The sequence below is a fragment of the Jaculus jaculus genome, chromosome 3 (genome assembly GCF_020740685.1).
Source record: "Jaculus jaculus isolate mJacJac1 chromosome 3, mJacJac1.mat.Y.cur, whole genome shotgun sequence".
Classification (NCBI taxonomy): Eukaryota; Metazoa; Chordata; class Mammalia; order Rodentia; family Dipodidae; genus Jaculus; species Jaculus jaculus.
In genome coordinates, this window is record NC_059104.1 from 64650749 (window position 1) to 64794927 (window position 144179).

At 40.6% G+C, this 144179-nt stretch overlaps 2 protein-coding genes and 1 non-coding gene across 3 annotated transcripts; 2 read left to right on the plus strand and 1 right to left on the minus strand.

Annotated features, from left to right (window-relative positions):
* Positions 1-13775: 13775 nt before the first annotated feature.
* Nufip1 (nuclear FMR1 interacting protein 1) lies at positions 13776-56609 on the minus strand. Its single transcript, XM_004665862.2, has 10 exons — positions 56222-56609; positions 55447-55529; positions 53986-54084; positions 52150-52212; positions 51437-51513; positions 32990-33082; positions 29217-29410; positions 23272-23388; positions 17175-17407; positions 13776-14211 (listed from the first exon to the last, which is right to left on the minus strand). Exons 1-10 carry the CDS (start codon positions 56607-56609, stop codon positions 14095-14097), a joined length of 1464 nt encoding a protein of 487 aa, XP_004665919.2. The 3' UTR covers positions 13776-14094.
* A 127-nt stretch (positions 56610-56736) lies between these two features.
* Positions 56737-101487, plus strand: Gpalpp1 (GPALPP motifs containing 1). Its single transcript, XM_045146507.1, has 8 exons — positions 56737-56883; positions 69343-69472; positions 72416-72517; positions 74969-75074; positions 82108-82239; positions 85075-85239; positions 89788-89886; positions 101149-101487. The coding sequence occupies exons 1-8, from the start codon at positions 56796-56798 to the stop codon at positions 101365-101367; spliced, it is 1041 nt and encodes a 346-aa protein (XP_045002442.1). The 5' UTR covers positions 56737-56795; the 3' UTR covers positions 101368-101487.
* On the plus strand, positions 70538-70672 carry LOC123459928. The gene has a single exon (XR_006636663.1). It is a non-coding gene; the product is annotated as a small nucleolar RNA SNORA70 (small nucleolar RNA).
* Positions 101488-144179: the final 42692 nt, after the last annotated feature.

A 144179-nucleotide genomic window follows, 5' to 3' on the forward strand; every position in this document is an offset into this window, starting at 1 on the left:
AGATGGATGATGCCCACTCTCTGCTCATGCCATCCTTTTCTTCTGCCATCACGAAGCTTCCCCCTCAACCCTGTAAGCCAAAATAATTTTTTTTTTCACAAGTTGCTCGTGGTCTGGTGATTTCTGCCAGCAATGCAAACCTGACTGCAAGACCTAGCAAGTGCAAGGCCCTCGGGTCAGTTCTCAGCACTGGGGGAAAAAAAAAATTGTATTTATATTTATCGAGCCTTTTCTGGGTAAATTTACCTTTAGGCATCATTACATCTTGGGTGGGCCTAGGCAGAAACAAACTATCTACATATTGAAGCAGGGTACTGTTGACAGTTGTCCTGGGAAAGGCTGTCAGGTCTGTAGCTAATGCCTCCTTGAACATTGAAGGGAGATGTTTAGATTATTTGGGCCTTTAAAAATTATTATTACTGGATCTTGTTTGTTTGTTTGGTTTTGTTTTTCAGGGTAAGGTCTCTCTATAGCCCAGGCTGTCCTGGAATTCACTATGTAGTCCCAGGTTGGCCTCTAACTCACAGCAATCTTCCTACCTTGAGCTCCCAAGTGCTGGGATTAAAGGCATGCACCACCCTGCTCAGCAAGTATTTTATTTAAAGGAAAACCAATGGTTGACTAATCAGGGCTAGACAGGCAAAAGAAGGCACAAGTTAATTTAACAGCTTAGTATCGTAAACTAACATCAGACAGGGAGCCTATTACTCTGAATCTGTTTATATTAAAATATTTTGTGGTTATATTCTTATTGGGTATTGAATACCATGTGGGCAGCCAAAATTAACAATATATTTGATTTTTAGAAATCAGTTATGGCTCTGTAGGAGAGACTTTAGGAAGCTGTAAGGAGCATGGCAACATATTTTATAACCTGGACACCATGACATAACTGGTTAACAAACATGTGTAGTTTAGACAGAAACAAGATTTTGTAAATTATCTTATTTAACAACCTTTCCAATATGTTATCCCTCTATTAAAATTATTAACAATAAATGTCTTTAAATGTTTAAATGTTAATGCTACATTTATTTATTTATTTTGTTTTTTTGAGGTATGGTCTCACTCTAGCCCAGGCTGACCTGGCATTAACTATGTAGTCTCAGGGTGGCCTTGAACTCACAGCAATCCTACCTCTGCCTCTCCAGTGCTGGGATTAAAGGCATGTACCACCACATCTGGTATCAAGCTACATTTAAATATACATGTTTTCTAACCAATTTTTATTTAAGTTACTTTTAATTACAGATGACTTTCTGAAACCTCTTTTTGTCCATTTTTAGCTCAAAGAACCTGAGTGGACATTAATTTTTTAAATTCTCTTGGGTCTCAATTCTTTTTGCTTTTCATATTTTATTTATATCTATTTATTTGAGAGAGGGAGGGAGAGAGAATGGGCACGCCAGGGCTTCCAGCAAACGAACATGCATGTGCCACATTGTGCATCTGGCTTATGTGGGTACTGTGGAATCAAACCGAGGTCCTTTGGCTTTGCAGACAAGTGCCTTAACCACTAAGCCATCTCTGCAGCCCTTGGGTCTCAATTCTTAAAATGGAACAATGGCATGATACCCAGTTAGGATCAAAGATTGAACACTTTTATTTATTTATTTATTTATTTATTTATTTATTTATTTATTTATTTGAGAGCGACAGACACAGAGAGAAAGATAGAGGGAGAGAGAGAGAATGGGCACGCCAGGGCTTCCAGCCTCTGCAAATGAACTCCAGACGCGTGCGCCCCCTGGTGCATCTGGCTAACGTGGGTCCTGGGGAACTGAGCCTTGAACCGGGGTCCTTAGGCTTCACAGGCAAGCGCTTAAACGCTAAGCCATCTCTCCAGCCCGATTGAACACTTTTTTATTGACAATTTTCATAATTGTAGACAATAACCCATGGTAATTCCCTCCCTCCCCCACTTTCCCCTTTGCAACTCCACTATCCATCATATCCCCTCCCCCTCTCAATCAGTCTCTCTTTTTTGATGTCATGATCCTTTCTTCCTATTATGATGGTCTTGTGTAGGTAGTGTCAGGCACTGTGAGGTCATGGATATCCAGGCCATTCTGTGTCTGGAGGAGCATGTTGTAAGGAGTCCTACCCTCCCTTTGGCTCTTCCATTCTTCCTGCCACCTCTTCCCCAGTGGACCCTGAACCTTGGAAGATGTGACAGATATTTCAGTGCTGAACACTCCTCTGTCACTTCTCAGCACCATGGTGCCTTTTGAGTCATCCCAAGGTCACTGCCATCTGAAAAGAGAAGCTTCTCTAACCAAAAGTGAGAGTAGCTTTAATATATTGGTATGAACGTTAAGAGAAGTGCTTACTGGGCAGTTCAGTGAGCATATTAGGCTTATATTTAGCCAGACACCAGCAGATGTTACACCCTTAGAGCGCTTGACTAACCCTGTTATAGGTCTTCAGTGTCAGGGATCTATTCCCTCCCATGGAATAGATCAGACCAATCAGAGAGCAGTTGGTTTCCCCTGTAAGACCTGCCACTATTGTACCTGTTGGCACATTCGGCCTGGCTGGCCAAATTTCAGGCTTGCAATGTCCACTGTTGAGTATCTCCACTGGTGGTTTCTCTTTCCCATTGAAATGCATGTAGCGTAGCTTTTTCCAGCCTTGACCCAATTTTTAAATATTAAAAGAACTACTGGGTGTCTGCATGAGAATGAAAATACTTAGTAGCAGAGGCCAGTCAGTTAAAAAGGAGACATAAAAGGAAGAGAAAGGAAGGGTGGAGGGTACTTAATAGGTTGATATTGTATATATGTAAGTACAATGATTGTGATGGGGAGGTAATATGATGGAGAATGGAATTTCAAAGGGGAAAGTGGGGGGGGGAGGGAGGGAATTAACATGGGATTTTATAATCATGGAAAATGCTAATAAAAATTAAATTTTTTTTTAAAAAGAACTATTATCACTTAACCATAAGACTGATACTAGATGTGTGCACTTCTAAATTAAAAATGGAGGGCATTACTATTAAAGAACTGTTTAAAATCACATTGTTAGAAGATATTAGTACTAAGGAATATTAAACTCCCATACCAAAAATTCAAGTAATTTTTTAAACGTAATTCTATTTGTTTATGTGTGTGTGAGAGAGAATGGGCATAACAGCGCCTACAGCCACTGTAAACGAACCCCAGATGCATTTGCCTCCTTGTGCATATGGCTTATGTGGGTCCTGGGGAATCTAACGAGGCTCCTTTCACTTTGCAGGCAAATGTCTTAACAGCTATGCCACCTTCTCCAGCCCTTTTTTTTTGGTGGGGGGGGGCTGACTTGGAATTCACTATGTAGTCTCAGGGTGGCCTCAAACTCATGGTGATCCTCCTACCTCTACCTCCCAAGTACTGGGATTAAAGGTGTGCATCACCACACCTGGCCAAAAATTCAAGTCCTATTAAACCTAATCTTACTGTTAAGATACTGCTATTCTTTTTGATGTTTACAAAAGTTGTTCATAAACACCTTTATGCTTTTCATTAAATTCCTGATTTTATGGGTTTTTTTGTTTTGTTTTCTTTTTTAGGTAGGGTCTTGCTTTAGCTCAGGCTGACCTGGAATTCGACTCAGACTGGCCTTGAACTCACGATGCTCCTCCTACCTCAGCCTCCCAAGTGCTCTGATTAAAAGCATACACCACCAAGTCTCTTATGACCCTTGAAGTTATACCTAAATGTTAAATTTGTATGTTTTCCTACAGGAAAAAAAAAATTGTTGTGATATAAATCTCTTTAGCTTTGATTTTATATAGTTTCTTGTTAGATAAAACTTTGTTTAATAGAGACACCTATTTTAATAGACAACATCAAGCCAAATCATAAAGATTATAGTTTTTATGGTTATATAAACTTGACAAAAATAATCAAAGCCTTTAGCCTTTTTGCTTGACATCCTTTTAAGCTCTAAATTTTTTGGCCTGTGTCAAGTGAGTAAAGGATTTTTATTTAATTATTAGTCTCTAAATTTTAACTTTCTTTATCCAAGTTAATGACTCTTTTATATTTTACAGACAGAACTCGGTTTCTTACATATAATTGTCACTTAAAAACATTTTATTTATTTGAGGGAGAGAGAGAGAAGGGGCACTCCAGTGTCCCTAGCCACTACAAACTAACTCCAGATGTATGCACCACCATGTGCATCTGTCTTACATAGGTTGTGGTGGATGAACCTGGGTCCTTAGGCTTTGCAGGCAAGCGCCTTAAACACTAATCCATCTCGCCAGCCCTCAAATCTTAAATAATGTTATGTAAGCATGTTAGCACATCATTGGAAATTTTGACATTAGTATTGAGTATTCTTGGGCCTAAGTACCTTTAGGCTGTTCCCTGTTAGCAGGTTCACAGGGCCAGGGAGACAAAATTGAAACAGTTAAAACAAATTTGTACAAAGTTTCTACAAGCTCCTCTTGGTACTGCAAGGAAAGGTGTAGTAGTTTGGGACCCACTTCAACTTTTCCTGATTAATCTCCAGTGACAAGAGGGCTCAGGGGAGCAGTGGCACCAGCACAAAGTGCACCCAAGCCAAAAGAGACTCCAGCACAGGGCTCGCCCTCTGTGCCACTCACAGGCTCCCAAGGTCTTCCTGGGCTCAGCCTGGGATCTTACGCTTTTCCAGGCTCTGCTCAGGAAGATGAACCCCTGGGCAAAAGCCACTCACAGCCTCAGATGTGAGACTGAGACACACATAGATGCACACGTGCACACACACACACACACACATTGAGGCATCACAGTGCCTCCTCCCAACCAACATACTTATGAGTTCAAGGCTCTCTACCCATATTACAATACCACCCCCTTTTCCCAGTATAATTTCAGGTTACAGAGGGCCAAGCAGAAAGAAGTTTTCTTTTTCTTCCACTCAGAGGTGGGACATAGCTACAGGGAGATGGCTAGAACTCCTGTAGTACCTTACAAGAGGGGACAAAGCTCTTGTAAGACTTCAGACTTAACCAGGAGGTTGTCAATCTCCTCTCCCACCTATTGAGGTGGGTACTAGCCTACCACCTTGTCTTGAAGTGCTGCCTTGAATTGTGAGTTGGTCTACCTCACTGGGGTCCAGTTGGGAAGCCTCCTGTACTCCATCAGATGAAGCCACCTCCTTCATCTCCAGAGCTTTTCCTGCTCCAAAGTGGACATCCACCTACCTGGGAGCTGCAATGGGCTCAACTGTCATTCCTGCTACTCACTGTGATCAAAGTCAAATCCCAAGAGTGTTGCAGAAATTTCAGCAAGATAGCCAAGCACCAGAGAGGATTGGGGAAGCTTGTGCTTCAAAAATATCTCCAGCCCTTGAGCCTAGGCCACTCCACTTTTATTACCAGTTTTACAAAACTACATGCCTAGGCTAGAGGGATGGCTCAGTTGCTAAGGTACTTACCTGTACTTACCATGCCTAAAGACTGGGGATCAATTCCCCAGTACCCATGTAAAGCCAGATGCACAAAGTGGTGCATGCATCTGGAGTTTGTCTGCAATGACTCTAGGCCGTGTCGAGCCCATGCTCTCTCTCTCCTTACAAATAAATAAATAAACTAAAAATATGTGCCTAAGGACGATGTATGGATCATAAAAAGTAGGGAGGGAGCTTTGCAACCTCAGATAACATATTAACTATACACAATTGTACAGGGAGGAAGCTCCAGAATCATAATTATCTCTAGTATGGATTGGTACAACAGTAAACTGATTCAAGTCTAGTCATGCCTCCTTCTGCTTCTTCCCCTGTCATTTTCAAAGCTGGTCTCAGCAGCATGGGAACAGGAAGGAAAACAGCATTCTTGTCATCCTAAGTTCACAGCATCTAGTGGCTAATAAAAGTGTAAACAGGACCAGAGTGAACTTGAAAATCTAGGCTCAATATTCTAATCTTTTTTTTTTTTTATTTTTATTTATTTATTTATTTGAGAGCGACAGACACAGAGAGAAAGACAGATAGAGGGAGAGAGAGAGAATGGGCGCACCAGGGCTTCCAGCCTCTGCAAACGAACTCCAGACGCGTGCGCCCCCTTGTGCATCTGGCTAACGTGGGACCTGGGGAACTGAGCCTTGAACCGGGATCCTTAGGCTTCACAGGCAAGCGCTTAACCGCTACGCCATCTCTCCAGCCCTTATTTTGATTTTATAGGACTCAAAGAGACTATTGGGATCTTTGAAGTGGTACTGAAGACAATTTATAATGTGAGATGGCCAGGAGTCTACTGTGGACCAGGGACAGAATGTCACAGTTTGAATGTATGTTTCCCACAGACTCATGTGTTATATTTAAGCTTGTGACTTGGATCTCCAGACGCCAGCTGGAGGGGGTGTTATTGTGGGTAGACCTAAATTCCAGCCTGAAGATATAGAGAGATTTGAGTACTTTGGGGGGTCCTGCTGGAAGGAATGTGGGAGGTTTGTCCTTGCTGCTTTGGGATTTTAGGGGCTGTTTAGTTGTTTCTCTCTGCTTGGATGTATATGGGAGCAGCTTCTTGCACCACCAATGGAACTTCCCCTGTGGGTCTGTAAGCCTGAAATAAATCCCAGTCCTCCCCTAAACTGTGCTTGGCTTGGCTGTTTATCCCAGCAACATGAAACTGTCTGCAACAATCTCTCTGCCTAATTTTGGCTAGTTAAATTAAGTACTGAAAAGTGTTGTTTAATGCTATATACTCCAGCTTTGAAAAGTGTTATGACCACATAAGGATTTAAGAATGTGGTAGGGGTCATTCAATAATAGGTTTCTGAATGCACAATGACCAACAATTAATTCAAAATTGATTGTGTGAAGAATCCAAGGTGTTTCTGACAGTGCTCGTCCATATGTTGTCATGTGATTTCCACAGAATCTTGGTTCTGAACACACAACATGTGTATGCTGTTATGTCACAAACCACCAATTAACACTATGTGAATTGCCAAGCTCAGACTCCAGACTATTACCAAACTAGGAAGTCACTGTTTATAACTAGACAAAGTTTTCTGTTTTTATGGAAACATAAATGGTTTAATTGCAGAAAACTAAGGCAATATTTTCCTACTTTCATTCCATACCATATGAGTCTCAAATTAATACATCTTTGGATTATATTCTATAAGAATGTATGATCTCAAGAACTGTCAAGTTCTGACTTCAGTTCCATAAAACTGATTAAATAAATGTTCACTTCTGATTAGGATGGAATTTCACAGTTTCTGAAATAGCCGTAAAATACATGTCTATGTCAAGCAGCACCCTCAGCACTGGCAATTCCCAATCCCCAGTTGGTGGAGCTGGTTGGAAAGAAGCTTAAGACTTTGTAGTCCAGCTCTACTTGGTGTGCTCTCTCTACTTTCTTTCTCTCTACTTCAAAGTGTGAAGAAGGCTGGCTGGCTTTTGTTCTACCATTCTTCTCCTTAAAACTGTAAGTTGCAGGCTCCAGAGGGTGTGCACAAAGAATGAGTAGGTCAGATATCCCTTGCACCACCCCTCACCTTCTTCTCACAGTTTCTGGTCTCAGTCAGATCCCCCATTGCCGGCTTGGGGCTGACTGGACCCTGATTGAAGGGTCCTTGGGTCTCCAATTTTCGGAGAAAAAAACCAAAAGTAATCAAAAAGGACAAGGAAGGATACTGCTTATTCATCAAGGGAATGATCCAACATGAGGATATCACAATCATAAACCTATATATACACAACAGAGGTGAATCACAGTTTATAAAACAAAACCTACTTGACAACAAATCAGAAATAAACACCAACACTATCATAGTCGGTGACTTCAATACTCCACTATCATCAATAAAGAGATCATCCAAACAGAAAGCCAACAGGGAATTAATAGATCTCAACAACACCATAGACCAACTCGACCTAATGGATATTTATTGAACTTTCCAGCTCAACTCTAAAGAATACACATTCTTCTCAGTGGCCCACAGAACCTTCTCCAAAACAGACCACACATATTAGGCCAAAAAGCATGTCTCCATAAATTCAGAAAAATTAAAGTAACTTCATGTCAGAGCACAGTGCTTTAAAGCTAGAAATTAACAACAGATACATCAGGAACTCCACCAGCTCCTGGTGACTTAATAACACACTTTAAAACAATGAATGAGTTCTGGAATAAATCAAAAAAGAAACAGTAAAATTCCTAGAATTGAATGACAATGAAAACACAAATTACCAAAACTTATGGGACACAATGAAGGCAGTCCTCTATATACTGCTATATACTCCAGCTTTTTCAAGAGTCATGACCACATAAGAGGAAAATTCAAAGCACTAATTGCCTTCATAACAAAAACAGTGAGATCCCAAATTAATAACAAACTGTCTACCTAAAGGCATTGGAAAAACCAAGAAGAATCTATCCCTAAGTGCTCCAGATAGAAAGAAATAAGACCAGAGCAGAAATTAATGAATTGGAAATTAAGAAAACCACAAAGAGCTGGTTCTTTGAAAAAATAAACAAGATTGGTAAACCCCTAGCCAATTTGATCAAGGAAAAAAAAAAAAAAAAGAGCGAAGTCTCAAATTAACAACATCAGAAATGAAAAAGGAAAAGTCACAACACACATCAATGAAATTGGAAGAATTATCAGGGCATACTTCCAAAACCACTACTCTACAAAATTGGATAATCTGGAAGAAATGGATGAATTCCTAGACACAAACCACCTACCAAAACTAAACTCAGAGCAGATTAAACTTCTTAGCAAGCCTAGCATATACACAGAGATTGAAAGGGTAATCAAAAACCTCCCTCAAAAGAAAAGTCCAGGACCAGATGGTTTCTCAGCCATTTTCTATCAAATCTTCATTTAAGAACTAAAATCAATGTTTCTCAAACTGTTTCATATAATCAGACAGCAGGGAATCCTCCTCAACTCCTCTTATGAATCCATCATCACCTTACTACCAAAACCAGACACAGATACACAAGAAAACTATAGGTCTACATTCCTGATAAATTTAGATGCAAAGATCCTGATCAAAATCCTCGCAAACTGAATTCAAAAACACATCAAAAGCATTATCCACCGTGATCAAGTAGGCTTCATCCCAGGGATGCAGGAATGGTTCAACATAAGGAAATTGTCAACATAATACACCACATAAATAAACTTAACCATAAGAACCACATGATCATTTCAAATGATGTGGAGAAGGCCTTTGACAAAATACAACACTTCATGATCAAAACACTGGAAAGAATAGGCACGGAGGGTTTATATCTCAACATAATAAAGGCTACTCATAAAACACCCAAAGCCCAAAAAATACTTAATGGAAAAATAATCAAGTTATCTCTATTTGCAGATGATACGATCCTATACATAAGTAACCCAAAAGTCTCCATCTCAAAACTACTAAAGATGATTAATTCCTTCAGTAAATTGCAGAACACATAGTCAACACACAAAAATCAGTAGGCTTTCTACATGGAAAGGATGTACAGAGGAAAAAAAATAAGCAAGAGTATCCAATTTTCAATAGCAACAATAAAAAAAATTAAATATCTTGGAATAACACTAACTAAGGATGTGAAAGAACTACATAATGAAACATAAAAAAACTCAAGAAGCCAGGAGTGGCGGTGCACGCCTTCAATCCCAGCACTTGGGAGGCAGAGGTAGGAGGGCTGCCGTGAGTTTGAGGCCACCCTGAGAAAACAAAGTGAATTCCAAGTCAGCCTGGGCTAGAGAGAGACCCTACCTCAAAAACCCTAAATAGCAAATATAGGAAATATTCTAGTATCATAAGATAAAATTAACTATTAATAACCAAAGTAGAAAAATACCATATCTTCTTAAAATTGTAAATTTCTCTCTTTGTTTTGAGGTTAAAGAAGAAAAATTAATAAATAACATAAAATAAGTATATTTAAAAGTCCAAGCACGGCAAAATTGTGAAAGAAAAGTTCATAGAATTTTTTTTATTTTTAAACATGAAATACAGATTAAGTCAGTGTCTAACTTATAAAATTAAAATAAAACTACAGAAATAATAGAAAGGAGTTGATATGCATAAATATGTATTAATTGAAAGAGGTAGAGAACTAACAAATAAATGGAGAATCTGGCATTAAAACAAAAGGAAAGCTGGGTGTGATGGGGCACATCTTTAATCCCAGCACTTGGGAGGCAGAGGTAGGAGGATTGCCATGAGTTCAAGACCACCCTGAGACTATATAGTGAATTCCAGGTCAGCCTGGACTAGAGTGAGACCCTATCTCAGGGTGTGGGGAACTCAAAGAAATTGAGGAGAACTTGAAAATATAAAAAGACCTCCCATGCTTCTGGGTAGGCAGAATTAATATTGTGAAAATGGCAATCCTACTAAAAGCAATATATAGATTTAATGCAATACTAATAAAAATTCTAGCATTATTCTTCAGAAACAGAAAACATGATCTCAAAATTCATATGGAATGACAGCAGGCCTTGAAACATCCAAACATATCCTCAGATTAAAAAAAAAGCACCTCTGGAGGTTTCCTCATACCTAATCTAAAGCTGTATTACAAAACCACAGTAACAAAAACTGCATGTACTGGCATAAAAACAGAAGCATAGACCAATGGAACAGAATTGAAGACCCAGACAGGTCAAGTAACTACAGCTACTTGATATTTGACAAAGGTACCAATAATGTAAACTGGACAAAAGACAGCATCTTCAACAAATAATGTTGGACAAATTGGATAACCGTATGTAGAGAAATCAAACTAAACCCACTCATCTCACCATACACAAAAATCAAGTCCAAATGGATTAAAAACCTCAATATAAGACCTGAAATGCTTCTATTAGTAGAAAAAAATAGGAGGAACTCTCCACGAAACAGAAGTGGGAAAAGATTCCTGAACCAAACCCCAGTAGCCCAGAAAATTAAATAATCACTCAACCAATGGGATCTCATGGAGTTAAAAAGCTTTTGCACAAAGATACCGTAAGTAGAGCCAATATACTACCCACTGAATGGGAGAAAATCTTTGCCAGCTATGCCACTGACAGAAGCCTAATATCCTAGAACCTACAAAGAACTCAAAGAAAACCTAAACAATTAAATAGGGAGTTCTCAGAGGACGAATTACAAATGGCTAACACACACTTAAAATGTTCAACATTCCTAACCATTACAGAAATGCAAATTAAACAACCATGAGATTCCACCTTACTCCAATAAGCACAGCAATCATTAAAAAATCTAACAGGGCTGGAGAGATGGCTTAGCAGTTAAGGCATTTTCCTGCAAAGCCAAAGGACCCCAGTTCAATTCTTCAGGACCCATGTAAGCCAGATGCACAATGGGGTGCATGCATCTGGAGTTCGTTTGCAGTGGCTCGATGCCCTGGCATGCCCATTCTCTCTCTCCCAAATAAATAAATAAAATAAAACAAACAAAAAACTTAAAATCTAACATATGTTGGTGAGGATGTGGGGAAAGAGAAACCCTGATCCACTGTTAGTCAAATATAAACTTGTACAACCACTATGGAAATCAATATGTAGATTCCAGAAAAGGATAAATATAGTTACCAACAGACCCAATTATTCCCGTACTGGGCATATATGCTCAGCCATGTTTATAGCTGCTCAAGTAATTTAGCTAAGAACTGGAATCAACCCAGGTGCCCATCATTGGATGAATGGATAATGAATTCGTGGCATATTTACATAATGAAATTCTACTCAGCAGTAAGAAAAAAAGATACAGTGAAATTTGTAGATAAATGCATAGACTAGGAACAGATCATACTCAGCAAACTCACATAATCACAGAAAGACAAATACTGCATGGTCTTGCTTATCTGCAAAGCCTAACCTGCACCTGCTCCAGTTGCTGACACACCCAACATGCAACTCAAGCCCCAGGCAATAGTGATGGAAGGGTTTGGAGGACAGGACTGGGAGGGGGAAAAACAAACACAAAACTAATTCCAAAGTGAACTGTACCATAGAAACCTTTTTCCTTGGAGGCAGACTAAAAGATATTACCTTCAAAAGGAGTTAAGTGGAGAGCACCTGAAAACTAGGGCCTTGGAAAGGGTGGGATAAAGTGTAATTTTTTCTTTCTTTCTTTTTTTGGTCTGTAGCCTGTAACTCCCAGTACCAGATACTGGTTGCTACCCACATTGAGCTATTGATTGGAGGGACCTATCAGGTCCCCAAATCCAGACATCTTCCTGCCAAAGCACTTGATTACCCACCTGAGGCAAAAGGTAAGGCCCTACTGCTGAAGATACCATATGCTGCCAAAACAGAGCATGGAGACATGCCTGGAATCTGGAAGAAAGCTAGTCCCCAGACAGCCTGTCCAGTTCTGGAAAGCATTACGTGAGCTACTGGGGAAAAGTGGCCAACAATAGTCTGAGCAACCAGAAACCTAAGCTACTCAGAAGCAAACACCCTGACGATGTACATGCTAGTGCAATAGTGGCACACAGCCTTGGTGGGTAACCAATAGCTTTATTATTGGCTAGATCTGCTCAGTGTAAAGGAACCTGTATCTGGAATTGGGAACCAGATCAGAATCCCATGGAGACAAAGATTTTATGATCTCCAGTGTCAAGCTCTCACTAGTCTTTGGCTAAAAGGGCTACAGACATCAATCTCCCTAAATTAATAATGCTTATCCCATTTAAACTATGCTGACTTCACTCTCCACTGAAGAATCTGTTCTTTTTCAGAAGGTAGCAAGACAAGAGGAGATAAACTACCCCTCACACTTTAGCCAAGTCACAGCTGAAACCACAGAGAAATTGGGGAGATGAGCAAGAGTGCTGCTTCCATGCTGAACCTGATAATCAGCACCAGGGTGAAGGAAGCCTAAGGACCCCGGTTCGAGGCTCGGTTCCCCAGGTCCCACGTTAGCCAGATGCACAAGGGGGCACACACATCTGGAGTTCGTTTGCAGAGACTGGAAGCCCTGGCACGCCCATTCTCTCTCTCTCCCTCTACCTGTCTTTCTCTCTGTGTCTGTCGCTCTCAAATAAATAAATAAAAAACTAAAAAAAAAAAAAAAACTTACCCACAACGGCTCTGGGAATTTTGCAGAAGTGGGTGTGGGTAGACTGTAAGAGCCGTAGGTTGAGACATCATGCCCTGAGCCATTCCCTCCCCCTCAAAATAACTGACTGCTGCTCCCATAATACATAAATCACAACCCCACAGGGAAAGCCTGCAACTCCACTGAGGAGGGTCCCCCATGGAATGGAGGAAGGGATGAGGGAAAAGCGGGAACCAACACATGATGTATCCATACAAAATAGTTGTTAGTAATGATAAAAAAAATTGTAGGTTGCAAATAAACTCTTCTCTTCAAGTGGCTTCTAGATGGGGTATTCTGTCCCAGCAACAAAATGGTAACTAATACATCTATCAAAGAACTGTTTTAAAATAAATTTATGATTCTTTTTATCTGCAAATGTTTGGCTTCTATACTTACATACCTCTGGAGTCCTATAAAGCTTTTTGGGTGAAAAAGGGCCAGGAGTGGAAAAAGTTAAACCCTGGGGCTGAGAAGATAGCTCAGTGCTTAAAAGCAGTTTCTTGCAAAGCCTGACGACCCAAGTTCAATTCCCAAACCATCTGAGCAATCTAGACACAAAAAGTGTCATAACTATTTGATGTTTGTCTGCTGTGGTAAGAGGCCCTGGCTTGCACGCACGCATGCATGCACGCGCGTCTGCACACACACACGTTATTTATTACCTTCTTGCTTATAACAAAAAAAGAAGCCTTGAAGCCTTGCTATATGACATCCCAATGATACAGACACAGTTTTTAAAAATCAGCTATATATTTGCATAGAACCAAAGGAAAGCTGAACAATCCAACATGATATCCTATGAGGTTTATCATTTAATTACTGATTCAGTTATTTTGTTTTATTTTTCATGGTAGGGACTGTAGCCCAGGTTCACCTGGAACTCATTCTATCATCCCAGACTGGCCTTGAACTCATGGCAATCCTCCGACCTCTGCCTTTAGATGCTGGGATTGGCCCATACCTGGCTGATCGAGTTTTGAAAATGGTAGTAATTTGGTCTTCTCCCTAACTTTCTTTTTTATATGCTTCATTTACTGAAACATAGGAAACCTAGACATCTACAGTTTTCCCAGAATCAGTATGAAGTCCAAAAAAGTCTTTTTTGATGATGTACCGAACACACTGCAAAATCACATTTCTTTCATGTCGAATGTCTGGAGCAAGAAGCTAAAAAAGAAATATAAAAAATATTAGTTGGTAAAAACATATGACCAAGAAGAAATGCAATAAAATATTAAGTGTATCTCCTTATATAAAGAACCCAGAACAGTAAGAGATGTATATTTACTGATTATTTTGCTAAAATACAATGAAAACAGATTTTTTTGGTCTTTTAATGATCTAGCCTTTTAAACAGCACAAATGTTCTAGGAATATTTAACAAAGGGCAAGAAAGCAGATTTAAGTTATGATTCTTATATGAGTGTGATTTGTCTTTTTTGTCTGAGTAACTTACCCTCAGTATATTTTCCAATTCTATCCATTTTCCTATAAATTTCATAATTATTTCCTCCCTCCCTCCCTACTTTATTTCTTTCTTTGAGGTAGGGTCAAACTTTAGCCCAGGCTGACCTGGAATCCACTATGTAATCTTAGGGAGGCCTCAATTTCATGGTGATCCTACCTCTGCCTCCTGAGTGCTGGGATTAAAGGTGTACACCACTACACCTGGCTCATAATTTCATTTTTCTTTACAGCTGAATGAAATTCCATTGTGTATGAAAATAGCAAACAACAAAATTAAAAAAAACAATTGGGAATGGTGGTGCATGCATTTAATACCAGCACGTGGGAGGCAGAAGTAGGATTGTTGTGAATTAGAGGCTAGTCTGAGACTGCAAAGTGAATTCCAGGTCAGCCTGGGCTACAGCGACCCTACCCCAAAAAGTATAAACAAAAAAATTAAAATAAACCTAGGAGAAAAGCAGTCAGAATTTCTTACTCTACAAACCATCATTCCCTCAAGCTGGGTACAGTGGTGTGGCACTCACCTGTAGACCTAGGTATTTGGGGAGATCATTTGAGCTTAGTAATTCAGAGAAAGCCTGACCAATATAACAAGACCCGATCTCTTTAAAAATTATTTTTTAAACTCAGTAGCAGAAGCCAGTAAGTTAAAAAGGAGATATAAAGGGAAGAGAACGGAAGGGAGAAGGGTACTTAATAGGTTGGTATTGTATATATGTAAATAGAAAGATTGAGATGGGGAGGGGATATGATGGAGAATGGAATTTCAAAGGGGAAAGTGGGGTGGGGGGAAGAGGGTATTACCATTGGATATTTTTTATAATCATGGAAAATCTTAATAAAAATTTAAGAAAAAAAATTAAAAATTAAAATAAAAGTCTATAAAAAATATTTTTTAAAGCTGGGCATGGTGGTGCATGCCTTTAATCCCAGCACTCGAGAGGTAGAGGTAGGAGGATTGCCGTGAGTTCAAAGCCACCCTGAGACTACAGATGAATTCCAGGTCAGCCTGGGCTAGACTGAGACCCTACCTCAACCCCCCCAATATTTTTTAAATAATAACAATAAATTCCCTGAAATGCAATCTATAAGTGATATAAAAACTGGTAAGGAAGCATATTAAACACATTGACACTGAAATTGGTAATGTTTCAACTAGGCTTGACTTTGTTAGCTTTCCAGTTTTGTCATAACTGAGAGAAAGATAAAATCCCTCTTATTCAGAAAAAGTACAAAATCAAGGATTACATTATTTGCTAAAACGATACTTATTTCATTTCAATTTATTTTCTGATGTCATCAATATTGATCAGAAAAATTATTCAGTGACCTTCAATGGAAAGATGATTTAATTCAGCACTTATAGTCATTTTAAAACCACAATTAAATATATCTTGCAGTGGTAGTGATTAAAATAAGAGTCCATTTCAGAGCCATCTTAATAATAAACAACACGGAACACTAACAGGGCAGATACAGCACAGCCCAGGCTATAGCTTAAGTCAAAAAGAGACTTTTCTGGCTAGAGAGATGGCTTGCCTACAAAGCCAAAGGACCAAGGTTTGATTCCCTAGGACCCATGTAAGCCAGATGCAAGGTGTCACATGTGCCTGGAGTTCATTTGCAGCAGCTGGAGACCCTGGTGCGCCCATTCTCTCTCTCTTAAATAAATAAAAATTAAATATATATATATATATATATGTATGTATGTATGTATGTATGTATGTATGTATGTATGTATATGTATGTATGTGTGTGTGTGTGTGTGTGTGTGTGTGTGTGTATATATATATATATATATATATATATATATATTTTTTTTTTTTTTTTTTTTAATAAAAGAGATCTTCTAGCTGGGCGTGGTGGCACACGCCTTTAATCCCAGCACTCAGGAGGCAGAGGTAGGAGGATCACCATGACTTCGAGGCTATCCAGAGACTACATACTGAGTTCCAGGTCAGCCTGGGCTACAGTGAGACCCTATACCTTGAATTCCCCACCCCCCGCCAAAAAAGAGAGATTTTTCACAGAATGTCAACAGTTTCAAATCCAAGGAATATTTCTGTTTCTCACTGTAGAAATGGGAAATGAGAATTGTCAGGAAACTCTGGGTATTTTTTTGCCATTACATCATGGTTTTCAATAGGTACTTGCATTTTAATACAACAACAAAAAAATATTTTCCCGAATTCAGACTGCCATTGTATTTAGCTATGCTTTCAGAGAAAACTTCACAGGCCTTTAATCCCAGCACCTGGGAGGCAGAGGTAGGAGGATCACCATGAGTTTGAGGCCACCCTGAGATTATATAGTGAATTGCAGGTCACACTGTCCTACAGCAAGACCCTACCTCAAAAAACAAACAAATAAAAATTACTACAATACACAAATAAGAACGATTTAATGCTAATAAGTATTCTTCACACCAGTCAAACTAAGCCCACACTGACCTAGAACTTTGTAGTCTCAGGCTATCTTCAAACTCACAGCAGTCCTCCTACCTAAACTTCCTGAGTACTGGGATTAAAGGTATGCCCAAATATAATTTTAACACAGACAAGTCTTCAAGGAGCCGTGATCCAGCAGCACACACCCCCTCAATGCTCCTTGGTGGCCCCTGCCTTTCTGAGAACACAGACATTATAGAGTGAAGGACCACTTACCATTTCCAAGAGATATGGATGATGTGCTCTTGGTTCAAATAATGTTTGATAGTTGGGAACCGGTTTCTTCCTCTTAAGGTTTGTCTTTTTAAAACCTTTATTTTGGGTCTCCCACTTGGCTCCAGAGACATTTCTAACAGTTGTTTTAGCATCTTGTCTTGGACTCTCAGGAGGACTGCTATGAGAAACCTGGTTTTCTGCCAGCATGTCTGCCTCAGTCTTGATGGGAGTTTCTAGTGTGGTGAAAAGCAAACAAAAAAGAAATAAACAACCAAAAGAGCTTAAATAACCTTCCTACAAGCCACAGTATTGGTTAGCTAAAGATTAGACAATCGAAGATTCTCGAAGGCATTTTTTTTGGTTGGTTGTTTATCCAAGGTAGGATCTCACTTGAGCCCAGGCTGACCTCAAACTCAGTGATCCTCTGCCTCCTGAATGCTGGAATTAAAGGTGTATGCCACCATGCACAGAAGGCATTTGTAACACATTTCTTTTCTTCCTCCTCAAATTGGGAGTTATAACTACCAAGACTTGAGGCAGCCATAGAGAGCTACAAAATGACCTCTATGAAGGGCTGGAGAGATGGCTTAGTGGTTAAGCGCTTGCCTGTGAAGCCTAAGGACACCAGTTTGAGGCTTGATTCCACAGGACCCATGTAAGCCAGATGCGCAAGGTGGCACATCCATCTGGAGTTTGTTTGCAGTGGCTGGAGGCCCTGGAGAGCCCATTCTCTCTCTCTGCCTCTTTCTCTTTTTGTGTTGTTCTCAAATAAACAAATAAAAATGAATAAAAAATTTTAAAAAAAGATCTCTATGAAGAAAATCATATGAGCTAGAAATATGGACCAACACAAAGGAATGATAAATGCCAGAAAATAGTTAAATATGTAAATCATCAACTCAAAAGACATCTTTTATTTGAAAAAAAGTCTCTAAAGATGACTGGACTATTTCAAGGAAAAATTAGTAAGGAAGTGGGATTTGTAACATGTGGAGAAATAAAGTCTATGGGGCTGGAGGGATGGCTTAGCAGTTAAGGCACTTGCCTGCAAAGCCAAAGAACCCAGGACCCACATAAGCCTGATGTGCAAAGTGGCACATGCATCTGGAGTTCATTTGTTTTAATACATGATACATAAAAATGGTCTGAATAGCCGGGCATGGTGGCACACACCTTTAATCCCTGCACTTAGGAGGCAGAGATAGGAGATCACCATGAGTCTGAGGCTACCCTGAGACTACATAGTGAATTCCAGGTCAGCCTGAGCTAGAGTGAAACCATACCTCAAAAACCAAAACAAAACAAAACAAAAGGTCTGAATATCTCACTTAAAAGGCAGAAATGACTGGAGTGGGAAGGAAGGGGAGTAAAAGACCTAGCTACCCAATTCTAAGAAACTGTACAGAAATACAGGCAGTCACTGCCTTGAACTGAGATTCTCAGACACTACTACACAACCCTAAAGAGAATTTGTATCAAGTCAAAAGTCAAAGGATGAAGAGATACACTATGTAAGCCAGTATCAGACAAAAAGTGCTTCAGAGTAAGGAATGGATGACCAGGGATAAAGAGTGACAGTTCACAGTACCCAAATGCTCAGTTCATCAAGAGCATGTGGGCAAAGAGGCCCACGCCTGAAATCTGGGGAGGATAAGGCCAGAGGATCACCAGTTCTAGGCCAGGATGGGTTACAGAGCATGACCCTCTCTCAAAGACAAAACAAACTACATGGAAGAATAATACAGTAATACAGCAAATACAGTAATACAGTAAACAGCAAAACCTCATGGAACTGCAAGAAGAAATGCACAAATCATTATAATGACTAGAGACTCAAGCACTCTCAAGTAAGTAGGAATACAGAAGACAATACACTAGCAACTCAAATTTGAAAAGTACTTAATCCAATACTTACTCTTGTCAAGTCCACAAAAACACTGACCTTATATTGGACCCTAAAGAGTCTTAGCAAACTGAAGAAACCTAAAAGCATATGGTTATGTTCTTTGACCCTAATAGAAGTAAATGAAAATCATTAACAGGAAACTGGGTAGAAACCCTTAGATATTTGGGAATCAAACAAACAAAGACAATACATAAGTAAAGCAACTGATGTTGACCCCTGGTCTCCATGAAAATTTGGACACATACGTGTGCAGGCACACCTGCATACACACAGACACATACAAATGTAAAAAGAACTGGGCCAAAATTGGTTCCTTGACAAGATGAATAATAAATACCTAGCAAAACTGATCAAGAAAAATCGGGGAAGGCCTATTAATAAACTAAGGAATAAGAAAATATTACTAGATCTAGAAACCCAGTTAAAGGCGCTTTTCTGCAAAGCCTGCTGGCCTGGGCTTGACTCCTCAGTGCCCACGTAAAAGCTACATGTACAAAGTGGTGCATGTGTCTAGAGTTTATTGTAACAGCAAGAGGCCCTGGAGTACACATATCCTCCCTCTCCCTCTTTCTCTCTCTCACAAATAAATAATATTTTTAAAAATAATATTTTTGGGCTGGAGAGATGGCTTAGTAGTTAAGGCGCTTGCTTGCCTGCAAAGCATAAAGTCCCCCAGGTTTGATTCACCAGTACCCACATAAGCCAGATGCACATGGTGGTGCATGTGTCTGGAGTTTGTTTGCAGTGGCTAGAGGCCCCAGTGTGCCTATTTTCTCTCTCTCAAATAGATAATTTTTTTTATTTTTAAGAATATTTTTAAAAAGAAAATATTACTATACTATCATAAGAAATACCAAGACATTCATATTAGGACAAATAGAAAATCAGATTAATTCTATATTTATTAAGAAATGTAATTCATAATTTACAACTTTCCCAAAATAAAAAGTGTTAGATTCACATAGCTTCACCATCGGACTCTATAAAGTAGAAGCAATAAAAGTCCTGTATGGAACTGGGGATAGTGGCACAAACCTTTAATCCCAGCTCACAAGGAGGCAAATGTAGGAGGACTACTGTGAGTTTGAGGTCAGGTTGGGACTACAGAGTTCCAGATCAACCTGGGCTAGAGAGAGACCCTACCTTGAAAAAAAAATCTTATATGGACTCTTCAAAGAGGAACAGGCCCCAACTCATACTAAATTCCTTACAATAAAAGGAGATCATATTAATATCCCTTTAAGCACAAATGAAACCTCTCTTAAGAAAATGTTAGCAGATCAAATCCATTAATGCATTAAAAACGCAATATATGATAACCAGGTAGATATTATCCCAGGAATACAAACAGGCTCATTCGATATTTAGGAGATGAAGGAACCTAGGAAATATGGCAGACTAAAACTAACTGAAAATACTTTGCATTGAAAGTTTCCTAATTTATATACAAATGATCCTGGCAGCCCCTAACCTGAGCACTAACTATCTCAGGGGTCCTGCTTTAGCCCATCTAAGTTAGAGCCTACAGTTAACATTAATGATTTCCTAGTGACATGATGGTTTACCAAAGCTGAATTCAAACTATATAAAATAATTCTTAAGACTCATGATGCAAAAGGTGATGCATGTTTCTGGAGTTTGCAGTGGCTGGAGGGTCTGGCTTGTCCATTTTCTGTCTCTTCCCCTCTCTTAAATAGATAAATAAATAAAATATTTAGACGAGGGCTGAAGAGATGTCTTAGCAGTTAATGCACTTGCCTGCAAAGCCTAAGAATTCATATAAAAACTCCAGGTCCCATGTAAGCCAGACACACAGTGACCCAAGTGCACACATGCACACAAGGGGCACATGAATCTGGAGTTCATTTGCAGCAGCTGAAGTCCCTGGCATGCCCTATTCTCTCTCCCCCTAATAAATAAAAGAAAAAAAATTTAAAAAAAATTGAGCTAGGTGTGGTGGCCCAGCATGCCTTTAATCCCAGCACTCAGGAGGCAGAGGTAGGATTGCTATGAGTTTGAGGCCAGACTGAGACTACATAATGAGTTTCAGGTTAGCCTGGGCTAGAGCAGGACCTTACCTTGCGGGGAAGGGTGAAGACTTGGGAGTACAAAGAAATAACTTTCACCTTAAAACAATTTAAAATAACTAGTCAAAATGAATCCATACAGAAACAGAATGCCTCAGCTATCTATAAAAGCAACAGCTCTGTGCTCCTGCTCAAGGAGACAGCAAATAACACACTGAGGGCCAAGAGGGAAGGCAATACAGTAAATCTAGAACAGAGCGGCGTGGCCGCACACTAGCACAGCACACTTATCTGCTCTAAACTCAGCACCCTATGAAGGCATGAGACTTCAAAGATCACTTCTAGTTCCCGCTCTTCCTCCAAACTGAAAGGTAGTGATATCCTCAAGATGAAGACCTGAGTATGAAAGTATTAAATGTCTCATCTTGAAAGCACTGGTTCACCTTTTTTTTAAGGGACTTAGTCATCTGTTAATAGTTCTCTCCCTTATCACCTATTATAAATACAACTGATAGGTGGGAAATGTAATACATGTTTAAAGAATAACTCCACTTCATATCAGCATAATGGAAGCAAGAGTAAGAAATAAATACTGTTTTTCTTAAAGTTCAAAAAAAAGGGGCACCTGTTGGTTAAGGAATACTATGAAAAAGCCAAAGTAGATTATTTTTCAAAATTCAAGTAGCTTTTAGCAAGCTACCATTAAAAAGAAATTCCCATGGTAAGGTTGATAAGTAAATATATTTCAAATCTCATTAAATCCTTACTCTTCCTTATTCAATATCCAACTATATAGACACTGGTATCTCAGAGCAGCTAAGTTCATCCAATCACATCTGAACTTCCCTTTGTTCTACTTAAACACTTTTGGACCACCCTTTATAACACATAGGCTAATGCAACCACAAGTACAAGGCTGCTGTGTTTTCCAAGAGAGATAACTTATGTGGTGTGTTCTAAAGAGCAATGCCCTATGTACAATCTTCTTTTTCTGTGCTCTACCATATAAGACAGGGTCTTTTGCCACTGAAAATGAAATTGTCACATTAGCTGGCCTGAGAACGTCATAGTCACCTGGCTTTCTTCCCACTGTTAAAGGCACCTTGGGATCACAGATGCATGTGCCTCTGCACCTGGCTTTACGTGAGTGCTAGGGAATTGAACCCAGAGAGGCAGATTTTGGAAATTTTGCCTTTTTAAGAGACAGGATGTAGTGGTTTGATTCAGGTGTCCCCCATAAACTTAGGTGTTCTGGATGCTAGCTTCCCCAGATGATGGCAATTGGAAATTAAAGCCTCCTGGAAGCTGTGTATCGTTCGTTGGAGGCGGGCTTATATAACGGTGTTATAGCCAGTTTCCCCTTGCCAATGTTTGGCACAATCTCCTGTTGCTGTTGTCCACCTTATGTTAGCCAGGGGGTGATGTCCACCCTCTGCTCATGCCATCGTTTTCCCTGCCATCATGGAGCTTCCCCTTGAGCCTGTAAGCCAAAATAAACCTATTTTTTCCCCCACAAGCTGTTCTTGGTTGGGTGATTTCTTCCAGCAATGTGAACCTGACTGCAACACAGGGCCTCATTTGGCATAGACTGGCCTCCATTTCTTTTTCTAACCAAAGATAGACTTGAACTGCAGCCTTCACTCTCAAGTGCTAGAATTACTGGTGTGCACTAGCATACACAATTTAGGAGAAGCTGAGAATTGAACTAGGGCTTTGTGCATACTAGATAGGCACTCTACCAGACCCTTCACTAATTTTTTCCCATTCTTTTATAATAAAGGCCTCTCCCTGCCCATGAGAAGGGAATGACTTTCCTTTTGCTAATTCTTTTAGCAGCAGTGATTTCTTTTCCTGCTTACTTTTTCATTATGTTGTATTACTTTTGTCTTTTTCTCCCAGACCTGGAACTCACTCCATAGTTTCAGCTGGCCTCAAACTCACAATGATCCTCCTACCTGTTGGGATTATAGGTGTGTGCCACCATACCTGGCTTGCTCCTGTGTTTTTGGATGCCAAGTTAATTTTACTTCTGAGTCAAACAAAAGCGAGCTTGAAGAACAAATAAAGAACACGCACCAGGACACTAGTGATGCACGATGAGCCACAACCGAAAAGAGTAGTGGGCGTGTGCACTGCTGCGCAACACAAGCCTGACTTGACTTACCTTCTGGCTCACTTTCTGAACCGGAAAGACTGCCATAGCTGCTCATGAGGGAACACAGGGCTGGCGTCACTTCCTTAGGCACGACAGCCTGCTGTGGCTTCTCCTCCTTATCAGACTCTAAAATAGAAGAGGAAACAAACCAAGATTGAACAGTGTATTCTGAAATATACCACCATTAGAAAGAAAGCTGACTTCCACATTCTCATCTATAAGTGAAAATAAAGTAATTTCTGATCATTTCCTTACTCTTCCCAACCAAAAAAAAAAAAAAAAAAAACCAAAGAAATGAATTCTAGAAGGCGTGAAACATTTATGCTTAGCCTAAGAGAAAATCTTTCTTTTTGTTTGTTTTTTATTTTTTGAGGTAGGGCTTCACTCTAGCCCAGGCTGACCTGGAATTCACTATGTAGTCTCAGGCTGGCCTCGAACTCACAGTGATCCTCCTACCTCTGCTTCCCAAGTGCTGGGATTAAAGGTGTGTGCCAGCATGCCCAGCCTAAAAATATCTTAAGAAAGAAACTATTTGCTCTACGGAGAGAGACAAATGGTGACTATACACAGCTCAGCTAACTTAACAAGCTTCATGGGTTATGAAATTAGGGCCTTTTCTCAATTATCTTAGTTATACACTGTTTGCTGTTAATTTATAGGCAATGAAAAAGCCAAAACAGTATTTAACTTTACTGGATCAGGATCATTAACCCTGATAATCAGACTTACGGAGAAATAAAATATAAAAATACTCAGCACTCGGGAGGCAGAGGTAGGAGGATCATTGTGAGTTCAAGGCCACCCTGAGATTACATAGTGAATTCCAGGTCAGCCTGAGCTATAGTGAGATCCTACCTGGAAAGAAAAATAAAATCACTCTTTTTGTTGATTATAAAGTAAGTTTTTTAGGACCCAAATAATATTTAAATTTTTTTGTTAATTTTTATTTATTTATTTGAGAGTGACAGACAAAGAGTCAGAGAGAGAGAATGGGCATGCCAGGACCTCCAGCCACTGCAAACGAACTCCAGATGCATGTGACCCCTTGTGCATCTGGCTCACGCAGGTCCTGGAGCATCGAGCCTCAAACCGGGATCCATAGGCTTCATAGGCAAGAGCTTAACCGCTAAGCCATCTCTCCAGCCCTTGCCTGAAACTTCTAAGAACTTAAGTCAAGAAGCCAACCATGAGAATTTCACAAGTACTAGGGCGCCTACCACAGGAACAGTGTTTGATCAGAGCCAGCAAGTCTCTGTAGCCCCAGAACATCATCTATTACATTTACATTTAGCAGCTCTGAAAACATTATCTCTATTCAAGACAACCCATAAAAATAAAGCATTACTAAAGACAAAAGTAACCGGTCTACTTAATGAACCAACACGACTCAACTAATATAAGATGTTTCCATATTGAGCATTAAATGGTTACCAAGCCAGTCTAGGGAAACCAAAATATGTCTCTAGAAAATGAACATATTCTTTCATGTGAATGCTGGCCTTGCAGCTCCGGTGGGATGAATACACATCCTCCACCACCCACAGTACACGCCCCACACCTGAGAAGCGAAGCAGTGTGTTAATATTAGGCTAGATTATTATCTCTTTATTTAGAAAAATAAAAGGAAAAAAATAATGCAGTTTGTATAAGCAAATTACAAGTGAAGTAAGTAGAAATCTACCACAAAGTTACTATACAGTACCTCCTAAAGAGATGAAAACATAAAAGCAGCTGCAGAGATGGCTCGGTGGTTAAGGTGCCTGTCTGCAAAGCCTACAGACCAGGGTTCAATTCCTAAAATCCACATGAAGGTGGTACATGCATCTGGAATTTGTGTGCAAGGGCTAGAGGGCCTGGTGTGCCCACTCCCCCAACCTCTTTATCTGACCCTTCCTCTCTCTCTCTCTCAAATAAATAATTTTTTTAAAAGTTTAAGAACTAAATGTTATATTCTTTAAAAGCATGATCCCACATAATTCTTTTTTTTTTTTTTTTTGGAGGTAGGGTCTTGCTCTAGCCCAGGCTGACCTGGAATTTACTATGTAGTCTCAGGGTGGCCTCGAATGCACGGCGATCCTCCTACCTCTGCCTCCCAAGTGCTGGGATTACAGGCATGTACCACTACACCGTGCCCACATAATTCTTATTAATCCTTACGCAGCACCAGATGATTTTCACTATTACCTATCCTTCAGTTACATGTCATGACTACTTAGTCTCCACAGCTGTAACAGCATGTCTTTCCTCCTCCGCTGTGAATGTGTCTTAACTGAATTAATAGACCTCAGTTTGGTGTGTGTTTTTAAAAAATATTTTATTTTTATTTACTTGACAGGGAGAAGAGAGATTAAGAGAATGCCAAGGCCTCCAGCCACTGCAAACTTCAGATGCCTGCACCCCCTTGTGCATCTGGCTAACACAGGTCCTGGGGAATCAAACCTGGGTCCTTTGGCTTTGCAGGCAAATGCCTTAACTGTGAAACCCTCCCTCCAGACCTTTTTTTTTTTTTTTCCTCAGATAAGGTCTTGACACAGGGTGCTATTTATCTAAAATGGGATGCTGAGGAATAATCCTGGAACCCCAAGCCCTGAGTTTGTGTCTGTCAAATTTCAAAAGAATTGGCAATCCAGACCAAAGAGAATGATTAAAGCACATTTTATTTGAACATAACAGGGATGAGAGGGAGAGAAAAGGGTGGAGGGTTTGAGGGTGAGGGAGAAGACACAGGAAAACAGCCAGAACAACAACAAAAAAATACACCATGTGGCCCCAGAGCCTATGTATATGAACATAGACCTTGGATACAAAAAAAAAAAAAAAAAAGGGTGACAAGAGGCTTAAAAAAAGCGTGGGCTTCCAAAGAGATTAAAGAGTAAAACCAGGGCTGGAGAGATGGCTTAGCGGTTAAGCGCTTGCCTGTGAAGAACCCTGGTTTGAGGCTCGATTTCCCCAGGACCCACGTTAGCCAGATGGACAAGGGGGCGCACGCGTCTGGAGTTCATTTGCAGTACCTGGAGGCCCTGGCACGTCCATTCTCTCTCTCTATCTGCCTCTTTGTCTGTTGCTCTCAAATAAATAAAAATAAACAAAAATAAACTTTAAAAAAAAAAAGTAAAACCAGAGGCAGGCATGGTAGCCCATGCCTTTAATCCCATCACTGGGACACAGAGGTAGGAGGATCACCATGAATTCAAGGAAAGCCAGAGATTACATGGTGAATTCCAGGTCAGCCTGCGCTACACCAAGACCCTACCTTGAAAAACCAAAAAACAAAAACAACAACAAAAAAATTAAAATTAAATAAAACCAGTAATAAAAAAAATGTTGCTGCCAGGGTGGGAGATAATCTGCCCAAAGACCCAAGCTTGGGGTTGTATGCAGCTCAAGGCCAGAGAGGAGAAAAGACAAAAACAGTTTTTCCATGAGTTTAAAACCCAGTTTGCGCTCCAGAAGTAATTGGCACACTTGTGCCAGGTATACTAGCCCATCTGCCTGGGCTCCAAGACGGAATCCACCCATACTTGGGCAGGGAGCCACAGTTCCACAAGAGATCGGATTGAGTAACAAGCAGACATTGAGTCCTGCAACTCAAGCCGATGGGGCCATCTGAGATTGGCGTGTGAAGCCATCTATCTAACCTGGCCCCTCCCTCTCAGTCTTACTATGTAGATTTGGTTGGCTTTAACTAATTCCAGATGCATGTGCCACTTTGTGCATCTGGCTTCACAGAATCAAACCTGGGTCGTTAGGTTTCACAGGCAAGTACCTTAACCACTAAGCCATCTCTCCGCCCCCCACCCCTTTTTAAACCAGAGACGATAACCCTTTCCCAGAACATCAAAGGGCCATGACATCAATATGACTCATGTGATTCACTAATCATGATATTTAGCTTGACTGTTGGGTTGTCTGCCCAGTTTCTTTCTTTCTTTCTTTCTTTTTTTTTTAACAATTTTTAAAATTTTTATTTTTATTTATTTGCAAGCAGAACAAGAAAGACAAAAGAGAATGGTGCACCTGGGCCTCCAGTCACTGCAGATGAGCTCCATATGCTTGTGTCCCTTTGTGCATCTGGCTTTATGTGGGTACTAGGGAATCAAACTTTGGTCCTTAGGCTTTGTAGGTAAGCACCCTAATTGCTGAGCCAACTCTCCAGATCCCAGTTTCTCCATTTTTATAAAGTTACAATTTCTATTTTTCACTGTTCCATCTCTTGAAATGAATTATCAGTTCAAACTTAAACAAGTCCCCAACCCAAGTAAGAAATATCAAGAAACTTTAGACATTCACTAAAACACCACAATAATTAATGCATGTCAGAGGACAAGATATTTTGATGTCCTGCAATGCTGTTTTGCCTTAATGTTTTAAGGTTTCATCACTCATTTTGTCACTTAGTAGTTGATCTTGCCTAAAATAATTACTACTATGGTTTTCCAATGGTGACTTTCTATTTCTTAATTTTCTATATGTATGCACTGGAACTGTTATGTAAGGAAGATGGGCTTCTTACCCTCCCATTTATTTATTCTAGCATTTACTTAACTCTGTATGGACTCAAAGATACTTATTTTGGAGGATGGTAGTTAAAGTGTATTATCATTTATTTTGGGGTCAAATTGTTCCAACTTTGACCACTGAGAATTCTTTCTTTTTTCCACATATTTTATTTGTATTTATTTATTTAAGAGAGAAAATGAGCACACCACAGCCTCTAGCCACTGCAAATGAACTCCAGATACACTTAATGCATCTGGCTTATGTGGGCCCTGGGGAACTGAACCTGGGCCCTTTCGCTTTGCAGGCAAGTGCCTTAACCGCTAAGCCATCTCTCCAGCCTTGAGAATTGTTTAATACCCCTCTGAATGTGTTATGGCTCGCCCTGCACTGTGTTAGTTTGTTGGAGATATTGTGTCTGTGAAGCCCAGAGATTCAGCCTCCTGAGTGCTGAGATTGCAGGCATGTGCTACCACCTTTGGCAATCACTATTTTTCTTTTTTTTTTTTTGAGAACTTTCTGGCACTAGGCTAATCTCTAGATGCTCTTGGGCTAATCTTATTTTTTTTCTGTCCAAAAACGAGTCATGTCTCTAAAAGGCCCTGGTTCACTGGAGGATGGGTGGTAGGCATACTTCTTACTAGGAAGATCTCCCCAAAAGGTAAGGATTGGAAGTCAATACAAGCAAACAACTCTTCTCCTTTCTGGTACGTATTTTAGGGATTCAGCACAAGTAACAGCACTTTGAAAAGGGGTATTATCCTTTTGGTTCTGTCAAAACATCTTTCACAGCCAGACATAGTGCCACATGCTTATAATCCTTGCATTCAGGAGACTAAGCAGGAAGATCTTAAGTTCAAAATCACCTTGGGTTACATATGACAGTAGTCAGTTTTTTCTTTTTACATGGAAGCACAAGTCAACTTGTCCTGTTGCCCTAGAGAGAACTTAAGGATAAATTATAAGCATATAAAGATATAATCTCTGTTCTGAGGAAGAATATCACTATACAATATACTGAATTAGTATCATTTGCCCAAAAAGATCATGCTTATTCTCAGTAGCATAAATGATATTGGTTTCCAACAAATTTTGATAGGGGAGAAGCCATAAAATTTGGCTTATTTGCACCTGTGGCAATTCAAAACAATCCTGGAAATAATTTCCGTTTTTATAGCATACTTTGAAAATTATTTAATAAATATAATCTTTGTTTCACAGGCTGCCTGCTCTATGAACCCCTTCTCAAGACTCAGAACAGATACTCTAAAATGAGGCTTTTGACAAGATAAAACAAAAATTAAAACATTACATTTTTATGAATTTATGATTACATTTCCTGCAAACAACGCTATGGATAATCAACTTTAGCATCACTGAATATACAGCTATACACACACACACACACACACACACACACACGGGGGGGGGGGGGGGCGCATTCCTATTGACCTTACCAGAGTCACTGTTTATCAAAGCACCAAGAGGATCGCCATTTGCCTTGGGTGTACCTTCTGGCTTCAAATCACAGAACTGATGGCCTGATCCAATGACTGTTTTCTGTCTAACATCATCACTTTTCCTTTTGTGATGTTTACTGGGACTTCTGATTTTTGCCATATGTGAATGTCTGGACATGCCCTTCATCTTTCTGGAGTAAGAAAAATGCAATTCTTAGTGTTAAAGACTTTTCTAAGAAATGTTTTAAAAAGGACCAGTGAAAGAAAAAAAAAAAAAGGACCAGTGAAGGTACTGAATGTAAAAGAAGCTTAAATGTTAACTTAACCAATTATAGCTAGTACATTAAAAGGAGCAAATTAAAAAAAAAAAACTCAATCATTCCCAGACAAGAGAAGTCTATAGTAGAACTTCAGAGGTAGTTTTAAATTTTTTATTTATTGCAGAGACAGAAAGACTATCAGCATGCCAAAGCCTCCTACCACTGGAAGTGAACTCCAGACACATGTGCCATTTTGTGCATCTGGTTTTATTTGGGTACTATGGAATTGAGTTGAAACAAAAGTCATGTGGCTTCACAAGCAAGCACCCTAAACCATTGGCCCTCTCTCCCCACAGTAGACTTTAAAGGGAGGGCTAACACCCCACAGTACATTTTACTTATGCTCAGATGCACATTTCCACCTGGGTTTTTATGCTTTAAAGTGGACTTTACTGTGCAATTTTATTTATTTATTTATTTTGCTTTTTGGAGGTAAGGTTTCACTCTAGTCCAGGATGACCTCAAACTCATGGTGATCCTCCTACCTCTACCTCGAATGCTGGAATTAAAGGTGTGCTTCCCCACGCCTAGCTTTATTGTGCATCTTTAGCAGAATAACCTAGCTGGCAGCATTCCTCTCACATACTGTACACAAAGCCAACTCATTTTTAAGGGGCTCTAAGGTTTAGAGGCATTTACAAAGATATACTGTTTTCAGCACACAGTCTCTACAATAAAGATGAAATGAAGTCTTAAAGGCAGAAGAAAAATGATATCCAATGGATCTACACAAAAGAATAAAAACCCAAACAGTAACTCTTTAGGTATTCTAGACATTAGCAACTAGCCCTCAACTGTGACTTGAGCTATGTCAATATTAGCAGATGTGCCTTAAGCAAATGCCTTAACAATTACTTACTGCTATCTGAAAAAGATAAAAAAGACACCCATTAAGAGCAGAAAGGCAATCCAAAGACTGAGATACACCTGTAACACATAACTCTACTCAAAGAAAAATGTGTATCAAAATATATTCCTACAAATTAAGAAATGTAGCACTCAGGAGGCAGGGGTAGGTGGAAGGCTCACCATAAGTTTGAGGCCAAACCGAGACTACATAGTGAATTCCAGGTCAGCATGGGCTAGAACAAGACCCTACCTAAAAAAAAAGAAATGCAACCCCAACCAATTAGTCAGATTTGAAATGGAACCTCACAAGAAAATATCTGCATGACAAGATGCACAACATTGTTAGCCAGAGGTATGAGATGGAGGAAAGGTGTAGGATCATCAAGCACTGATCAAAGCAGAAAGTCAGACACACGGAGTAGGGATATAATTTGTTCAACCACTTTAGGAAACTAGCCATATACATGGATACCCTATGACTTAATATGGTGTATGAAAATGAGTATTAATTTCACAAAAGACATGTAGAAAAATGTTCACAGCAGTTTTATTCATAACAGCCCAAGCTGGAAGCAACACAAATTCTATCAGTAGAATACATATGTATTCTCACAATTGAGTTCTATACAACACATTAAGAATGAATCAATTTACAATGATATGTAACATGGAAAATGGGCAAAACTAATTTTGAGCCACAGAAACTACACACCAACAACAAACACTATATGATTTCACTTATAAAATGCCAAGAACAGGTATAATAAATCTGTGATGATGAAAACCAGAAAAGGGAAGCTGAGTGTGGTGGTATGCACCTTTAATCACAGCACCTGGAAAATTGAAGTAGAATTGCCAAGAGTTCAAGGCCAGTCTGGGCTACAGATGAATTCCAGGTCACCCTGGGCTAGAATGAGACCATGCTTCCCTCAAAAAGAGAGAGAGACACAGGGAGGGAAGGACAGACAGCAAGCGAGTGAGCGAGAGAGAGTGCCAGCGAGCCAGAAAAGGGGTTGGTTACCTTTTTGAGGAAGCACTGAACAGGAAAGACCCTAAATGTTCTGGATATTAATCTGTATGGAGATTACATGGGCACATGCATGTGCAGAGATCATTTCTTCATAAGATTTCGTATCAAAAGAGAAGAGAGATTAGATGGAAAGAAGAAAGGATTCAGTAAGCAGAGGCTCAGGAAAAGGGAGGGTAATAGAAGAGGATTATGATCATATATATTGTCTATATGTATGAAACTTGTCAAAAAATTTTTTAATTTTTATTTATTTATTTGCAAGCAGAGAGACAGAAAGAGAGAGAGAGGCAGGCAGACAGAGAATGGGCATAATAGGGCCTCTAACCACTGCAAATGAACTCCAGACACATGTGTACCTTATGCATCTGGCTTATGTGGGTCCTGGGGAATCGAACCTAGGTCCTTCACAGGCAAACACCTTAACCATTAAGCCGTTTCTCCAGGCCTCCAAAATTTTTGTTTTGTTTTGGTGGTGTGGTTTTTCAAAGTAGGGGTCTCACTCTCACACAGGCTGTCCTGGAATTCACTATGTAGTCTCAGAGTGGCCTTGAACTCATAGCAATCCTCCTATCTCTGCTTCCTGAGTGCTGAGATTAAAGGCGTGTGCCAACACACCTGTCAAAATGTGATTGCTCCTTTTTTGTTTTGTTTTGCCCCCCAATTTTTTTAATCAGTAAAAAGTAAGTAAGATGGGAAAATTTTGGAAGGAAATAATGAAAGTAAGAGCAGGGAAAAAGAGAGATTCATATGTTGCTGACAGAAGAATGAACTTGTGTGGTATCAGTATTACAAATACATATATATTTTGACTCAACAAATCCATTTTCAGGAATCCTTCCTCAGATGTAATTGTGTAAAATGTATTATGTACAAGAGCAATAATGGTAACTTTTTATCAGTAAGCAATTGGGTAACAACTTAAATGCCAATAGGCACTTAGGTTAAACAAGGTATTATGGGACATCCCTAAGCTTTCCACAAATCCCTAAAGAATGAAGTTTACTGTATTTTATTTAGTTTTTGTTTATTTTTATTTATTTGACAGCAACAGACAGAGAAAGAGGCAGAGAGAGAGAGAGAGAGAGAGAAAGAGAGAGAGAATATGGCGTGCCAAGGCCCCCAGCCACTGTAACCGAACTCCAGACACGTGTGTCCCCTTGTGCATCTGGCTAACGTGGGTCCTGGGGAATCGAGCCTCGAACCAGGGTCCTTAGGCTTCACAGGCAAGCACTTAACCACTAAACTGTATTTTTTAATGTAGGATTAGCCCCAAGGAAGATTTGCAATGTCTGAGAAAGCGAAATGTAGAATAGTGTGGACAAATGAAGATAAATGGACTATACCTATCATCTACATGCTCTAACAGGGTCTCTGGGAAGGAGACTAGCTAGGAGACAAAGGCTTACATGGTCAGTGTGTATATTTATGTTACTAACATCATACACACAAATGTACACAGCAAGGCTAAGGCACTTAGTGTGGCAGAATATACTTCTCTGCATTTTAACTGCTATTACGTTACAAACTGTTAATGAGAACACTGAGGACACAAGCAAGTCTAAGGCACTTACCCATACTGTGTGGTTGACAGTACTTCTCCTCTCTTTTCCTTTTCAAGTTTTAACTTTTTCTTCCTTTCAATATTGGCCAGAGTTGGGTAGTTTCTAGAAAATAATAAAGGTTAACTACAAAAGAGTTTTTAGAATATAAACTGTACACAATCTAGCAACTGCTAAATTTAGTAATTCTTGTAAACAATACCAACTCACTATAGACTTTTCTTGAGGCAGGGTCTCATGTAGCACATTTGGGCTCAAGCTCATTATGTAAGTCAAGGATGACCCTGAGTTTCTGATCCTCCTGGATCCATCTCAGTCTATAACTGAGTATGGACATAGACCCACTCTATCATGTTTGGATAACACAGTGCTATGGTTCAAACCCAGTGTTTCATGCATATTAAAAAGCGAACACTCCAACAACTGAATGGCATGCTCAGCTCCTCACGTAATAAGCCTTTTGTTTTGTTTTTTTCAAGGTAGGGTCTTGCTTTAGCCATGAATAACCTGGAACTCTCTATGTAGTCTCAGGGTAGCCGTAATCTCACAACGATCCTTCTACCTTTACCTCTCAAGTACTGGGGTTAAAGGAATGTGCCACAATGCCCAGCTCATGTTACAAACTTTTAATTGCTTCTAGAATTTAAAAGAAAAGAGAGTAGGCTGTGACAATGCTTCTCAAAATGTAGTTGTTCACCCACACCTGACTATCAGATAAGGAGTTTACACTAGAATGTAAATTGAATGAATTACTTAAATGCACAAACTGATCTATGAGGCATGTACCCACAAATAATGATTCATGTCTAGTCAATTACTTTCGCAAATACTTGGTAGGCATATTCAGAGTCACCAAGGTAAGAGACAATTCTCTAAAAACAACCTACCAGGAAGGATAAAAACAGCATATAAAGTAGGGTAAAATATAGTCAAGTACCCAAAGGAATATAAAATGTTTGTCTTAGGGAGGGCAATATGCCAAAAATGGAGAAATCTAGAAAAAAACAATCATTGAAGACCTTGGTCTTCAATGGTGTCGATAGGCAGCAACCAGATGGACAAGCATCATATTGTGTTCTAAGCAAACGAAGATGAACAAGCCAAGACCACAGAAAATGTGAGACACCAGGAATCATTCTGTATTTAGTGAATGGAAGTAGGAATACGTTGTTTGATTACAGGTTAGAAGGGTGATGGGAAGCCACACAAAATTATGAATAAAGCTGTTGAGAAAGATTAAATCTGACAGCAGTGGGCATGATAAACTGCTTTCTTTGTTTCTTGATGCAGCTGTGTGGAGATGCAGGTTGTACAGTCTGATGATGAGGGAGATAGATCCTTAAGAGTATAAAAACATGAAAGAAAGGGAACATAGACTGCTCTCAACATTTAGCCTGGTGGTCCATCAGAGTAAACTTTGAGAAATAACAAACTGTGTTCTGTCACTTCCTAAGACACCTCTTTACCTTCTTCTTTTTTGGTTTTTCAAGGTAGGGTCTTGCTCTAGCCCAGGCTGACCTAGAATTCAGTATGTAGTCTCAAGATGGCCTTGAACTCATGGCGATTCTCCAACCTCTGCCTCCCAAATGCTGGGATTAAAGGCATGGGCCACCAGGCCGACTCTACCTTCTTCCTTTAAATATGTGCATTACAGGGATTATAACTCAGTAGTAAAGTACTTGCCTAGCATGCAAAAGGTTTAATCCCCACTATCACCAAAAACTTTAAAAAAAGCAACATCTGCATTGCTAACTTGAGTAGCAGAGACCATATGAAGTCTATGGGTTAGTAACACTGGAAGAGAAGAATGGAAATGTCATTGGATAAATGATGAAGTCATTAGAAAAAAGGCAACGAATTTCAACAAGGACAGTGAAAAGCAATATACCCAGCCAAGAAAAATAATATCTATAAATAAAATATGATGAACGTACAAGCTATAAATAAATCTAAGAGGAAAACATCAAGGTCACACAAGATGAAAATCCGACAGCCAGCCAGCAACACATAACTATACTTGTAAGAAGCAAACATAATCTAAGGCTCTGTGAAGTAGGTCCTTGTGCAAGTGTAAAATCTTCACTGATACTCAAAACTGATCAGATATTCTCAGGATACTGTGTTGAAAAGGAATACTGAGGAAAAGTAAAACTTGGAAGACATTCAAAGATGATTAAAAGTGAACCAAACTTCTGAAGATTAAGAAAATATATTTATAGCCTAAAAGAAGACAGAATATGCAGATACAGAAATGACAAGGAAAAAAAGTAACAATTCCACACATCTCATACCCACGGGAGTCAGAGCTACTTGGCTCCCTTTACAGCTCAAGTCCACTTGGTCTTCCAATTTTATTTCTTTACTACATTTGTTCTAAATTTTGCAGACCATTAATGTAGCAGACCACAAGTTAAACAGTAAGATTCACTACTTGATACTGATATTTGACTTTAGTATACTGTGCAGAGGTTAATTATTCCCTGCTCAATAACAAAGATTTTTAAGAACTGGCTATAGCAAGTGGATTTTAGGTTAAGAAAGAAAGAAAGAAAGAAAGAAAGAAAGAAGGAAGGAAGGAAGGAAGGAAGGAAGGAAGGAAGGAAGGAAGGAAATAAAGAAAGAAAGAAAGAAAGAAAGAAAGAAAGAAAGAAAGAAAGAAAGAAAGAATGAATGAATTAATTCATTAAATGAAACATGATGATGTGGGAAGTCCCTTGGGGGAAGGCCTTTTAAAACAGCTAAGCTTTCTCTTTCTGACAGGTAAAAGTATAACGTTCATAAAGGTAATGAATCTTTGCATCTCCCCTCCAAATCTATAAAATTTCATTATTTGGTGCTAACATGAATCAAATGACAATTTGGTATTCTAATGGCCAGGGGTATGGCTCAGTGCTAGAGTGCCTAACATTGAGCCCATCAATACAAGCTGAACCAAAACCAAGCTAAAAAACTCGCCAACCTTCACACCATTCTAATTTACCTAGAGGCTACAAGCTAGAGAAAGTGAAGGTACTAGAAAGTAAATGATCCCAAAAAGGGGAAACCAGAAACGCAAAACCTGGTTATGTACACACACACAGCAACAAGAAACAACAAGAAACTGAGAGACAGGAATAAGGAAAGTTACAGCTCAGCTCAAGGAGATTCTTCATAGCTTCCCAGAATACACTCAAAACAAACCAATCAAAACCTACAGGGAAAACACGCAAATTATGGCTTGCACCACACAATTACTAGATGTACTCAGCAGTGCCTTCCTCTAGAGAACAGATGCTAGGAAGCTACAATGACTGGAACAAGGGATGGTGTCAGTTTGTCTGTATTTTTGTCAGCTAAAATCATTTTTTCTCATGTACTTTTCTTACTTCAGTATCCTAAGAACCAAATGCTTATTCATAAATAATGCTTATTTCTTTCTATTGTCTGTCATTTCTTACCCTCTTTTTGACGTTCTCTTGCCTATGCCTTAAGTCTCCAGTAACAATCCTTAACTACTTCAGAGACCACAAAAGTACAAAACTGACAACATTTATCTCAGCACATGTAATTCTGTTCACATGATTCTTCCTAACTTTCCCCTTATTCTCAAATTACTACCATTTGTTGACTTTTCTTCTAGGCCTATCTCCATAAAACACAATCCCTCTGTTCTCTCACTGAAACCCAAGTGCTTTAACACAAGCTATGCCATTGTGTTTTAATTTCAGTTTTTCTGAACTTCAAAAAGCATTACTAAAGAACAAACCACCTTTGCTGGAATTGTAAATGAGTTGGGAACATAAATTAAAAGGGTCTACTGAGCCACAGTGAGTACTAGATCCATGATGCAACACTACTCCACCTAGTGGACTCATAACCTCAAAAGAGGTAGGCTCCACATTGTAATAGTGAAACTCAGGTCAGGAATGAAGAAAGAATCACCTTTAATGCCTGATTGAGTTATCTGCCTCTGTGTGCACATGTGGCTGTGCACATTGGGATCTCTTGCTGTTGCACACATCCATTATGTAGGGAGCTAGAGAATTGAACTCAGGCTAGCAGGCAATAACTTCTGAGCCATCTCCTCAGTCTCAGAATGGGCTTTTAAGGTGACTTCTATTTTATTGAAAAGTGTTACAGTTCTGAAACACACTGAGCTCCCTCAGAGTTTGGCTAATCTGAAAAAAATCAGATGAAGGAATAAAGATAGGCATAATGTAAGATAAAGAGGAAATTAGACCAAGTCTTGTATTTCCCAGCCTTAAAATTTTATTTAATGAAATCTGACTAGGTTTTCTAACATAGTTAACTACGTATGAGACTTCAGTTTTCCAGCATGTCAAAGAATACAATACTTTCCTCTGAAAGAGTGTACTCACACAAGAAAGACAAAATTCAAAAGTAAGGAGTACTTTGCCATACTAACATGGAATTCACCCTCTTTAGGACTGTAACATTTTTCTGTTAAACTGAGAACAGATCAGTGTACAATACATACTTGTAATAAAACGTCCTTATAACATGTTTCAATAAAAATTTTAAAATTACAAAAAAATTGAAGCCGGGCGTGGTGGCGCACGCCTTTAATCCCAGCACTCGGGAGGCAGAGGTAGGAGGATCGCTGAGAGTGCGAGGCCACCCTGAGACTACAAAGTGAATTCCAGGTCAGCCTGAGCCAGAGTGAGACCCTAACTCGAAAAACCAAAAAAAAAAAAAAAAAAAAAAGAAAAGAAAAGAAAAAAAAAATTGAGATCAGAAACCTAAAAATACACTTCCAAAATATTTTGAAAAATATTTTTATTTTTATTTATTTATTTGAGAGAGAGAAAGGCAGATAGAGAGTGGGCATACCAGGACCAACAGCTGCTGCAAACGAACTCCAGATGCATGAGCCACCTTGTGCATTTGGCTTACATGGATCCTGGGAAATTGAACCATTGTCCTTTGGCTTTGTAGGCAAGTGACTCAACTGCTAAGAGAGAGATGGCTTAATGGTTGAGGCGCTTGCCTGCAAAGTGTAAAAGCCCAGGCTTGACTCCCCAGAATGCAGGTAAGCCTGACACACAAGGTATGCACGTGCACAAAGTGACATATGCACCTTAGGCAGCACATGCATCCATAGTTAGATTGCAGTGGTTAGAGGCCCTGGTGCACCAATTCTCTCTATTGCTCTCTTTCATAAAAATCAATCAAACAAACAAAAAACCTGCAAATAGAGGGGGAGGACTGGAGAGAGAGCTCATTGGTTAAAGTCACTTGCTTGCAAATCCTGACTGGCCCAGGTTCAATTCCCACTATCCGTGTAAAGCCAGATTCACAGAGTAGCACATGTGTCTAGGGTTCTTTGCAATAGCAGAAGGCCCTGGTGCACCCATTCTCTCTCTCCCTCCCCTTGTAAATAAGTATTTTTTTAAATTGCAAATGGGGAAGATATAGTTTTAAAAAATCTAAATGAACCAAAATAAATATTCCCCATATTTCTTTTCTTTGCTGCCTCTTCCTTGTCCTCCTTTCCCAACTCCTTTTCTAGAAAAGGTCTCAATGTATAACCCAGACTGGCCTCAAACTCAATCTTCCCATCTCAGCCTCCTACATGCTGGAATCACAGAGGCCCATCACCATGCTCAGCTCCCTATTTTTCATTAATGATGTATTTTATGCATACTTCAGCATAGTCACAGTGCAAAATTTTAGAAGACATGAAAAGAATCTCTCATGAATTCAGTAGGCACCAAAAGGTAATTTCACACAGTACTCATTAACAAGAAAATATCACAGGCACAAATATTTCATCCAAAATTGCCACATGACACCAATTTCCTCATCCTCTTTACTTCACAAACCTGTAATTCTACTTAGACACTCAACAGATTGTGCCCACTCTTCTTCCAAATCACTTCTGGTTATAGTCACTGTATACTTCCAGCCCACTCTGGAAACTAGAACCAGTTATACCTGTTCAGCATAGCACCCCTGTCCCAAGCCAGTCCTTAATTCAAAAGGATATAGCTGCTTCTGCATTTCATCTATAGTTCTGAAATGCAACAAGATTTAAACCACTGTGCCAAGCACCATGGCAAAATACTTAACTGAATATTCTTCCCTCTTAATCACTGTGTTTGGGGACATTCCATTCAATCCATTGCCACTTAAGGGTGACTTCTAGACAATGAGGTCTGGACAGAAATCTCCTGACTAAAGCTGGAAACAAATCTATTGCTTTCCCAGTAAAAAGATGAAAACTAGGCTGTGCCCCCATTACCTGTTTATTTTTCCTCAAGTCTAGAATGTGGGCTTAATATGTGTATGGGCCTTCTGTCAGGAAAATGAATGCCACATGGTAAAAAGCAGCCAGGAGGCCGGAGAGATGGCTCTGGTTAAAGGTGCATGCTAGCAAATCCTGATGGCCTGAGTCCGACATCCTACCTAAAGCCATGGTGCATGCATCTGGAGTTTGTCTGCAACAGCAAGAAGCCCTGGTGCACTCCCCGTCCCATACTCGCAAATAAACAAATAAATAAAATAGTTAAATGATAAAAAGCAGCCAGGAAGACCCTATCCTGTGGCATCAGCAAGCACCAACAAGGCTCTGCATCTGCCTTTACACAGGAACAGACCACTTTGCACAGAGCTACAGTGGCAAGAGGCTGCTGTTCCACTTGCTGAAGTCCAGTCTGAAAGACACAATCACCTGCCATTCTTCTACTCTGAATGCCTCCACACTGAAACAGGCAGTTTCAAAACCTCTCTGCCTGAAGGTTTGGCAGTTTCTTTCCAAAGACAAATACCTAGGTATAAAAATAAACTAGCACAACCACCAACAAGTACGACTCTTGGATCTCAAAAGATCGCATACTAAATACATTACATGAAGTCACTCGTAAAAATTCTGCAAAGGCACAAATCTAAGCTAGACCAGACCAGTGGCTGCAGGACAATTAGGGAGGCCAACGAAGGACTTGATGGAACTGGGGACAGAGAGCTGGAACACTGTTCTATACTTACTTATGGTGGTGTTTATGTAACTATCTTGCAAAGGCTGAATTACACTGTAATATTTCATGTCTTAAATTGGAATCAGAGGGAGGGACCTTACCTTTCACAAAAAGCCTATATTATCCCTATGTAACTAAAATTAATGTTTCAATTATAGGCAACTCATATATATTTTTCCTACTTCTCCCATTAAAATGAGTTTTAAGGGCTGGAGAGATGGCTTAATGGTTAAGGCACTTGCCTGTGAAGCCCAAGGACCCATGTTCAACTCCCCAGATCCCATGTAAGTCAGAAGCACAAGGTGACACATGCCAATTCTCTTTCTCTCATAAAAAAAAAAAATGATTAAAATGAGTTTTAACTGCCAAGAATCTACTCCTGCCTGGTTTTGTGACCTTAGGCACTAATAGAAAAATGTTTGCCTTTTCAAATACAGGATGTTTACATCTAATTTTCAAGCTAAGCTAGAGCAAACAAGTTATTCAAAGGTTTAACTTCCACTGAAATATATTCAAAGGTTGCTGAGATTTCCTGCTAGCACTAAAAACCAGTAGTCTTCTGTCAGGAACATTTTCCATGTAATCACTTGTTGCACAAAACCACAAGAGGGCATAGTTAACAACTATTTGGGAAAAAGCTACTTTAAAAACAAGGCTTTCAAACACAGCTTGATTTGGTTTGTCTTGGTGATGAAGCTTTGATATTCAAAACCACAGTAGTTTAGTCATCATGGTGGTGCAAGCCTTTAATCCCAGCATTCCTGAGGTAGAGGTTGTAGGATCACCATGAGTTCAAGGCCACCCTGAAACTACATAGTGAATTCCAGGTCTGTCTGAGCTACAGTGTGACCCTACTCAAAAAAAAAAAAAAAAAGCCAGTGTGGTAACGCACACCTTTAATGCCAGCACGTAGGAGGACTGCTATGAGTTCAAGGCGATCCTGAAACTACACAGTGAATTTCAGGGCAGCCTGAGCTATAGCAAGACCCTACCTCAGAAAACCTAATTCAATAAATAAAGGTAGTTTAATTTCAAGCCTTATTTACAGATATTAATATTTACATGCATTAAGATGTCTGTCTATGGTACAAGGGGATAGAAACAGACACCAATATAAAGGCATTCTTACTTCTTTTAATCTTAACATATTCAACAATAAAACCAGGGGCCCAAGGAGATGGCTCAGCAATTAAAGGTGCTTAGTTGCAAAGCCTACCACTCTGGTTCAATTCCCCAGCCATCCACATAAAATTGGACAGGCATTCGACTGCAGCAGCAAGTGACCCTGGGACACCCATACACTTACTTAAAATTAAAAAAAAAAAAGCTGGGCGTGGTGGCACACACCTTTCATACCAGCAGTCAGGAGGCAGAGGTAGGAGAACTACCATGAGTTCAAGGCTGCCCTGAGACTACATAGTAGATTCCAGTTCAGCCTGGGCTAGAGAGAGACCCTACCTCAAAAAACAAAACAAAACAAAAACCAGGCTGGAGAGATGACTCAGTATAAAGCACTTGCTGTCCAAGTATAAGCACCCAAGTTTGGATTCTCAGAACCCACATAAAAGCCAGATGTTATAGCACCTGCAATCCCAGTACAGCTACGGGGCAAAGAGAGGCAGAGACAGGAGAATACACTGTAAGTGCATGGGCCAACGAGCCTGATGAATGAAGCAGTCAACATGAAAGGTCTGCCTCAAACAAGGTGGAAGGTGAAGACTGACACCCAACGTTGTGCTCTGACCTCCACATGCACACACGAGCACACACTGTAGTGGTTTAAATGTGTGGCTCCATAGACTCAGGCTTGTATCTCGAGTCTTCAGTGGGCAGAGCAGTTTGGAGCTTTGGCAGTTCATGCTTGCTGCCGGTTTGGTGGTGTCTCTCTGCTACTGATTTATGGAAGAGAGCCAGCTTCTTCTGCCATTGATGATGTTCCCCTGGATCTGTAAGTGTGAAATAAACCCTTCCTTCCCATAAGCTGCTTCTGGTTGGATATTTGTGCCAGTAGCGTGAGCTGGCTGCAACTCACACAGAAAAAAAGTTCACCAGTGAGACAACAGAGGACATCTATGCTAAATCAACAAGGAGATATTACTTAAAGATAAGTCATATTTGCCAGGCCAAATTTACCAACTGGTGCAGTGGTGGCATGTCTACTATGGGGGAAACCAACAGCGCTCTGATTAGACTTGAGGCCTGCTCCACAAAAGGGAATTTCTGTCTGGCACTGAAACAAAACAAAAGCCTATGGCTGGGGAGGTCATAAGCCCTTGGTGAAAAACTACTGTTGTTTGGCTAAATGGAATCCTGATGCCCAGTTCTAAGCTGTTATAATTTTCATTTTAGCTAGTAAAGAGAAAATCCAGTTCAACAATTTTTTAAGTTTATACTACAGCTGTCTATATTACATAGCAAGCATCTAATTTTCCACCACAAAAGAACAAATGAAAAAAAAATAACCCTCAACTTCACATTAGTCAATCCTTTGCCCTAAGTCATCCAGCTCTGCTGAATACTCACGTGTGGAGCCAGAACTGAGACCTTGCTTAGTTGAGTGAAGGACAGTGGAACAGGGAGATACTGACAAAGCTGCTGAAGTGAAGGCTAAGGGGGCTGACAAAAGGAAGGTCACAGTAAGGAAGCCTCACTTGGCCCAAACCCTGTTGGATGTGAGAGAACAGGATGGATGGTTGGGAAGTGAAAGAGAAAACACAGTTAATACATTTTTGAATACTGAACTACACACTCATCTGTATAAGTAAGAATAAGTACATGCTGAACATCTAACTTACTACCACCAACAATCAAATGTAATATAGTCAAAGAGGAAGATGCCCAACTTGAAAACTCAGAGGACTCATAAAAGTGGCTGAACCAGCAGAAAGGAAATATGATGGCAAAAGGGTGGTCAGTGGCAGGTATACAAAGCACGCACACTTCTCCTGAGGCATGCAATGTGACAAAGGCAGTGGCGAAGGGGTCTACTCGTGTTGAAAATCACTGGGGGTAGGGGTAGAACTGAAGAAAATGTTATAGACAGGCATCAGGAGGCTCAGGGAGAAATCAGCTGGAACCCCTGTCAAGAAGGCCTCATACTTCACAAAATGTTTCTGCTCTTGTTTTATTTGATCTTTGCATATGAATCCAAACTTCTCATCCTCTCTTCCCCCTTGAATTCCCCCCCCCCCCCGTTGCTTTTAGGACACTCATTTCTTCAGCCTCTCTTGCTCCCACTGGATAGTCTTACCAACTTTCACTATTAGGCTTTTAAATGTTGCGTCTCAAGAGTCAATGCTCAGCAACTTCTCTTTCACTTTTCCCTCTTGAAGAGGAATCTCTTCCATACTCACAGCTTCTTACAATCTCTATTCCAGCTGGAAAGAAGGGATTCAGTGGAGGAGGAATTTGGGAGGGGAAAAACCGAGCGTAGTGGGAGGAGACTATGATCATGATTTCTATGTATGGAAGTTAACAATAAAAAAATTTTAAAAAGCCTATCTCAAGCCCAGGCTAGGCTCAAGACCCAATGTCTGCTCAAAACATCTTTGTGGTGAACTGAATCCAATGTCCTTCTTAACTTCATGGGTTCTGAATGGCTGGTCCCCAGCTGGTGGTAGTTTGGGAGGTGGAGACTTACAGAAGGAGTTGTGTTGCTTGGGGTGGGCTTTGGAGTCTTACAGCCAGCTCCCCCTTGCTAGGGCTCAGCTCACCCTCTGGTTGCTATCTTCCACCTGCTGGGGCAGATCTGGATGCCCAGCTTCTGCTTGTGCCATGCTTTTCCCTACCATCATGAAGCGTCCCCTTGAGATTAAAAATACCCAACCATCATCTGCTTTTAGTTGGCTGTTTTTCCCCAGCAATGAGAAGGTAACTACAATAACCTTCAAGTAGTAGATGTCTCAGGATCTCCTCAAACTCAAGTGTTCAACATGAGCATTTCAGCCGGGTGTGATGGCACACGCCTTTAATCCCAGAACTCAGGAGACAAAGGTAGGAGGATTGCTGTGAATTCGAGGCCACCTGAGACTACATAGTGAATTCCAGGTCACCCTGAGCTAGAGTGAAACCCTACCTCAAAAAACAAAAAGGAAAAAAAAAATCCTCAAACCCTGTTCCCTCTCTGTGTTCCCTGACTTGCTAACAGCTATAACCTTTCACTGAGGTATTGGAACCTCAAACCTCTCCTCAATCTCAACACTATGCAATCACGAAGTACTGCCCATTCCCATCTACCAGATGATTTACATTCACCACATGTCCACCCCCACAAGTACCACTCTTGTGAAGCTATCATCTCTTACTGCTACCCACAGTTCCTGAACATGTTATTGTTTCTGTTTTGTTTTTGAGGTAGGGTTTCACTCTAGCCCAGACTGACCTGCACTCACTGTGTACTCCAGGGTGTCCTCTGAACTCTGCGTCTCTAGTGCTGGGATTAGAAGCTCAGTGCCTGAACATGTGAACATGCCAATCTGATCACTACTCTCTGGCTTCCTTGCTCTTTCTTAAGAGTTCTGAGTTCAGTCCAGCCTCCTTTAGTCTTGGAAAGCTCTGACCTTCAGAATAGATGAGGTCCTTATCTTGTTCTATGCCCTACATAATAGAACAAAGGCATGGAAGTTCCTTACTAGAAATGGAATATGGCTCCAGATTTCTTTCGTTATTTATGGTTTAATTTATATAACTGTCAGTGCTTCAAAACCTGAATAGAAACTGAGAGTTACTAGTCCCTGTTTATTCCTCTGTGTAAAACAGGAAGAAAAAAACAACAGATAAAAACAAAAACAAAAAAATTTTCCAGATACTTGAGGATGTTGATGTCATGAGATTAAAAAACAAAAATGTAGCTATATAAAGCAGCCACCAAAAAGAGACAAAGAGGTTCACATCCAGCACATCACATTCTTCACTAACTCAAACTATTGCACGGTCCCAACTCCTTGTTTGGCCTTGCAACTGTCTGAGGCTCCCTTGTCACCACCACACTACTCACCAAGGAACAGCAGTTCATTCAACAAATATGTGTTCTTCACATGCTCAATTCCAGATACTGTGCAAACTGCTGCAGAATCAAAATGTTTACGACCAGGGCAATCATAATGGAATGTGATCAATACTACTGTGGTTATATTAACAAGAAGAAAAAAACAATGTTTTACAGTAGTTTGGTCCAGGGACTGGAGGGTGACCCACACAACACACCATAATCTAAACTGTGCACAACATTTAGTTCAGCTAACATGGTTTTCCTAGAAAGACTTTCTCCAGGAAGATTGTGACAGGCTGGAACTCGGGCAGCAGTGACACAGGGGAATGTTGCAAAAAGGGAGACAAGTCAGCCTTACAAAATAAATACTATTCTGTCGAGAAGCAAAGGGAAGACATTCTTGTATAGCCTAGTCAAATGACCAGATGCCTTCATTTGTTAACCAGAGATGTTCTTAGAATTGTTATATTCATCAAGTCCATGCTAAGAGGCCTGACCATGCTTGTTAAACATTAAATTTCTAAGCCAGGTATCGTGGTGCACGTCTTTAATCCCAGCACTCGGAAGGCAGATGTAGGAGGATCACGGTGAGTTTGAGGCCACCTTGAGAATACACAGTGGATTCCAGGTCAGCCTGGGCTAGAGTGAGACCCTACCTTTGAAAAACAAAACAAACACTGTAAAAATCATTCAGCCTTTTTCACAATACATATACAAAATGTATAAGGAGGCTGGGCGTGATGGCACACAACTTTAATCCCAGTACTCGGGAGGCAGAGGTAGGAGGATCACCATGAGTTCAAGGTCACCCTGGGACTACAGAGTGAATCCCAGCTCAGCCTGGGCTAGAGCGAAACCCTACCTCAAAAAACAACAAAAAACTAAATTTCTCTGTCTGTCTCGCCATCCTTTTCCCTGCACCCAGTATGTATAATATGTGTATGTATATATATGTATATGTGTACACATGTGCACATGCACACACACCATCTTTATTTTGCTGTGCTGATAATTAAATCCACGGTTTACACATGATAGGCAATCACTCTACCACTGAGCTACAACCCTAGTCCTGATGTTTATGTATATTTTTACTGAATTTGCTTTCTTCTCAGTTGATTTTGAATCTTTTTTTTTTCTTTTCAATGCAGCAACTCGCACAAACAACTCGCTTTATTACTCTGAGCAGTTGCCTATATCATGTTGGTGACTAAGGCAGGGATTTTAGGATGAGGGAAGAGGTAAGGGCCAATAGTAAACTTTAACTATTGAAATGGTAATTTCAATTGCCACTCCAGGTAGTAGGCCAGAAGCCATTAGGCATCTTGCTGAGTCCTAGCTGGCCAGAGACAGGTCGCCAAACTTTAGCTAGGCTCAGGAAGTTCTACTAGGCCTCACACCTGGGCCTTTCAGGGCCCAACATCTCCCCCTTTTGTTTTTGTAAGAGCATGAGTCACTGTGGCCCCTGTCTTAGGCTGTCCCCCTCTAGGGATCTTACCCATCATTGAATACCAGGTGTTTAGCTCTCTGAGAAGCCACCCCATGGCCTGTCTTAGGTTGTCCCCCTCTGGGGAATCTTACCTGTCATTGGTCACATGGAGGACAGGGGAGGTGACAGTGTGATTTTGAATCTTTATTCTACTAATTTCCCTCAAAATTCTCTCTAAAGCCTTAAAAAGGCAGTAACTAACTTTTCCAGAGCACTACAAATACAAATACAAAGCGAGTTCCTCTTCAACGAGACTCCCAACTCAGTGTGGTTTTTCTCCAGTGACTAGGAGAGGTGCTGAGTCGTCCAACATTCACCCTTCTTCCTCAACCCCTTGGGAGGAACCAGCAGGCCTACTCCCTCGTCAACACTACCTACATGCTGGGGAGGAGCCTGGCACATAGTGAATTCAGTCAGCCTGGGCTAGAAAGATACTATCTTGAAAACAACAAAAATATAGTAAAACAGGGATGGGGACACAGCTCAATGGTACAATGCTTACCTAGTATTAGCAAAGCCCTAAATTCAATCCCCAGTACTGCAAAAATAAATAAGCAGGGCTGGACAGATGGCTTGATGGTTAAGGTGCTTGCCTACAAAGCCAGAGGACCCAGGTTCGATTTCCCAGGACCCACATAAGCCAGGTGCACAAGGTGGCACCTGCACCTGGAGTTTGTTCGCAGAGGCTGGAGGTCCTGCCATGCCCTTTCTTTTTCTCTCTCCCTCTCAAATAAATTAATAAATAAATATAAAGGGAAAGGGGTCCTTAATAGGATGGCATTGTATATATGTAAGTAGAAGAATAGATTAATGGAGGTGAAAAGGCACAAGTGAGGTCAGGGGAAGAGATCGAGTAAGGAAAAGTGGGAGGGCTAATCAAAATCTAAGAGAAATACAAAGAACTCAAAAAAAATAATAAGGAATCAAACAAGCTAATCAAAAAATGGGCTATGGAGCTAAATAGAACATTCTCAAAGGAAGAAATACGAATGGCATATAAGCATCTAAAAAAATGTTCTACGTCACTAGTCATCAGGGAAATGCAGATTAAAACTACATTGAGATTCCATCTCACTCCTGTCAGATTGGCCACCATCATGAAAACAAATGATCATAAATGTTGGCGGGGATGTGGAAAAAGAGGAACCCTTCTACACTGCTGGTGGGAATGCAATCTGGTCCAGCCATTGTGGAAATCAGTGTGGAGGTTCCTAAAACAGCTAAAGATTGATCTTCCATATGACCCAGCTCCTAGGCATATATCCAAAGGACTCATCTTATTTCCTTAGAAGTATGTACTCAACCATGTTTATTGCTGCTCAATTTATAATAGCTGGGAAATGGAACCAGCCTAGATGTCCCTCAACTGATGAGTGCATAATGAAGATGTGGCACATTTATACAATGGAGTTCTCCTCGGCAGTAAAGAAAAATGAAGTTATGAAATTTGCAGAAAAATGGATGGACCTGGAAAGGATTATACTAAGTGAGGTAACCCAGGTCCAGAAAGCCAAGCGCCACATGTTCTCTCTCATATGTGGATCCTAGCTACAGATGATTGGGCTTCTGTGTGAGAAGGAAAATACTTAGTAGCAGAGGCCAGTCAGTTAAAAAAGAGTTGTAAAGGGAAGAGAAAGGAAAGGAGGAGGGTACTTAATAGGTTGATATTATATATATGTAAGTACAATGGTTGAGATGGGGAGGGGATATGATGGAGAATGGAATTTCAAAGGGGAAAGTGGGGGGGGGGGGGTATTACCATGGGATTTTTTTTTATAATCATGGAAAATGTTAATAAAAATTAAAAAAAAGAAAAGAAAAGAAACTGATTCAGACTGGAGAGATGGCATAGCAATTAAGGCACTTGCCTGCAAAGCCTAAGGACCCAGGTTCGATTCTCCAGGTCCCACCTAAGCCAGATGCACAAGGTGGCACATGTGTCTGGAGTTTGTTTGCAGTGCCTAGAGGCCCTGGCACGCCAATCTCTCTCTCTCTTAATCTCTTTCTCTCCTCTCCCTCTCTCTATCTCTAGTAAATAAACAAATTTTTTTAAAAAGGAAAATAAACTGATTGTCCACTCAAAAAAAAAAAATCTAAGAGGATATAAGTAAATCATATGGAAAACTACTTATTTGGACAATGGAACACTCAGGAGCCATAGATTGTTACTAGAAAATTTTCAGTGCCAAGGACGGGATATCTTTCAGTAAGTTGTTGGACAGGGAGGTCCCTGATACCCCCAAAACATTACAGGCCATTGCTGAGACCCTTGGTTTCCCAGCAGGAATAGATGGTAAGACCCTATTACTGAAGACACCACATACTTGGGCTGCAGGGCCACTAAGAAATCCTGCTGGAACTGAGCTGATAACCTCCTCCATGTAGACCAGCTGACAGAAAGCTGGAAGAAGCTATTCTGCATACAGTTCAATGGGAGAAAGAGAAATCACAGTGAAGATACTCAACAGTGGACACTGCAAGCCTTCTATTTGGCCAGCCGTACCAACTGAGCCAACGGGTGCAATAATGGCAGGTTTGTTATGGTGGAAACCAACTGCCCTTTAGTTGGATTGGAGCCCTGCTCCATGGGAGGGAATACATCCCTGATACTGAAAACCTACAACAGGGGTAAGCCATGAGCCCTAGGGGTGTAACATCTTCTGCTGTCTGACTGAATGTATATACTATACTCATTGTGGTGGTTTGATTCAGGTGTCCCCATAAACTTAGGCGTTCTGAATATTAGGTTCTTAGCTCATGGGAGATTTGGGAATTAACGCTTCCTGTATTGTTGGGGGCAGGCTTATGGGTACTATAGCCAGTTTCATCTTCCCAGTGTTTAGCACACTCTCCTGTTGCTTTTGTCCACCTTATGTTGGCCAGGGGGTGATGTCCACCCTCTGCTCATGCCATTGATTTCCCCTGCCATCCTAGGGCTTCCCCCTTGAGCCTGTTAGCCAAAATAAACCTCTTTTTCCCACAAGCTGCCCTTGTTTGGATAATTGCTACCAGCAATGTGGACCTGACTGCAACACTCATCAAACTGCCCAGTAAGTACTTCTTTTAATGTTCATACCTATATATTAATGCTACTCTCACTTTTGATAGAGAACCTTCTCTTTTCAGATGACAGTGACCTTGGGATGACTCAGAAAGCATCAGAAAGCTGGGAAGAAGTGACAGGAGTGCTCAGCACTGCAATATTTCTATCAAACCTTCCAAGGCTCAGGGTCTGTTGCGGAAGAGGTGGCAGAAAGAGCCGGGCGTGGTGGCGCACGCCTTTAATCCCAGCACTCGGGAGGCAGAGGTAGGAGGATTGCCATGAGTTTAAGGCCACCCTGAGAGGGCAGAGTTAATTCCAGGTCAGTCTGGACCAGAGTGAGACCCTACCTCGAAAAACAAAAACAAAAACAAAAACCAAAAAAAAGAAAGAAAGAAAGAATGGAAGAGCCAAAGGAAGGGTAGGACTCCTTACAATGTACTCCTCCAGACACAAAGTGTCCTGGATATCCATGACCTCACAGTGCCTGACACTACCTACACAAGACCACCATAATAGGAAGAAAAGATGATGACATCAAAATAACAGAGACACTGATTGAGGTGGGGAGAGGATATGATGGAGTGGAATTTCAAAGAGGAAAGTGGAGGGTGGGAGGGCATTACCATGGGATATTGTTTACAATCATGGAAGTTGTTAATAAAATAAATAAATAAATAAAAGCCAGGTGTGGTGTCTCACACCTTTAATTCCAACACCTGGGAAGCAGAAGTAGGAGGATAGCCACAAGCTTGAGACTGCATAGTGAATTTCAGGTCAACCTGGGCTAGATCAATACCCAACCACAAAAAATATATAAATAATTTTAAATTTATTTAAATAATTAAATAATTAATAATTTAACTATATATATAAGAGAATATCTTTTCACCTTAGGAGGTCTTTATTTTTTAATTCCAGGAAAAGTATCTGACTCTAAATGTACATACACCTGGTCATTCTAACAGCTCTGACTTGGTCTCCTGCTTCAGGATTAAACATCTGAGAAGACAGTAAAATAGAATCTAGTCAGATTCTCCACGAGTATATGTTAGCTGGCCAGCAACTAAACTTTCCTCACTAATAAATGTATAATCACAAGTCATATGGTAAGTCTTAAATTTCTTTCTTTGCTCCCTCCTTCCCTGACCTCAAACTCATGTAGAAAAGAATGTCCTTGTACTTCTGATCTTCCTGCTTCTGCCTAAGTGCTGGGGTTACAGGCACACACCCTCACACCCAGTGTATGTGGGGCTGCAGATAAACCTAGGGCTTAGTGTATGCTAGACAAGCAGGCTAACAACTGAGCTACATCAACAGCCCATATCATACATTTTAATAGGATTAACTCACCCACTATTGTCCCAACTACAAACATCTAGTAGGCGGAATACAGTAGCTCTCTTTACTATAGCATATAGTTCCATTAGGACTCATTTGCTCTGTTTTGCTTTATTTATAAGACAAGGTCTCATGTAGCCCAGGCTGGCCTCAAACCTGCTATGTAGCCAAGAATGACCTAGAAGTTCTGATCTTCCTATGCCTGTATCTCCCAAGTGCTAGACTGCACTGTTCTTAGTAGCACACCTTTAATCCCAGTATTTGAGAAGCAGACATAGGAAGATCACTGTTGAGATCAAGTCCACCCTGAGACTATATAGTGAATTACAAAGTCAGCCTGGACTACAGTGAGATGCTACTTCAAAAAAATAAAAATTTGATGAATTTAATTAATTTAAAAACATTACTTTTTTACCCCAAAGCCATCAAGTAACAATATTCTCAAAATTACCATGTATTAATCTGATGAATAAAATTATGGCCAGTCATTTTCAGTAGAATATAATGCTAAAAACAACCAAATCTCTCCTTTCACATTACTTATTAGGGTCAGACCAGCTGTTACTTTGAGTCTCTCAGTCTTGCCACAGTAAATGTATTTGTTAGTTCAATGCTCTTTACTCACTTCCTTCTTTCTTCCCTCCATCTCGCAATCTCCTCTGGTGTGTCTAGCTTGATCTTCTTCATACCAGGAGCATGCATCTAGGGGCAGAGAGCCTGCTGAACATCAGGAAGCACACAACATGCTTCTGACTAAGTGAACACTTTGCATTCAACATTAAACTTACAACAGAAACCATTTTAAAACTAAAAAGTAGCTTTTATCTACACTTAAATGACTTCTTTAAAGGAAAAGGAATCTTTTCGCATGTGTTTAGATCAATGCTATTGACAAGAAAAAGAACAGAAACAATTTTGGTTATAGTAGATGTAAAATCTAGTTTCTCAACTGGTATTAAATACCCAAATAAATGACTTAACCAACCCAAACTGAGGTTGACAGCTGAAGAATTAGAAGACATGAGAACTTCAAGTAGCATGCTTTAGTAAATAATAAAACTGACATAGTAGAACTAGCAGACAGTGGATTCAAGAAACTTAAACGCAAGCCCATTCTGAGACCTTAGGTAAATCACTTTTTAAAGATGTATTAAATGGAAAATATTTACTTTTGCATAGTTTATGAGAACAAAACTGAATAAGAAACGTAAAATTTCTTTACAAAGTGCAGAATGCTCCTTTAATGTTACTGTTAGGCTACATAAATTAAGAACTTGCGAAAATAACAGATCAATAAGATTTAAAAAAGGATGAGGTTAAGAAGCCATAAGAGCTTACATTTCTCCAATGGAACTGGACAATCTTCTCATGGGCACTAAAAGAGCAATCTATTTCAGGACACTGTAAGAGTATAAAACCGAAAAATTGAATGTTTTCACATAGTTTACCTCACCCAAAACCTATAGCTACAGCTATACTCTGGTCATATCAGTCATTCTACCAATGTGGTATTTCTGCTTCAGTCTTACGTCAATAGCAAAACAACAGTTGCTCCAAACAGAGCTGCATTTATAAAGGAATGACATCTTCTATGCAATCAGCCCCAGAATGCAGTTCAGTCACCTTTCCTTGAGTAAAGTATAACATCATCAATATTGTGGAATGTTCTTAATTACCAAAGCTGAAGGGCATTCTTTTTAAATACTTTATTTATTTGCAAGTAGAGAGAGAATAGGCACACCAGGGACCCCAGCCACTGCAAATGAACTCCAGATGCATATGCTACTTTCTGCCATCTGGCTTTGCATGGGAACTGGGGAATTAAACCCAGGTCATTAGGCTTTGCAGGCAAAAGGTCTTAATCACTGAGCCACCTTTCCAACCCCTGAAGGGCATTGTTCTAAATGAATATTTCTAAACTAAAATTTTTCTTTTTATAAACTTTTCTTAAACATTTTAAGTAGTTTTTAGAAAACTGGGGGGTGGGGGTGGGCTGGAGAGATGGATCACCACTTAAGGTGCTTGCTTGCAAAGCAAAAGGCCCAATTCCCCAGATGCACAAGGTGGCATATATGTCTGGAGTTCATTTCCAGTGGCTGGAGGTCCTGGTGTGCCCATTCTATCTTTCTCTGTGTGTCTGCCTTGTTCTCTCTCTCTCTGAAATAATAAATATTTCTTTAAAAAGTCTGGCTGAACATGGTGGTGGACACCTTTAATCCCATGGAGAGGTAGGAGGATCACTGAGTTCAAGGCTACCCTGAGATTATAGTAAATTCTAGATCAGCAGGAGCTAAAACAAGACCCTACCTCAAAAAACCAAAAGAAACAAATCTGGGTGCTGGAGAAATGAATCAGCAGTTAATGCACTTGCCTACAATGCCTAAGAACCTGGGTTCAACTTCCCAGTACCATGTAAAGCCAGATGCACAAAGTAGTACATGTGTCTAGAGTTTGTTTGTATGCCCATTCTCTCTCTCTGCATCATATAAATAGAATTTTAAAAATCTGGACCATCCTGAGCATCAGTGAACTATGGTAATCACAGTGTGGTTTTAGGGCCAAGGGAACCATAGAGGGAGAGAACTCACGAAGCTCCCTGGGCAGCAGGGTGAAGGTCCAGCCCTCTTTTCTTAGGAGAGAAGGGCACTCCTTCAAGGTGCTGCCACACCGTCCTTCTATCAGTGAAGCAATGGGCTCCCTGTTCTCAAACTGAAAACCACAGGTGCAGGAACTCCATGTCAAGTCATCAAACAACATTTCTATGAAAATTATAAACTTATGAAGAAAATAAACTTAGAAATTCTTTCAGAAGTACAAATAAAAGGCCATTTGATTGCAATCACACCCTCCAAAGCTCACTGAGGAAGTGGTGGGGTAAAGAACGTAGGAGCCAAAAGAAGGGGAAGGGTACTTTGCAATACTCATGACTTCACAGAGGTTGGTACTACTTACACAAAAGCTGCATAATATGAGTGGAAAAATGATGACATCAGACAGGAGAGACTAGCTAGAAACAAGAAGGAACTCAGTGGAAGGGGGCCTCAGAAGGGAGGTGAGAGAAGGTTTGGGGAGGGGATTATGATCATGGTACATGGTCTATATAAATGGAAGTAGTCAATAAAAAGGTTAAAAAAATAAATAAGGCTGTTTGGTTACATAAATTCAGAAACCTACCTTTGTATGTTCGGACATGTGTTTGTCATACTTTTCTTGATTTTTAAAACCACGATCACAGGTATCACAAAAGAAGTGAAAAACTGGTTCCTTTCTTTTCTGCAAATAAGAAGAGACAATAGGATTTTGGTGGAAAACATTTGGCCAATAATAAAAACTCAACTATACCAAGTATACATACTTCGACTTTTCTTTTCACATACCTGCTATATAGGAGGAACAGACTTCTGAATAGATTTTGATTAATGAATAATCTTATTTCTTTTATTTTTAGCAACTATAATAACAAAAGCCAGGTACGATGATAAAAATTTAAATCTAAACAAAGTTAATACAAATTACTAGTAAACTCAAGTTGGTAACCCAATTGAGATTATGTACAGAGTCTGCTAAGTGGATCTTAAAGTAAAAATTCAAGGAAAAACATCATCTCATTTTTTTTTTAAAGTCCCAGGCTAGCCGGGCGTGGTGGTGCACACCTTTAATCCCAGCACTGGGGAGGCAGAGATAGGACTGTCGTGAGTTCAAGGCCACCCTGAGACTACATAGTGAATTCCAGGTCAGCCTGGGCTGAAGCAAGACCCTACCTAAAAGAAAAAAAAAAGAGAGAGTCCCAGGCTAACTGGACTACACAGGGAGACCTGTCTCAAGAAAGAAAAAGGAAGGAAGGAACGGAGGGAGGGAGGCCGGCCGGCCAGAACTGTAAATTAGGGTTATGTCAGAATAAAATTCATTTTGATACAGCACTGGGCCTGTGAACTATAACCAAGCATTACTCCAAACAAATGTTAACACTTGTACTGAAACAACTGCAGCACTACAATAAACTATGCCAGACAGTATACATGCAGGCTGAGCAAATACAAGCTATTTTAACTTAGAAACATTAAATTTAATTTCACTTGAATTTAATCCAGAAATATCATTTCCTAAACTTTCCTTGTACATTAAAAGGCAAAAACATCCCTTGGACCGGGCATGTCGGCACACGCCTTTAATCCGAGCACTTGGGAGGCAGAGGTAGGAGGATCACCATGAGTTCAAGGCCACCCTGAGACTACATAGTGAATTCCAGGTCATCCTAAACTAGAATGAGACCCTACCTTGAGAAACAAAAAACAAAAAAAAAGCTCCTGGTACCAATCTACAGTAAAAGTTAAAACTTCATCACATTTTATAACACATTTATTTGTAACTATAATTTTCGATTACTTTTATTTGATTCTATACTGAAATAGATTAAAATTTTTCCATTTTTCTATAATTTCTCCATTTTCTTCTCAAAACTATTTTGCTTGAACTTTGCACTTACAGCTAAAATCCTTAAAACTCCAATATACTACAGTTCCACTGTGTCCATCCATAATGAAATGTAAAATCTGAGGATCATGACAGAAACAAAGACAGGAAATAGCATCACAGAGATCAAAGATAGCATCACACTCAACAACTCAGAAATACCTTTTTTTTCTGTTTTCTGTTAGGAGGCAAATTGAAGTCAGTGAAGTTTGCATCATGCTTCCGTGAAAAGTAGGAAGGTGTAGCTAAATACAAAAAGAGATCCATTTAAGTTTGAAACTATACGATTTTTTTCCCCGATTTTTCAAGGTAGGGTCTCACTCTATCCCTGGGTGGCCTGAAATTCACTATGTGGTCTCAGGGTGGCCTCGAACTCACAGAATCCTCCTACTTCTGCCTCCCAAGTGCTAGGATTAAAGGCGTGCACCACCACGCCCGGCTTTCTAACTTTTTTTTTTTGAGACAAGGTCTCATATAGGCCAAACTAACCTCCAACTCCCTACTTGGCTGAGGATGTCTTACTCCTGATCCTAAAGTCTCGTCTCCAAAGTGCCAGGATTACAGGGATGCATCACCACACCGGGTGCTAGAGATCGAACCCAAAGCCTCGTGCATGCTGTACTAAATAAGCTACACCCCCAGCCATATATTCTAATCACCCTCTAATCCATGCAATCATAACTTTCTAATATGTAGTTTTATTGCGTATGTGTCCTCGTATACCAGGGAAATGGGAAACCCCGTAAAGATAAGGACTGTATTTTTGTTCACTCCTATTCCCGGTGGATGGCTGGATTCAATGAATACACTGGAGTCACCAGGCAGAGAAACTCTTCTCACAGGTCAGACGTGAGGCTCCACAAGTACAAGGCAGAGTTGAGGCAGGAAAGGGCGAACTGGGAGAGGGAGAGCGGTGGCACGAGGACCCGCAGCCTACCGGGAGAGCTGTGGGGCTTCGCGTGCTGAGGAAAGCCATCAGGAGACGGTCTCCAGTACCACGGCGTGGAAGCCTCGACGTTCCAGGCAGGCCGTCCATGGAGCAGCTGAGGCCGAGAATCTAGGGGCGCCTGGGCGTCGAAGGGGGGCTGCGCCCCGGGAAGAATGTGCGCATCGAAGGGCGGCGGCGCGCCGGGGACAGGCTGGGTCTCCGCTTTCGTGCCGGGGTCCGCCCCCGCCGCGGGACACGGCGACAAAGGAGGCGGCGGCGGGGGCAGCATGCCCCAGAGCGTCCAGGCTGCCTGCGGCGGGGCGGCGCTGCTCAGCGGGCCCAGCGCGGGGCTCAGCTCCGGGGCAGGAAGCCACCGCGGGGGAGCCGGCTCAGCCATGCCAGCCGCGAGCAGGACTGCGCTGGCGCTGCCATAGCGCGTCACTTCCGTTATATGACAGCGGCGGAGCGGCCAACTGCGGAGCGCTACGTCATCGGGAGGCGCCGGAACACGCCCCCTGCTCCTTGCGCGGCTCGGTCAGTGTTCTGCGCTGGACTGACGTGCGCGGGTAGGTCGTCGCCGCGGATGGCGAGGGACCTCATCGGGCCGGCACTGCCGCCTGGCTTCAAGACCCACGGCTCGGCGGAGGACGAGGAGCGGGACCCGAGCCCCGGTAAGCGGCCATGTGCTTGTGCCCGCTGCCCTTGCGGAAAGGCAGCCGGGAGGAAGCGGTACAGACCCATTTATCTCTGAATAGGAGCCGGACTAATTGTACTAATTGATCAACACACTTCTGGCCATTTATTTAACCCTCCCAGGAGCTGTATAAAGAAAAATGATTGATTATTCCCATGTTACAAATAGGACTCCGACGCCCGAACAGGTGCCTAGATTAAACAGCCCAAATGTGGTCCTAACCTCTCTTCTCTGTTTTGGCGTCTCCTTTCAACAGCGACCTGTCTTCCTGACCTTGCGTTCTGTCATTGCATCTGACAGCCCAGTGCCCTGTCCGAGTGTTCTGTGTACTTCCTCAACTCTAGGTGTCTCCTGGCCTACCTGACAAACTCCTATATATCCTTCAAGGCCCCCCTTAAGTGTCATTTCAGGGAACACTTTCTAAACTCTCCTGAGCATCGAGCCACTGTACTCAGTTACACTGCATATATAATACAACGGTGTTTGAACGATTTGTTCAGAGATCTGTCTTCACCATTTCTCTATGGTTTTCTAACTATAACACATGATAGGCATTTCGTAAATACTGAAGACCCGCCTTTCAGACTCTCTCTTGCATATCTGTCTTTAATGTTTGTTCCAGTTTGTAAGCTGGGATTACTATAACTGGAAAAGAAGAAAAATAAGACAATCCCAATAATTCCTAGATTTATTTTGTTTGCTTGACTACCCAGAGGTGATGCCCCCACTGGAGAATTCCTTCCTGATCTCATTTCTACTGTAGCCATTTTAAAAATTATTTTTGTTTAAGCAAGGAAGTTTCCACATAAGACTGAGGGAGTGTGAATGAATTCCACTGGATGAATACCTGCAATTTACTTACACATTTTACTGTTGAAGGACATTTGAGTAGACTTTGGGTTTTTGGCTGTTACATAAAGTGCCACATTATAATACATGTCCTATGCCATGTAACAATTTCAAGTCCTACCAATTTACCAAAGTTCTCAGCATGTATGAGAATTTTAGAGGTTCCACATTCTCCTAATAGTTTCTTTTTCTTTTTTCTTTATTTCTTTTCTTTCTTTCTTTCTTTCTTTTTTTTTGCTTGTCTTAAATTTTTTATTTGTGTTGGGGTGAGCACAGCCGTGCCAGGGACTATTACCTCTATGAACAGAACACCAGATATCCCACTTTCTGCATCTCGCTTTACATGCATGGCTAGGGAATTGAACCCTGCCTAGTTGGCAGGCTTTGCAAGCAAGTGCCTTTAACTGTTGAGCCATCTCCCCAGCTCCTTTTCTGTCTTGTTAATCTGCTTTGTTGAACTATCATGCTAGTTTTAATTTTCATTTCCCTGGTGAGAAATGAAATTCACCACTTTTTATATATTTTCTAACCACTGGGGCTTATGTCATGATCAAGTTTTTTGCTTGTTTTCCCATGGGATTGTCCAATTTGTCAAGTATCTTTATGTAGTCGAGACATGGATCAGTTTTCAGGTAAATGGAGCACAAATATTCTTGAGAATTCTGTGATTTTCTTTTCACACTCTCAGTGCCATGGCATCTGGCATTAATGTCTACATATGATAGGAAGGGATGAAAATGTCCTTCCTGCCCACTTAGGCGTATCTGGCTGTGGTGGTTTGAGTCAGGTTCCCCAGCTGATGGCAATTGGAAATTAACACTTCCTGAAGGCAGTGTATTGTTGGGAGTGGGCTTATGGATGTTATAGCCAGTTTCCCCTTGCCACTCTTTGGCCCACTCTCTTGTTGCTATTGTCCACCTTATGTTGCCCAGGGGGTGATGTCCACCCTCTGCTCATGTCATCATTTTCTCTGCCATCATGGAGCGTCCCCCTCAAGCTTGTAAGCCAAAATAAACCTGTTTTTTCCACAAGCTGCTCTTGGTTGGCTGATTTCTACCAGCAAAGCAGACCTGACTGCAACACCAGCTGACCCGGCACAAAGCACACCAAAAACAGCTTGTGGGAAGAAATGGTTTACTTTGGCTTACAGACTCAAGGGGAAGTCCATGATGGCAGGGGGGAAATGTGACATGAGCAGAGACTGAACATCACCTCCTGGACAACAGCAGCAGGAGAGTGTGCCAAATACTGGCAAGAGAAATCTGACTATAACACCCATAAGTCTGCTCCAAACATCATATCTCCTCCAGAAGGCTCCAGTTCCCAAATTGTCATCAACTAGAGATTAAGTCCTCAGAACACACAAGTCTATGGGGAACATCTGAATCAAATCAGCACACCATTCCTTCTTCATTGTACTATAATAACACTTTGCTTGTAAGTTTGGTGACCATATGTACATGTATTTTTTTCTTTCTTGTTCTCATAAACTATACATGAGATCTACCATATCAACTACTTTAAAATACACAGTTCAATGGCTTTAAGTACATTTCCATTATTGTGCAACCCTCACCACTATCTATCTCCAGAACTCTTTCTGTCTTGCAGTAATCAAACCTCTATCCATTGAACAAAACTCTGGGCTGGAGAGGTGGCTCAGCAATTAAAGGCACTTGCTTGCAATGTCTGATGGTCTGGGTTCATTCCCCCACAGAACCTATGTAAAGCCAAATGTGCAAAGTGGTGCTTGTATCTGGAGTTTGTTTGCAGTGGCAGGAAGCCCTGGCTTGCTATCTTTCTCCTTTCCCCTTTGCTTGCAAATAAATAAGATATATTTATTAAAGTACTCTGCATCCCTTTCCCCAGTACCTGTTATCATTCTACTTTAAAAATTTGACTGCTCTAAGTACCTCATATCAGTGGAATCAGACAATAGGGGCTGGGACTGTAACAGTCTTATTTCACTAGCATAATGTCCTCAGTGTTTGTCTATATCACATACATCAGAATTTCCCTCAAGTGAGGACTCCTGAGCCCAGTTTTACATCTGTGTTTTCCTACACATGGCACTTGGAAAGCAACTGACCAGTTCAGAGGAGGGACATGGGAGTAACTGAGTCAGGCTCATGAGCAAATAAGGACATTTTGCTGAGAATGAGATTTGCATTTAATGTAGAATATGTGTCCTACAATTGTAGCTGAAATTAGTGGACGTGACTTGTGGCAGATGAAGGATTACAGTTAGTGTCAGAAGGGCCCAGGATCCACTTGGCTTTGCAAAATAGCATCTGGATTATGTGGATTGGTGCTGAGATCTTTGCATCTTACTGTTCTTTCATAACAATGATCTCGAGAGATATCTCCAGAGTATGTATTTGATTGAAGCTTACTCATTCTATCTCAAATCTACAGGACTCCCCCCCTAGAGTCAGGCAGACTGACCTTCCTTCCTCTCTCCCCCCCTCCATCCCTCTTTTAGTTTTTTTCAGGTAGGGTCTCACTCTAACCCATGCTGACCTGGAATACACTCTGTAGTCCCAGGCTGACCTCAAACTCACAGTAGTCCTCCTATCTCTGCTTCCTGAGTGCTGGAATTTAAGACATGTGCTACCATACTGGTACTTTTTTTTTTTTTTTTTTTGGTATGTTTTGGCCATCTAGTCTCTAGTCACTTTTGGATTTTTTGATTGTTTGTTTGTTTTTGCCTTCCCTTTAATTACTTCGGCCCCTGCTTCAAATGGACTACAGAACCCATCCAGTGTTTTTTCTTTATCTATTGTTATTTTTTATTGTGAATTTTAAATGTGGATATATTGTAATTTGATTGTGCTCTCATCACATTACCCTTTTTTGTCCCCTCTTCCTACCCTTATTCCACTGAGGACCCTCCTCTTTTAAGGTAGTCCTTCCTCTGTTTTGTTGTCTAATTCCTTTTTCTTCTATGTCAAAATGTTGTTAGGCTCAGAACAGTGCAAGTCTTGTGGGGTACTGGTAGTCCCTGTGGAACCACGAATACACCAGTCAGTTCATGCTGGGACTACAGTGCCCCACAGTGCACCTTCCCACTTTGTGGTTCTTACTTTTTTGTTTTCTTCTCCTTCTTGTGCAGCATTTGAAAGGTGTGATAGAAATACTTGCTAGTGTTGAGCTCTCAGAAGCATCTTATTTTCTGCTTTGGTAATGTAGCAGACAGCTTCTGGTCACTAAGATGAACTTCTAGACCAGGCACAGTTATGGAGGAAGGGATTTATGGAAAACAAAGAGGAAGTTCCTTAATGGCAGAAGGGTTTTTTTTTTTTTTTGTGGGGGGTTGGTGTTTTGTTGTTGTTGTTTTCGAGGTAGGGTGTCACTCTGGCTCAGGCTGACCTGGAATTCACTATGGAGTCTCAGGATGGCCTCGAACTCACGGCGATCCTCCTACCTCTGCCTCCCAGGCGTGGTGGCGCATGCCTTTAATCCCAGCACCTGGGAGGCAGAGGTAGGAGGATCGTCGTGAGTTCAAGGCCATCCTGAGACTCCATAGTGAATTCCAGGTCAGGCTGAGCCAGAGTGACACCCTACCTCAAAAAACTAACTAACTAACTAACTAACTAACTAACTAACCAACCATCCATCCATCCATCTATCTATCTTATTGGTTGACTGATTTTCAAGCAGAGAGAGGAGAGGCAGGGTGAATGGATGGACCAAAACCTCTATCCATTGCAGACAAACTCCAGATGCATGCATCATATTGTGCATCTCGCTTTATGTGGGCACTGGGGAATCAAACCTGGGTCATTAGGCCTTGCAGGCAAGTTCCTTAACTGCTAAGCCATCTTTCCAGCTCTAGGAGGTTTTTTGATAGTCATAGCCTCTCTATTTAGCCTTAGAACAGTGGAAGCTTCCCTCTAAGGTCTGTGACCTTCCAAGCCATAGGCTTCTGACTTTTCTCAGTGCCAGCAATGAATTCCTTCCAACTGAGCAGGCCTCATATCCAGTGAGAGAGACATTGATTGTCTTCATAACTTGTGTTCAGCTATTGCACCAGTGGGTACTCCTTTCCTGCCTGGTTAATTTTGTAGCTTGTAGGATCCACTGCATGTTCACACTGTTGATGACTTTTAACCCCCAGCAGCTTACATAGCACTTTCCAGCACTATGAAAGATAGCCAGCAGGGAGCTGGCCTCCATCTCAGTACGAGCTTGATTTCTCAGTGTCCTGGGACTGCAGCCTGTGCTATCTTCAGCAGTAGGGTCTTACCATCTACTTCTGGTGGGCAGGTAACCAAGTATTTTTTCAGTGCTCTGCATTGTCTGAGAGGCCTCATGGCCCTTCCTGACCAACAGCTAACTTTGGTGGGAGGGTGACCCATCTCTAGCCCTGGAATTTACCTGCAGCCATTGTTTTCAAAACAGTAGCCCTGGATTAGTGCAAGTGTGACCTGTGTGAGACTGTGCTTGAGCTACCAGATGTGCAGAGTAACCTCCCTCCATACACTGACAACGCTGAAGATGACAGGCTCCTGGTGCACTGCCCACCGATCCTCACTTCGCTGCCTCCCACTAGCAACTGTGGATTATTTGTTTGTTTAAGAGAGAGAAAGAGGCAGACACAGAGCGAGTAAGTTTGGGTGCACCAGGGCTTCCTGCCACTGCAAGTGAATTCCAGACGCGTGTGCCACTTAGTGCATCAGGACTTACATGGGCACTGGGGTCCGTAGGCTTTGCAGGCAAGCACCTTAACCACTGAACTATCTCTTCATCCCTGGATTTTGTTGTTGTTGTTTGTTTTGTTTTTTCTTTCTCCCCCTACTCCAAGGTAGGGTCTCACTCTGGCCTAGGCTGACATGGAACCAACTGTGTAGTCTCAGAGTGGTCAAGAACTCATGGTGATACTTCTACCTCTGCCTCCCAAGTGTTGGGATTAAAGGCATGTGCCACCACACCCAGCTTGTTTTGTTTTTTCAAGGTAGGATCTCACCCTAGCAGAAGCTAACCTGGAACTCTGTAACTCCAGGCTGGCCTCAAACTCAACAGCTATCTCTTCTTACCCTGCTTCCCAAGTGCTGGGATTAAAGGCATGCACCAACCATATCTGGCCAGCAACAATGGATTTTTAAAACCTTTTTCTAAGAGGTGGCAGAAAAAAATACAAAAGCCACAGGAATAGAAAGAGTCTTTACAATCTGTCCAAATACAAAGTGACCTTGATAGTCATGACCTCAGGGTGGCTGATGCTACACAAGGCCTGTATAGTGGGAGGGGGAAAAAATCACATCAAAATAAAAGAGAGAGCGCTGGAGAGATGGATTAGTGGTTAAGCATTGCCCATGAGGCCTAAGGACCCCAGTTCGAGGCTCGATTCCCCAGAACCCACATAAGCCAGATGCACAAAGGTGGCACATGCATCTGGAGTTCGTTTACAGTGGCAGGAGGCCCTGGCGCGCCCATTCTTTCTCTCTGCCTCTTTCTCTGCCTGGTGCTCTCAAATAAATAAATAAATAAATAAAAATAAACAAAAAAAAATAGAAGAGAGAGTAGTTGGACAGAAGGAGGAATTCATTGGAGGGGGTGTTAGGAGGGGGAAAAAGGAAGGTGGTGGGAGGGGGTTATGATCATGGAATATTTTTATATTTATGGAAGTTGGTAATAAAAAAGTTTATAAAAGAAAATACAGAGGCTAGAGAGATGGCTTAGTGCTTAAGGCATTTGCCTGCAAAGTTTAAAGACCCAGGTTTGATTCCTCATTACCCAAGTAAGCCAGATACACAAAGTGGCACATGTATCTGGAACTTGTTTGCAGTGGCTAGAGGCCCTGGCACACCCATTTGTTTCTCTCTCTCTCTCCATCTGTCTCATTCTGTCTTTAAAACAAATAAAATATCTTTAAAAGGAAAATACAAACCAGTTTAGTTTTGCATTAAAAAATAACACAAAACTAGTGCTGGAGAGATGGCTTAGTAGTTAAGGCATTTGCCTGCAAAGCAAAAGGACCTAGGTTTGATTCTCCAGAACCCATGTAAGCCAGATGCACAAGGTGGCTGTTGCAGTCAGGTTCACATTGCTGGTAGAAATCACCCAACCAAGAGCAGCTTGTGGGGGAAAAAAGAGGTTTATTTTGGCTTACTGGCTCAAGGGGGAAGCTCCAGGATAGCAGAGGAAAACAGTGGCATGAGCAGAGGGTGGACACCACCTCCTGGCCAGCATCAGGCAGCTAACAGGAACAGGAGGGTGTGCCAAACACTGGCAAGAGGACACTGGCTATAATACCCATAAGCTTGCCCCCAACAGTACACTTCCTCCAGGAGGCATTAGTTCCCAAATCTCCATCAGCTGGGAACCTAGCATTCAGAACACCTAAGTTTATAGGGGACATCTGAATCAAACCACCACGTGCATCTGGTACATGCATTTGGAGTTCATTTGTAGTGGCTAGAGGCCTGGAGTTCCCATTCTCTATCTGCCTCCCACCCCTCAAATAAATAAAAATAAAATTAAAAAAGAAAAAACTAAAAATGAAAACCTTTTTTTCTCCTTGTTCTTTATTATTATTATTATTTAAAAAAACTCCACCTCAAAATTTGGTTCTGGGTTTTAGTTTTTGTTTTAAGAAAATCAAGCATTTCTTTCTTAAACTGTGTAGTTTCCTCTGTGTCGTTGAAAACAGTGACGGCACAGCTGAGAGCAGTGGCTGGCACACCTGCAGCCCGAGCGCTTGGCCGATAGAAGTAGAAGGATCAGGAAAATAAGGCCAGCTTTGGCTGATGAGTGAGTTCAGGCCAGTCTGCACTGTGAGAGCCTGTATCAAAATAACACAAAAGTAGATGCTGTCATAAGAAATTTCCATTTCTTTCACCATAACTAAAAGCATTCCTGAATCTTTTTATAGGTCTGCTTTGGCAGCAAATGAGAGAGGAGTACTGTACTAAGTCTTCTAAAGCTGTTCCTTCATTTTACTCTGAATCTTGGCAGTTAGGCAAAATAATCAAATCTTTGTTATCATTTAAGGAAATTCCTCCCTCCCACTAGCTACTACTCTTTATTCCTAGACCACTTTTCATTTAATCCCCACACCTTTACTCAACTAACTTTGTCCTAGGAAGCATTCCCTGGCCATACTAAATTTTAGAAACCAAGCACTTAGCTGGGCCTGGTGGCACATGCCTTTAATCCCGCCACTTGGGAGGCAGGTAGGAGCATTGCTATGAGTTTGAGGCCAGCCTGAGACTACAGAGTGAATTCCAGGTCAGGCTGGGCTAGAGTGAGACCCTACCTCAAAAAAATACGTAAATAAATAAATAATTTAAAAAAAAAAAAAAACAAGCACTTTGACCTTCCAAGCTCTTCCATGCTGCTCCAGGAAGTCTAGGGGTTTCCTGTGCATTGAAGACAAGCATTTTATCCACCTAGCAAGCGAGTCAGGCTGAAAACTAAGTCATCCCTGGTTCCTTGTTTGTGTCCCCCTCACCCATTAGCAAATCTTCTTGCTTTTTTTTGTCTTTTCTTCAAAGCATATTGTGAAACAAACCAGTTATCAGTTTTCTAGTTCATACCCCCTACTAGACACATATAGTTCTGTTTTGTTAAAGTAATTCAGGTCATGTATCTCCTGACTTAAAACTTCCCAATGTCTGCCTGTTCACATGAAATCCAAACTCTTTTCTCTAGCTTTTGCTAAGCATTTTCTGCATACCATATACTGTGCTGGGTGCCGTGCCTGTATAAAGTGATATAATCTGTGCTGTTAGGTTGAAAGTATTGTAGCCTCATCTTACAAGCAATAATGTTAACCCCGGAAGGCTGAGTAACTTAGGCAAGTCACTTAGCTAGTAAATGGCAAAGTTGGGATTCAGAGACAGAAAATATGACTCTAATGCCAGCATTCTGACACCTTTATGTCATTCAACTTTATCTTGTTATTTTGTTTACTTTGCTATAGCCACACTGCTGTTTTATCCTTCAAACCCTTGTTCTCCACATAAGATTTTTCTCTATGTAGAGCATTCTTTTGAATTATTGCATAGCCACTGTCATCTCATTTAAGTCCATCCAAATGTCTTGTCAGGGACTTGCCTAACCACTGTCTTTCAAAATGCTCTCCTTCCCACATACTGATCCTAGTTTTGTAGCAGCGCTTGGTCTGAACTGGGCTTCTTCCTTTTCATGTGTGTTTCTTTGAAGTATTTACTCGTTAAGAGTTTGTGGGGTGGGACTGGAGAGATGATTTTGCAATTGAGACTTGCCTGTGAAGCCTAAGGACTCATGTTCAAATCTCCAAATCCCATGTAAGCCAGATGCACAAAGGGGAGGCACGCACAAGTTTGCACATGCCCACTAGGTGGCGCAAGTGTCTGTAGTTCAATTGCAGTGGCTGAGGCCTTGGCACACCAATTCTCTCTGTCTTTGCTATTCTCTCTTTCTCTCACTCACTCTCTCTAAAAATGACAAAAAAGTTTGTGGGATGGATAGATGAATGTTGACTCTGCTGAAGGTTGGCTAGTAATTAAGTCTAGGATATAGACTTGAATTAGACTCCTGGACTTATATCCCAGATCTGCTGTTTAGTTGTGTTGACTTGGGAAGTCACTTAACCTTTCTGTATCATGGTTTCCTTCTCAGTAAAAGAGAAAATGAGAACACTGCCTAGTAGAGTTGTCAGAATTAAATAAATTATTGAAAGTAAATCTCTGTGTGTGTGTGTGTGTGTGTGTGTGTGTGTGTGTGTGTCTGCATATGTGTGTGTGCTTATGCATGAGTGTGCACATATGTGGGACAACCAGAAGACAGTTGTAGCAGACAGCTTCAGGTTCGCTGAGATAACCTTCCAGGCCAGGTACAGTTATGGAGGAAGGGATTTATTGAAGCTTACAGATCCATAAAGTTCCATAATGGCACAAGAATCTGGCCTAATTTCCCAGAACCAAGCAGAGGGAGAGGAAGCACCAGCCAAAAGCCACACAGCATGGCACACTTCAGGAACTCCAGCTAGGCACACTTTGCGTATCTTTAGATTGAAATTTTAAACCCATGCTTGGCGTGATGACTCAGGCCTTTAATCCCAGCACTTGGGAGGTAGAAGTAGGAGGATTACCTTGAGTTCAAGGCCACCCTGAGACTATATAGTGAATTTCAGGTCAGCCTGAGCTAAAGTGAAATCCTACCTCGAAAAACCAAAAAAAAAATCTGAAACCCACCACCACATCTTAAGATCCACCCAGTGACACTACCCCCAACCAGGTGGCTGCAGATGCAAACTACAAACTATACAAACTAAAAACAAAAACAACACTGAATATATTGGGGGCCATCTATTCAAACCACCACAACAATCTCAGTCCTCTTCCTATACTCTCACTTTTTTTGAGACAGGATCTCTCATTGGCCTGTAGATTACTAATTGGGCTAGACAGGCTGGTTGTTGAGTCCTGGGGATTCACCAGTCTCTCCTTTCCTGGGAGTACAGGTGCATGCCACCAAGCCTGGCATTTTTACATGGGACTTATGTCCTCATATTTACAAAGGCAAACATTTTATTGACTTAGTTGTCTGTCTCCCTCACCTCTGTGAATCTCTTTAAATAGCACACAAGAACTCAAAATGTGTCATCACTTTATTTTTAAGTTTGTTACTATGGATAAATGGCATACTGAAAATACTCCTAGAAGAATTAAATTTTTAGGTCCTACTCCAGATCACTTGAATAACCATATCTGAGAAAATGGCCCAGGAATCTTTGTTGTTCTGGTTTTTTGGTTTTTTTTTTTTTGCTTGTATGTTTTAAGACGTGATCTCATGTAACCAGAATTGGCCTTGAACTCTCTGTGTAGCCGAGGATGACCTTGAATTCCTGATATTCCTGTCTCCACCTCCAGAGTTTTGGGGTTACAGGTGTGCACCACCATGCTTGGCATCATGCTTCCCTTCTCTTTGCTTTCTTCTTCTCTCTCAATTTTAATCTCAGCGAGTCTCAGAAACATCCAGTTCAGAACTGGACAGTAGATTTTTGGTATCATGGCTATTGTAGTTACCTTCTCATTGCTGGCACAAATCACCCAACCAAAAGCAGCACATGGGAAGAAAGGGTTTGTTTTGGCTTGCAGTCTTGAGGGGAAGCTCCATGATGGCAGGGGAAAGGGTGGCATGAGCAGAAGCTGGATGTCACCTCTGCCACAGCCGGTAGAAAACAGCAGCAGGAGAGTGAACCAACTCACACCCGCAAGCTAGTTAATAAACTTCAAGGGTCGCCCCCTGCAATACACTTCCTCCAGCAAGGCTCCACCTTCCAAATTGCCATCCGCTGAGAACCAAACATTCAAAATATGTGAGCTTATGGAGGACATCTAATTTGAACCACCATAATTACTAAGGATTAACATAGACAATTATATCTACGTGGCATCATTCATTGACAGTATGCAATCCAGGCATGGTAGCACATGCCTATAATCCCAGCACTTGGGAGGCAGAGATAGGATTACTGTGAGTTCTAGGCCAGCCTGAGATTGCATAGTTCCAGGTCAGCCTGGGCTAGAGTGAGAAAGTGAGACCCTACCTCAAAAAAAGGGGGGGGGCTGTAAGGATGGCTTAGCATTTAAGGTATTTGCTTGCAAGGCCAAAGGACCCAGGTTCAATTCCCCAGGACCTACATTAGCCAGATGCACAAGGGGGCACATGTGTCTGGAGTTCATTTGCAGTGGCTAGAGGCCCTGGAGCACCCATTCTCATTCATTCTCTCTCTCTCTCTCCCTCTCCTCCTCCCTCCCTCCCTCTCTTCCTCCCTCTTTCTATGTCAAATTAATTAATTAATTAAATTAAAAAAAAAATGCCAGGCATAGTGGCACACACCTTTAATCCCAGCACTTGGGAAGCTGAGGTAGATGGATTGCCATGAGTTCAAGGCTACCCTGAGATTATGTAGTAAATCCCATGTTAGCCTGGGCTTGAGCAAGACCCTACCTGGAAAATTTAAAAAAAAAAAAAAAAGACACTGCAGTCATTTGAGTTATTTGTGTTGTAGTGAAGCCCCTTCTCTTCTCCCTAGTCCCCATCACAGTGCTGTCTCATTGCCTTGTCTTTATCTCTGCTAGCAAGAATAAAACTTAGAGTGACTGATTTTGTTTCTTCCTCAAAATTCAGCCAAAAAGAAAAACTCAGAAATATGGTGATGCTAGTAAAGTCAAAAGAAAAAGTAGTTCTTAGAAACCAGAGTGAATCATTTTGGTCTTTGATACAATAAAGAGTGGCCAGTTTGTTGTTTGGTTAGATGTAAACATCATCTATCTTATGCTACCTATATGGGGAAAAACCATGTAAATCAGTTTTGGCAAGCATACCAGCCAATGCAAAAACTTCATGTTATCAAAGAAAGAATCCAAAGACTCCCCAAGGCTTAAAAAGCAATGGTATACGACATGATGCCCGCCTTCCTGGGGTTAGAAAAGCTACTCTACACTAAGTAGGGACGAGTGAAATGAAAAGTCCCTAGAAAATGATAGGCTGTCAATGCTTTGAATTTCAGAAAGTAAAATTTAAAAACCGTTTGCTAAGAGGCTCAGTGACATCGGTGTGGCTAGTTATGATTCATACAACCAATCTCTTCCAGTTGCAGGGCCAGCTCTGCCCCCTAACTATAAAAGCAGTAGTTCTGATTCATCAGACAGCGACGAAGACAGTAGTTCTTTGTCTGGAGAAGGGAGTCAAGAATCTGAGGATGACACTGGTCCAACTGCAAGGTAAGTCTTCAGGCTTCAACCTTTCATTCACCTGGCTGCAACTCGTGCTGGGAACGTGTTACATTTGGATTTACGCATTACAGGGAAGAGTCGTTTTTTATGGCATCTTATCATAAACTGTATCCTCTATAGAGAAGCCTATTCTAGTAGTTTGTAGCTGTAGAGATACCTATAATTCCATTTTTTAAAAGTTAATTAACTAGTTAATTAATTTTATGGCTCTTACAAGCAAACCTAGGGCCTCAAGCACATTTGGCAAGTGATCTAAATATATATCACCAGCCTAGTAAAATTCAACCATAGAGCTGGAGAGATGGTTCAGTGGTCAAAACACTTGCCTGAAAAGCCTAAGGACCTGAGTTCAATTTCTGAGTACCCACATAAAACCAGATGCACAAGGTGCACATACATCTGGAGTTGGTTTGCAGTGGTTAGAGGCACTGGTGCTCCCATTGTCTCTCTCTGTTGGGCATGGTGGTGCACACCTTTAATCCCAGTACTTGGGACACCGACATAGGAAAATAGCTGTGAGCTAGCCTGAGACTACATTGTGAATTCCAGGTTAGTTTGGGCTAGAGCGAGACTCTAATGTTGTAAAGCAAACAAACAAAAAAATTAAATATAAAAGGTTTTCTTCAGGCTGAGGAGATAGCTCGGAGGGTAATGACCCTTGCTGCGTAACCATGAGAATCTGAGTTCAGACCCCCAGCACCCATGTAAAATGTTGGGTGTGGTGGTGTGCTCCTATAAACCCAGCACTGAGGAGATGGAGACAAAAGGATCCCCAGGTTGTCTGGCCAGCTTGTATCCCTTAATCAGTGAGCTCCAAGTTCAGTCAGAGACCTTATCTCAAAATAAGGTAGCAAGTGACTGGGAAAGACACCTGACTTTGACCTCTGGCTTCCTTGTGCACACACCTACCATGTATACCTATCTATATACATTCATACCACACACACATACAAATGCAAAAAAATGAAAAAGGTTTTTTTTCTTAATGTTTTATTGAAATGAACAAATATTCTAAGAAAATCATGGAATTTCTTTTTTTAAATTGATATACAACTGCAGCCAAATAAGCCTGCTGGGTTCCTTCCCTCATGGCTTCCTGGTGTGCAATATCTGCTGACAACAGCCTCCTTGGGAGTGTATATAATCTATTGCTTGTACAAGTGGCCCTAAGTGACCTTGGAGACTGATTTCTGGTGGATGTCCATATTTCTGATCTCATGCTGTTTCCAATCTAGGCTCCAGGCAGGTATGCAGGGTGCTTTTGGGAAGCCTCAGGGCATAGTGGCCAGGGTTCATACTGGTCAGCTTATCATGTCCATCTGCACCAAGCTGCAAAATAAAGAGCATGTGATTGAGGCACTGCACAGAGTCAAATTCAGGTTTCCTGGCCACCAGAAGATCTGTATGTCAAAGAAGTGGGGCTTCACCAAGTTCAGTGCGGTGACTTTGAAGACATGGTAGCCAAGAAGAGGCTCATGCCTGATGGCTGTGTGGTCACATACTTCCCCAGTCATGGTCCCCTGGACAAGTGGCGGGCGCTGCACTCATAAGAGCTTCCACTGCTCATGCCTGACCAACCACGCTCACTCAATAAATCTCACAATCCAAAAAAAAAAAAAAAAAAAGTTCTGTTGAAATAAATGAATGATTTCCTTTTAATCTAACCTTACCCACCACAAGGTCATGTAGGTAAGTTGAGTATTTATTATGGAACAACAGGCTTTGAGATGCTTTTTAAAAACTTAGGAAGCAGAAAAAGCAACTTACAGCCCTTCCTTAATGAGAATAAGAGCTAGACTTGTACATTTCACTGAGAACCATCTTGAGAATATTATTCAAGGTTTATTTAAAGGAATCTTGAATACTACAAAGTACAGAATACTGGTATATTACTACTATAAAAAAGTAACCAAGCCATGCATGGGAGTGCACACCTTTAATCCTAGCACTCGGGAGGCAGAGGTGGGAAGATTGCTGTGAGTTCAAGGCCAACCTGGGACTACAGAGTGAGTTCTAGGTCAGCCTGGGTTAGAATGAGACCCTACCTTGAAAACAAAACAAAAAACAGTAACCAGGCTAGAGATTGCTTAGTGGTTAAGCACTTGCTTGTGAAGCCTAAGGACCCTGGTTCAAGGCTCGATTCCCCAGGACCCATGTTAGCCAGATGCACAAGGGCGGGCACATGCATCTATTTGCAGTGGCTGGAGGCCCTGGCATGCCCATTCTCTCTCTCTCTATCTGCCTCTTTCTCTCTGTCACTCTCAAATAAATGAACAACCAAAAAAAAAAAAAAAAAAAAAACAGTAACCAAGGACTGGCAAGATTGCTCAGTGGATAAAGTGCTTGCTGTGCATTGAGGAAATTCTGGGTGGGCTTGTAATGCCAGCACTTAGGAGGCAGACCACAGATTCCTAGGGCAAGCTGGCTGTCTGGATTAGCCAACTCAATGAGCTCTGGATTTAAGTGAGAAACTGTGTCTCAGTAAAATAAAGAGGAAGACCAAGACACTTGACATCAACCCCTGACCTACACACACACACATGCATGCACACCCACACAAACATGCACCCACACACATACAAATATGCGTGTACACACCACACACATATGCACACACCCAAAAGAAGTATAGAGTCCATTTTTATTTTGGTGAGATCAATTGCCTTTTTAAGTTTTTTTGAGTTAGTGTCTCACTGTAGTCCAGGCTTTCCTGGAATGCACTGTGTAGTCCCAGGGTGGCCTCAATCTTGTGGTGATCTTTCTACCTCTGCCTCTTGAGTGCTGGGATTAAAAGCATGCACCCAGCTAGATCAATTTCTTGTTTTGCTGTTTATATAATCTACTTAAAGTTAGTCTTTCCTTTAAAAGTGACAGTTTCTTTTTCTTTTGTGATGTCAACATATGAATAAAGCTATGCTATTATCTTTTCAGGAAGCAAAGAAGAAATAAAGAGAGTGATGACGATGATGATGATGGGTTTTTTGGGCCAGCCCTTCCTCCTGGATTTAAAAAGCAGGATGATTCTCCTCCAAGGTGATAATGTGGAATATCTCAGCCAATCCTTTAAAATGCACGGTGTTATGTACTAGGGTGCCAAAGCAAGTAGACGAGATGGCTGTCGCTTTTTATGTATAAAACAGTGTTCACTTAGAATATACCTGCCAAGTTAAGGTGCTTCCCTACAAAGCCAAAGGACCCAGGTTTGATTCCCCAGGACCCACGTTGGCCAGATGCACCAGGGGGGTAGTTCGTTTGCAGTGGCTGGAAGCCCTAGTGTGCCCATTCTCTCTCTCTCTCTCTCTCTCTCTCTCTCTCTCTCTCTCTCTCTCTGCCTCTTTCCCTCTCTCAAATAAATAAATAAATATTAAAAAAAAAATAAGAATATACCTGCCAAGTCCTAAGGTCCATGTAATTCAACTCCTTTTAGATACAGGTCAACCAACCTACTATCATTTTTGAGTAGTCCACAAACTAACATCATTTTTACATTTTTTAAAGAGTAGTTACAGAAATAAACAGGAATATTTTGCAGGAACACAAATGTGACTTTCAAAACCTAAAATTTATGATATAAAAAAGTTGCTGACCTCTGAGATACAAGATTGCTTCCAAGAAAACACACTGCAGGTGGAGCATCCCTAACCTGAACATCTGAAATCCAAAAGGTTCCAAACTCTTAAAACTTTTGAGTTCCATCAACAGGATATCAAAGTGTGCTGGCTCAGTATACATAAACCTGTGTCATGCACAAAATTATCCTAGTTACCGTGTGAAAATGCCTTGAGGTTATGTGCATGAGTATGAAAAATGAATTTCATGTTTACACTTTGCCACCTTCCCCAAGGTATCATATTATGCATATGTAAATATTCCAAAACCTGGCATTTTAAATACTCCTGGACCTGAGCATTTTGGATGAGGAATACTCAACCTTTAGATCTAGAATCGTTTTCTTGCTTGAAAATTATATTGTTGGCAATGTGTGAGATAAATTGTAACATACATTGGATTCAAAAACCTCTAATAAAACCATAGTGTCATGCCATGAATAGATTTCCCATGTCTTATAATTTTTTTCTTATGATTTTTATATGCCATGAATTTTATCTGCACAAAACTCAAGGCCATCATATTGAGCTATAAATTTATATATACCTCTTGTAAGAATTCTATTCAGGAAAAAAAAAAAAACCACCTGAACTATTCTTCCTTTGAGCTTATAAATGACAGCTAGTTGGGTCTTTCTAACAGTGCCAAACTTCTCCTTCTTTCATATACATGAACCTAAACTAGAAATTATTAAGGGGTCCTGATCAGAACCCAGACAGTGTGACCAGCTTTGACTGCCAAGAAGCCTGACCACGAGGCTCCAAACCCACACACTGCCACCAGGAACCAAGCCAAGGGCTTCAGTGCCATCTGCATTGTAGTACTGGCTAGAGACAGCTATGGTGAAAAGTTGGTGCAAAAGTAACAGTGGACCACCTGAAAGTATGAAAGGAAAATACTTTTATTTTTCCCTCAATAAAGTAAGGCTCAGTATTCAGGCATTTCTGTCTTTTGCACTGAAGACAGCCCTGTGACAATCAGCAGTGGTGCAGTTCAAAAGGACAGGAAGCACTAGGAAGATGGCTCAGAGGACCTGAGCTTGATTCCCGAGATTGGAGGTAGAGAGGGGAGTGTCCCTGGGGCTTGCTTGCCAGCCCATTTAGCATCCAATTGGCAAGATCTAGTCCACTGAGAAACCCTGTCTCAAGAAAAAAAAACCAATGCTTGAGGTACAACACCTAAGGTTGTCCTCTGGCAACGCACACACACACTCCCCCCTCAAGCCCCAATCCCAAGAATGTACAAGAACATGAACTTTGACATCAGAGTCCAGGGCTTAAACTGCCCAACCACTTACTGGGTATGTTGACCTTTCTATTGATGTTGCAAAATGCATAGTGGCTTATATTGACAAGGGTTGTTTAAGGGAAACAAAGAGATGTAGTAACTGAAATGTAATTAAACAGCACGTCTCTTTCCATCATGGGCCTCAGTGAGCTAGATGATTCTTTACGTTTCCACATCATTATTGGATTATTAGCAAGGCTAGTATATAGATTTGCTTGTAACCAACGAGTTTTGAACTCTGCCTATGTGCCTGCTACATATGCCCTTAGAAGGATGCGTTTTCTATTTAAGTAGTCGTGACTGATTATAATGCTCAAAGTAGGCCAGCTAAGAGACAAAACAGAAAAAGATCTTCATAAATCAGTGTCAAAAAGATAGAAAGTTCTTGGTTTCGTATGTAACTGACTAAAAAATAGAAAATTAAAATGGAAAAATTAAGTTTGTAGAAGACATATAGTAGAAAAACATTGATAGTTAAATTCTGATTCTCAACATTTGTTACTATCTGACTTTATTCTTGTGAGCTTTTATTCTGAAAACAGATTTTTAAAGTCAAGGAGAATGATAAAGGTGCATTTTATTTTTCAGGCCTATAATAGGTCCTGCATTACCACCTGGTTTCATTAAATCTACACAGAAAAATGACAAAGGCAGAGAGAACCCAGGACGACTGTCATCACATTTCAACTCTGAGGTTTGTAAGTTTTTCATTTACTGAATGTGATCTTAAACCCAGAATGTTAGTGCTGACTATAATCATATGACTCATGAAATACAACAGTGTGTCCTTTCTGCATAACGTGAGATTAGAGCACAGGTGGAGGAAGTAAAGAACTGTCCTCAAGCTCTCTTACAGGTGTGAGCATTTCGCACTCCTTATCCTTGAATAATGGCTTTAAAGTGTTACGAAAAGCTTAGGGGATCATTGTCTTTTGACCTGAAGGAGAGAAAACTAAGGAGCTTTTATGTTTTTTATTTTATTTTTGACATTTTTATACATGTATATAATGTAGTTTGATCATTACCTTCTCTTGTCCCCCAACTTACCTCCCTTCCACTAAACCCTTTCTTTGTCCCAGCTAGGCCCTCTTCTGTTTCTGTGTCTTTTCCCCCTTGTGCATATGTGAGACTCGTTGAAATTAATGAGGGTTTCCTGCATGAGCGTGAGTGGGAGATTATTTACCAGAGCTTGCGGCCACAGTGCTGCAAAATACCTCTCCCCTCCCCCACAACAATTACCTGCCAATAACTCTGAGGAGCTTTCTAATAGTAGTGGCTTGTGCCTTGAAATTAACTCCCTCCCAAAACTTTTTTATGTGTATCATAGATGCATTGGTGGGTAAGTGATCTTTATGAAATGATAGATCAAATAATGTCAAAATCCCAAATATGAGGGCTGGAAAGATTGTTTAGTGGTTAAGACATTTGCTTGCAAAGCCAAAGGACCCAGGTTTTATGCCCCAGGACCCACATAAGCAAGAAACACAAAGTGAGTGGTGCATGCATCTGGAGTTCATTCACAGTGACTGAAGACCCTTGCATGCCCATTCTCTCTCACACGCTCTTTATATATGTGTGTGTGTGTGTGTGTGTATATGTGTGTGTGTGTGTATGTATATATATATGCATACACGGGACTTCCGGTTAAGATGGCAGCGTAGGTACCACGCCAAAGCAGCTTAGGTGGGAAAAAAGACCAAAAAAACTCAGCAAAATACACACTTTTACTAAAAAGTGAGGTGTATAGGAAATTGAAGCGGCAGCGGAGAAGTAGAAGAGTTCCAGAGCGTCCAGAGCCCACACAGGCGGGAAAAGTGGCTCCGGCAGCTCGGCCAACCGTCCCGGCCGCGGCGCACCAGAAAGCCACCAGACTCGGCTCGAGCTGCAGAAAAAGCCAGGTGCGGGCGCTTCCCCTCACACCGCGCTCTCTGCAACTCGGGAAATGTGAGGGGAGAGCGGCAGCAAGCAGTGGAGGAGCAGACCACGAGGTAGAAGCACACATGGAGCAGCGAGAGAACCAGAGTAGCCGCGGCTCCCTCCCCTCCCCCACTGCCTGAGCCCAGCTCCGACGAACAGAGCAGCGGCCTGGCACCCGGCCATGCCAACAGCGGGACCCAAGCAGGAGCAGAGTTCGGTAGCAACATCAGCAGCTCCAGCACCAGTAACAGCGGCCCCACCAGCAACAGCGCCAGACTTGGCAGCAGCAGGTTCAGGGGGAGCAGTGGCAGTGGACACAGCAGCAGCAGCTTCAGCAGCAGTGGTGGCTCCAGCAGTGGCAGCTACAGCAGCAGCAGAGGCAGCAGCAGCGGTGGGTCCACCAGCAACACCTTCAGCAGCAGTACCCAGCAGGGGCAGCCTGAGCAGCAGCATTTCCAGCAGCAGGGGTGCTGATCTGCAGGGCCACACTTGCCAGGCTCGGTGTGCCCCGCAGGAAAAGCAAGTGCCCAGCTCCAGAAATCAGAACAGCAGCCCGACGACCCAGGTAGCAACTTGACTGAGACCAAACTCATCCAAGGTAACGGGGATTGCACCAGGGAAGGGTCTCACTTGGTCGCAAGCTGACTTGGATCCCTCAACAGACCAGAAATCTTAACCTCTTTGTTGATAGAGGATCTGGTCGTTATAATAACTACTCTTCCATACATACTTGGGGCTGTTTTTGATTGAATGTGTACAGTGTTTAGTTAAATTTTAGAATCTACCTGTATTTTATTCCACTCAGCCTGCTTGAATACTCCTATAGCAGGGAAACTCAACCCCTAAGAACATCTTTGTAGATACTCTGAGAGTCTTAAGAGCCACACCTAACACCTTAAGGTCCTACCCTGAAAATATATTACATCAAATCAATTGATACAGCTAAGAATACACAGCTAGCTAGAAAATCCAAGCATTAACTTAATCCAAGATGCAAAAATATATACATTATAACACAAGAAACACTAAAAAGCAAGACGATATAAACCCACCTAAAAGTATTAATGCATCAGAAATGTCCTCCAGTGAGAAAGAGTTAGAGGAAATGCCTGAGAAAGAGTTCAAAAGAATGATTGTAAATATGTTCAAAGAAGTCAGAGAACAAATCAAAGGAGTCAAAGAGGAACTTAAAGAGGAAATCAAAGGAATCAAAGAAGATGCAGGACACCAATTTCATGAAATAAAGAAGGCAATACAAGACATAAATAAGGAAATAGAAATAATAAAGAAAAACCAGTCAGAATTACTAGCAATGAAGAACACAGTTAATGAAATAAAAAACTCTGTAGAAAATCTCACCAGTAGGATGGATGAGGGAGAGGACAGAATATCTAAGCTAGAACACCAGTGGCAGACCTAATGCAGTCCAACAAAGAGAAAGACAAACTTATAGAAAAGTATGAGTGGGAATTTCAAGATATTCGGGACACTATGAAAAGATCCAATATAAGAATCCAGGGTATAGTAGAAGGAGAAGAACTCCACTCCAGAGGCATAGTAGGCGTCTTCAACAAAATCATAGAAGAAAATTTCCCCCAAATTGGGAAAGAGGTGCCAATGCAGATACAGGAAGCCTTTAGAACCCCAGCCAGACAAAACCCAGAAAGAACCTCTCCTCACCATATTATAATCAAACTTCCAAACACACACACCAAAGAAAAAATATTGAAAGCAGTTAGAGAGAAAAATCAAGTTACCTACAAAAGCAAGCCCATCAGGATTACAGCAGATTATTCAACACAAACTTTTAAAGCCAGAAGGGCTTGGAGTGATATATTCCAAGTTCTGAAAGATAACAACTGTCAACCAAGGCTACTTTATCCTGCAAAGTTATCCATTCAAATAGATGGAGAAATAAAGACATTCCATGACAAAAGCAGGTTAAAGGAGTATTTGAAGACAAAACCAGCTCTACAGAAAATACTTGATAGAATCCTCCATGCTGAACAAAAGGAAAAGCACACATATAAGGAACCTAGAAAAAACAAGCTATACTCAAATACCAGTTAACAGAAGAGAGCACAGGTAGAACCAGAAACACACACACACACACAAAAATGGCAAACAAAAATACACACCTTTCAATAATATCTCTTAATATCAACGGCCTCAATGCCCCAACAAAAAGACATAGATTTGCAGACTGGGTTAAAAAGCAGGATCCTACAATTTGTTGTCTCCAAGAAACTCACCTTTCTACAAAGGATAGACATTATCTTAGGGTGAAAGGTTGGAAGACGGTGTTTCAAGCAAATGGGCCTAGAAAACAAGCAGGGGTTGCTATCCTAATATCGGACAGGGTAGACTTTAGTCCGACGTTAGTCAAGAAAGATAAAGAAGGTCACTTTATATTGATTAAGGGCACACTCCAAAGGAGGACATTACAATCCTAAACATATATGCACCTAACATGGGGGCTCCCAAATTCGTCAAACAAACAGTATTAGAACTAAGGGCACAGATAACACCAAACACTGGTGGTGGGTGACTTTAACACCCCACTCTCATCAATTGACAGGTCATCCCGGGAAAGAATAAACAGAGAGGCATCTGGACTAAATGAGGTCATAGAAGGAATGGACTTAACAGATATATATAGGACATTTCATCCAAAGGCTGCAGAATATACATTCTTTTCTGCAGCACATGGAACATTCTCTAAAATAGACCATATATTAAGAAACAAAGCAAATCTTAACAAATTCAGGAAAATTGAAATAATTCCTTGCACTCTATCTGACCACAATGGAACTAAGCTACAAATCAGTAGCAAGAAAGGCTATAGAGCATACACAAAATCATTGAAACTAAACAATACACTACTAAATGATGAATGGGTCAATGAAGAAATCAAAAAGGAAATCAAAAAATTTATAGAGTCAAATGAAAATGAGAACACAACATACCAAAATCTCTGGGACACAATGAAGGCCGTTCTAAGAAGTAAATTTATAGCCTTGACTGCCTATATTAAGAAATTAGAAAGGTCGCAAGTAAACGACCTAATGCTTCGCCTTAAAGCCTTGGAAAAAGAAGAACAAGGCAAACCAAAAATCAGTAGACGGGAAGAAATAATAAAGATTAGGGCAGAAATTAATGAAATAGAAACAAAAAGAACAATCCAAAGAATTAATGAAACTACGAGTTGGTTCTTTGAAAGGATAAACAAGATTGATAAACCCTTAGCAAATCTGACCAAAAGAAAGAGAGAAGAGACACAAATTAATAAAATCAGAGATGAACAAGGTAACATCACAACAGATTCCAGAGAAATTCAAAAAATCATAGGGACATACTATAAAAGCATATGCTCCACAAAGTATGAAAATCTGAAAGAGATGGATGATTTCCTTGATCTATATGACCTACCTAAATTAAATCAAAATGAGATTAATCACTTAAATAGACCTATAACAAACATGGAGATCCAAACAGTTATCAATAATCTCCCAACTAAAAAAAGCCCAGGCCCAGACAGATTCACTGCTGAATTTTACCAGACTTTTAAGGAAGAGCTAACACCATTGCTTCTTAAGCTTTTCCAGGAAATAGAAAAAGAAGGAATTCTACCAAACTCCTTCTATGAGGCCAGCATCATCCTGATACCAAAACCAGGCAAAGATAGAACAAAAAAAGAAAATTACAGACCAATCTCCCTCATGAACATAGGTGCAAAAATTCTCAACAAAATATTGGCAAACAGAATACAAGAATATATCAAAAAGATCATTCACCTGGACCAAGTAGGCTTTATCCCAGAGATGCAGGGATGGTTCAACATACGCAAATCTATAAATGTAATACATTACATAAACGGGTTGAAGGACAAAAATCACATGATCATCTCATTAGACGAAGAGAAAGCATTTGACAAAATCCAACATCCCTTCATGATAAAAGTCCTACAGAGACTGGGAATAGAAGGAACATATCTCAATATAATAAAGGCTATTTATGATAAGCCTACAGCCAACATATTACTAAATGGGGAAAAACTGGAAGCTTTTCCACTAAAATCAGGAACAAGACAAGGGTGTCCACTGTCCCTACTTTTATTTAATATAGTTTTGGAAGTCAGCCATAGCAATAAGGCAAGAGACACACATAAAAGGGATACAAATTGGAAAGGAAGAAATCAAGTTATCATTATTTGCAGATGACATGATTCTATACATAAAGGACCCTAAAGACTCTACTAGCAAGCTGTTAGAGCTGATCAAAACCTACAGCAATGTAGCAGGATACAAAATAAATACACAGAAATCAGTAGCCTTCATATATGCTAACAACAAACACACAGAGGATGAAATCAGAGAATCACTCCCATTCACAATTGCATCAAAAAAAAAAATAAAGTACCTTGGAATAAACCTAACCAAGGAAGTAAAGAATCTCTACAATGAGAACTTTAAAACACTCAAGCAAGAAATTGCAGAAGACACTAGAAAGTGGAGAAACATCCCTTGTTCCTGGATTGGAAGAATCAATATTGTGAAAATGACAGTCTTACCTAAAGCAATCTACACATTTAATGCAATCCCTATCAAAATTCCAAAAGCTTTCTTCATGGAAATAGAAAAAAACAATCCAAAAATCCATTTGGAATCACAGAAAACCTCGAATATCTAAAATAATACTGAACAGGAATATATATGCATATACATCAAATAAATTTAAAATTTTAAAGATTAAAATCATTAAGTTAAAAAAATATATATATATATACATATATATATATATATATATATATATATATATATATATGACACTACCTTTATCCGTATCAATAGCCAAGGATTGTAGAGTACTTTATCATATGTAATACACTTTCTTCATATGTGAGCCTTTTTAACTTCCCACATCCTCATAAAATAGGTATTATTGCTCTTTCCCTGTTGTGTACCTCCCTCTGCCACCCCATTCTCTCTCTTCTCTGTCATTCTCTTCCACACCATCCCTCACCTAGTACAATAGTGTAGCAGACAGATTCAGGTTCGCTGAGATAAACTTCTAGATCAGGCACAGTTATGGAGGAAGGGATTTATTGAAGCTTACAGTTCCAGGGGAAGTTCCATAATGGCAGAAGATGCTGGCCTGCCTTCACATGCCCAAACAGACAGAGAAAAGTACAAGCCAAAAGCCAAAAAGCCACACAGCACAGCACACTTCAGGAACTCCAGCTAGGCACACTTTGCATATCTTTAGATAGAAATCTGAAACCCACCACCACACCTAAAGATCACCCAGTGACATTGCCTCCAGCCAGGTGGCTAAAGATGCAAGCTACAAACAAATAAACAACTGAATATACTGGGGGCCATCTATTCTATTTAAACCACCACAAATAGTCTTGGGCTAAAATGTGTGTGTGTGTGCGCGCGCGCGCGCGCGCACACATGTGTCCATGCGTGTGTTGGTGTGCATGTGTGTGAGTGTGTTCCTTATAGCTTACAGATGTGTAAGACCCAGGAAATTAAGAAACATGAGCCAGCTGTTGTGGCACACACTTTTAATACAAGCACTCAGGAGGCAGAGGTAGGATGATTGCCATGAATTCAAGGCCATCCTGAGACTATATAGTGAATTCCAGGTCAGCCTAGGCTAGTACCAGACCCTACCTCAATTTAAAAAAAAAAAAAAGAAAGAAAAGAAAAGAAACTTGTCCACATTTATGGTTTTTGCCTATAAAGGGCATTTTCTGTAAACTGTTGGTCTCTTCTTGAATTAACAGTGATGTTTTCTTTCCAAAGGAAACAGATAGCAGTGAAGATGAAAATATTGTTGGACCGATGCCTCCAAAGGGACCCATTAACTACAGTGTAACAGCAGAGTTTGAAAAAAGGGCCCAGAGAATGAAGGAAAAACTGACCAAAGGAGATGATGTAAGTTTTAAAGGCTTTAACAAATCAACTGCATAGTTTAAAAATCTAAACCAGCTAGAGAGATGGTGCAGTGTTTAAGGCACTTGCTTCCAAAGTCAAAGGACCCAGATTCACTTCCCCAATACCCACATAAAGCCAGATCCACAAGGTGGTGCATGCATCTGGAGTCCATTTGCAATTGCTAGAGGCCTTGGTGGGCTCTCTCTCTATCTCCCAAATAAGTAAGTAAAATATAAAATATATATATATATATTTTTAAATCTGGGCTGGAGAGACACCTGTCTATGAAGCCTGAGGACCCCAGTTCGAGGCTTGATTCCCCAGAACCCACGTTAGCCAGATGCACAAGGGAACACACACATCTGGAGTTCGTTTGCAGTGGCCAGAAGCCCTGGTGCAACCATTCTCTTTCTCTCTCTCTCTCTCTCTCTCTGTGTCTCTCTCTCTGCCTCTTTCTCTCAACATCTGTCGCTCTCAAATAAATAAATAATTTAAAAAATAAACAAAAAAATGTTTAAAAAAAATCTAAGCCAGGTGACATGGTGTACACCATAATCCCAGAACTGGTTGGGAGTGGGGGGAGGCAGAGGCAGAAAGATCACCACAAGTTCAAGGGCAATATGGTCTACTTAGCAACTTCTGGGCCAACCAGGACTACACATCAAGCAATGATGATGATGAACTAAATTTTAGGGATACTAATATATATTGTATATTATATAAATTATATATAGTATATATAAATACATATATTTATATGCATTTATAAACACAGAACTGTATACTCCAGAAACAAAAGCAATATTGCTAAATTTGTCTGTTAAAGCCACTCCAGAGCTAGGGTTGTCGTTTTGTTGGTACAGTGCTTACCTAGCATGCACAAAGCCTTGGACTTGATCCTTAGCATTTCATAAACCAGGCTTGATGGTGCAGGTCTGTAAGTAAAGGTCATCCTTGGCTACATAGTGAATTTGAAGTCAGCTGGGCTGTCTCTGAAAAAAAAAAATTTAAATTAAAAATCAATAAATAAAAATTTTCTGTGGCTAAAGATAAAAGAATGACAGGTTGGATGAAAGTACTTGTGGATTGTGGAGATGGCTCAGTAGTTAAAGGCATATGCCTGCAAAGCCTACAGGTCCAGGTTCAATCCCTAGTATACACATAAAGCCAGATGCACAGCATGGCATGTGTATCTGGAGTTTGTGTGCTACAGCAAGAAGACCTGGCACACCCATTCTCAATTTCCCTCTCTCTCAGACAAATAAGTAAAAATATTTTTAAAAAGAATTTGGGGGGGGGGGCTAGAGAGATGACTCAGCAGTTAAGACTCTTGCCTACAGAGCCTAAGGACCTGAGTTTGATTGTGCAGTACCCACGTAAAGCCAGATGCACAAAATGGCACATGCATCTGGAGTCTGTTGGCAGTGGCTGAAGCCATGGCATGCCCATTCTATCTCTCTCTCTCTGTTTACAAATAAAACAATAAAAATGTTTTTAAAAAATATTTGTGGGGCTGGAGAGATGGCTTAAGAGTTAAATGCTTGCCTGTGAAGCCTAAGGACCCCAGTTCGAGGCTTGATTCCCCAGGACCCATGTAAGCCAGTTGCACAAGGGGGCTCACTCATCTGGAGTTTGTTTGCAGTGGCTAGAGGCCCTGGGGCACCCATTCTCTCTCTCTCTATCTGCCTCTCTCTCTCTCTCTCTTTCTCTGTTGCTCTCAAATAAGTAAAAATAAACAAAAAAAATTATAAAAAATATTTATGGCCAGGTACAGTGGTGCACACATTGAATCCTAGCACTCAGAAGACAGAGGTAGGAGGATCGCCGTGAGTTCAAGCCCACCTTGAGACTACATAGTGAATGTAAGGTCAGCCTGGATTAGAGTGAGACCCTACTTTGAAAAACAAAATATAGATATATATAGATATACATGTATATATAATTTGTGGGTCTGAAGCAATGGCTCAGCAGTTGAGACACTTTCCTGCAAAGCCTAATGACCTGGGTTCAATTTCCCAATACCCATGTAAGGTCAGATGCACAAAGTGGGACATGCATCTGGAGTTCGTTTGCAGTGGGTAGAGGTCCTGGTGTGCCCATTCTTTCCCTCCCTCCCTTCTCCCTCCTTCCCTCCCTCTCTCTTTCTCTTACTCTGCATATAAATAAAGTGTGTGTGTGTGTGTGTGTGTGTGTGTGTGTGTGTGTGTGTATTATTATTATTATTATTTATTTTATTTTTTTTTCTTTTTGGTTTTCCGAGGCAGGGTCTCACTCTAGTTCAGGCTGACCTAGAATTCACTATGTAGTCTCAGGGTGGCCCTGAAGGTCACGGTGATCTTCCTACCTCTGCCTCCTGAGTGCTGGGATTAAAGGCATACACCACCACGCCTGGCTAAATAAAAATATTTTTTAAAAAGTATTTGTAGGTCTGGAGAGATGGCTTAGCAGTTGAGCGCTTGCCTGTGAAGCTTAAGGACCCTGGTTCAAGGTTCGATTCCCTAGGACCCACGTTAGCCAGATGCACAAGGGGTTGCACGCGTCTGGAGTTTATTTGCAGTGGCTGGAGGCCCTGGTGCGCCCATTCTCTCTCTCCCTCTCCCTCTCTATCTGTCTCTCTCTCTCTCTCTCTCTGTCTGTCGCTCACAAATAAATAAAGAAAAATGAAAACAACGTTTTTTTAAAAAAAAGTATTTGTAATATATATGACAAAAAACTCAACCTTTTCTTCTGAAGTAGTAATTAACTAAACTTCAAACTTAGGAAACAATTATCTATACAAAACAGTATATATATTTTCAATGCTGCTTTCTTTTTCACTTTTTATTTCTCTTAAAGGATTCATCAAAGCCAATTACGAGAGAGTCCTGGATGACTGAGCTTCCTCCAGAAATGAAAGACTTTGGTCTTGGGCCAAGAACCTTTAAGAGAAGAGCTGACGACAGAGGCGGAGATCGCTCTGTCTGGACAGACACCCCAGCTGACAGGGAAAGGAAAGCCAAGGTGAGAGCTTGTTTGCTGCTTGTCTCTTCACATGTTCTGTCCACGTTGGCCTGATTTTGCAAAGATGCAAGGCAAGTTTATTTAAAGGTATTACTTTTTGAAATTATAATCCCAAAGGAAAATGTGGATTTTCCTTTGAAGAATAGGTTCTAGGAAGGAAAGTCACTGTTTGCTTACTATTTTCTAGTAATTGTCGTATTTCAAGAAATCCCCTTATTGGCCTTTATTTATAGAAAAAAAGCTAACCTTTGTGAGGCCAGTTTCTGCATCATCATAGAGCGAACTACTGAGGGATGAGCAAAATTGTATTTTGCCCGGGGGGGGGGGGGGATTGGAGGTAGGTAGGGTCTCACTCTAGCTCAGGCTGACCTGGAATTCACTGTGTAGTTTCAGGGTGGCCTTTAACTCATGGTGATCTTCCTACCTCTGCCTTGAGCAAAATTCTATTTTTGATGTTTATTTTTATTTTTTTGGTTTTTCAAGGTAGGGTCTTATGCTAGCTTAGGCTGACCTGGAGTTCACTATTTAATCTTGGTGTGAACACACAGCACTTCTCGTACCTCCACCTCACGAGTGCTGGGGTTAAAGGCATGTACTACCATGCCCAGTGGTTTTTATTTGATTTGATTTTGTGTGTGTGAGTGGTATGTGTGTGGTGTGTGCATGTTTGTTCCCACGCAATGCCCATGCTGTTACCTGTGGCAGAGTGTGTTTGCCTGCAGTGACAGAGAGGAGGGACATCAGATGTCCTGCTCCATCACTGACCCTGGGGCTTGCCATTCTTCCCCTATGGGACTGGGGTGTATGCATGCATGGCCACCCGCAGCTGCTTATGTGGGTCTTAGGAATCTAACAGAAGCAGGTTCTCAGGCCTCCTTACGCCCCCTGTGCTTACATAGTAAGCTGTCCAGACCCCCTTTGACCTTTCAAACTCCAAATTCCCTAGTATTTATATAACATTATCCTATATGCATAAAAGGAAATCTGTTAAATTTTCTTAAAAATAAAACCATACTATATCTCAAGTATAGTAGTTTCATGTTACTACTGAGACCGTCAAGAAGCACCTTCATGCCCCAACATACCTCAAAAGGGGCCTGATTGAAACTAAGGAAAATTGGCGAAACAAGCAAGGGTGCTGTTTTCCTGATGAACCAGATACCAGTACAAGGGGGAAGGAGACCAACACAGAGAAAAATCAACTCCTACCAAGCCAGAGAGCCAGAGCCCCAGAGGCCCCCAACACCTCAGCACTGAAGCAGACCAAAAATGAACCCAACATGGCTCAGGGAAATTTTGCGGAAGTGGGGGCGGAAAGAATGTCAGAGTCACATGTTGGGTCATGATTTGCAGAGACATTTATCATACCAATAACTGGGGGCTAACTCCACAATGCACGACCCATTTACATCAACAAGGAGGGTCCAATGGGAGGGGGTAGATCATGGATGAGCCTAAACAATGGTACCAAACTGCCTGTATTTGCTGAAAAGAAAACTAATAAATTAAATTTAAAAAAAAAAGAAGCATCTTCATTAAAATATTAAATATAGTACAAAAATGTTTAAAATTTGCATGTGCTATTTATACACACACACACACACACACACACACACACACACACACATACATATTTAAGTTTGCTTTTTGGGATATCTCTGTTTATTAAGAAATATCCAAAAAGTCAGGCATGGTGGCGCACACCTTTAATGCCAGCACTCGGGAGGCAGAGGTAGGAGGATCGCTGTGAGTTCAAGGCCACCCTGAAACTCCATAGTGAATTCCAGGTCAGCCTAAGCTAGAGTGAGACCCTACCTCATAAAACCAAAAAAAAAAAAAAAAAAAGAAACGAAAGAAATATTCCATTTTATGTTAGGAATTGAAACAAGTGCCTCCATCATTGCACATTAAAATTGGTCCATACAGAAGTTTTAATTACCATGAGGTATGCAAGGCAAATGACTCAGCTGTTGAAGGCACTAGCTTGCAAAGCCTCCCAGCCCGGGTTTGAATTCCCAGTACCCATGTAAATCCAGATGCTCAATGTGACACATGCATCATGGGTTTATTTGCAGTGGCTGGAGGCCCTGGCATACCCATACTCACTTTCTGTCTCTCCTTACAAATAAATAAAAAATTTTTACAAAAAAAGAAAGCACAAGAAATAAAATCATTTCCCTATCATGTTATTTAAAGGAAATTACCATAAGGCATGCCATATAAGTGCTAAACAGTTGTCTCTTTATGGGAATGGCTTCTTTTGTTCTAATCAAGGCACTTCTACATTTAGTTTATCCTACTAGCTTTTTATCCTGGATTCTTTGGATTTCTGTTTTCCTGTGGTGACTGTGGGTTGAATCTTGTTGCCCAGGTCAAAGCTGAAAGTGCTCATTAAGGCATTTCATTTTGAAGAGCTGTTTGTGAAGTAGAAGTATTGGGCTGGAGAGAGGGCTCCGTGGCTAAGGGTACTTGCCTGCAAAGCCTAAGGACCGTATTCTATTCCTCAGAACCCACATAAGCCAGATGCATGAGGTGGCGCCTGTGTATGGAGTTTGTTTGCAGTAGCTGGAGGCTCTGGCATGCCCATTCTGTCCCTCTCTCTCTTCCCCTCCCCTTCTTCCCTCCCTCCCTCCCCCCTCTGATAATAAAATATTAAGTAAATAAAATTTTAAAACCTAAAATGAAGTGTTAATGTGTGGGTGGCGTGTTGCAGTCTCCCATAGTATGCCCCCTGCAAATTTGGCACCATCAAAATCTCTGTGGTCCAAAAGCTGAAAGGAAATCTGAGAATGGTAATTAGAAGGTTCAGCATGATGAGGTGACCCATATACATAGAAGAAAAAAGAATAAGTGAGCCACAAATCTGGAAGGCTAGTGCTCCATGCAGCCCTGTCTTACGCGTTTGGTGTGAGGTAAGATAGAGTGTCACTCTGTAGCACAGACGGCTCTCAAACTCACAGCAGTCCTCCTGCTTTAGTCTCCTGGGTGCTGAGATTACAGACATGAGCCTACATTCTTGATTTTTATTAGCTACTTTTAAAAATGATCATATGCTGGAATTGTTGTAACTTATCTTTATAATAGTCCTTTATGATAGAATTGCTTGTGCTTATGCTTTTTTCCTTTCTTCTTTCAGCCTTTTGTTTTCTTTAAAGGTATATAAAGATGTCTAGCTCACAGCTAAGTATGCAGGAAGTCTTTATCAGAGGAAATGTCATAGAAAAATGACACAAATAGAACCAGCCAGTACGTTTGAATTTAATAATTTTAATCCTTATGGCTGAATTCTTTAGAACAAGTCAGTTTTTTTTAGCCCTAAAATATTTTTTCACTGTTTATACTAGACTGTTGTTAGTACTTCTTGAACTTGTAATAAGATATTACAGCCTATATAATCCTACACATTTATATCACAATTGTTTATCATCACGGAGCTATGGAGTCTTTAATCCTATAGAAAGTTAATGACTAACTTTTATACCATATCCTAGTTAGATTTTCTTCTTGATAGGTTTTCTCACTTCATCTGACTCATTTATTTACTTATTTACATATATGTATCTGTGTATCCCTGTGTGTGTACATGTAATGAACACACTAGGGCCTCTTGCATCTGCAAATGAACACCAGTTACTTACACCACTTTTTTTTTTTTTTATCTGGCTTATGTAGGTGGCTTGAGAATTAAACCCTGGCCAACAGGCTTGGCAAGCAAGCACCTTTAACTGCTAAGCCATCTTCCCAGTCATGTTACCTAAGTACGTCATGTTTGCATGTGTGCTATTGCAAATAGATTTGTTTGTTTGTTTTTGTGGTAGGGTCTCACTCTAGCCCAGGTTGACCTGGAATTCACTGTGTGATCTCAGGCTGCCCTCAAACTGTTGGTGCACTCTGCATGTGACTCTACCCTGCGTCATGCTATACTTGTGTGTCTTGGTTCCGGGAGGATTTTAAGTAGGTTCGTTGGAGTTTTCTATGTAGATAATCATCATCTATAAATAAAGTCCATTCCCTCTTTTCTGGCTATATGTGCATCTTTTTTTTTTTAATTCACTTATTTATTTGAGAGAGAGAATGGGCACACCAGGGCCTCTAGCCACTGCAAATGAACCCCAGATGCATTCACCACCTTGTGCATCTGGCTTATATGGGGTCTGAGGAATCGAACCTAGGTCTTTAGGCTTCACAGGCAAGCACCTTAACCATTTAGCTATCTGTCCTACTGTTGTTTTTCTTTTTACTGTGCAGAGTTTCTTTTTAAGCATTATTTTCCTATATTTTGTCATTGTTTGTCAAAACGCATCCTGAGTTAGATAAAACGTTATTTATTCCAGTTAGTTGGTTAAGTAAGATTTTGTTTTCTTATTTTCAGGAAACTCTAAGGCCAGTATACTAACTGGTCCCTTATCAAACATATAAATATTTCTGATTGGAAGGAATTCTATAGGCCTAGTTTAGTTTAGTCCCTTATTACTTAATACAAGTAAAATTGGCAATATTTATTTTTTATTTTCTCTTAAATAATGTGTTGTTATGTTCATTCTTCAGGAAATACAAGAAGCAAAGAAGTCACTCAACGAAAAGGATGAAGACTATGTACTGTCAGGAAGAGACAGGAGATTGGCAGAGCAAGTATCCTTATACAATGTGAGTAAGAAAATAATCATAGAGAAAGATAAGAAAATAATATCACCTCTTATTTTTCTTTTCTTTCTTCTTCTCCCCTCTTCTTTCTCATCTGTTTCTTTCTCTTTGTTTTTCTTTTTCTTTTCTAAGCCAGGATCTCACTACATACTGTGGGCTGCTCTCTAAAGTGATCTTTCTCCCCCCGCCTCTTTATTGGCATGCACACTATACTTGGCTAATCTCATGTAGCAGAGGCTGGCATCAAATTTACTACGCAGCCTTGAACTGCTGGTTCTCTGGGCCTGCAGCTCCCAAGTGCTGGGGTGACAAGTGCTCACCACCTCACCCAGTTTTATGTACTTCTGCTAGGGATTGAACCCAGGGCCTTGGCATGCGAGGCAAATGCTGTAACATCTGAGCTACATCACCAGCCTTATTGGTTTTCTTACTTTTCTTATGTCTTTCTTAAAAATTAATGAGTGTTCTAGCTCAAAGAAGAAATGTTGATCAATGAACCAATTGATCTCTGAAAGGTCTTCAAGTATTTATGAAAATTACCTCTGCTTTAGTTAATGAAAGCTGTGTAAAGCTTGATTTGCTGAACATGTGTTAGCCGGAACCACAAACGGTGAAATACACATGAAGCATTTTTGGGAATTGACCAAGGCGTAGCCGTAGTGGAAGAGAGGTGGAAGCTGGCGGTGCACTGGTAAGCAGTGAGGCAGAGTCACCATTGTTCAGACTGTGTTCTCTGGTCCAGAATAATTTAGCTGGAAATTAGAGAAAATAAAAAATTAAATTTTGTTCAAAGAAATTAAAATGGAAGCTAGAAAACACATAGACCTGAAAGATAAAAATGCAGCCTATCAAGCCAGGCGTGGTGGCACACGCCTTTAATCCCAGCACTCGGGAGGCAGAGGTAGGAGGATCGCTGTGAGTTTGAGGCCACCCTGAGACTCCATAGTGAATTCCAGGTCAGCCTGGGCTAGAGTGAGACCCTACCTCGGAAAACCAAAAAACAAAAAAAGGTGCAGCCTTTCAGACGTTCAGAGCACTTTATAAAGTGGTTTGAAGAGGTAAAATCGGAGTGATTTTTGGAATCACTGTTGGCCTAGGGCTGCAGGATTTAGCCAGGAGGCAGCATGAGCAACACTCTAGACAAATACTGAACTCTGTCAATGAGTGTATATAAAATACCTAGGTGGACACAAGATGATATCTGCCGTTTACTTTAAAACGCATCTAAGAATTGCGTCCTAAACATGCTGAAATGCTGGTTACTCATTATGAGATTTACTTTTCAAAATATTCTTTTGTGGGGGGAAGGGTTTGAAGTAGGGTCTTGCTGTAGTCCAGGCTGACCTGGAATTCACTTTGTACTCTCAGGCTGGCCTGGAACTCACAGTGATCCTACTACCTCTGCCTCTCGAGTGCTGGGATTAAAGACATAAACCACCACGCCTGGCCAAAATATTACTATATTCTGAAGACTAAAGTACTTTATAGCCCTCCCTTTTTAATAAGCACTCTTTGGTTTTTCGAGGTACAGTCTCAGTCTAGCCCAGACTGACCTGGAATTCACTATGGAGTCTCAGGGTAGCCACAAACTCACAGCAATCCTCTTACCTCTGGCTTCCGAGTGCTGGGATTAAGCACTTTTTATAATTTATCATGAAGACAAAATAAAGGATAATAGCCAGAAACTAACCATAAGTTTCCAAAGGTTGTTTAAAAAAAGTCCCATTCAAAATCATTTGCTCTAAATTTTATAAACTGTTAAACACACACACACACACACACACACACACACACACACGCATATAAACTTGGTTTTATTTCTGGGAATTGAATATAGCACACATTTTACCACTGAGCTACACCTTCAGCCCCATAAACATCTTTTTTTTTCATTTATTGTTATTTATTTATTTGAGAGCAACAGACAGAGAGAGAAAGAGGCAGATAGAGAGAGAGAGAGAGAGAGAGAGAGAGAATGGGCACGCCAGGGTCTCTAGCCACTGCAAACGAACTCCAGACACGTGCGCCCCCTTGTGCATCTGGCTAACTTGGGTCCTGGGGAATCAAGCCTTGAACCAGAATCCTTAGGCTTCATAGGCAAACGCCTAACCACTAAACCATCTCTCAGCCCCCCATAAGCATCTTAATTGAATGAATAACTATAATCAGTCAATAAGCTGGCCATTAAGCAAATTTATTTCCACACAAATTTGCTTTCAATTTAGGATTTTTAGTGAATTGACTCCCCTCATTGTGTTGGTTTCTTTGTTTTTGTTGTTTGTTGTTTTGTTTTGTTTTGTTTTGTTGTATTGTGTTGTGTTATGTTGTTTTTTTTTTTAATTTAATTTATTAGTTTTCTTTTCAGCAAATACAGGCAGTTTGGTACCATTGTTTAGGCTCATCTGTGATCTACCCCCTCCCATTGGACCATCCTTGTTGATGTAAATGGGTCGTGCATTGTGGAGTTAGCCCCCAGTTATTGGTATGATAAATGTCTCTGCAAATCATGACCCAACATGTGACTCTGACTTTCTTTCCGCCCCCACTTCCGCAAAATTTCCCTGAGCCATGTTGGGTTCATTTTTGGTCTGCTTCAGTGCTGAGGTGTTGGGGACCTCTGAGGCTCTGGCTCTCTGATTTGGTAGGAGTTGAGTTTTCTCTGCGTTGGTCTCCTTCCCCTTTGTGCTGGTATCCAGTTCACAGGAAAACATCACCCTTGCTTGTTTTGCCAATTGTCCTTAGTTTCAGTTGGGCCCCTTTTGAGGTATGTTGGGGCAGCTCTCTCCTTAGGATCTGCATCTATCTGAAAAAGAGAAGCAGATTCTCCAACAGAGAGTAAGTTAGCACCCGGAAAATTGAGATAACACTTACTTTTTTGATAGACAGTTTGATAGGTGTAGGCCCTCTTGTACCCCATGATTGAAGGTAGCTTGATACTGTAGAGTGGGCTTGTGTTTGGGTATGGTTCTGACTTGTTTCCCAGCTCCAGCTATGGGTCTAGTACCACTGAGTGGATCAGTTAGCCAAATCAAGAGCAGTTGGTTCCCCACCATGGCTGTGTGCCACTATTGCACTTGTGTGGGCATCACATCAGGTTATTTGTTGCTAATTAGGTTAGACAATGAGTTGCTTGGACAGATATTGGTCATTTTCCCCAGTCGCCCATGTAGCACCTTCTGGCACTAAACACACTGACTGTCTGGGGACTGACTCTCCTGGCTTCCAGCCATGCCATTCCATTTTACGTGTCAGCTGCATATGGAGTCTTCAGCAATAGGGTCTTACCACTGGCCTTTGGTGGGTCATCAAGTACTCTGACAGAAGTCTGTCATTGTTTTGGGAAACCTTGTAGGTTTCTCTGATCAAAAGCTCATTGTGGATGGTAGCCCCAAGCTGGAAGTGGGGGTTACAGGTCAGTGTCCACTAAGAAATTGAGGAAAAACATAACTAATATACATGAGTTAGAGAGGAGGGGGGGGGGAGAGGGAGGGAGGGAAGATGTAGAAGATTTAGGTTAGTCTTGATCCTACCCTCTCCAGTGTCTTGTGGTTCAGGTGTTTCCTGTAAGGGTCTAGTGAAGGTTCAGCCATTTGGTCTGTCTTTTAGGAAGTAGAATTTCATGGTACCATTGCCATTTGGGTCCAGATTACTGTTTTCCACCCTTCGATGCCCTCCCTGTCCTCCCATCCATCCTATTGTCTAGTCCATGAGGTGCTTGCTGGGTATGTAAGGTATCTTGGGTAGATTCAAGTTAGGTGTTGTAGATGAGTGAGACTATGTGTCGATTTTTTTTCTGTGATTGGGTAAGTTCACTGAGAATGATCTGTTCCAGGTTCAACCATGTTTCCTCAAATTTCTTTGTGTCATTTTTTTCTTACTGCTGTATAGAATTTTATTGTGTAGATATACCACATCTTTGTTATCCATTCTTCTAATGATGGGCATCTGGGTTGATTCCAGCTTTTAGCTATTACAAATTGAGCCGCTATAAACATGGTTGAGCAAATCTCTCTGGCCTGTGGTTTGAAGGTTTTAGGGTAGGTGCCCAGTAATGGTATAACTGGGTCTGTTGGTATTTCTATAGTCAGCTTTTTCAGGAGTCTCCATATTGCTTTCCAAAGTGGTTGTTCCATCCTGCATTCCCACCAACAGTGAATGAGTGTCCCTGCTTCCCCACATCCTCGCCAGCATTTATTTTCATTTGACTTTTTGATGTTGGCTATCCTTAGTGGGGTAAGGTGGAATCTCATAGTTGTTTTAATTTGTATTTCTCTGATGATTAGGGATGATGAACATTTTCTTAAGTGTGTGTTTGCCATTTCTATATCTTCCTCTGTGAATTGCCTGTTCAACTCTGTGCCCCATTTTGTGAGTGGGGTATTTGTCTTCTTATTGTTTAGACTTTTGAGTTCTTTGTAAATTCTAGAGATAAGGCCTCTATCAGTTGGATAACCTGCAAATATTTTCTCCCATTCTGTGGGCATTCTATTGGCTTTGCTTATTATATGCTTGTCTGTAAAGAAACTCTTCAGCTTCATATGATCCCATTGGTTGAGTGACTGTTTAAGAACTTGAGCCACTGGGGTTTTGTTCAGGAAGTCTTTTTCCATTCCTATATCATGGAAAGTACTCGGGGCGCGGGGATGTGTGCTTCCCTGTTTTTCCCCACTCTGTGCCCTCCCACTGGTAAAACGACCCTGATAGCCCTTAATTTCTTGCCTTTCTTTCCCTGGTATCTGGAATGCAGCTAGGTGGTCGCCATCTTGGCCGGAAGTCTCCCATGTTTTGTTTTTGAAGGCATTCCTCCTACCTCTGCCATGCTGGGATTAAAGGTTTGCTCCACCACACCCAGCTCTTTCTGCTTTTCCTTTTTTTTTTTTTTAATTTTTATTTTTTTCACAATTTTTATTAACATTTTCCCTAATTATAAAAAATATCCCATGGTAATACCTCCCCCTCTGCTTTTCCTTTTTTAATGTGATTGAGGTGGGGAGAAAGGAAAGGAAAGAATTGGTACTCCAGAGCCTTCAGCCACTGCAATCGAACTTCAGGTGCATGTGCCCCCTTGTATGCATATATGCAACATTGTACACTTGCATCCCTGTCTTTTTTTTAATAATACAGTTCCTCGGTGTTTCATATATACATAGATATTTTTTGTTTGTTTGTTTGTTTTTGTTTTTTTGAGGCAGTATCTCACTCTAGTCAAGACTGACCTGGAACTCTATGTAGTACCAGTTGGCCTTAAACTCACAGTGATCCATCTACTTCAATATTCTAGTACTGGGATTATAGGTGTGAGCCACCACACTTGCCTATAATTTCTTATACCTTAACATTAGTGACCTGTGTGTCACAGTGTATAAGTTCGGCTAAGCCAGACTAACAGTACTACATGTGCAACAACTGTTATGAAATCTCATTTCCAGTCTGGGTGTGGTAGCCTTTAAGCCCAGAACTCAGGAACAAAGGTAAGAGAATTGCCATGAGTTCAAGGCCAGCCTGAGACTACAGAGTGAGTTCCAGGTCAGCCTGACATGGATACAGAGACAGCTAGGAAAAAAATGTAAAGAAATAGTGCTAAGCCATTATGTTTTTACAGAAGTACATAGTACCCATGTAAAGCCAGATGCACAAAGTGGCACATATGTCTGGAGTTTGTTTGTACCAGAAGCAGCCCTGGCATACCCATCCTCCCTCCGTCCATCTCTCTCTCTCTCTCCCTCTCTCTTTTTCTTCCTCTCTCCTTGCAAATAAATAAATAAAAATATTAAAAACGTAACTTGTAGGGCTGGAGAGATGGCTGAATGGTTAAAGCACTTGTTTGCAAAGCCTAATGACCAGAGTTCAGTTCCCTGGTACCCACATAAACCAGATGCACAAAGTGGTGCATGAATCTGGAGTTCATTTGCAGGGGCTAGAGGCCCTGGTATATTCTTTCTCTTCCTCTCCCCCCACCCCACCCTGCCAAGCATGTGTTGCATGCCTTTAATCCCAGCACTCAGGAGGTAGAGGATAGCTGTGAGTTTGAGGCCAGCCTGAGTGAAGTCCAGGTCAGCCTGGGCTAAATAAAGTAAGACTCTACCTTGGGGTGGGGGTGGGGGATAACTTTTTGCATATTGGCTGCTGTGTGGAATATTTTCAGATGGAATCATCAATACTATATCAATTTCAGTCACTGAAAGACACATGAACACTGAATACAGGTCAGCTAGGACTCTTGAGTCTGGGGATGTACTCCATGGCAGCAGAGGTATTGAGCAAACAGAAATGGCTACTGGCCCACCAGGGAGTCTGTAAAGGAAATGTCCAGGAAATTGCCATTGAATAAGGTGTGGAGCTAGATCAGTGAGTTCCATGCTAAGTTAGTCCTCTGGGAAGCTTGTTAAAAATACTGGGGAGTGGGGAGGATACCAAGAGGGGGCCGGGTGTGTTGGTGTACACCTTTAATCCCTGCACCCTCGAGGCACCTGAGGTTAGCCTGGGCTAGAGTGAGACCCTATCTCAAAAATAAAAAAAATTTAAAAAAGAGGGCCTGTAGGGAAGGTGCTTGCCCTCAAAGCCAAAGGACCCAGATTGATTCCCCAGGACCCACGTAAGCCAGATGCACAAGGGGGTGCGTGCATCTAGAGTTCATTTGCAGAGGCTGGAGGCCTGGCATGGCCATTCTCTCCTTCCCTCTTTCTTTCTCCCTTTCTCCCTCCCTCCCTCCCTCCCTCTTTTTCTCTTTCTCAAACAAATAAATAAAAATATTTTTAAAAACAAAGATATGAACACATGGGCTGGAGAGATGGCTTAGCGGTAAAGCGCTTGCCTATGAAGCCTAAGGACCCTGGTTCGAGGCTCGGTTCTCCAGGTCCCACGTTAGCCAGATGCACAAGGGGGCGCATGCGTCTGGAGTTCGGTTGCATTGGCTGGAGGCCCTGGCGCGCCCATTCTCTCTCTCTCCCTCTATCTGTCTTTCTCTCTATGTCTATCGCTCTCAAATAAATAAATAACGAACAAAAAATAATTAAAAAGAAAAGATATGAACACAAATGATCCAGCAGATGTGCAACTCAGAGCCCTAGTTCTGAAATTTTTATTTCATCATTTTTTTTTCTCCTTGAATTGAAAATCTCATGCTTTGTCTTCTACAGTTATTCATTTTTCTACTTAGAAATTCAGTGACATTGGTGAATCACATTTCTGCCACAAAAATATGCACTTGAATTTGAGGTTGGAAAGTTATTTTTCAGTTTTCTGTGTCTAAGTGTTTAATTGTTAATACATTTCTCCTTCTACATAAAGTTGCCATTTCCATTAATCAAAATAATATCCAATATAGATTTTGATAATCATTAAATATTTAATAAATATTAATATATAATCATAATTGTATTTCACTAATATAATATAAAAATTAAAATGTTGATTTAATTCAGTCCCTTAGTGACAGACCCTGCCATTCCTGATCTTGGGGGATGGCCCTTGCTGCTGTGGTAAGGCCCGGCAGCAGCAGTACTTGTTATTCTCATGGTTTTTTTGTTTGTTTGCTTGTTTGTTTTCTTTTTATTGCTCATGTGTACGCAAATGTCAGGGAGGCAATCCAGGGCCTTTTGCTGCTGCAAACAAATGCCAGATATTTGTGGGCCACTTTTGCATCTGGCTTGTAGGTTGGCTTAGGAATTGAACCCAGGCTTGCAGGCTTTGCAAGCAAACACTTTTAATCACTGAACCATATTCCCAGCCCCTGTTTCACAGTTTCTAATAGTTAAGAAAAGAAAAAGAAGAAAATGGAAATGGAACATATTATGTTATAATGATGTCATTATATCCTGTGGACAATAATTCTTAAACTTCCCATTGAGCTTTTGCAACAATTATGCTAATGATCTATTGAATTTTCAACCATCAACATGTTAGGATCTCTTCATATTGGTCTCTTGTTTTCTCATTCCTTCTTTCTAAATCTCTAATGGGAGTTATAACATTATTTATAGAGCTGTTGTTAGGATGAAAAGGAGTAAATGGTTGGTAAATCTAATAGCGTTATCAAGTTATTCTTGTGTACCCGACACTGTACAAAATTCTTTGCTCAATTGCTCCTCCCTCACACAATGCTTGGAAATTGTTATATGACTCCTACTATTTTACAATTCATGACTAATGTACATTCTGCTAAAACCTTATATATCTATTCAGGGCCTGTGGCTCACACCTGTAATCTCAGCACTTATGAGGTGGGAGCAGGAGGATCAAAAGGTCAAGGACAGCCGGGCATGGTGGCGCACACCTTTATTCCCAGAATTTGGGAGGCAGAGGTAGGAGAACACTATGAGTTCAAGGCCATCCTGAGACTACATAGTGAATTCCAGATCAGCCTGGGCTAGAGCAAGACCCTACCTCAGAAAAAAATAAAATAAAATAAAAATTCAAGGCCCGGGCTGGAGAGATGGCTTAGCGGTTAAGCGCTTGCCTGTGAAGCCTAAGGACCCCAGTTTGAGGCTCGGTTCCCCATGTCCCACGTTAGCCAGATGCACAAGGGGACGCACGTGTCTGGAATTCGTTTGCAGAGGCTGGAAGCCTTGGCATGCCCATTTTCTCTCTCTCTCCCTCTATCTGTCTTTCTCTCTGTGTCTGTCGCTCTCAAATAAATAAACAAATAAATAAATTTTTAGGAAAAAAAAAAATTCAAGGCACATCTATGCTACATGTAGCAGACAGCTTCAGGTTTGCTGAGATGAACTTCCAGACCAAGCACAGTTATGGAGGAAAGGATTTATTGAAGTTTAAAGATCCAGTGGAAGTTCCATAATGGCAGAAGAAGCTGGCCTGCTTTCACAGGACCAAGCAGAGAGAGAAACACAAGCCAAAAAGCCAAAAGCCACAGCACACTTCAGAAGCTCCAGCTAGGCACACTTTGCATACCTTTAGTTTGAACTCTGAAACCCACCACTACACCTTAAGATCCATCTAGTGACACTACCTCCAACCAGGTGGCTGCAGATGCAAACTACAAACAAATAAAAAACTGAATATATTGGGGGCCTTCTATTCAAACTACCACATACATGAGACTGCCTCAAAAAGTTATTTAATTAGTTTGAATTTTTTTTACAGCTCCAGATTGAGCTCATCCAATTTACTGGAAATGTCTACTGTATAACCTTATTGGAAAAGTAATTTGTTATTGTGAGATTAGCAAATTAGACTTGCTTTCTGTGAGAAAGCCTAACCTTACTTTTTTTCCATTTAAATAAATGTGTTATTGATCATTCCTCTGAAACTTTTAATTCTACAGTAGGTACCGTGAATGTGTCTTGTAGATGAAATACAATCCTGCCACCAGTAACCACCATTCCTCACTACCTCCCTCCTCCTCCCCTTCCTCCTTCCTTCCTTTGTTGTAGTTTTAGTTTTGGTTTTCTGATGGTTTTTCAGGACTGGATATCTCTGTAGATCAGGCTGCTTCCTAAGTACCGGGATGACCGACGTATGCCACCATGTTCACCCATCCTCGGCCTTGTTTGCCATTGCCTTGTATGTTCATGGAGCTCTCTTCTCTTCTTTGTCCTTGCATATTTTTGTTAAACTGAACTTTATTTTAATTTTATTTGCAAGCAGAGAGAGAGAGATAAACAAAGAGAATGGGTGTACCAGGACCTTTAGCACTGCAGAGGGACTCCAGATGCATGCACCATCTTGCGTATTTGGCTTTATGTTGGTACTGGCAAATCAACCTAGGTCCTTTGGCTTTTCAGTTAAGCATCTGAGCTGCTAAGCCATCTCTACAGCCCTGCTCTTGCATATTTTAACATAGGGAGGGCATTTAAAGGATGTGACTGTTAGTAAATAAGAGGACAAATACATTTTTTTAATAATATGTATATTTACTTGCAAAGAGAACAAGAGAAAGAATGGGCTTGCCAGGACCTCTAGCCTCTGCAAACATACTCCAGATACATGTGTCACTTGTGCAGCTGGCTTTATGTAGGTACTGGGAAATCGAACCCAGGCCCTTAGGCTTTGCAGGCAAGTGCCTTAACTACTGTGCCCAAAGAAATACATGTTTAAGACACAGAAGGAAGGACACAAAGCCCACCTGGGTTGATCATCCTTGATTAAAGGAAGCTTCATTCATACCACTACTTCAGATTTTTCTGTTAGGTAGCCAGGAGATTGTGTTCTCACAAACAATATTTCCAGAGTTACTTCAGAGTTATAAAGGAAAGCATGCTTTCACTGGCGCTTTACAGGGAAAATCAGTTTTAAGATAAATGAAATGAAAAAGTTGACAGTCATTGTGAATAAGTCTTAAAATCATTCACACTTGGGCTGTTTAAATGGCTCAGCAGTTAAGGCACTTGCCTGCAAAGCCTAACAACCTGGGTTCAGTTCCCAAATACCCACATATGCCAGGTGCACAAAGTAGTGCATGTGTCTGGAGTTCATTTTCAATGGCCATAGAAGCCCTGGTGTGCCCATATTCTCTCTCTCAGTATCTGCCCGCATCTCTCTCCATGTATGTGTGTGTGTGTGTGTCTCAGTCTGTGATCTTTCTGTCTGTATGCTTGCAAATAAATTTAAAATTTTTTAAAACAAAATTACACTTAAATAACCCATGGACTCCACTGTATGGTCCCAGCTCTGGAGCTGCTGGTCTACACTGCCTGCATCTAGTCTTCTGCTTCCTCACTCCCACGCCATTCTTCTCAGAGGTCTACAGCAAATCCCTAATTGATTAAACTCATGGCCTTTGCAGAGACCATGTCTGAAAATGATGTATCTGAATATGCCATCACCTTTGCTAGCTAGGAGGCAAGCAAAACACGAGGGAGGCAAGTGGAATAAAAGTGCTCTGAGCTCTGGCACATGTCACCTCTGCACAGCCCCTGAATTGTACCTCTTCTGTGCCCTTTGTTTACCTGTCACACTTGTTTTCCTTCCACCAGTCAGTGCCTTCTCTCCCTACTGCTGAGGCTTCTTCTGTAAACTGAGGATAAAATGAGTTTCTTTCACACCCATCTTCGTGGCTCATACTCTTAATTATCGCTACTTAATCATCATAATAAATTTGTTTCTTTTTAGAACTGCACTGCATGTAGTTAATAGATATCCTCATTTAATTATCTGCCTCTGGTAACATTTTCTTCGTAGCTGATGTCTCAGATGTAGAAAAGCCTTTGGGGTTTGCGGTTCTCTCTCAGTGTGTGCACAGTTGTGTTCTGCTTCACTCATCGTCCACAGGCACTAGCTTTATTTCTGCTCTCCCACTTTCTTTAGGAATCAAAGCGATCAGAATCACTTATGGACATTCATCATAAGAAGTTAAAGAACAAGGCCGCTGAAGATAAAAGTAAGCCCCATGAGAGAATGCCATTTGACCGTGATAAAGATCTCAAGGTAAACCGGTTTGATGAAGCTCAGAAAAAAGCCCTCATTAAGAAATCCAGAGAACTCAACACCCGATTTGCACATGGCAAAGGCAATATGTTCTTATAAGTAAGTACATTCCAGTGAGTTACACTCATGCTGATCAGACTGGACCTTTCTGATACTCTATCTGTCATAATTATGTACTCAAATATATTTCCTCTTACAATAAAGTAGATTAAAAAGCTATATTTTTATAATAAATTGTGTTGTTGAAAAGTTGGCCTTCTGGAATGAAAAGTGTATATTACTAGAAAAATACCTTTGTCTTCATAATAACCTAACAGGGCATTGCTATTAAAAATGCCAAATGTGGGCTGGAGAGATGGCTTAGCAGTTAGGGTGTTTGCCTATGAAGCCTGAGGACCCAGGTTTGAATCCCTAGAACCCATGTAAGCCAGATGCACAAGGTTGCACATGCAAGGAACACTGCAACATATCACATGCAAACACACTTTTAAGTGCTTTTTTGCTGTTGTTTTGTTTGTTTTTCAAGGCAGGGTCTGACTAGCTCAGGCTGACCTGGAATTCACTATGTAGTCTCAGGATGGCCTTGAACTCACAGTGATCCTACTACCTCTGCCTCCCAAGTGCTGGGATTAAAGATGTGTGCCACCATGCCCGGCTATTTATTTATTTTACACACTCTTTTAATGAGTGAAGAAAGGAGGTTTGCTGGCTGTTCTTTGTGTTAAACAAGATCATAGTTAAAAGATTCATTGCTTTGGAAGGCCCTCTCTAAGCTTAGTTGAATCCTGTACACTACGCATTCATTGCCCCATCTGACAAGTTTGTTACGGTAACTAAGGACTGTATAAGAACTGAGGTCACGTCTCACCATCTTTATGGTTTATAATAGTGCAAAACCTACATCAATATTCAAGTGTGATTTTAAAGGAAAATAGAAGCTTAGAAATATGTTCCAACTTACTGAATCCTCTCATTTGTATAACGGGGGAATCTCCTTGTGCAACGAAGGAAAGTTTAATACTTTTTTATCTGTCCACCATTATACCTGCTAGAGAATAACTTTAAAAGCATACAGATTTACTTTGTTCAGTGTATCCCTTAAAGTCATGTGTCAATATAAATTCAATGTGTTTCATGTAAAATAGAGCATTGCGTGTACCCTTGGCTTTTTGAGAGTTCAACCCTCCAATTTTTAAAGTGTCTCACAGATTTCTTCTTATATCTTGTTGGGACTGTCCACTGAATCTCCACCACAGCCTGGACCTTTTCATCAGGCACACCCTGCCCCAGAATGAGTGTGTCATGTCCTTTCTGTAAATCTGTGCATTTGAAAGTGTTCAGTTTCTCTTCCAAACTACACGAGTGAATACACATTTACTTAAAAATACAGAGAATGCAGTTGTCCTTCTTGTAGTCAGTTTGATTGTCTTGGCACTCAGGATTTTTTTTGTGTAATTTTTAAGACAGAAATAAGGTCCTCTGGGTCATCTCATGACTTCATGGTCTCTTCAAAGCTCCCTGAGTCTTGGAACTTTGCTTTGAAATGATCCAATTATATATTTAATTGTTTTTAGTTGATTCATTGATAGCAATTAAGGCGCTTACCTGTAAAGCCTAAGGACCCAGGTTTGATTCCCCAGTACCTGCATAAGTCAGATGCACCCAGTGGTACATGCATTTGAAGTTCATTTGCAGTGGCTATAGGTCCTGGTGTGCCCATTCTCTCTATATATCTGCCTTTTTCTCTGTCTTTCAAATAAATAAATAAAATATATTTTTAAAAAATCAGATAAAGCTGGGTATGGTGGCACACATTTTTAATCCAAGCACTTGGGAGGCAGAGGTAGGAGGATTGCTATGAGTTTGAGGCCACCCTGAGACTCCATAGTGAATTCCAGGTTAGCCTGGGCTAGAGTGAGACCCTACCTCAAAAAACCAAAAAAAAAAAAAAAAATGGCTTAGCGGTTAAGGCATTTGCCTGCAAAGCCAAAAGATCCCAGTTCAATTCTCCAGGACCCACGTAAGCCAGATGCACAAGGGGGCACATGTATCTGGAGTTCCTTTGCAGTGGCTAGAGGCCCTGGCACATCCATTCTCTCTCTCTCTCTGTCTCTCTCAAATAAATAAAATATATTTAAAGAAACAGATAATCACTGGAAAGTGAAAAGTCTGAGATCATCATAACCACCCTAATGGAGTATTATCATTTTGCAATGCTTAAAGCACTGGTTCTTAGGATGCTAAGCAGAATCCTGTAAATAGTTAATAAAATCTAAATTCAAACTGTAAATATTTTCTTGATCTGCTAATTTTGATGAAGCATATGGTTTTAATGGGAAAAGAATCTGATTTCTAGTTCATGTAAGCTTTATTAAAATTGAATAAACTGTTTGAACTATGGTAATGTATTCTGTCTTGTTTTTTTTTTTTTTTCATTTTTTTAAGTGTTCTCTTAATAGTGTCACAACTGGGCTGGGAAGATGGCTCAGCTGTTAAAAATGCTTGCTTGCAAAGCCTGACAGTCCAGGTTCGATTCCCCAGTACCCATGTAAAGCCAAATGCAGTGTCACATGTATATGGAATTTGTTTGCAGTGAAAAGAGGCCCTGTTACACCCATTCTTTCTCTCTCACCTTTTTTTTTTTCTCTCTCTCTGTTTCTATCTCTGCTTACAAAGAAATAAAAAATACTTTAAAATAGTACCACTATGATGTTTTCTATAACACTAGTGTAAAAAAAGTAGCCTACTCCAGGTCAACCTGGGTTAGAGTTAAACTGTACCTCAAAAAAAAAAAAAAAAAAAACAGACTTCTGGGTAAGATGGCGGCATACTAGCCACACCAAAGCAGCCTAGGGAGGGAAATAAACAGAAACACAGCAAAATACACTCTTGTACTGAAAAGTGAAGGTGTATAAGTTATCATCAACTACAGTGAGAAGCAGGAGAGACCAAGCTCTTCCAGAAAGGTGGAAACTGGCCAGAATCCCGCAGAGGCACCAGCAGCCCAGATGCACGAGCCCGCCCCGCAGGCAGCACAGAGCAGCAGGAGCAGAAGCAAGGGAGGGGATCTTCCACTCATCAGCCTCCTCGGAAAGGCAAGAAACCCGAAAGGGAAGACAGCAGAGACTAGCTGAGCAGCTACTGAAGAAGATACAAATAGGACCAGCTGAGCAGCTCCAGTATGACTCTAGGCACCCTGCAAAGTCCCCCGTCCCCCAACCGTCAGGGCCATGAACATCTGGAGAACTCATTCCCCCCAGCAGCCCGGCACTGAGAGGGATCGAGGTGGGCACTCAGCGTTGGTGAGATTGGAAGCCATCCAAAAAGGTAACAGGGCCTCATTATACAAAGCCAGACACACAGACCTGCACTGGAAGTCCTAATCTCTGTCCATGTCAGGAAAGGTTATATATTACAGTTGGCTGATATACTCTTGGTTGGGTTTACCATTCGCAAGTAAGCTGTATTTTGGTGTTGACTATTACTGCCTTTGAGGTTTCCTGATTTTTAGGGCTTTTGTCTTTTTCTTAAGCCACTACTGGGGCCAGGGACTGACTGGCCCCAGGCTGACTTGGAACTGGTTTCAGACTAGAAATTGCAACCTCCCAAAAGACAGGATTAGGGTGTGGGGCAAACGTGCCCTTAGCGACTTTGACTTTACTAGATTATCTATTTAGTTTAATCCCCACACTTGTATAGATACTCTATGCTGGTTTTGATTGAATGTTTATATTGCTTAGTTGAATTTTAGAATTTGCTGGTAATTTACTTCACCCAGACTACTACAACACTTGAATAGCAGGCAAACTCAACATGTATGGTCACTTCTGCTGTTTCCCTTGGAGTATAAAAGCTACACCTGACACCTACTCAGATTTATACGGCTGAGATCACTGTAGATAATTAGAAAACCCAAGTGCCCAATTAACTCAAAATGCAAAAATCTTGACCATATACTACAAGAAACAAAAAATCAAGATAATATAATCCCACCAAAAATTATAAATCCGTCAGAAATGACTTCCAGTGAGACTGCTTTAGATGAAATGCCTGACAAAGATTTCAAAAAAAAAAAAAATGATTATATCTATACTCAAAGAAATCAAAGGAATCAAAGAAGAAAACCAATTCCTGAAGTAATCCCAAGAGAACACAGGAAACCAACTTAATGATATTGCATATATGTTAAAGAGCTAACCTAACTCCATTTTGTTTATTTATTTATTTTTGTTGGTTTTCGGTTTTTTTGAGGTAGGGTCTCCCTCTAGCCCAGGCTGACCTGAAATTCACTATTAGTCTCAGAGTGGCCTTGCACTCATAGCAATCCTCTATGTTCCAAGTGCTGGGATTAAAGGTGTGCGCCACCACGCCTGGCCTGACTCTATTTTAACATCAAGAGCCATTTTGATATAATGACTTAAGTTTCTGAGCTGGGGCCACAAATTGGCCCCTGGCTACTGTTTCCATGATTGTGTATTTATAACATTCAAGGAGGTAGTTTAACTCTAATGGCTAGTCCATGTTTTGCTTGCCTCTGAAAACCCCGTACCCTGTGATTTCTATGGTTCTGCCCTAGAAAAACAGCCTGAGAACTGACTCAGGGCTGTTCTTTACAACCCCGCCTTAGGGAGGCAGCTGCTGCATGGGCTCTATTGTGCACAATTAAAAGCTTGCTTCAATTTGGCCATAATTTGTAGTTGGTGATCCTAATTCTCGTGAATCCTGAATTAATATGATGGAGGTCCCAGTAAGATGGAGACCCCCCCAACCCAAATTTAAAAGCCAGACCCTTCTCCCTGAGCCTCTGGGACTGAAGCATTGCTCCCAGGGGTGCACACCTTGAAGATGTTCCAAAGCCCCGGACACACTCTCTGCTCCATGGACAGGCAAGGTGAACAGCCTATGAGGCATATGCACACTCCTGTCCAGAGCAATTGCAAGTCATTGCACTGCCCACCTGGTTCAGGACAACTGTGGAGCCCACATTGTCTACTTGGTCCTCGTTCTAGGCAATAGTGAGGTGTCGTATTGTCTACTTGGTTCTGGGTTTGGGGCCCATAGATCATTTGATTGTGCCTGTTGTTTGTCTTTCATTTGTTCTTTGTGTCCTTGTCCTTCTATTTAGTGTTTGTTTTGTCCTTTTGCAGTTAACATTTTTGGATCCTCCTAGGAACTATGTATCAAGTCACAGTTTGCCCTTGGGTGACCTGGACACCTTGATCACCCCAGGTTAATTGAAAATTGGAAATTAAAAATTGGAACTGAGACTAATCAAGTTTTGGTTTAGAAAATCCTGAATATGAAACCTAAATTATACTTGAAGTAATTTCAAGGCTTAGTTTTGGTCTCGAATTATAAATAAAATAGGGATTTAAAATGGGAATGCATGCCTTCTGAATAAATGAATGAATGTGTGAGGGGAAATGTGTCTGGAGTCTGAAAAGTACACTTAGAATGAATGTGTGTATATATGAGTGTATGTGTGGCTCATAGCCCTAAGGCTGCAGAATGATAAGGCTTCGTGTGTATTATACAGCACCAACATAGTGGAAAATTCATTGTGGAGGATGTCCTCCAACAAGGCCACTGTCCTAGACTGCATGGCCAACTTTTACTGTTGCGTATCCCCCAGAAGGAACACTGAAAGTAAGTAAAATCATAGGCAAGCAAAAATAAATTGCAAGATTCTCCTACTCCTTTGTTGTTGTTTCACTCTAGCTCAGGCTGACCTGGAATTCTATGTAGTCTCAGGGTAACCTTGAACTCATGGAGATCCTCCTACCTCTGCCTCCCAAGTGCTGGGATTAAAGGCATGTGCCATCACACCCAGCTTAAGATTCTCCTACTCTTAAAAAGTATAAAATGACAGGATCAGAAAGCTACCATGTAGCCCTAAGAGAAGTCAAAAACTATCCGTGGAATTTTAGGGGGAAAGGGCCGGGAGTGGAGGGGAGATTAGGTTGTCCCACTATGTTCCCCAGGGGCAAAAAGTAGATAAAAAATAATTAAGTTTTTGGTCAATTCCAGGCAGATGCTAGAACCTAGGGATTAAAAAAAAAAACCTGGGCTGGAGAGATGGCTTAGCGGTTAAGCGCTTGCCTGTGAAGCCTAAGGACCCCAGTTCAAGGCTTGGTTCCCCAGGTCCCACATTAGCCAGATGCATAAGGGGGCTCACGCGTCTGGAGTTCGTTTGCAGAGACTGGAAGCCCTGGCGCGCCCATTCTCTCTCTCTCCCTCTATCTGTCTTTCTCTCTGTGTCTGTCGCTCTCAAATAAATAAATAAAATTATTTAAAAAAAATAAAAATAAAAACCTATCTTGCTCTCACATGCTGTGGCTGGGGCAGTTCTCCATAACAAAGATAAAAGTAGGAGACCACACATGAACAGGCACCTGCAATGTGTCACCTAATGCTTTCCTCTGAAGGGCTTAATCCGCAGATGGCCAGGTAGTCCTGGGAGTAAGAGGGGAGCCTAACACACAAGGCTCACTCTTGGACGAAGAGGAAAGACAGACCTCTATGGCGTCTGTGCTGTCCCTAGGAGAATCCCTTTTGGCTCTTAGCTTCCCTGCCTTGCAGAGCCAGGGGTTACAGGCGCAAGGAATCTCAGGATCCTGGCCCAAGCATGCTGATGGGTGAGTCCCAAATTGCTTAAGAAATTTGCAACTGTTTTTAAGTTTACTTTATCTCACTATGCTTCTATGGGACTACTAACAGACAATAGCCTCAAGATTTAAATGTAAATTTAGAAGTACTCAACAATGAGTTTGCCAGAAAATTTCTAATAATGTTCAAGTCTGCTTTCATATTTTTTAAATATATGATTCAGGATATTCTGGGTAAGTGATATAAATCAGATATGATCTATTCTATAAATAGCTAATTCAGAAAGCCTTTTGAGAAAAAAAAAAAAACCTTAAATGGTCATATTAAAAGTCTTGTGGCTGGGTGTGGTGGCGCGCACCTTTAATCCCAGCACTCAGCAGGCAGAGGTAGGAGAATTGCCATGAGTTCAAGGCCACCCTGAGACTACAGAGTTAATTCCAGGTCAGCCTAGACCAAAGTGAGACCATACCTTGAAAAAAAAAAAAGTCTTGTGGTAAGGACAATAAAAGTTTTTATTGATAACTATAAGATAAATTGATGAAAGAAAATAAACTGGAGGGGAAACTTAATATGTTGGATATTAAATATTTGATGAAAAAGATTCTCACAGAGTGGTTACATAGATTGTAAAGTAAAAGTATATAAATGAAAATATAAATAAACTTAAACATTAGATTAAAGACAAAGTTAATTAACTAAATCTTTTTAAAATATCTCATTTACTTATTTACTTTTTCCTAATTTTTTTTTATAATTAACAACTTCTGTGATTGTAAACAATATCCCATAATTCCCTACCCTCCTCTACTTGCCCCTTTGAACTTCCACTCTCCATCATCTCCCCTCCCCCTCGCAATCAGTCTCTTTTTTATTTTTATGTCATCATCTTTTCCTTCTATTATGATGGCCTTGTGTAGGTAGTGTCAGTCACTGTGAGATCTGGATATACAAGCCATTTTGTGTATGGAGGAGCACGCTTGTAAGGAGTCCTACCCTTCCTTTGGCTGTTACATTCTTTCCGAAGTACTTGAACAGATTAGAGACTTGAGATATAAAATAACTATTAACCTAGGACATACATCAGACCAACAAAGGATGGCCCTGGCTGGTAGCACATTGCTATGGTATTCAGGTTATAAACTGAAAACTTAACTCACTGATGTTAATCTGCTTGTGACAATCGTTGTAAAACACTGACTTTAGAGGACTCAACCAGGTTAGCTAGGGCCCTCTATTTGTCAACCTTTTAACCAAATCTTAAGGTTAAAATTGGCTCATTAATATTTAATTCTTTTCTCAGGTTATTGTATCTAAAACCCTGCCTCAAAAAATCTCACAGAGGAATTGTTTACTCTCTTTTCCTGTTCTATAAGTCAAGTAGGCCACATTTGGAGACACTGAAAAGCCTTTATCTGCCATACGCTTGGGACTCCTCCTCAATTCTTCCAACAGTCAGTCTTAATACTTTAGATTTAACTTATGTCATTATAGAGTAAGTTTACCAAAGTGCTACAGGCAAAATTATAGAGTTCATTAAGATTTAAATAGTTATAGATTTTCTTTTATATTCTATCATTACTGATTGGTTCAGCTGAACAGTTTTGCTTATTGATAGCCAAATATCAATTTTGCATAAACCAGATTATAATATTCTGATATCTGGAAAAGTCTGATATTGACAAAAAATAGAGTTCACATATTTAAGGCACATGAGGCTACAGAAAGTAAACTATGAACAAAAGATCTGCTGACAGAATTCAAAATAAATGAGAAATCTCTATTATATAGTAACATATTTGGCTTCTTCCAGCTTTCTGTCAGCTGGTCTACATGGAGGAGGTTATCAGCTCAGTTCCAGCAGGATTTCTCAGTGGCCTTGCAGCCCAGGTATGTGGAGTCTTCAGCAATATAGGGTAATTTTCATTTATTTACTTCTTTGAGGTAGGGGTCTCCCTATAGCTAAGGCTGACCTGGAACTCACTCTGTAGTCCCAGGCTGGCCTCAAGCTCAGAGTGATCCTGCCTCTGCCTCCCAAGTGTTGAGATTAAAAGCATATACTTCCATGCCTAGCTAAAACCCTGTAATTTTAAATTTATTTATTTATTTATTTGAGAGCGACAGACACAGAGAGAAAGACAGATAGAGGGAGAGAGAGAGAATGGGCACGCTAGGGCTTCCAGCCTCTGCAAAGAACTCCAGACACATGCGCCCCCCTTGTGTACCTGGCTAACGTGGGACCTGGGGAACCGAGCCTCGAACCGGGGTCCTTAGGCTTCACAGGCAAGCATTAACCGCTAAGCCATCTCTCCAGCCCTAAAACCCTGTAATTTTAAAATGGTTCCTGTCTTGTTCATATTGAATGGTTATCACTGAAGTTATAACGTAAGTCTTATAAAAGGTGACTTAGCCATTGTGACTTTGTTCTTAGGAAACTGAGAAAGCTCCACATGTCCTGGAGAAAACTGTGATATACAAACAATTCTCATATAGTTTGTCTAAGCTTTATATAATAATCATAAATATTTCTTTAATTAAGCCATAAAATTGTTCAATGGTAAAAGGTACTTATTTAAGCAATTACTTTGTGTCTGTCATAGTGTCTCTAATGTATGTTAAAATCAGGCTAGGTTAACTCAACAATGACCAGGTTTGATTTTATTCTTAAGCTATGTATAATCAGTCTCAGTCAAGGTTTTATTTAAGAAAGTTCATTGCTAGCTGGGTGTGGTGGCGCACACCTTTAATCCCAGCACTCAGGAGGCAGAGGTAGGAGGATTGCCATGAGTTCAAGGCCACCCTGAGATGACAGAGTTAATTCCAGGTCAGCCTGGACCAGAGTGAGACTCTACCTCGAAAAACCAAAAAAAAAAAGAAAAAAAAAAAGAAAGTTCATTGCTTATAGATATGTTAATACTTAAAACATATTTCCTGCCCTAGATAAATAATCTTAAACTGCTATTCTGCTTCCAGTTTGGGAATTAATTGGTATCTATGTAGGTAAACAGACTAGCTAAAGTTGTTTTCAAACACAGATGCCAAGTTTTTATACTGTCTTATCTTTTCCTCACATACAATATCAAGATTAAATCAATTGGCTTAAAGTTATTGATAAAAATAATTAATAAAATATTGCTTTCAGGGATACTAAAATGCTTTGTCTGTGCTTATTACTGACAGATACTTAAAAGATAAAATATGTATATTTTCTGTGTTCTACATGTAACTTACACTGTTACCTGACAACTAAACTTAAATGCTAATCAGAATGTTTTAAACTATGGTGTCATTCTCTGTCCAGATCTGCTTTGGTAGCTGGATATGTTCTGTACCTTTTTTTTCCTGCATTTTATTTATTTATTTCTTACTTACTTATTTGAGAGAGAAAGAGGCAGAGAAAGAGGAAGAAAGAATAGGTGTGCCAGGACCTCCAGCCACTGCAAACAAACTCCAGATGCATGTGCCTTCTTGTGCATTTGGCTTACATGGGTCCTGGAGAATTGAACCGTGATCCTCTGGCTTTGCAGGCAAACACCTTACCTACTAAGCCATCTCTCCAGCCCTTCTGCACCTTTTTAAACTAAATCTATTTTGCTAATCAGATATGTACAGTCTCTCTGAGTGATTAATGACCATATATAGAAGCCAAAGTCAATTAGAAATATCAGATTTAAAAAGATAAGCAGTATTTTGGTTCCTGCTCCCAGGTCTGAAGGCCACAGGAGATGATGGGACACTTGCTAACTTCTAGCCTCTGGTAAGTCATCTATCTTCTTGATCAGAGAGGATATGGAGACCCAGAGATGAATTCCAAGTAGGTGTATCTGCAACAGGAGAGTCACATCAGAGAAAAACCAGTCCTTCAAGCTTCCCAAAAACGGGAGGGCCATATGGTCAGCATGGCCTTGACTTGTCCTAGCAGATGACAACACTGAGTCATAGAATGCCTCACAGGTCCCTAAAAGTCTCTCCTACAGAGCCATTATTACCTCCAAAATATACAGTTAATTCTAGCAGCCTACATGGTATTAATCACCCAGTTAGGGGGAAAAACAAACAAACAAACAAACATAACCTATAATATAAACAAAGATTCAGACTAATAGGATCCTCTCTCAGATGCTGGCTTATAATACTAAACTCTAACATTAACTCATGCCACCTACCTGTCCCTGATTAGTCAGCCACTGTTGCTTTTAAATAAAAATTCCAAAGCCGGGCGTGGTGGTGCATGCCTTTAATCCCAGCACTCAGGAGGCAGAGGTAGGAGGATCACCATGAGTTTGAGGCCACCCTGAGACTGCATAGTGAATTCCAGGTCAGCCTGGGCCAGAGTGAGACCCTATCTTGAAAAAAATAAATAAGTAAATAAATAAATAAATAAAAATTCCAAAAAATGTCCTCACCGGTTATGTTCTCCTGATAGTTGTTGATTTGTATTAATCTAATCTATACTTGATATGTCTTACTAAAGGAGATATATCACTAAAACCAGATCTCACCCCCCCATCCTAACATGTAAAAAACAATTTGGGATTCTAGCTATTTGTACTTGCTGATATGGGTGGTGCTGGTTGTTCAAAGGTGTCTCTGTTGATGTTTATAGAGGTAAAGCATATTCTCTTGCCATCAATGATGCTCCCTTAAAATTTGTAACACAAGGGGACCCACATTCCCTCAGGAAATTGGACCTGTACCCATCAGTCAAGGAGTATAGATTCATAACACCAGAGTCAAGAGGACAGTGTCCTCAGCTGATTATAGTAGCCAACAGACTACCAGGAACCCAGAAGGTTCCCTTCAAGTCAAGCTCCAGAGGACACCTGCCCCTGACAAGGAGACTACAGCTCTGCACTAGTCACTCTGGAAGCTGACTAGTCTACACATGGCAAAAGCTTGAGGAATTCAACATGAGATTTTTAAAAAATGGTCATGATGTACATTGTGTCTGGTTTAAAAGTTACATGTTAGAATATAAGGGATTATGACTAGAAAGATTTACACAAAAAAAAAAAATGTAAAGACACTATAAGAGTTAACTGCTAAGAAGCTAAACTTATCTCTGCCAGTAGCTGAAGGACTCCCAAAGAGGCAACTGATACCAGTCCTTCTTCAGTCGGCCCCCCATGGGTAACTCTCTTATCTCAGCTGCAGCGGGCCCTTCACTACTTGTCTTACTTGCCCTAACAACTGGGTCATGCATTTTCCAGGACATTACTAATTTTGTATCCAGACAGATAGAAACTACTAAAATACTTGCTGTTCATAAATATTAACAGCTAATACAGCCAATGGAAATAGAAACCCCCTATCAAAGATTTGACAAGGATACATAAGAAAAGGAGGAAATCAAGAGCCAACCTGACTCCATTTTAACAGCAAGAGCCATTTTGATATAATGACTATGTTAAATTTCTGTTTCTTAAATTTCTATGTCTGAGCTGGGGCCACAAATTGTTCCCTGGTTACTGTTCCCAGGATTGTGTATTCATAACGTTCTGGGAATAGTTTAACTGTAACAGCCGGTCTGCTTCTGTCACCGCGCTTGCTTGCCTCTGAAACCCTCTACCCTGTGATTTCTATGACTGCACCCTATAAAAAGAGGCTGAGAAGCCAACCCAGACCTGCTCTCTACACCCCTGCCTTAGCGAGGCAGCCACCAGACCAGCTGTATTGTGCACAAGTAAAAGCTTGCTTTTAATTTAATAATTTGTGGTCTTTATTGTCATGAATTTTGGGTTAACATATGTAAGTAGAAGAACAGATTAACGGGGGTGGAAAGGCCTATCTGAGATCAGGAGAAGAGATTGAGTAAAGGAAGGGTGGGAGGAGGGATAATCAAAATCTAAGGGGGTATGAATAGTCATATGGAAACCTACTTTTTTGGATAATGAAATACTCAGAAGCCATAGATTGTTACTAGAAAATTTTCAGTTTCCATGATGGGATACCTTCTAGTGAGTTGTTGGGCAATGAGGTCCCTGATACCCTCAAAACATTATAGGCCATTGCTAGGCCCTTGGTTTTTCACCATGATTAGGTAGTAAGCCCCTATTGCTAAAGACTCCATATACTTGGGCTGCAAGGTCACTGACAAACCCTGATGGAACTAAGCTGAAAACTCCCATGTAAACCAGCTGACAGAAAGCTGGAAAAAGTTATGGTGCATGCAGATCAAGAGGGAGAGAGAAATCACCAGTGGAGATACTCAACAGTGGACACTGCAAGCTGGCCAAATGAACCAACAGGTGCAATAGTAGCATAACTATTAATGGGGAAACCAACCACTCTCTAATTGGACTAGAGGCCTGCTCCATGGGAGGGAATACATCCCTGATACTGAAAACTTAAAACAGGGGTAGTCATGAGCCCTAGGGGTGTAACGTCTGCTGCTGTCTGGCTAAATGTATATACTATGCTCACTGAACTGCCCAGTAAGCACTTCTGTTAATGTTCACACTCATATATTAATGCTACTCTCACTTTTGGCTAGAGAACTTCTTTTTTCAGATAGTGGTGACCTTGGCATGACTCAGAAGGTATCATAGTGCTGAGGAGAAATGACAGAGGAGTGCTCAGCACTGAGATATCTCTATCACACCTTCCAAAGCTCAAGGTCCATTGTGGAAGAGGTGGCAGGAAGAATGTAAAGAGCCAAAGGAAGGGTAGGACTCCTTACAAAATGCTCCTCCAGACACAAAAATGACCTGGATATCTATGACTTCACAGTACCTGATACTACCTACATAAGACTATCATAATAGGAGGAAAAGATGATGGCATCAAAACAAAAGAGAGACTGAGAAGGAGAAGGAGTATGATGGACAGTGGAGTTTCAAAAGAGAAAGTGGGGGAGGAAGGGAATTACCATGGGTGGTTGTCTATAACTATGGAAGTTTTCAATAAAAAAGTAAATTTTTAAAAATGGAAAGAAAGTACAAATGTAGAACAGAAAAATACAAACGTAGAAAAGAAAAATACATAAATAGAAAAGAAAAATTAGACTTCTGGTTAAGATGGCAGCGTAGGTACCACATATATATTATAACACAAGAAACACCAAAATTCAAGACAATATAAATCCACCAAAAAGTATTAATGCATCAGAAATGACCTCCAGTGAGAATGAGTTAGAGGAAATGCCTGAGAAAAATTTCAAAAGAATGATTATAAATATGTTCAAAGAACTCAAAGAAGAAATCAAAGGAAGCAAAGAAGACACAGGACACCAATTTAATGAAATAAAGAAGTCAATATTAGACATAAATAAGGAAATAGAAATAATAAAGAAAAAGCAGTTAGAATTACTAGCAATAAAGAATGCAGTTAATGAAATAAAAAAATCTGTAAAAAAAAATCTCGGGCTGGAGAGATGGCTTAGCGGATAAGCACTTGACTGTGAAGCCTAAGGACACCGGTTCGAGGCTCGGTTCCCCAGGACCCACGTTAGCCAGATGCACAAGGGGGCGCACGCGTCTGGAGTTCGTTTGCAGTGGCTGGAAGCACTGGCGCACCCATCCTCTCTCTCTCTTTCTAGCTGCCTCTTTCTCTCTCTCTCAAATAAATAAATAAAAAATAAACAACAACAACAAAAATTAATTAAAAATCTCACCAGTAGAATGGATGAAGGAGAGAACAGAATATCTAAGCTAGAAGACCAGGTGGCAGATCTAATACAGTCAAACAAAGAGAAAGACAAACTTACAGAAAAGTATGAGTGGGAATTTCAAGATAGTCAGGACACTATGAAAAGATCAAATATGGGCTGGGGAGATGGCTTAGCGGTTAAGCGCTTGCCTGTGAAGCCTAAAGACCCGGGTTCGAGGCTCCATTCCCCAGGACCCACATTAGCCAGATGCACAAGGGGGCGCACGCGTCTGGAGTTCGTTTGCAGTGGCTGGAGGCCCTGGCGCGCCCATTCTCTCTGTCTCTACCTGCCTCTTTATCTCTCTGTCACTTTCGTATAACTAAATAAAAATAATTTAAAAAAAAAGAAAAGATCAAATATAAGAATTCAGGGCATAGTAAAAGGAGAATTTCACTCCAAAGGCATAGTTAGCGTCTTCAACAAAAACACAGAAGAAAACTTCCCCCAAATTGGGAAAGAGGTGCCAATGCAGATACAGGAAGCCTTTAGAACACCAGCCAGACAAAACCTGGAAAGAACCTCTCCTCGCCATATTATAATCAAACTACCCAACATACAAACCAAAGAAAAAATATTGAAAGCAGTCAGAGAGAAAAATCAAGTTACCTACAAAGGCAAGCCTATCAGGATTACAGGAGATTATTCAATACAAACTTTAAAAGCCAGAGGGTGTGGAGTGATGTATTCCAAGTTGTGAAAGATAACAACTGTCAACCAAGGTTAGTTTATCCTGCAAAGCTATCCATTCAAATAGACAGAGAAATAAGGACATTCCACAACAAAAGCAGGCTAAAGGACAATTTGAAGACAAAACCAGCTCTACAGAAAATACTTGAAAGAATCCTCCATGCTGAAGAACAAGAAAAGCACAGATATAAGGAACAGGGAAAAAACAAACAACACTCAAATACTAGTTAACAAAAGAGAGCAAAGGTAAAACCGGAAGAAATAAAAAAAAATGGCAAAAATGAATACACACCTTTCAATAATATCTCTCTCTCTCTCTTTTTTTTTTTTTTTTTTTTTTTTTTGAGGTAGGGTCTCACTCTAGATCAGGTTGACCTGGAATTCACTATGAAGTCTCAGGGTGGCCTTGAACTCACAGTGATCCTCCTACCTCTGCCTCCCGAGTGCTGGGAATAAAGGCATGCACCACCACACCCAGTTTCAATAATATCTCTTAATATCAACGGCCTCAATGCCCCAACCAAAGACATAGGTTTGCAGACTGGGTTAAAAAGCAGGATCCTCAATTTGTTGCCTCCAAGAAACCCACCTTTCTACAAAGGATGGACACTATCTTAGGGTGAAAGGTTGGAAAGCAGTATTTCAAGCAAATGGACCTAGAAAACAAGCAGGGGTTGCTATCCTAATATCTGATAAGGTAGACTTCAGTCCAACATTAGTTAAGAAAGATAAGGAAGGCCACTTATATTGATTAAAGGCACCCTCCAACAGGAGGACATTACAATCCTAAGCATATATGCACCTAACATGGGGGCACCCAAATACATCAAACAAACACTATTAGAACTAAGGTCACAGATCACACCAAACACAGTGGTAGTGGGTGACTTCAACATCCCACTCTCATCAATTGACAGGTCATCCCGGGAAAAAATAAACAAAGAGGCATCTGGACTAAATGAGGTCATTAAAAGGAATGGACCTAACAGATATATACAGGATATTTCATCCAACTGCTGCAGAATATACGTTCTTTTCAGCAGCACATGGAACATTCTCTAAAATAGATCATATATTAGGACACAAAGCAAATTCAGGAAAATTGAAATAAGTCCTTGCATTCTATCTGACCACAATGGAATCAAACTGCAAATCAATAGCAAGAAAGGCTATTGAGCATACACAAAATCATGGAAATTAAACAACATATTACTAAATGATGAATGGGTCAATGAAGAAATCAAGAGGAAAATCAAAAAATTTATAGAGTCAAATGATAATGAGAACACAACATACCAAAATCTCTGGGACACAATGAAGGCAGTCCTAAGAGGTAAATTTATTGCTTTAAGTGCCTATATTAAGAAATTAGAAGTCGGGTGTGGTGGCACACGTCTTTAATCCCAGCACTCAGGAGGCAGAGGTAGGAGGATTACCATGAGTTCAAGGCCACCCTGAGATGACAGAGTTAATTCCAGGTCAACCTGGACCAGAGTAAGACCCTACCTCGAAAAACAAAACAAACAAACAAACAAAAAAAATTAGAAAGGTCGCAAGTAAATGACCTAATGCTTCACCTTAAAGCCTTGGAAAAAGAAGAACAAGGCAAACCCAAAATCAGCAGATGGGAAGAAACAATAAAGATTAGGGCAGAAATTAATGAAATAGAAACTAAAAAAACAATCCTAAGAATCAATGAGACAAAGAGTTGGTTCTTTGAAAGGATAAACAAGATTGATAAACCCTTAGCAAATCTGACCAAAAGAAAGAGAGAAGAGACACAAATTAATAAAATTAGAGATGAACAAGGTAACATCACAACAGATGCCAGAGAAATTCAAAAACTCATAGGGACATACTATAAAAGCATATACTCCACAAAATATGAAAATCTGAAAGAAATGAATTATATGAGTTACCTAAATTAAATCAAGATGAGATTAATCACTTAAATAGACCTATAACAAGCATGGAGATCTGAACGGTTACCAAAAATTTCCCAAGTAAAAAAAGCTCAGGCCCAGATGGATTCACTGCTGAATTTTACCAGACCTTCAGGGGAGAATGAACACCATTGCTTCTTAAGCTTTTCCATAAAATAGAAAAAGAAGGAATTCTACCAAACTCTTTCTATGAAGCCAGCATCACCCTGATACCAAAACCAGGCAAAGATAGAACAAAAAAGAAGAATACAGACCAATCTCCCTCATGAACATAGATGGAAAAATTCTCAACAAAAATATTGTAAAACAGAATACAAGAATATATCGTTATATATATATATATATATATATTCGTGTGTGTTTGTGTGTGTGTGTGTGTGTGTGAGAGAGAGAGAGAGAGAGAGAGAGAGAGAGAGACTGGGCACAAAAGCAGACACGTACATCAATGGAACAGAATAGAGGACCCAGATGTAAGTCCAGGTAGCTATAGCCACCTGATATTCGATAAAAGTGCCAAAAATACTCATTGGAGAAAAGATAGCCTCTTCAGCAATGGTGTTGGGAAAACTAGACATGTATCTGTGGACAGATGAAAATAGATCCTTCTCTCTCCATACACAAGAGTTAAGTCCAAATGGATTCAAGACCTTAACATCAGACCTGAAACTCTAAAAGTGCTGGAGGAAAAAGTAGGGGAAACCCTTTAACATATTGGTCTTGGTAAAGACTCTGAATACAACCCCAATTGCTCGGGCAATAAAACTGTTATGCCCAGTTCTCGGCACCCCCAGTGACCACCAAAGAGAACCAAACACGTATGCAAAGGCAAGGAGCTTTATTTCGGGCTTAAGCTCGGACAGTTGACTTCACCAATGCAGTGGATCTGTACAAGAGCCCTGAGCAGCAGGGGGGCAGGTTTTTTATAGGGATTTGAAAAGAGAAGTAGGGGAATGGTTACATGATTGGTAGATTTAATAGTAACTGCACTTGTATTTTTCTGATAGGCTTAGGATGCTGAGGGTCAGAGCTGGTAGGCAGGGGGCTAGGGGAATTTCAAGAAGATTAAATAAACTTTATTGTGATTGGCTATGTGTGTTTGAGGAACTTAAGCAACTTGTCTGTCATGGCATCCCTCTGATTCCCGAGTCCTTCAAAAACCACAGATTAATCACTGGGGCCTCATGAAATTACAAAGATTTTGTACTGCAAAGGACACGGTGAATAAAGCAAAGAGGCAACCAGCAGAATGAGAAAAAATCTTCACCAGCTATATATCTGATAGAGGATTAATATCTAGGATATACAAATAAGTAAAAAAAAATAATAAGAAATCAAACAAGCCAATTAAAAAATGGGCTATGGAGCTAAATAGAGAGTTCTCAAAGGAAGAAATATTGACAGCATATAAGCATCTAAAAAAATGGTCTACGTCCCTAGTCATCAGGGAAATGCAGATTAAAACTACATTGAAATTCCATCTCACTCCTGTCAGATTGGCCACCATCATGAAAACAAATGATCATAAATGCTGGTGGGGTTGTGGAAAAAGAGGAACCTTTCTACACTGTTGGTGGGAATGCAATCTGGTCCAGCCATTGTGGAAATCAGTGTGGAAGTTCCTAAAACAGCTAAAGATTGATCTACCATATGACGTAGCTATAGCACTCCTAGGCACATATCCTAAGGACTCATCCCATTTCCTTAGAAGTACATGCTCAACCATGTTTATTGCTGCTCAATTTATAATAGCTGGGAAATGGAACCAGCCTAGATGTCCCTCAACCGATGAGTGGATAACGAAAATATGGCACATTTGTACAATGGAGTTCTACTCAGCAGTAAAGAAAAATGAAGTTATGAAATTTACAGAAAAATGGATGGATCTGGAAAGGATTATACTAAGTGAGGTAATCCAGGCCCAGAAAGCCAAGCGCCACATGTTCTCTCTCATATGTCAATCCTAGCTACAGATGACTGGGCTTCTGTGTGAGAAGGAAAACACTTAGTAGCAGAGGCCAGTAAGCTAAAAAGAGATACAAAGGGAAGAAAAAGAAAGGGAGGAGGGTACTTAATAGGTTGGTATTGTATATATGTAAGTAGAAGAATAGATTAACAGGGGTAAAAAGGCCCAAAGTGAGGTCAGGGGAGGTGATTGAGTAAAGGAAAGGTGGAGGGAGGGCTAATCAAAATATAAAAGGATATAAATAAATTATGTGGAATTCTCAGATTTTGGACAATGGAACACTCAGGAGCCGTAGATCATTGCCAGAAAATTTTCAGTGCCAGGGATTGGATACCTTCCAGTGAGTTGTTGGCCAGGGAGGTCCCTGATGCCCCCAAAACATTATAGGCCATTGCCAAGGCCCTTGGTTTCCCACCAGGAATAGATGGTAAGACCCTATTGCTGAAGACTCCACATACTTGGGCTGCAAGACCACTGAGAAATCCTGCTGGAACTGAGCTGATAACCTACTCCATGTAGACCAGCTGACAGGAAGCTGGAAGAAGCTTTTTTACATGCCATTCAATGGGAGAAAGAGATACCACCAGTGAAGATACTCAACAGTGGACACTGTCTGGAGGGAGCACGTTGTAAGGAGTCCAACCCTTCCTAACTGCCCAGTAAGCACTTCTCTTAATATTCATACCCTTATATTAATGCTACTCTCACTTTGGGGAGAGATTCTTCTCTTTCCCGATGGCAGTGACCTGGGGATGACTCAGAAGGTATCTTGGTGCTGGAAAGAAGTGACTAGAGTATCGAGTAGCATCTTGATCACACCTTCCAAGGCTCAGTGTCTAATGCAGAAGAGATGGCAGAAAGAATGTAAGAGCCAAAGGAGGGGTAGGACTCCTTACAACGTGCTCCCTCCAGACATAAAATGGCCTGGATATCCGTGACCTCATAGTGCCTGACACTACCTACACAAGACCATCATAAGAGGAGGAAAAGATTTTGACATCAAAATAAAAGAGATGGGGAGGGGATACGAAGGAGAATGGAATTTCAAAGGGTAAAGTGGGGGGAGGGAGGGTATTACCATGGGATTTTTTTATAATCATGGAAAATGTTTTAAAAAATTGAGAAAAAATAAAATAAGATTTAAAAAAATAAAAATAAAATAAAATAAAAAAGAAAAGAAAAATTAGTAGCCTACTTGAGAAGTATGGCTGTTAAAAACATGAATTTTGATTTTTTTGGTTGTTGTTGTTTTTGTCTCTTTGCGTAATGGCTGAACCATTTTGTATGAGGTAGGATGTCACTGTATCTGAGGCTGACCTGGAATTCACTGTGTCATCTCAGGGTGGCCTTGAACTCACAGTGATCCTCCTACCTCTGCTTCCCAAGTACTAGATTTTAAGGTGTGTGCCATCACACCTGGCTGAATTATTTTCTAAGTAGGTAATATTTTCTGAATAGAAAACTTTGTACAAAAGCATAAATTCATGTAATTTTGTGACTTTTTTCAATAAGAGGGAAAAAATATTTTCGAGTTATTCATTCTTATGAAAAGTCCTAGAATATATTTTTGTGAAATTTGATTTTTTTTTTAGACATCATCCTTGGATACTTACTTTTGTTTTGTTTTCTCATTGAAGGGTGGCGGGAATATTTCCTTATTTGCTAGTCTCTGTGACCTTGACATAAGGAATAGAGCTTTTCTACTCAGAATGTCCAGGAGTTGCTCCCTCTCTCGCACAGTGGAGCAAATGCCCTTCTCTGCCACCCCAAGGATCACTTTAACTTTTACAAAGTGGGTTTCAGGTCATCCTGGCAATTTGGCAACAAGAATATTCTGTAAAGCTTTCTTCTGGCCAACCAGATCATTGTGTGTTGTTGTGAAGAAAAAAAAAATCTTGCTGGGTCTCATGCTACAAGCTGTAACCCCAGTTATGAGGGAGGCTGAGGCAGGTGGATCATAAGTTCAAAGCCTGCCCAGGCTACAGAGTGAGAACAAGATAAGCCTTCTATAGCTGGAAATAAAAGGAAGACATGATGCTGCTTATGAGTAAAACAGGGGAGCTTTTGTCTTTTTGAGCAATGGCTGACCATACTTTCTATCCATTTTGCCTCAGATTTGCTGGTGTTAGTGTCTGGCTATTGTCAATCCCCTATGGAGTGGTGTCTGTGAATCCAGTCTCAGAGTTTGGGAATATGTGTATGGAAGGAGCTAGGAAGGAGCAGGCACATTTTAACATGCTTTGGAGATGATTTGGTCAGGGTAAGTGCTGCCCATAAGATGGGACAATTCCTAAAATCCTCCTCTCATTCCCAGTGCTCAAGCTTCTAACAGCAAGAAGTACACTCACCACAAATAAGGTAGATGAGAAATGAGGCCATTGTAGTGTTCCTACACTCTGCTGAAATGTATACATCACAATACAGTCCACAAGGATTTAGCCTGTACAAATAAAACAAGAAGAGATAATGAAAAAAAATTAAAATTTCCAGCTTCGACACAGTCAATATCAAGGAAGACCCTCTGACTCTCAATCATGTCTCTTGGGTAGAGGGCCAGTGACTAAGGAAGCCCTGGAACGAAAACAGCAACCAAGACTGGCCCTCCTTCAAGCCCCAGGTCAGGGCCTAGTGTTAGCAACCTCCAGCTGGCCACCATCATGGGTAAAGGTGGGCCATTGGAATACCTTCGTGGTTTTAGCATTTTCCAGTATCTGCACCATAATATTCCCCCAGAACAAAAGGAGCATGGTTACCAAAAGAATTGGATATATTCTTGGCAGGCAAATTTTGGAGGAGAAGAGGGGGAAAGAGAAAGAAGGGATAAAATGAAGAAAACTGCCACCAGCAAAATCCCGACATCAGCAGTTGTTAGAGGTGGCCTTTTAGATATACTATCAAGTAGAGGCCATTCTCTAATACACAGTTTTGTATTGTAATTACACTTGTTGCATTGTGCTTCTGCCCTCTGATACATGCAGTTAGATAATTTGTAAATGTGTAATTTCAAAGGCAACAAAAGATAGAATTTTCTTACCTCAGAAACTTCCAAAATGGCCTTTGTTTATATTGCTTAATAAGCTGTTGAGCTTCAATGTGGGCAGTAATAGCACTAATTTAAGTGTTAATAATACAAATTATGCTTATCAAGAACGAACTTTCAGTTCTCTGTTACAATGCAGGAAAAGGTTCTGGAGACATTTCGATTATTTAGCTGCAACCAAAGATCTAGTAGAACATTGGACTATAGAAGAGAGTAAAGAAACAGAGGGAGGGTTGGAGAGATGGCTTAGTGGTTAAGCGCTTGCCTGCGAAGCCTAGGGACCTAGGTTCAAGGCTGGATTCCTCAGGACCCATGTCAGCCAGGTGCACAAGGGGGCGCACGCGTCTGGAGTTCGTTTGCAGTGGCTGGAAGCCCTGGTGCGCCCATTCTCTCTCTCTTCCTCTCTCTCTCGCTGTCACTCTCAAATAAAGATAAAACAAAACAAAAAAATTAAAAAAAAGAAAGAAACAAAGGGAAAAATTCCCTGCAGAGTGCCTACCTGGAAGACTTCTCTAGTCTAGTTGTTATATCCCAAAGGTGGGAGGAATAATAGAAGAAAAAGGTGTAGAGAAGCTGGGCGTGGTGGTGCATGCCTTTAATCCCAGCACTCAGGAGGCAGAGGTAGGAGGCTCACCATGAGTTTGAGGCCACCCTGAGACTACATAGCTAATTCCAGGTCAGCGTGGGCCAGAATCAGACCCTACCTCGAAAAACAAAACAAAAATGGTCTAGAGAAAAACAAATAAATTGATTAGTCTCTGTCTACAAGTATGTATCTCTAACAAAAAATAAGACATGATCTTCAACTCCACTGCCCTGTGGGGCAGACAATACACAAAAATAACTAGAATCATGTCTATTGAGTACAAGAGAAAGACATGCATGCATATGAACTTTGATCACAAGGGAATGGGCCCAAGGATGCCTGGAGAAGAGCTGGGAAGGAAAATAGAGAGATTGGAAGGGCCTTGATGTGACTGATGTTGGTGTGTGAGTATGTTGACTGAGAAGACATAGAAAGGAAGGAGCCATGAGGGAGCCACTGAGACATCACACCTAGCCATTTCAAATAGCTAGAGTGTGAGACCAAAACAGTGAGCAGGTGACTTACAAAACAATGGGGCAGGAAACCATGACCTGGGGCATTGTTAAGCAAGGAAGGGATAATGGCTGGGTGGTTCCTTGAGGAATGTGGATGACCTACTTCCTTATGTCTCTGTCACCACATGGTGACTCCATTTTGGGAGCCTGTCCTAACCTAACAGTGAACATTAACCATACAGATAGAGAACCTGCATTCTACCTAGATGACAGTCAGGTCATTTGCTGACAGTGTGGCCTTAGGGGCTTGAAGGTTTGCAATCATCAAGATGACAATTAATAATCATCATAGGCAGCTCCCTTTCTAACTCATAAAGAGTAATCCCCTTTTCCAGTTGTTGGTCTCCCCTTGTCCTCTCTTCTCCCTACCTAAACTGGAATTTGCACTAATCACTTCAGTGTTCGCTGCATGGCATTCCACTTTTACCACCCAATATGGACCAGTAGTGCTACAAGTACAGTTGTGTCAACAGACACGCTACAACACAGCTTCTCTTAGCCTTGCCTGTGTTAACTGCCATCTTGATGATTGGGAAACCCTAGATTAGTGAAACGCTTCTGGGGGTGTTTGTGCTAGCATCACCATATATAAATCTTGACTGTTCTGACCTAATACTGAACGCTGATAGATTCATAATATAATGGCATGACTGGAAGCAGGTGGCATCTAGTTGGAAGTAGTAGGTCTCTGGGGGTATACTCTAGGTGTGGGGTTATATCTTGTCCTAGTCTCTTCCTATATTCCTCAGTCTCTGCTTCCTGACCCCCAAAATCTGCGAAGTTATACCACCCCATGTCATCCTACCACCATGATGTTCTGCCTAAGACATGGAGCCAAGCTATGATGGACTGGACCCTCAGTAACCATGAGCCAAAATCAATCTATCCTCCTTTAAGTTATTTCTGTCAGATATTTTATTGCATTATGCACAACCTTTGATCATACAGAACAACAGGTTGGAAAAATTCAGAGCATATGTGTCCTTGTTCAGATAGGCAAGCCACTTCACTCTTGGGATCGTCAGTAATTGTCACACCCTGTTGCAGTCAGGTTCTCATTGCTGGTAGAAATCACCCAACCAAGAGAAGCTTATGGGGCAAAAAAAAAAAAAAAGACTCAATGGCAAGGGAAAATGATGGCATAAGCAGAGGGTGGACATCACCTTCTTGCCAACATCAGATGGACAATAGCAATAGAAGAGTGTGTCAAACAGTGACAAGGGGGAGCTGGAATAATACCCATAAACCTGCCTCCAACAATACATTCCCTCCAGGAGGCTTTAATTCCCAAATTGCCATCCACTGGGAACACCTTGAGAACACCTAAGCTTATGGGGGACACCTGAATCAAACCACCATACATCTCTTCTTCTCCTCCTTGCTTTGCAAGGAGGACAAGCCAGTTCACTCTTGGGGTCTTCAGCAATCATCACACCCCTTCTCCTCCTCCCCGTCCTTTAGTGCTTACCCTTCTCCCTCCACACAGAAGCAGCTCCCTCTCCCATACTTACAAAGAAAACAATAACAGTGCCAGGTGTAGTGATGCATGCCTTTAATCCCAGCACTCAGGAGGCAGAGGTAGGAGCATCCCTGTGAGTTCAAGGCCACCCTGGGACTACATAGTTACATAGTGAATTCCAGATCAGCCTGGGCTAGAGTGAGATCCTATCTCAACCTCCCCCCACCAAAAAAAAGAGAACCTTCAGGGACAAGGTCGGGATGGAATGAAAGTCATCTATCACAGAAAATTCTAAAACAAACTCAAATACAAAAATGGCATTTCAAATCTGTGAAAGGGAAAAAAATTAATTAGTACATAGTGTTGAGGTTACTGGATACATGTGAGGAACAAATAAGTTTAGGTTAAATCTCTGTTTCAGTGCAGATCAAAATTCCAGATATAAGAAATATCCTTTCTTTTCTTGTGAGTGTGCATGTGTGCCCATGTGGTGCCCAAGTGCTCATCTAGGAGGGGTGTGTCCCCTGCAGTGGACAGGAGAGTGTCAAGTATTCTCTCCATTGCACTCCCACCCATTCTTTTCAGAGAGTCTCTTACTGAATCTGGAACTTGCTGGGTTTTTTCTCTTTTCTTTTTCTTTCTTTCTTTCTTTCCTTTTTTTTTTTTTTTTTTTGGTGTGTGTGTGTTTTGAGGTGGGGTCTCACTCTAGCTCAGGCTGACCTGGAATTCACTATGTAGTCTCAGGGTTGCCTCGAGCTCGGCGATCCTCCTGCCTCTGCCTCCTGAGTGCTGGGATTAAAGGCATGCACCACCATGTCCTGCTGGGTGTTTTGTTTTGTTTTCATGATCTCTAGCAATTCTCATGTCTCTGCTCTCCTATCCTTGCTCCCCTATCCTCTATGGGATTGAGGTTTCAGACACTTGTAGTCACCCCCAGCTGTTTAAGTGGAGTATAGGAACTGAACTCAACAGTTGCTCAGGCTTTCTGAGACCCTCACTCTTACACAGGAAATGTTCTTAACCACTGAGCCACCTTTCCAGCTCAGATGAATATTCTTCTTTATTGTTATTTTATTTGTTTATTATTATTATTATTATTTTGGTATTTTTGAGGTAGGGTCTCACTCTAACCCAGGCTAACCTGGAATTCACTATGTCATCTCGGGGTGGCCTTGAGCTCAAGATCCTCTTACCTCTGCCTCCCTAGTGCTGGGATTAAAGGTGTGAGCCACCACACCCAGCTTTAGATGAATATTCTTTTTTTTAAAATTTTTTATTTATTTATTTGAGAGTGACAGACACAGAGAGAAAGACAGGTAGAGAGAGAGAATGGGCATGCCAGGGCTTCCAGCCTCTGCAAACGAACTCCAGACATGTGCGCCCCCTTGTGCATCTGACTAACGTGGGACCTGGAGAACCGAGCCTCGAACCGGGGTCCTTAGGCTTCATAGGCAAGTGCTTAACCGCTAAGCCATCTCTCTAGCCCTAGATGAATATTCTTAAGGTTAAAAATAAGCTACAAAAATTCTAGAAGAAAAAAACTTAAAGATATATTTTTCATTTTAAATAGATGTATGTGAAGTTATTTGTTTTATAATTTTGAAATAGGCAAAGAATTTCAAAAGATAACATAATATCCAGAGGCCCTAAAAAAGATACTGATAAATTGGTCTACATTAAGAGAAAAAAATTACATAAAAAGCAGAATCAAAACAAATGAATATTTACTACTCATATCCAAGAAAAAAGAGTTCAATTTCCTTTGCATTTGAATAGCTGATAAAAATTCATTAAGCAGGGCTAGAGAGAAGGCTCACAATTAAAGCACTTGCCTGCAAAGCCTAAGGACCCAGGTTCAAGATTGTGTCTTGAGTTCATTTGCAGTGGCTAAAGGCTCTGGCACACCCATTCTCTCTATATGTATCTACCTCTTTCTCTTTTATAAAGTAAATAAATAAATAGAATAATTTTTAAAATTTATCAAGGGAAATTCAGCAAGAAACAATCAGCAGCCCAATATATAACTAAATAAAGATATTGCTGGGCATGGTGGTGCATGCGTTTAATCCCAGCACTTGGGAGGCAGAGGTAGGAGGATCGCCATGAGTCCGAGGCCACCCTGAGACTACAAAGTGAATTCCAGGTCAGCCTGGGTTAGAGTAAGACCCTACCTTGAAAACCAAAACCAAAAACAAAAACAAAACAAAACAAAAAGATATGAACACATGATTTACAAAACAAAAATATTCTTAAATATATTAAAACAAACTTGTTCATAAAAGAAGTGCAAATTTTTAAAAAATTGCACTGGGTGTAGTGGTGTATGCCTGCAATCCCAGCACTTGGGAGGCAAGAGAATCCTTGAAAATTTGAAGCCAGCATGGTCATAGTGAGTTCTCAGGCAGCCAAGGTGACAGAGCAAGCAACTGTCTCAATAAATAATAAATTAATAGATTTGTAATATCTATCTCTTTATTAATATTTTATTTATTAGTTTTTTACAAGCACTGAGAGAGAGAGAGAGAGAAAGAATGGGTATGCCAAGGCCTCCTGCCATTGCAAATGAGCTCCAAATGCATGTGCCACCTTTACATGGGCATGGGGAGTCAAACCCAGGCCTTCATGCTTTGCAAGCAAGTGCCTTTAACCATTGAGCAATGTCTCTATCCCCCTATAATGTCTATTTCTATAAAGGTGGACACAGTGCCCTGTAGTGGCCCAGTTGTCCTATCCTCCACCTTCTGCCAATCCTATCAACCTCTTGAGACCAAACACCATAACGTCAACTAAGTTGCAGAGTTCTGATGGAAAGACATTTGAAGTTCATGTTGAAATTGCCGATCTGGGAATGGGTGGTAAAGGAGATGATGTCCAGTTTCTCTACCAAGTATTAATGCAAAGAAAAGCAAACATATAGCATTCAGAAGCTCCTAAAAGCTGACTAGGGACACTTTTCTAACTTGTCCTCACTGTAAGCTACTTAGACATCAAAGGCTGGCTTGCTTTTGCATATAGGGCCAGTGTACTGTCTGTGAGGGGAAAGCATGAGCAGAATGCCCAGGTGTTAAAGAGAAGAAGTGGTGTGATGAGCAGAGACATGGTGTACACATGGTAAAGCACTGCTCTGCTGATACCTGTGGACTCTGGACAGATGAAGCAACCCATCGCATTAGCATTGGCATGGCGCTTTACTTGTCACATGTTCAGTCTGAGTTCAAAGCACAGCTGAGGTTCTTCAACCATGATAGTAAGTTTCTTTATTTTTACTCTGGATAAAACTGAACCATGAGTCTGTGTAGGCAGTGTTGTGTGTGTGTGTGTTTTAACTTTCCCTCTTTCCATAAAGCCATTTCTGTCTAGTCTATATCCAGTTAATTTCAATGAGTTTGTAAAAGTTGGCATTATAAGAGACTTCCAGGTGAGATGGATGCATAGGAGTCACATCAATCCAACCCAGGGAGGCATTTGAGCAAAACTACAGCAAAATACACTCTTCATCTGAAAAATGAAGGTGTATAGGTTTTTATCAGCCACAGCAGAGAAGTAGGAAAGACTAAGCTCTATCAGAAAAGGATATCATTCAGGATCCCACCCAGGAGCTTGCAGACCTGGATCTGATCTGCAGGACCTGTGCAGATCCGTGTGCATGACCGGTGTCCAGCTTCAGGAGCAGAGACCAAACAAGGGGATTTTCCAACCTCATCAGCTTCCTTGCAAAGCCAAGAATTCTGAAGCCAGGCATGGTAGGGCATCCCAGCACTTGGGAGGCAGAAGTAGGAGGATCACTATGAGTTTGAGGCCACCCTTAGACTACAGAGTGAATGTCAGGTCAGCCTGAGATAGAGTGAGACTCTACTTCAAAAAACAAAAAAACTAACAAACAAACAAACAAAAAAAAGAATTCTGAAGGCAAGACAGCGGGCCACAGGCAGGACCAGCTGAACATTTCCAGTACAATTTCAGGCTTCTTGCACTCGCCCATCCCCCAACTGATAGAGCTGTGACCCTTCAGAGAACACATTCAGCTCCCAGCAGCAGGGCATCCAGCACAGCTGATCAGAACACCAGATTCACAGCTCAACATGGAGGGACTGAGGTGGGAACTCAGCATTGAAGAGATTTGAAGCCACCCCAAAAGGTAACAAGGCTGACTGACAAAAAAATCAGGTACACAGGCCTACACTGGAAGTACCAATCTCTCTTTCCATATCAGGTCAGGTTATGGGTTACATATTCTTGGTTGGCTTTACCATTCTCAATTAAGTTGTATTTGAGGGTTGACTATTGTCACCTTTAATGCTTTCAGATTCATAGGGCCTTTGTTTTTTCTTCTGTCATGATTGGGGCAGGGTCTGATTCAGACCCAGGCTGACCTGGAACCCACTTCAGACCAGAAATTGCAACTTCCCAGATGACAGAATTAAGAGCAAATTATACCCTTAGAGATTGTGGCTTTATAAGGCTATCTGTTTGTTTCAACCCCAACACTTGCATACTCAGTGCTGTTTTTTATTGATTGATTGATTGATTGATTGATTGATTGATTTAATTTTAGAATTTGCAAGTAAATTGCTCTACACAGCCCACTAGAACTAGGATTGCAGGCAAACTCAACACCTAGGATTACTTCTACAGTTGGATTGAAGTACAAGAGCTACATTTGGCATCTTAAACGACTCTGAAGGTACATAAAGTTGGATTTCCAAATCTAAAATCACTGCAGATTATTAGAAAACCCAAACATCAAATAAACTCAGGATGTAAAAACAAAAAAAACACATTATAATATAAAAAACATAAAGAATCAAGACAATACAATCCCACTAAAAATTACAAACCCACCAGAAATGGCCCCCAGTGAGATTGTTTAAGATTAAATGCATGACAAATATTTCTAAAGAAATGATTTTATCTATACTCAAAGAAAATCAAGGGAATTAGAGAAGAAAACAAAATCCTGAAAGAATTCCAAGAGAACACAGGAAACCAGCTTAATGAAATACGGAAGTCATCACAAGACATGAGTAAGGAAATAGAAATATTCAAGAAGAACCAGGCAGAAATTCTCACACTGAAAAACAGAGTCAGTCAAATAAAAAACTCTATAAAATATTTCAGTAGTAGAATGGATGAAGAAGAGAACAGAATATCTAAACTAGACCAGGTGGAAGATCTAATGCAGTCTAACAAAGAGAAAGGCAAGTTAATAGGAAGGTATGAGTGGAAATTTCAAGATATCCAGGACACTATAGAAAGATCAAACCTAAGAATTCAGGGTATAGTAGAAGGAGAAGAATTTCAATCCAGAGGCTTAGTAGGCATTTTCAAGAAAACCATAGAAGAAATTTTCCCTGAAATTGGGAAAGAAATGCCAATGCAAATATAAGAATCTTTTAGAACACCAAACAGACAAAATGTGGAAAGAACCTCTCCTCCCCATGTTATAATTAAACTACTGAACACACAAACCAAAATAAATATATTGAAAGCAGTTAGAGAGAAAAAGCAAGTCACCTATAAAGGAAAGCCCATCAGGATCACAGCAGATTACTCAATACAAATTGGCTTGGATTGACGTATTCCAAAGCCTGAAAGATAATAACTGTCAACCAAGATTACTTTATCTTGCAAAGTTATCTGACCAAACTGAAGGAGAAATAAGGACATTCCACAACAAAAATAGGCTGAAGGAATTTATGACAACTAAGCCAGTTCTACAGAAAATGCTTGGAGGAATCCTTTACACTGAAGAGAAAGCAAAGCATACACAAGAGGAAACAGGAAAAAAATAACCCATACTCAAATAACAGCTAAAACAAGAGAGTAAAGGGAGGGGCTGGAGAGATTGCTCAGCAGTTAAGGTGCTTGCCTGCAAAGCCAAAGGACCCAGGTTTGATGCCCCAGGACCCACATAAGCCAGATGCACAAGGGGGTGCACACATCTGGAGCTCATTTGCAGTGGCTAGAGGCCCTGGCATGCCCATTCTCCTGTCCCTCTCTCTCTCTCCCTCTCTCTCTTTCTCTCTGCCTATTTCTGTATCTCTCTGTCTCTCTAATTAATAAATAAAAATAAAGAGGCTAAAGGGAAACAGGAAGCACTACAAAACAAGAAGAATGGTGAGAATAAACACATACCTTTCAATAATAACTCTTAATATCAATGGCCTCCAAGCCCCAACCAAAAGACACAGGCTTGCAGACTGGATTAAAAGGCAGGAACCTGCCATTTGCTGCCTCCAGGAAATTCATCTCCCAATAAAAGATAGACACTGTCTTAGGATGAAAGGATGGAAAATGGTATTTCAAGCAAATGGGCTAGGAAATAAGCAGGTGTTAGTATGCTAATATCTGACAGAATAGATTTCAAACCAATATTAAGTGAGGAAAGATAAAGGAGGTCACTAATTGAAGGAACACTCCAATAGGAGAACATTACAATCCTAAATGTATATGCACCTAACATGGGGGCTCCCAATTTCATCAAACAAACACGATTAGATTTAAGGTACAGATAACACCAAAAACAATTTTAGTGGGTGACTTCAATACCCCATTCTCATCAGTTGACAGGTTATCCCAGAAAAAAACAATGAACAGAGAGATATCTGGATTAAATGATGTCATGGAACAAATGGACCAAACTGATATCTACAGAACATTCCATCCAAATCTGCAGAATATACATTTTATTCAACAGCATATGGAAATTCTCCAAAATAGACCATATATTAGGACAGAAAGCAAATATTAACAAATACAGGAAAATTTAAATAATCCCTTAAACTCTATCTGACCACAATAGGATTAAACTACAAATCAGTAACAAGAAAAACTACAGACTATACAGAAGTTCCTGGAGACTAAGCAGTATACCATTGAATGATGAATGGTTCATTAAATCAAAACGTAAACCAATTGTTAATAGGATCAGGGCTAGAGAAGATTGCTTAGTAGTTAAGGCATTTGCCTGCAAAGCCAAAGGACCCCGGTTTGATTCCTCAGGTCCCACATAAGCCAGATGCACATGGTGGCCCATGTGTCTGGAGTTCATTTGCAGTGGCTGGAGTCCCTGGTGCACCCATTCTCTCTTCCTTTCTCTCTCTCTCTTTGTCAAATAAATAAATAAAATAAATATTAAAAATTAATAGGATCAAATGATAATGAGAATACAACATCCAAAACCTTTGGGACACAATGAAGACTGTCCTAAGAGGGAAATTTATAGCTTTAAGTGCCTCTATTAAGAAATTAGAAGCTGGGCATGATGGTCTCAGCACTCAGGAGGCAGAGGTAGGAGGATTGCCATGAGTTCAAGGCCACCCTGAAACTACATAGTGAATTCCAGATCAGCCTGGGCTTAAGTGAGACTCTACCTTGAAAAAAAAAGAGAAAAAAAAAAGAAGAAAGAAAGAAATTAGAGAGTTAACAGGTAAACAATTTACTTCTTTTTTATTTATTTATTTATTTATTTATTTCTTTGAGAGCGACAGACACAGAGGGAAAGACAGATAGAGGGAGAGAGAGAGAATGGGCGCGCCAGGGCTTCCAGCCTCTGCAAACGAACTCCAGACGCGTGCACCCCCTTGTGCATCTGGCTAACGTGGGACCTGGGGAACCGAGCCTCGAACCGGGGTCCTTAGGCTTCACAGGCAAGCGCTTAACCGCTACGCCATCTCTCCAGCCCCAATTTACTTCTTCACCTTAAGGCTTTGGAAAAAGAAGAACAAGGCAAACCAAAAATCAGCAGATGGCAAGAAATAATAAAGATTAGGGCAGAAATTAATCAAATAAAACCCCCCAAAACAATCCAAAGAATCAATGAAACAAGATTTGGTTCCTTGAAAGGATAAAGAAGATTGATAAACCCCTAGCAAAACTGACCAGAAGAAATAGAGAAGAGACAAGAATTAACAAAATGAGAGGTGCAAAAGGCATCATTACAACAGATAGCAGAGAAATTAAGAAAATCATAAGGATATACTTTAAGAATATATGAATCTCTAGACTCTCTGATCACTTGGGAACTTCCAGCTGTGAGTGAGCTTTTTCCTTCAGCTAGGCCTGGGCTGACTTGGTCCAGGTTCAGGACTAGGCCCAGCCAGAAGAGCCCCCTAGCCCTTACTTTCTGCATGGGTTCTTTATCCCTCCCAGCTCCCCACATGGTAGGAGTTCCTTGAACTTTCTTTCCTCTTTGCTTTCCACACTTTCCCCCAGATCCATATCTGTTCACATGGACTCCTGAGATACATGTGGGACACATGGGCATTTAGGCTCCATGTGGTATACTTCTCTTCTACCCACTTCATCTCCCCTTACCTCCTAGCTTTCCCCATTCTGCACTCCTTTGAAAATATGAATAAAAATCATAAGAGCCAGGTGTGGTGGCACATGCCTTTAATCCCAGCATTGGGAGGCAGAGGTAGATGGATCGCCATGAGTTCGAGGCCACCCTGAGATTACATAGTGAATTCCAGGTCAGCCTGAGCTAGAGTGAGACCATACCTTGAAAAAAAAAATCATAAAAAAGAATATATACACCTCTAAATTAGAAAGTCTAAAAGAAATGGATGATTTCCTTGATTCATATGACCTACCAAAATTAAATCAAGATGAGATAAATCATTTAAATACACCTATAACAATTATAGAGTCAAGCAGTTACAAAATGTCTCCCAAGTAAAGCAAAAGTCCAGGCCCAGATGGATTCACTGGTGAATTTTACCAGACCTTCATGGAAGAACTAACATCACTGCTTCTCAAACTCTCCCATAAAATAGAAAAGGAAGTAATTCTACTGAACTCCTTCTACAAAACTAGCATCACCATGATTCCAAAGCCAGAAAAAGACAGAACAAAAAAAGAAAATTACCAATCTCCCTCACGAACATAGATGCAAAAATTCTCAACAAAATATTGGCAAACAGAATACAAGAATATACCAGAAATATTGCTCACCCTGATCAAGTAGGCTTTATCCCAGAGATGCAGGGATGGTTCAACAGACACAAATCAATACACTATATAAATGGACTGAAAGACAAAAATCATATGATCATCTCAATAGATGCAGAAAAGGTATTGAACAAAATCCAGCATCCCTTCCTGATAAAAATCCTACAGAAACTGGAAATAGAAGGAACATATTTCAACACAATAAAAGCTATTTATTACAAACCTACAGCCAACATAATACTAAATGGAGAAAAACTTGAAACTTTTCCTCTAAATTCAGGAAGAAGACAAGGTTGTCCACTGTCCCCACTTTTATTTAATATAGTACTGGATATTCTAGCTACAGCAATAAGGAAAGAGACATTCATAAAAAGGATATAAATTGGAAAGGAAGAGATCAAATTATCATTATTTTCAGATGATATGATTCTATACATAAAGGACCCTAAAGACTCTACCAGCAAACTGTTAGTGCTGATAAACACTTTTAGCAATGTAGTAGGATACAAAATAAGCACACAGAAATCAGTAGTTTTGCTATATACTAACAACAAATATGTGGATGATGAAATCATGGAATCTCTCCCATTCACAGTTGCCTCAAAAACATAGATAAATAAATAAAGTACCTTGGAATAAATCTAACCAAGGACATGAAGGATCTCTACAATGCGAACTTTAAAACATTTAACCAAGGAATTTCAGAAGACACTATGAACTGGAAAGACATCTCATGATTTTGGATTGGAAGAATGAATATTGTGAAAAATGTCGATTTTACAAAAAGCAATCTACACATTTAGTACAATTATCATTAAAATTTCAATGACATTCTTCACAGAAATAGAAAAACAATCCTAAAATTCATTTGGAAGCACAAAAAAACTCGAATAGCCAAAACAATTTTGAGCAACAAAAATATGGCTGGTGGTATCACCATACCTGATTTTACACTATATTACAAAGCCATAATAACCAAAGCAACATGGTACTGGCACAAAGACTGGCATGTAGATCAAAAGACAGCCTCTTCAACAAGTGGTGCTGGGGAAAGTGGGTATCTATATGCAGAAGGATGAAAATAAATCCTTGTCTTTCTCCATGCACAAGATTCAAGTGCAAATGAATCAAGCACATTAATATCAGACCTGAAACTCTGACACTGATACAGGAAAAGATAGGAGAAAGCCTTCAACATATTAGTGTAAGGAATGACATTCTGAATATAATCCCAATTGCTCAGGAAATAAAACCAATAATCAACTACTGGGATCTCATGAAATCACAAAGCTTTTATACAGCAAAGGACACTGTGAATAGACCAAAGAGACAAGATACAGAATGTGAGAAAATCTTTGCCAGCTACACATCTGACAGAGGATTAATATCCAGAATATATAAAGAACTCAAAAAAAAAAAAAAAAGAAATCAAGCAACCCAATTAAAAATAGGCTCTGGGTGAAATTGCAGAACATACTGGGAAATGGAAAAACATCCCTTGTTCCTGGATCAGAAGAATCAATATTGTGAAAATGGCAATCTTACCAAAGACAATCTACACATTTAATGCAATCCCATCAAAATTCCAATGGCATCCTTAGTGGAAATAGAAAAAACAATCCAAAAATTCATTTGGAATCACAAAATATCTCGAATATCTAAAACAATACTGAGCAACAAAAATAAGGCTGGCAGTAATACCATACCTGATTTTAACCTATACTACAAATCCATAGTAACAAAAACAGCATGGTACTGGCGCAAAAGCAGACACGTAGATCAATGGAACAGAATAGAGGACCTAGATGTAGGTCCAGGTAACTATAGCCACCTGATATTCAATAAAAATGCCAAAAATACTCATTGGAGAAAAGACAGCCTCTTCAGCAATGGTGTTGGGAAAACTGGATATGTATCTGCAGAAGGATGAAAGTAGATTCTTCTCTCTCTCCATGAACAAGAATTAAGTCCAAATGGATTCAAGACCTTAACATCAGACCTGAAACCCTGAAACTGCTGGAGGAAAAAGTAGGGGAAACCCTTCAACATATTGGTCTTGGCAAAGACTTTCTGAATATAACCCCAATTGCTCAGGCAATAAAACCACAGATTGACTGCTGGGACCTCATGAAATTATAAAGATTTTGTATGGCAAAGGACACTGTGAATAGAGCAAAGAGGCAACCTACAGAATGGGAAAAATCTTTGCCAGCTATAAATGTGATAGAGGATTAATATATAGGATATACAAAGAACTCAAAAAATTAAATAATAAGAAATCAAACAAGCCAATTAAAAAATGAGCTATGGAACTAAATAGAAAGTTTTCAAAAGAAGAACTACGACGGATGGCATATAAGCATCTACATCCCTAGTCATCAGGGAAATGCAGATTAAAACTACATTGAGATTACATCTCACTCCTGTCATATTGGCTACTATCATGAAAACATATGACCATAAATGCTGGCCAGGATATGGAAAAAGAGGAACCTTTCTGCACTGTTTGTGGGAATGCAACCTGGTCGAGCTATTGTGGAAATCAGTGAGGAGGTTCCTAAGACGGCTAAAAACAGATCTACTATATGACCCAGCTATGGCACTCCTAGGCATATATCCTAAGGACTCTTCTCATTACCTTAGAGATACTTGCTCAACGATGTTTATTGCCGCCTAACTCACAATAGCTGGGAAATGGAACCAGCCTAGATGTCCCTCAACTGATGAGTGGACAATGAAGATATGGCACATTTATACAATGGAGTTCTACCCAGCAGAAAAGAAAAATGAAGTTATGGGGATGGAGGAATGGCTTAGCCATTAAGGCATTTGCCTACAAAGCCAAAGGACCCTGGTTTGATCCCCAGGACCCACGTTAGCCAGAGGCACAAGGGGAAGCCCATGTCTGGAGTTCATTGGCAGTGTCTAGAGGCCCTGGCATGCCCATTCTCTCTCTCTCTCCCTCTTTCTCTGTCAAATAAATAAATAAAAACAAAATATTTAAAACAAGAAAAATGAAGTTATGAAATTTGCAGGAAAATGGATGCATCTGGAAAGGATTACACTAAGTAAGGTAACCCAGGCCAAGAAAGCCAAGCATTGCATGTTCTCTCTCATATGTGGCTCCTAGCTACAGATGATTGGACTTCTGTGTGAGTAGGAAGAAAACTCAGTAGCAAAGGCCAGTAAGCTAGAAAAGAGATAGAAAGGGAAGAGAAAAGAAGAGGGGGTACTTAACAGGATGGTATTGTGTATATGTAAGTAGAACAATATATTAATGGGGGTGAAAAGGCCCAAAGTGAGGTCAGGGGAAGAGATTGAGTAAAGGAAAGGTGGAGGGAGGGCTAATCAAAATCTAAGAGGATATTAATAAATCATATAGAAACTTACTTTTTTGGACAATGGAAAACTCAGGAGCCATAAATTGTTACTAGAAAATTTTCAGTTTCAGGGATGGGATACCTTCCAGTGAGTTGTTGGCCAGGGAGGTCCCTGATGCCCTCAAAACATTACAGGCTATTGCCGAGGCCCTTGGTTTCCCACCAGGAATAGATGATAAGACCCTATTTCTGAAAACTCTACATACTTGTGTTGCAAGAACTCTGAGAAATCCTGCTGGAACTGAGCTGACTAACCTCCTCCATGTAGACCAGGTGAAAGAAAGCTGAAGAAGCCATTCTGCATGCAGTTCAATAGGAGAAAGAGAAATCACCAGTGAAGATACTCAACAGTGGACCCTGCAAGCCTTATAATTGGCCAGCCAGGCCAAATGAGCCAATGGGTGGAATAGTGGCACGTCTGTCATGGAAGAAACCAACTGCCCTCTACTTGGACTGGAGGCCCACCCCATGGGAGGGAATACATCCCTGATACTGAAAACTTATAACAGGGGTCGTCATAAGCTCTAGGGGTGTCATGTCTGGTGCTGTCTGGCTAAATGTATAAACTATGCTCACCAAACTGCCCAGTAAGCACTTCTCTTAATGTTCATACCCTTATAATAATGCTACTCTCACTTTTCGTAGAGACTCTTCTCTTTTCAGATGGCAGTGACCTTGCGATGACTCAGAAGGCATCATGGTGCTGGAAAGAAGTGACTAGAGTGTTCAGTACTGCAATATCTCTCACACCTTTCAGGGCACAGGGTCTATTGCAGAAGAGGTGCCAGAAAAAATGTAAAAGCCAAAGAAAGAGTAGGACTCCTTATAACGTGCTCCCCCCAGACACAATATGGCCTGGATATCTATGACCTCACAGTGCCTGACACTACCTACATAAGACCATCATGATAGGAGTAAACGATCATGGCATCAAAATAAAAGAGAGACTGAGATGGGGAGAATGGAGTTTCAAAGGGTAAAGTTGGGAGAGGGAGGGTATTACCATGGGATATTTTTTATAATCATGGAAGTTGTTAATTAAAAAATATATTGAAAAAAATGGGCTATGGAACTAAATAGAAACTTCTCAAAGGAAGAAATACAGATGGCATATAAACATCTAAAAAAAGTGTTCTACATCTTTATCATTCAGAGAAATGCAAATTAAAACTACTTTGAGATTTCATCCCACTTCTATCAGAATGGCTATCATCAAGAAAACAAATGACAATAAATATTGGTGAGGATGCTGGTGGGAATGTAATCTGATACAGCTATTGTGGAAATCAGTATGGAGATTCTTGAGACAGCTAAAAATAGAGTTACCATATGACCCAGCTATAGCACTCATAGGCATATATCCTAATGACTCTTCTCACTACCTTAGAGATACTTGCACAGCCCTGTTTATTCTGCTGTATTCACAATTGCTAGGAAATGGAACCAGCCTCGATGTCTCTCAACAGGTGAATGGACAATAAAGATGTGGTACACTTACACATTGGAGTTCTATTCAGCGGCAAAGAAATATGAAATTTGCAGGTAAGTGGATGGATCTCGAAAGTATTATACTCAATGAGGTAACCAGGGACCAGAAAACCAAATGTCACGTGTTCTCTCTTGTATGTGGATCCTAGCTACAAATGTTTAGACTTGTATGTGAGCTAGAACCAAAAACCGGTAGCAGAGGCCAGTAAGCTAGAAAAAGGCTATAAGAAAGGACTTTAGGGGATAGTATTTTATATATGTAAGTACAAGAACAGATTACAGGGAGTGGAATGGCCTAAGTAAGTCCAAGGGAAGAGACTAAGAGAACGGTGTTGGGGGGGGGGGGTCAATCAAAATTCACGATATTCTGAATAAGACATATGAAAGCCTATTTTTGGGATAATGGCACATCCAGAAGCCATAGATTGCTACCAGAAAATTTTCAGTGCCAGGGATGGCATACCTTCCAGTGAGTTGTTGGTCAGGGAGGTCCCTGTTTCCTCCAAATCATTACAGGCTATTGTCAAGGCTCTTGGTTTCCCAAGAGTAACAGATGGTAATACCCTATTGCTGAAGACTTTGCATGCCTGGGCGGCAAGCTCACTGAGAAATCAAGCTAGTGCTGAGCTGAAAATCTTCTCTGTGTGGACCAGCCAACGGATAGCTGGAAAAAGCTGTACTGCATGCAGCCCTATGGGAGACAGAATTCATCAGTGGTGAAAACAGTGGACACTGGAAGCCTCAAATTTTGTCAGACAGGCCAAATGACCAAATGGGTCTTATAAGTGGCATGTCTGCTCTGGGGAAAAACAATTGCTCTCTATTTGGACTACAGGGCCCTTTTATCAGAGGGAATACATGCCTGGTACTGAAAACCTAATCAAAAGCATATGGCAGGGGAGGTCATGAGCCTTAGGGGTATAAAGCCTGCTGTTGTCTGGCTAAATACACATACTATTCTCACCAAACTGCTCTGTAAGCACTACACTTAATGGTCATATTCATATATTAATGCTACTCTCACTTTTGGTCAGAGAAGCTTCTCTTTTCAGATGGTGGTGACCGCTGGAATGATCCAAAAGGCAACACAGTGGCTGAGAAGAAGTAACAGACGAGTGCTTAGCACTGAAACATCTCTATCTCACCCTCCAAGGCTCAGGATCCATTGTGGAAGAGGTGGCAGAGAGAATTTTAGAGCCAAAGGAAAGGTACCACTCCTTACAATGCAACTGTCCAGACAGAAATTGGCCTTGATCTCCATGACCTTGCAGTGCCTAACAAATACCTTCACAAGATCCTCAAAATAAGAGAAAAAGATGATGACATCAAAATAAAGGAGAGACTGATGGAGAAAGGGAAGGAATATGATGGAAAGTGGAATTTTGAGGTGGAAAGGGGGAGGGGGTGGAAATATCATAGTTTATTTTCTGTAAGTATAGAGGTTGTAAATAATTTCTAACAATTTTTTATTGTTGGTAGTTAACAACTTCCATGATGATAAACAATATCTCATGGTAATTCCCTCCCTCCCCCAACTTTCACCTTTGAAACACTCTACTCTCCATCATATCCCCTCCCCATCTCAATCAGTCTCTCTTTTATTTTGATGTCATCATCTTTTACTCCTATTATGATGGTCTTGTGTAGGGAGTGTCAGGTGCTGTGAGGTCATGGATATCCAGGCCATTTTGTCTCTGGAAGAGCACATTGTAAGGAGTCCTATCCTTCCTTTGGCTCTAACATTCTTTCCACTACCTATTTTACAATGGACCTTGAGCCTTGGAAGATGTGATAGAGATATTGCAGTGCCTAGCATTCCTCTGTCACTTCTTCTCAGCACCATGTTGCCTTCTGAGTCATCCCAAGGTCAATGCCATTTGAAAAGAGAAAGTTCTCTAATGAAAAAGTGAGAGTAACATTAATATATGGGTATGAACATTAAGAGAAGTGCTGACTGGGAAGTTTGATGAGCATAGTATATACATTTAGCCAGACACCAGAAGACATTACACCCCTAGTGCTCATGACTACTCCTGTTGTAGGTTTTCACTATCAGGGATGTATTCCCACCCATGAAGCGGGCCTCCAGTCAAATTAGAGGGCAGTTGGTTTCCTCCAAACAGATGTGCTACTGTTACACCCATTGGCTCATTTGGCCTGTTTGGCCAAATATAAGACTTGCCATGTCCACTGTTGGGTATCTTCACTCGTGATTTCTCTCTCTGCCATTGAGCTGCATGCACTGTGGCTTTTTACAGCTTTCTGTCAGCTGGTCTACATGGAGGGGATTTTCAGCTCAGTTCCAGGATTTCTCAGTGATCTTGCAGCCCAAGTATGGGCAGTCTTCAGCAATAAGGTCATTCCATCCCCACTTGGTGGGAAACCAAGAGCCTCAGCAATGGCCTATAATGTTTTGGGGGCATCAGGGACCTCCCTGTCCAACAACTCACTGGAAGGTATCCTGTCCCTGGCACTGAAAATTTTCTAGTAACAATCTATGGCTCCTGAGTGTTCCATTGTCCAAAAACGTGGGTTTCCATATGATTTATTTATATCCTTAGATTCTGATTGGCCTCACCCCATCTTTTCTTTACTCAATCTCTTCCTCTGACTTCACTTAGGCCTTTTCACCCTGATTAATCTATTCTACTTACATATACACAGTACCATCCTATTATGTCCCCCTCTCCATTTATTTCTATTCCCTTTATATTTACTTTCTAGTTTACTAGCCTCTGCTACTGAGTTTTCTTCCTACTCACACAGAAGTCCAATCATCTATAGCTAGGATCCCCATATAAGAGAGAAGATGTGATATTTGGCTTTCTGGGCCTGGGTTACCTCACTTAGTATAATCCTTTCCAGATCCATCCATATTCCAGGAAATTTCAAAACTTCATTTTTCTTTATCATTGTGTAGAACTCAATTGTGTAAATATGCCATGTCTTCATTATCCACTCATCATTTGAGGGGCATCCAGGCTGGTTCCATGTCCTAGCTATTATGAACAGAGTGGCAATAAACATGGTTGAGCAAGTATCTCTAAGGTAGTGAGATGAGTCCTTGGGATATATACTTAGGAATGCTATAGCTGGGTCGTATGGTAGACCTATTTTTAGCTGTCTCAGAAATCTCCACACTGACTTCCACAATGGCTGGACCAGATTGCATTCCACCAACAGTGTAGAAGGGTTCCTCTTTTTACACATCCTCAACAACATTTATGGTCATTTGTTTTCATGATGGTAGCCAACCTGAAAGGAGTGAGATGAAATCTCAACAAAGTTTTAATCTGCATTTCCCTGATGACTAGGGATGTAGAACATTTTTTTTTTAGATCTTTATATGCCATCTGTATTTCTTCTTTTGAGAATTATCTATTTAGTTCCATAGCACATTTTTTAATTGGGTTGTTTGATTTCTTATGATTTAATTTTTTGAGTTCTTTGTATATCCTAGATATCAATCCTGTATCAGATGTATAGCTGGCAATGATTTTTCTCCCATTATGTAGGTTGCCTCTTTGCTTTATTCACAGTGTCCTTTGCCATAAAGAATCTTTGTAATTTCATGAGGTCCCACCAATTAACCTGTGGCTTTATTGCCTGAATAATTGGAGTTATATTCACAAAGTTTTTGCCTATACCAATATGTTGAAGGATTTCCCTTACTTTTTCTTCTAGCATTTTCAGAGTTTCAGGTCTGATATTAAGGTCTTTGATCCATTTGGATTTAATTCTTGTGCATGTAGAGAGATAGGATCTATTTTCATCCTTTTACAGATACATATCCCATTTTCTCAGCAAAATTTGCTGAAGAGGTTGTCTTTTCTCCAATGAGTATTTTTGGCATTTTTGTCAAATATCTGGTGGCTATAGCTACCTGGACTTACATCTGGGTCCTCTACTCTGTTCCATTGATCTGCATGTCTGCTTTTGTGCCAGTACCATGCTATTTTTGTTACTATGGCTCTGTAGTATAGATTAAAATCAGGTATGGTAATACCACCAGTGTTATTTTCGTTGCTCAAAATTGTTTTAGATATTCAAGATTTTTTTTGTGCTTCCAAATGAATTTTTGGATTGTTTTTTCTATTCTGTAAAGAATGCCATTGGAATTTTGATAGGGATTGCATTAAATGTGTAGATTGCTTTTGGTAAGATTGCCATTTTCACAATATTAATTCTTCTGATCCAAGAACAAGGGATGTCTTTCCATTTCCTAGTATCTTCTGCAATTTCTTGCTTGAGTGTTTTTGTAAAAGTTTTCATTGTAGAGATCCTTCTCTTCCTTGGTCAGGTTTATTCCAAGGTACTTTATTTATTTATTTATTTATTTTGATGCAATTGTGAATGGGAGTGATTCTCTGATTTTATCCTCTGTGTGTTTGTTGTAAGCATATAGGAAGGCTACTGATTTCTATGTGTTTATTTTGTATCCTGCTACATGGCTATTGGTGTTTATCACCTTAACAGTTTGCTGGTAGAGTCTTTAGGGTCCTTTATGTATAGAATCATGTCATCTGCAATATAATAATGATATTATTATATAATAATGATAACTTGACCTCTTCCTTTCCAATTTGTATCCCTTTATGTATGTCTCTTGCCTTATTGCTATGGCTAAGACTTCCAGAACTATATTAA

What these genes read in the sequence shown, in the direction of transcription:
- Nufip1 (XM_004665862.2), bottom strand. Translation starts at nt 56,609, where the DNA reads ATGGCTGAGCCGGCTCCCCCGCGGTGGCTTCCTGCCCCGGAGCTGAGC. An exon ending in ACAGAAAACAGAAAAAAAAG is followed by an intron (nt 54,085 to 55,446) that starts GTATTTCTGAGT and finishes TCTTATTTGCAG; the next exon opens with AAAAGAAAGGAACCAGTTTT. An exon ending in TGGAGGGAAGAAAGAAGGAA is followed by an intron (nt 33,083 to 51,436) that starts GTGAGTAAAGAG and finishes ATTATTTTCTAG; the next exon opens with AAACTACCCAACTCTGGCCA.
- Gpalpp1 (XM_045146507.1), top strand. Translation starts at nt 56,796, where the DNA reads ATGGCGAGGGACCTCATCGGGCCGGCACTGCCGCCTGGCTTCAAGACC. An exon ending in GGAGCGGGACCCGAGCCCCG is followed by an intron (nt 56,884 to 69,342) that starts GTAAGCGGCCAT and finishes AATCTCTTCCAG; the next exon opens with TTGCAGGGCCAGCTCTGCCC. An exon ending in CAGGATGATTCTCCTCCAAG is followed by an intron (nt 72,518 to 74,968) that starts GTGATAATGTGG and finishes TTTATTTTTCAG; the next exon opens with GCCTATAATAGGTCCTGCAT.